This window comes from Scyliorhinus torazame, chromosome 19 (genome assembly GCF_047496885.1).
Source record: "Scyliorhinus torazame isolate Kashiwa2021f chromosome 19, sScyTor2.1, whole genome shotgun sequence".
In the NCBI taxonomy this organism is placed as follows: Eukaryota; Metazoa; Chordata; class Chondrichthyes; order Carcharhiniformes; family Scyliorhinidae; genus Scyliorhinus; species Scyliorhinus torazame.
The window spans coordinates 5,462,156-5,606,334 of record NC_092725.1 but is presented as its reverse complement, the minus strand read 5'-3'; positions in this window follow the sequence as shown (position 1 = coordinate 5,606,334).

Here is a 144,179-nt window from a genome sequence, read left to right as displayed (position 1 = left end):
TTGAAACAGTGGCCTACAGAAAACCGACTCTATTGAAACAGTGCCCTACAGTAAACCGACTCTATTGAAACAGTTCCCTACTGTAAACCGACTCTATTGAAACAGTGTCCTACAGTAAACCGGCTCTATTGAAACAGTTCCCTACAGTAAACCGGCTCTATTGAAACAGTTCCCTACAGTAAACCGTCTCTATTGAAACAGTTCCCTACAGTAAACCGGCTCTATTGAAACAGTGCCCTACAGTAAACCGACTCCATTGAAACAGTGCCCTGCAGAAAACCGACTGTATTGAAGCAGTGCCCTTCAGTAAACCGACTCTATTGAAACAGTGCCCTCCAGAAAACCGACTCTATTAAAACAGTGCCCTCCAGAAAACCGACTCTATTGAAACAGTGCCCTTCAGTAAACCGACTCTATTGAAACAGTGCCCTACAGAAAACCGACTCTATTAAAACAGTGCCCTAAAGAAAACCGACTCTATTGAAAAAGTTCCCTACAGTAAACCGACTCTATTGGAACAGTGCCCTTCAGTAAACCGACTCTATTGAAACAGTTCCCGAAAGTAAACCGACTCTATTGAAACAGTGCCCTCCAGTAAACCGACTCTATTGAAACAGAGCCCTACAGTAAACCGACTCCATTGAAACAGTGCCCGACAGAAAACCGACTCTATTGAAACAGTGCCCAACAGTAAACTGACTCTATTGAAACAGTGCCCTACAGTAAACTGACTCTATTAAAACAGTGCCCTACAGTAAACCGACTCCATTGAAACAGTGCCCGACAGAAAACCGACTCTATTGAAACAGTGCCCAACAGTAAACTGACTCTATTGAAACAGTGCCCTACAGTAAACTGACTCTATTAAAACAGTGTCCTACAGTAAACCGGCTCTATTGAAACAGTTCCCTACAGAAAACCGACTCTATTGAAACAGTGTCCGACAGTAAACCGGCTCTATTGAAACAGTGTCCTACAGAAAACCGACTCTATTGAAACAGTGCCCTTCAGTAAACCGACTCTATTGAAACAGTGTCCTACAGAAAACCGACTCTATTGAAACAGTGTCCTACAGAAAACCGACTCTATTGAAACAGTGTCCTACAGAAAACCGACTCTATTGAAACAGTGCCCTTCAGTAAACCGACTCTATTGAAACAGTTCCCTACTGTAAACCGACTCTATTGAAACAGTGTCCTACAGTAAACCGGCTCTATTGAAACAGTTCCCTACAGTAAACCGGCTCTATTGAAACAGTTCCCTACAGTAAACCGTCTCTATTGAAACAGTTCCCTACAGTAAACCGGCTCTATTGAAACAGTGCCCTACAGTAAACCGACTCCATTGAAACAGTGCCCTGCAGAAAACCGACTGTATTGAAGCAGTGCCCTTCAGTAAACCGACTCTATTGAAACAGTGCCCTCCAGAAAACCGACTCTATTGAAACAGTGCCCTTCAGTAAACCGACTCTATTGAAACAGTGCCCTACAGAAAACCGACTCTATTAAAACAGTGCCCTAAAGAAAACCGACTCTATTGAAACAGTTCCCTACAGTAAACCGACTCTATTGGAACAGTGCCCTTCAGTAAACCGACTCTATTGAAACAGTTCCCTGAAGTAAACCGACTCTATTGAAACAGTGCCCTACAGTAAACCAACTCTATTGAAACAGTGCCCTACAGAAAACCGACTCAATTAAAACAGTGCCCGACAGAAAACCGACTCTATTGAAACAGTTCCCTACAGTAAACCGACTCTATTGAAACAGTGCCCTTCAGTAAACCGACTCTATTGAAACAGTTCCCTAAAGTAAACCGACTCTATTGAAACAGTGCCCTGCAGTAAACCAACTCTATTGAAACAGTGCCCTACAGAAAACCGACTCAATTAAAACAGTGCCCTACAGCAAACCGACTCTATTAAAAGTGTGCCCTACAGAAAACCCACTCTATTAAAACAGTGCCCGACAGTAAACCGACTCTATTGAAACAGTGCCCTACAGTAAACCGACTCTATTGAAACAGTGCCCTACAGTAAACCGACTCCATTGAAACAGTGCCCTACAGTAAACCGACTCTATTGAAACAGTGTCCTACAGTAAACCGACTCTACTGAAACAGTGCTCAACAGCAAACCGACTCTACTGAAACTGTGCCCTACAGTAAACCGACTCTATTGAAGCAGTGCCCTACAGTAAACCGACTCTACTGAAACAGTGCCCTACAGTAAACCGACTCATTAAAAATAGTGCCCTACAGTAAACCGACTCTATTGAAACAGTGCCCTACAGAAAACCGACTCTATTGAAACAGTTCAAAATGTAAACCGACTCTATTGAAACATTGCCCTACAGTAAACCGACTCTATTGAAACAGTTCCCTACAGTAAACCGACTCCATTGAAACAGTGCCCTACAGTAAACCGACTCTATTGAAACAGTGCTCTACAGAAAACCGACTCTATTAAAATAGTGCCCTACAGAAAACCGACTCTATTGAAACAGTGTCCTACAGTAAACCGACTCTACTGAAACAGTGCTCAACAGCAAACCGACTCTACTGAAACAGTGCCCTACAGTAAACCGACTCATTAAAAAGAGTGCCCTACAGTAAACCGACTCTATTGAAACAGTGCCCTACAGAAAACCGACTCTATTGAAACAGTTCACAATGTAAACCGACTCTATTGAAACATTGCCCTACAGTAATCCGACTCTATTGAAACAGTTCCCTACAGTAAACCGACTCATTAAAAAGAGTGCCCTACAGTAAACCGACTCTATTGAAACAGTGCCCTACAGAAAACCGACTCTATTGAAACAGTTCACAATGTAAACCGACTCTATTGAAACAGTGCCCTTCAGTAAACCGACTCTATTGAAACAGTTCCCTACTGTAAACCGACTCTATTGAAACAGTGTCCTACAGTAAACCGGCTCTATTGAAACAGTTCCCTACAGTAAACCGGCTCTATTGAAACAGTTCCCTACAGTAAACCGTCTCTATTGAAACAGTTCCCTACAGTAAACCGGCTCTATTGAAACAGTGCCCTACAGTAAACCGACTCCATTGAAACAGTGCCCTGCAGAAAACCGACTGTATTGAAGCAGTGCCCTTCAGTAAACCGACTCTATTGAAACAGTGCCCTCCAGAAAACCGACTCTATTGAAACAGTGCCCTTCAGTAAACCGACTCTATTGAAACAGTGCCCTACAGAAAACCGACTCTATTAAAACAGTGCCCTAAAGAAAACCGACTCTATTGAAACAGTTCCCTACAGTAAACCGACTCTATTGGAACAGTGCCCTTCAGTAAACCGACTCTATTGAAACAGTTCCCTGAAGCAAACCGACTCTATTGAAACAGTGCCCTACAGTAAACCAACTCTATTGAAACAGTGCCCTACAGAAAACCGACTCAATTAAAACAGTGCCCGACAGAAAACCGACTCTATTGAAACAGTTCCCTACAGTAAACCGACTCTATTGAAACAGTGCCCTTCAGTAAACCGACTCTATTGAAACAGTTCCCTAAAGTAAACCGACTCTATTGAAACAGTGCCCTGCAGTAAACCAACTCTATTGAAACAGTGCCCTACAGAAAACCGACTCAATTAAAACAGTGCCCTACAGCAAACCGACTCTATTAAAAGTGTGCCCTACAGAAAACCCACTCTATTAAAACAGTGCCCGACAGTAAACCGACTCTATTGAAACAGTGCCCTACAGTAAACCGACTCTATTGAAACAGTGCCCTACAGTAAACCGACTCCATTGAAACAGTGCCCTACAGTAAACCGACTCTATTGAAACAGTGTCCTACAGTAAACCGACTCTACTGAAACAGTGCTCAACAGCAAACCGACTCTACTGAAACAGTGCCCTACAGTAAACCGACTCTATTGAAGCAGTGCCCTACAGTAAACCGACTCTACTGAAACAGTGCCCTACAGTAAACCGACTCATTAAAAATAGTGCCCTACAGTAAACCGACTCTATTGAAACAGTGCCCTACAGAAAACCGACTCTATTGAAACAGTTCAAAATGTAAACCGACTCTATTGAAACATTGCCCTACAGTAAACCGACTCTATTGAAACAGTTCCCTACAGTAAACCGACTCCATTGAAACAGTGCCCTACAGTAAACCGACTCTATTGAAACAGTGCTCTACAGAAAACCGACTCTATTAAAATAGTGCCCTACAGAAAACCGACTCTATTGAAACAGTGTCCTACAGTAAACCGACTCTACTGAAACAGTGCTCAACAGCAAACCGACTCTACTGAAACTGTGCCCTACAGTAAACCGACTCTATTGAAGCAGTGCCCTACAGTAAACCGACTCTACTGAAACAGTGCCCTACAGTAAACCGACTCATTAAAAATAGTGCCCTACAGTAAACCGACTCTATTGAAACAGTGCCCTACAGAAAACCGACTCTATTGAAACAGTTCAAAATGTAAACCGACTCTATTGAAACATTGCCCTACAGTAAACCGACTCTATTGAAACAGTTCCCTACAGTAAACCGACTCCATTGAAACAGTGCCCTACAGTAAACCGACTCTATTGAAACAGTGCTCTACAGAAAACCGACTCTATTAAAATAGTGCCCTACAGAAAACCGACTCTATTGAAACAGTGTCCTACAGTAAACCGACTCTACTGAAACAGTGCTCAACAGCAAACCGACTCTACTGAAACAGTGCCCTACAGTAAACCGACTCATTAAAAAGAGTGCCCTACAGTAAACCGACTCTATTGAAACAGTGCCCTACAGAAAACCGACTCTATTGAAACAGTTCACAATGTAAACCGACTCTATTGAAACATTGCCCTACAGTAATCCGACTCTATTGAAACAGTTCCCTACAGTAAACCGACTCATTAAAAAGAGTGCCCTACAGTAAACCGACTCTATTGAAACAGTGCCCTACAGAAAACCGACTCTATTGAAACAGTTCACAATGTAAACCGACTCTATTGAAACAGTGCCCTTCAGTAAACCGACTCTATTGAAACAGTTCCCTACTGTAAACCGACTCTATTGAAACAGTGTCCTACAGTAAACCGGCTCTATTGAAACAGTTCCCTACAGTAAACCGGCTCTATTGAAACAGTTCCCTACAGTAAACCGTCTCTATTGAAACAGTTCCCTACAGTAAACCGGCTCTATTGAAACAGTGCCCTACAGTAAACCGACTCCATTGAAACAGTGCCCTGCAGAAAACCGACTGTATTGAAGCAGTGCCCTTCAGTAAACCGACTCTATTGAAACAGTGCCCTCCAGAAAACCGACTCTATTGAAACAGTGCCCTTCAGTAAACCGACTCTATTGAAACAGTGCCCTACAGAAAACCGACTCTATTAAAACAGTGCCCTAAAGAAAACCGACTCTATTGAAACAGTTCCCTACAGTAAACCGACTCTATTGGAACAGTGCCCTTCAGTAAACCGACTCTATTGAAACAGTTCCCTGAAGCAAACCGACTCTATTGAAACAGTGCCCTACAGTAAACCAACTCTATTGAAACAGTGCCCTACAGAAAACCGACTCAATTAAAACAGTGCCCGACAGAAAACCGACTCTATTGAAACAGTTCCCTACAGTAAACCGACTCTATTGAAACAGTGCCCTTCAGTAAACCGACTCTATTGAAACAGTTCCCTAAAGTAAACCGACTCTATTGAAACAGTGCCCTGCAGTAAACCAACTCTATTGAAACAGTGCCCTACAGAAAACCGACTCAATTAAAACAGTGCCCTACAGCAAACCGACTCTATTAAAAGTGTGCCCTACAGAAAACCCACTCTATTAAAACAGTGCCCGACAGTAAACCGACTCTATTGAAACAGTGCCCTACAGTAAACCGACTCTATTGAAACAGTGCCCTACAGTAAACCGACTCCATTGAAACAGTGCCCTACAGTAAACCGACTCTATTGAAACAGTGTCCTACAGTAAACCGACTCTACTGAAACAGTGCTCAACAGCAAACCGACTCTACTGAAACAGTGCCCTACAGTAAACCGACTCTATTGAAGCAGTGCCCTACAGTAAACCGACTCTACTGAAACAGTGCCCTACAGTAAACCGACTCATTAAAAATAGTGCCCTACAGTAAACCGACTCTATTGAAACAGTGCCCTACAGAAAACCGACTCTATTGAAACAGTTCAAAATGTAAACCGACTCTATTGAAACATTGCCCTACAGTAAACCGACTCTATTGAAACAGTTCCCTACAGTAAACCGACTCCATTGAAACAGTGCCCTACAGTAAACCGACTCTATTGAAACAGTGCTCTACAGAAAACCGACTCTATTAAAATAGTGCCCTACAGAAAACCGACTCTATTGAAACAGTGTCCTACAGTAAACCGACTCTACTGAAACAGTGCTCAACAGCAAACCGACTCTACTGAAACAGTGCCCTACAGTAAACCGACTCATTAAAAAGAGTGCCCTACAGTAAACCGACTCTATTGAAACAGTGCCCTACAGAAAACCGACTCTATTGAAACAGTTCACAATGTAAACCGACTCTATTGAAACATTGCCCTACAGTAATCCGACTCTATTGAAACAGTTCCCTACAGTAAACCGACTCATTAAAAAGAGTGCCCTACAGTAAACCGACTCTATTGAAACAGTGCCCTACAGAAAACCGACTCTATTGAAACAGTTCACAATGTAAACCGACTCTATTGAAACATTGCCCTACAGTAAACCGACTCTATTGAAACAGTTCCCTACAGTAAACCGACTCCATTGAAACAGTGCCCTACAGTAAACCGACTCTATTGAAACAGTGCTCTACAGAAAACCGACTCTATTAAAATAGTGCCCTACAGAAAACCGACTCTATTGAAACAGTTCCCTACAGTAAACCGACTCTATTGAAACAGTGCCCTCCAGTAAACCGACTCTATTGAAACAGTGCCCTAAAGTAAACCGACTCTATTAAAACAGTGCCCTACAGAAAACCGACTCTATTGAAACAGTTCCCTACAGTAAACCGACTCTATTGAAACAGTGCCCTACAGTAAACCGACTCTATTGAAACAGTGCCCTACAGTAAACCGACTCTATTGAAACAGTTCCCTCCAGGCCGCGAGTGCCATCAGGTCCGAGTCCAACCGGTTTGAGTTGTCGGATGGACTTGGCCGTCAGCTGGACGTCCACCGCCGCACGTTGTGCTAACTCATGAGGTGTCATCCAGCCCATCCCTCCGCCACCCAGCACGTCCCGGACCCTGGTCACCCCGGCATCCACGGCTCGCTCCTCCGCCACCCAGCACGTCCCCGACCCTGGTCACCCCGGCATCCACGGCTCGGTCCTCCGCCACCCAGCACGTCCCCGACCCTGGACACCCCGGCATCCACAGCTCGCTCCTCCGCCACCCAACACGTCCCCGACCCTGGTCACCCCGGCACCCACAGCTCACTGGACCGCCAGCCAGCACATCCCCGACCCTGGTCATCCCGGCAGCCACAGCTCGCTCCTCCGCTACCCAGCACGTCACCGACCCTGGTCATCCCGGCAGCCACAGCTCACTCCTCCGCTACCCAGCACGTCCCCGACCCTGGTCATCCCGGCAGCCACTACTCGATGCTCCGCCACCCACTCTAAATGGTGGAGGTGCGGATTCCGGAGCAGCGGATCCCTGACGGCAGCCACTACTAGTGACGGGAGGGAGCTGCGGCACAAGGTGGCCATGTTCCAGAAGCTCCTGGTAAAAGACAGGCAGCGACTGCAGAGGGTAAGAAGACCCTGCAGATCTATGAACGGGAGCTGCATGTCATAATTCAGGCCGTGCACTTGGCGGAAGAAATGCGCCGCCAGGGTACCGATTCTGGAGGTGGCTCAAAGTAAAGGTGTCGCTGCAGGGTCCGAAGGCAGACGTTCGCCACAGACACACGCACAAACATACACACACACACTCACCCAGACCCACACTGTCACTCAACACACACACACATACATTCAACAAATACACTCACAAACACACACTCACACAGACTTACACATGTACCCCAACACTCTCAAAAACACACGCTAAACGAACTCATAAACACACACATACACAAAGACACACAAAACACACATGCTCACGCAAACATGCAGTCAAACATACACATGCAATCTCACACACAGAAACAGTGCCCTGTCGTTTGCGTCAGTAACTCACCAATCTTATTTACGACACACGGTGTATTCACACACACGCGCACAGTGACCCTGATTTAGATTCTGTTACATTTCCCCTTTACTGTGACCCCATTAATAACTCGACTACTTCCTACTTTAGAGCTGCCTATCTCTGCCAGTATAGTTTCCCTTGTGTAAAATCCAGGTTCCCAGGCCACCTGCCCAGATTCGCCTTCTGCGAGCAGTGTGCTCTGCAGCCATTCAGTGACGTCGCTGACCCTGGTGACAGGGAGCTAATAAACCATCCTGAATACAGCTGCAGAATGGGCTGCCCAATCCCCGAATTAACAGATCTCCGATCGCTATTGCTCTTCTAGCCTTCTTCCTGTCTCCAGGTGCTCAGCTACATGATTAGGGCAGCACGGTAGCCTTGTGGACAGCACAATTGCTTCACAGCTCCAGGGTCCCAGGTTCGATTCTGGCTTGGCTCACTGTCGGTGCGGAGTCTGCACAACCTCCCCGTGTGTGCGTGGGTTTCCTCCGGGTGCTCCGGTTTCCTCCCACAGTCCAAAGATGTGCAGGTTAGGTGGACTGGCCATGATAAATTGCCCTTAGTGTCCAAAATTGCCCTTAGTGTTGGGTGGGGTTACTGGGTTATGGGGATAGGGTGGCGGTGTTGACCTTGGGTAGGGTGCTCTTTCCAAGAGCCGGTGCAGACTCGATGGGCTGAATGGCCTCCTTCTGCACTGTAAATTCTATGATAATCTATGATAATCTGCCAGAGAGATGTTCCTGGCTGCAATAGACAGATCATCCCCCACCCTCATCAACATTCAGGACTGGGTGGAGAGTGGGATGCCCACAAGGAAACTCCTGCCCCACATGTCTGCTTCTTATCGACTGTCCTGGACAGGAGGAGCGTCCCGGAGTTCCCACAAACCAGAGTGTTATGGGTCAGGGTTTAAGAACTCCAAAGTCTCTTGTGGAATTCACCTGACCTATAACGTTCTGTTGAATTTGGCTAGGATGAGCACAAGAGCCTTCACTTCTGGTGTTATTCAACAGACATCCCAGTCCCTTTAATCAAACTCAGCTTTAATCTGAGAACTTAGTGAACATTTATGTATAAGCAAACAGCAAGAGTTTTTTTTTTTCAATTACAGTCATAAAGGCACCCCACAGCTACTGTAATCTATGTATAACACTTAATGAATTCCCCCTTAACTGTTCCAATTAAAAACAAAATCCCGTAAATCCCCCCCCCCCCCCACCCCCACCCCCTCTTTTTTCAAGGGCGTGGCCCAGCACTCTGCATTCTCACTTGAATAAAACTGGCTTTCCCTGAGATTCTGACCCCGTCTCACCAGCAGGTTTAAACCCTTCCAGAAAGCAAACTATATCTGTAAGTTACCAAAACAGCAGGTAGCTATAATCATTGATTTTATTTACTGGAACAGATATTTAAAATGAAAATAGAGGAAGACAGGCTAAAATCCTTCCTTCTCCTGTCTGAGTCCACAACAGTCAAATGTGAAAGCGAAACCAAAAAAACAGTTCACAGAGCCACAGCCCAGCTCCAGCCAGAAAAATGACAACACTGAAGCAACGTCATGAGACGGAAACCTTTTTTAGAGGGTCACTCCCATGAAAATAGGGGTGAGATTTCCAGGGGAGCGAGGTGCCCTGTGCCACCCCTATCTGTCATCCCACTGTCCCTCCCTCAGCAGCGGTGGACTGTGGTTATGAACCGGCCCTAGCCTTGGCACCGCGGGGATTGACAAACAGGCAGAGGTCACTCAAGTGTTTGGGCCATGCCTTGTCGGAGCGAGTGACCATTAAATCCTGGCTCAATAACGGCACTTTCCCAATGGAGGAACGGACTGCATGGGTCTGGGTCGGAGAGTCACCATTCAATCCCCAAACTATTCGCAGATGTGAGTGGAACCACCCAGAGAAACACACTGGCACTTGGAACTAAATGACTGAAAGGTCACAGTTACAGAGGCAGCTACACCCCAGAGTGCAGTGGAACCGCCCAGAGAAACACAATGACAATTGGAACTGAATCAGTGAATGGTCACAGTTACAGAGGCAGCTACACCGCAGAGTGCAGTGGAACCACCAAGAGAAACACACTGACAATTGGAACTGAATCACTGAATGGTCACAGTTACAGAGGCAGCTACACCCCAGAGTGCAGTGGAGACATCCAGAGAAACAAACTGACGATTGGAACTGAATCACTGAATGGTCACAGTCGAGTGAGGGGTATCACTGAAACAATGTGAGATCTGGAGAGTGGACTGATGGTGTTTGAGTGGACGGCATCCTTTCTGTTGTTGTTAGTTGCTGAATGTGATCAACACAGTCCAGTGTTTGGAAAGAGTTCACTTCATCAAAATAATATTTTCCATCATTGAACTCAATGTCGTAATCTCTTTGTTCATATGTTTAAAAATAAATTGAAGGATTTTGCAACCTCAATATCCCTGAGGTGGTTCCACAGGGTATAAATTAAAGAGTTTGGAAATGTATAACGTCAGAGTTTAAGACACAGACTGTTAGCAGCACGAAGGGACACATCACTTCATACTGAACATGCTTTATCCAATTGAAATTGCTGAGAAACTATTCTACCCAATCCTTGCTATTGTTGGAGTTCCTGGTAAGTGACTATCACCATTGAAGTTGTGGAAATCTGTGTGTGAGCAGCTCTCTGATTTTAAACTGTGTCTGAAAATGTTTAATGCTGATCTCGTGCTCCCTGTAATACAGACACTTGATCAACGATATCATTGCATTCCTGTTGGGAGCCATTTTAATTCAACACCTTGTCCTCCTGCCCCCACGTCTGTCCTTGGCCCGCTGCAAGGTTCCAATGAAGCCAGACGCGAACTGGAGGAGCAGCATCTCATCTTCCAATCAGGCGCGTTACAGCCCTCAGGACTCAGCATTGAGTTCAACAACTTTTGACTGGGATCTTTCTGCTCCATCTTATCACCCTTGTTTTGTTATAACCTGTTTATTAATCTAATGCAACGGGTCCGAATCTGGAGAAGTTCGAGTGCTGACAATGGAATCCTAGGGAAAGTCCAATGCTAGACAGGGAATATTACTGAGAAAAGATTGTCAGGGATAGTTTCTAAAACGGGAGAGGGTGTATTCCCGAGAATAGTGTGATCTGGGGATGTTCGGAAATTGACGATGGAGTGCTCCTGGGACAGGATGCCTTACGATTGGCTGAACCTGGGAAGGGTGTGCCTTGTGAATGTTCTGGAGACTGGAGAGTCTCTATTACCCCCATGATTATGAACTGGGGAGGTCCTACACCTGTTTTATTTTTCCGCTGATCATGGAGGATTCCGATAATCCAGGAGTGGTTCCCAACTCCATCAGGGTTCCAGTCCAGGGAACGGTCCAATCCGGGGTGTGGTCCAATAATTGGGAGTTTGGAAGGATGACACTCTCTGGTATATTTCTATCCTGCTTGGGAAACCTGGCCAGTCTGAGTTAATCCTGTAAATCAGATTGAATGAGAAACCTAACCTCCCCCAAACGTATTTGAATTGTGAACATTTTCCTACCACTGCCATCAAACTGACAAGGCTGCAATCATTTTCCGCCACCTTCTTCTTAAAAACTGAAGTCACATTTGCTACCTTCCTCTGCAATTTTAATCACTGTACCCACCCCTCGTCCAGCAGCCCCACCACCCACTTTATTGCTTGTGAGCTCTTGTACTTACTGTCGATTCAGGCATAGAGAATGTTTAATCCGTAATTTATCGGCTCTTCGTCCTTCTCTCTTTGACAGTTAATCTACTGGGAATTGTGATTCTTTGTCGGGGAAAGTGTGGCCTCACTACCTGCACCACTCGCTACCTGGGGCCATGGCAATGGTGGATCTGCTGTTTATTATCACGCACCCAATACTGACCTTAATCAATGTTTATTATTTCCACTGGAGTTTCCTGTCCCTCACCTCTGTGTGTAGTGTTAACAATGTCTTGCTGTCTGCATCCAGAGACTGTTCTGTCTGGTTCACCCTCACTTTCTCCTTTGATCGATTTGTGGCTATTCGCTGCCAGAAACTGAAAACTAAATATTGCACTGGTAAAACTGCGGCTGTGGTTCTGTCAACAAACGGCCTCCTGCTCTGTGTAAAAAACATCCCCATGTACTTTATATATGAACCTGGAGTGATCATCGATAACGTCCAGTGGTTCTGCCAGACAAAGGGAAGCTTTTTCTCTGATCCCGTGTGGGTTGTATTTCTCTGGTTTGATCGGGTTTTAACCCCATTGATCCCATTTTTTTCAATCCTGTTAATCAACGCTCAGACGGTCAGACACATTTTACTCACCAGTCGAGTCCGGAAGGCACTGAGGGCTCAGAGTCAGGGAGAGAATGACAGGGACCCAGAGATGGAGAGCAGAAGAAAGTCAATGATTTTACTCTTCAGCATCTCCGGAGCTTTCATTCTCCTCTGGATGGTATATGTTGTAACATTTTTCTATTTGTACTTGAGTGGATTATATTCCCTCACCATTCCCCAATATAATTTACAACAAGTCGGATATATGCTGCAGGGTTTAAATTGCTGCACAAACACATTTATTTACATTGTGACTCAGTCCAGGTTCAGGGAGCAGATCAAGATCATGGTGAAATATCCGGTTACATCAATTATTAAATTAATCAATAAACTTAACTGACTGATACCCCAAAGCCAATCAGGAGCTCCAGCTGCTGAAAATGACTGCCCCTGAGCCAATCAGGAGCTTCTGCAGCCGAAAGACAGCAGCTCAGCCAATCAGAGACTCCGCTTTCATACTGTCGGCAGCTCCATCCCATCACGGAGATTTCCGTGTGAGACACAGAAGGTTCAACCAATCAGAGAGCTCAGTCTGTGACTGGAAAACGGCGCAACCTATCAGGGAGTCTGAACCCAATAATGATTCAATCCTATCGGACAGGAATGTTGAGCCTGTGGGATGACAGTTTCTGAGTAACTTTGTAACGTTAAGTTTCCCGACCGTGAAAACACACACACACATACATGCACACACATTCATATACACACACACAGGCGCACACACACTCGCAGATAGGCACAAGCACACACAGTCACACTCACTCACACACACAAGGACACTCATGCACACACGCATACATGCACACACACATGTACACACACATTATCTGAAAAGGAAGAATGTGCAGGTGAGAAGGCAGGGGAGTGGCGCTCGCTGAATTGCTCATTGGGAGAGCGGAGAGCTGGGACAGACACGGTGGGCCGAATGGCCTTCTTTGCACTGGAACAATTGTGCAATCCAGTGATGGGATGGACAGACCGTGAGAGGAAATATGATGGTCGATCGACAATGGTCCCTGACCGAGACTCTACAACCAACAAGAAATATTGATTTCCATCTCTCCGATCAGTTTCCATTGTTCTCCTGCCAACTTTGATCAAATTCTCCCTGAAACTCCAAAATTCCCCATATTACATCCCTGGTTTGTGTCTCCATATCTGCGTCTGTGTCACATTTAATGCACAAACATTACCTCAGAGAGGAGCCAATGCTGTGATGAATCTCTCAGTGCTTTGCAGACTGATGTTTGTGAATTTTATTTCCAAATTCCCAGACAGAGAAAGAGAGATGGGGAGATCAACAGATGACACATGTGGAGAGAGTGAGTGAGAGAGAGAGAGAGAGAGACATTGAGAGAGGTAGAAAATGTCTCCCTGTTTCTGCTCCCATTTTAACTTGGTGACATTTAGTTTATGTTTTCTCTCCTCACCTTATTGTCCAAAACACATCAGTTCCCCTTTCTGTTCGTTTCATTGAAATTCCCTCTGCGACCTTTCCGGAACACAAATAGTTGCCTTGTGGAAAATGACGAGGAGCCTCGGCAGTGAGGATCGATAGGAGTGACTGGATAGCAACAGAAACACTGAACACATTGCAAAACGACATTGATTTTAACTTGAAGCAATAACTTCTCCACATCTACACTGTCCAGTCACAACACTCAGAGATGGTGCCCCACAGGAGAAGATACAGAGGAAAGTTCCATCCACATTGTCCCCATCAAACACTGGCAGCAAAGGTACAGCATGGGGTTACACACAGATTAATGTTCCCACGACAGGGTCCTCATCAAACACCCCGAAAACTGGTACTTCCTGGGGTTAAATACAGATTGAAGCTCCCACGACATTGTCCCCATCAAACACCCCCAACACTGGGACATCCTGGGGTTAAACACAGATTAAAGCTGCCTCTCAGAATCACAGACTAATACAGTAGGAAAGAGACACTTCGGCTCATCGAGTCTTCACCGACACACGAAAAACACCTGACCTACCTTCCTAACCCCATTTGTCAGCACGGCCCATAGCCTTGAATGTTAAGACGTGCCGAGTACTCAACCATAATGATAATAAATGTTTAAAGTATGTGAGGCAACCTGCCTCTCCCACCCTCCCAGGCAGTGCATTCAAGAGCCTCACCACCCTCTGGGTAAAAAATGTCCCTCACCTTGAACTTGTGTCCTCTCGTGACTGACCATTCAACTAAGGGGTACAGCTGTTCCCTATCCATCCTGTCCATGCCCCTCATAATCTTGTACACCTCGATCAGGTCGCCCCTCACTCTTCTCTGCTCCAGCGTAAATAAGCCAAGCCTCTCCAACCTATCTTCATAACTGAAATGTTTCTTCCCAGGCAGCATCCTGGTGAATCTCCTCTGCACCCCCTCCAGTGCAATCACATCCTTCCTATACTGTGGCGACCAGAATTGCACACGGTACTCCCGCTGTGACCTCACCAAAGTTCTATACAACACCAAAGTTCTATGACCTCCCTGCTTTTGTCATCTTTGACTCGTTTGATGAAGACAAGTGTCCCATATGCCTTTTTCACCTCCTATTAACCTTCCCTTCTGCCTTCAGAGACCTATAGACAAACAGGCCAAGGTCCCTTTGTTCCTCGGAGCTTCCCAGTGTCTGGCCATTCATTGAATACGTCTTTCTCCTATTACTCCTTCCAAAGTATATCCTCACACATTTCAGGGTTAAATTCCATCCGCCCATTTGACCATCCCGTCTATATCTTCCTGTAACCAAGACACTCAACCTCACTGTTAACCAGCCGCCCAATCTTTGTGTCATCCGTTAACTTACTGATCCTACCCCCCACACAGTCATCCATGTCGTTGATACAAATGATGTGTAATCGGGGACCCAGCACAGATCCCTGCGGTACACCACTGGACACTGGCTTCCAGTCACTAAAACAACAGTCTGTCATCACCCCGCGTCTCCAACCACGAACACAGTTTTGAATCAAGTTACCCTCTGCCCCATGTGCATTTGTATTCTTGCCCTGAGGCTGCGAGACATCACTAAGTTATTCCTCACCTTCTGCCTGGAGGATAGAGGAATGCAAACCGCGGTTGTAGCCCAGAGGCATGGGATTACATTAAGACCACTCGGATATTACTCCACCCGTATGGATGTGGTAACCACAGGCATGCACAGATGCGTGCCAGCCTTAACGTGCGCCTCATGGGCAATAAATGCATCAGAACCCATCACACTGATGGGAAAGATAATCCTCCAAAGCCCTCACGCTATTGATCAACTCTTAGAGGCCGGAAGATTGAAGGGTGTCTCGGATGGGAGGCTCTCGAAATGGGAAGCTAATATTATACTGGGAGACAAACATGTGGAAATCTGTAAAGATATAAGGGAAAAGCCCGCGATAAGATTAACGAGACACGAAACGGAGCATGAATGTGTTGAGGAAGTAGAGGAGGACACCAGAGAGGCTTGGCGGAAGAAGCATTAGTGAGACAAGGAGTGAGTGACTGATATGTGGCTGGAGCAATGAAGTATATAGGAGGAGAGCCCCGTACGGGATGTGCAGGGTTGTGACCACATTCTGCCAGCGATGCAAACAGTGCACCCTGGTGGAAACGGGCCGTCCCTGCAAGAGTAAAATAGGAAACCAGCCCTGGCCTTTGCAGCCGCTGCTCTTCTGGTAGGAATAACCTGGATTTGTAAATGGGCCACTAGAGTAGCCCAGGCTGTGGGACAAAGGAACAGAGAGGGTGCAGACGAGGAGGGATTGGAGATGATGTGAATGATATAATACTAACTGAGCGCCGGAAGGCTTTTGTTTAAAGCCACAGGATTCTATTGCTAGCACCTCGGGATCCCATCTCAACTCTGGTTGTAACCACCGACATTGATCTTCTCGCCCTGGACAAGGACATCGCTGACACAAAAACAATGATCGATTGTGTACTAATGTAATGCGGGTGTGTGGGAACACAGTAAATGTAATGTGAGACGTAAGGTGAAGGAGAGTTATCGGTGTTTATTATGACAGGACCCAGGATGTATGCACAAACGGGACTTCATACGTTCCTGTGGGGCAGCTTGTACGAATCACCTGCAATTCGGAAATGCCGAGGCCCTATATCAGTGGGGAAGCCAGGATCAAGGGAATTACAGGTGATCGGGAAAGCTGGGATACAGGACCCTGACCTCCCAGGCAAGGTGACATTACTTTCTTTAAATGGCAGATCAGAAAATGTTAAATGCCCTCGATAACCCGAATCGATGTTTGTAAAATACAAAGTTAGAGGGGACCGTTTAGAAATTCATTGTCTGAACCCCTGCCAAGCACCTAACCGTACTAAAGATCAAGAGGTGATGTGCGAGAGATTATCGGCTTTGTACCAGGGAAGGGGAGCAGGAGGCCAGTCTGCACAGGAGCCCGAGAATCGGAGGAGAGGGGAGGTGGGGGGGGGGGGGGGATATTGTAGGAAGCAAGGACCCCACCAAATAACGGTAGGGATCAGGCAGGAACCTACCACCAGCACTGTGGCGAACCCCGGCTGGGATACAACCACGAGCCCAAGGTGACCCCCAGGCCCGAATGTGATGAGCAAGTCACTGGCCACACTATGGGACACGTGTGTGTCCTGACCCACACTGACCAATCAGCGACAATAGTGCCTGAATATGAACATGTGAACGTTATGATCAATCTCACCAATCTACACCTGCCAGCCGAGAGCTCCGGCCAGGGATTAATTGTGACCCTGGAGCGGGAAATTCTGGAGGGGAGTGGACTGAAAACGCGTCAGCGACTACAGAGAGGGAGCGTGGAACTTGCGGTTGGAGGATGTGGTGCAGGAGTTTCAACAGTTAATGCCCTTGACACTGCAGAGATTAGTGAAGAGATTGAGGTTGTGAAAGGACCAATGAGAGCTGCAGTTACGGACATATACCAGGATGGCGGAACGGCTACAGACCTCAGCCAGCGACTCAATCAGCTCGTGTGGAAGGAACTTAAACAGTTGCAGCCATATCGGACAACGATTAACAAGTTAATTGACAGGCAGGGTGAGATTTCACAGAAGGTGCACAGGGTGCAGGTATGTAACATATATGTAACACACGTGTTACAGAGTGTTCAGGCCAACCTACTCCAGCTGGATTCACAGCGAGTACATAATTGGGTGAGCAATGACCAATTGAAGGCTTGGATAAAAACGACCCACCCAGCTCCTGAACTGCTGAGGGAATTGACGTTGGTCCGTCACGTTCCCTTTGAGAATGGTAACCACACCCTCCTAGTGGGAATGATGTTGCATATTCCCCGGGAAGGGGAGAACAGAACAGCACTCACCAGCTTCTCCAGGTGAACATTCCTATGGGAGTGAGGTGTTGGTTCAACTAAAGGATGACCCTGAAAATGCAATGCAAAAGAGAGAGAATTTACTCCATCGACCTTGGGAAATGCAAAGGAAGTGGAACTAACTGGTTGTGCCCAGAGACGGCCATTAGTTCAGGAGATTACTGCGGGTACACTACATATGAGTTCTGCACGTTTGTGGTCCAAAGTAAACAACCAGACTGTGTGTAACAGTGCTCAGTACTTGCCTAATTACTGTATTCTGACGTCACATCGCAACTCTCCAAATCGTGGCATTGTGTGTGAATTGCCTGGGCATCATGTTGTTCTCACCAATTTACCTGAGGCAATTATAATTGGCCATCATGAGCTAACTCCATAGATGGATCTGTCCATCGTGCAAGCAGATGACTTCGAGCGAACTGATGACCAACAGACTGACTGATACGTCCAGAAGGGATTTCTACGCCTCCCGCACTTGCACGCAGACTGGGAAGGACTCAAGAAGGAAGCAAAACAGATTGACCATCTCTGGAACTAGGAGCGTGAGCCAATTAAAACTCTCACCGACAAGGCTGAGCAACTGTTTAAATCACAGAACTTGTTCCCCAAAATATGGAATTGGGGACTGAATACCAATATCCATCCATGGATACACATTATATCGCACATCGTTGTAATTCTGCAGCTGTTAGTACTGCTCGTCTTTCTTTTTTTTAAAGATATATTTTATTCAAGATTTTTTGGCCAAACATAACAGCACATAGTGTTTCCTTTACACAACAATAAAACAATATAAATAACAATGGCCAGTTTTAAACAAATAAATAAATAATATATGAACAAAATCAAAAACAAAACTAAATGGCAACTGCCTTGTCCACGATAAATACTCTCCAAAAATACAATCCAAGAATCCAATATACAATTACATATACCAAATACCTAGGCATATACAATAACATCCCTGAGAGTCCTTCTGATTCCTCCCCCCCTCCCCCCCCCCCCCCCCCCCGGGTTGCTACTGCTATCTTCTTCTTTTCCATTCCCTCTATCTTTCTGTGAGGTATTCGACGAACGGTTGCCACCGCCTGCTGAACCCTTGAGCCGACCCCCTTAGAACGAACTTAATCCGTTCCAACTTTATGAACCCTGCCATGTCATTTATCCAGGTCTCCACACCCGGGGGCTTGGCTTCCTTCCACATTAACAATATCCTGCGCCGGGCTACTAGAGACGCAAAGGCCAAAACATCAGCCTCTTTCGCCTCCTGCACTCCCGGCTCTTCTGCAAACCCAAATATAGCCAGCCCCCAGCTTGGTTCGACCTCGACCCCCACTACCTTCGAAAGCACCTTTGCCACTCCCACCCAAATCCCCGGTAGTGCCGGGCATGACCAGAACATGTGGGTATGATTCGCTGGGCTTCTCGAGCATCTCGCACACCTATCCTCTACTCCAAAAAATTTACTGAGCCGTGCTCCAGTCATATGCGCCCTGTGTAACACCTTAAATTGTATCAGGCTTAGCCTGGCACACGAGGACGATGAGTTTACCCTACTTAGGGCATCAGCCCACAGCCCCTCCTCAATCTCCTCTCCCAGCTCTTCTTCCCATTTCCCTTTCAGCTCATCTACCATGATCTCCCCCTCGTCCCTCATTTCCCTATATATGTCTGACACCTTATCGTCCCCCACCCATGTCTCTGAGATCACTCTATCCTGCACCTCCTGCATCGGGAGCTGCGGGAATTCCCTCACCTGTTGCCTCGCAAAGGCCCTCAGTTGCACATACCGAAATGCATTCCCTTGGGGCAACCCATATTTTTCCGTCAGCGCTCCCAGACTCGCAAACGTCCCATCTACGAACAGATCTCTCAATTGTGTTACCCCTGCTCTTTGCCATGCTCCAAATCCCCCATCCATTCTCCCCGGAACAAACCTATGGTTATTTCTTATCGGGGACCGCACCGAGGCTCCCGTCTTTCCCCTATGCCGTCTCCACTGCCCCCAAATTTTCAGTGTAGCCACCACCACCGGGCTTGTGGTGTATTTCTTTGGTGAGAACGGCAACGGCGCCGTCACCATAGCTTGTAAGCTAGTCCCCCTGCAGGACGCCCTCTCCAATCTCTTCCACGCCGCTCCCTCCTCTTCTCCCGTCCACTTACACACCATTGAGATATTGGCGGCCCAGTAGTACTCACTTAGGCTCGGTAGTGCCAGCCATCGCCCCCTATCCCTACTACGCTGCAAAAATCCCCTCCTCACTCTCAGGGTCTTCCCGGCCCACACAAAACTCATAATACCCTTCTCAATTCTTTTAAAAAAAGCCTTCGTGACCACCACTGAGAGGCACTGAAACACAAAAAGGAATCTCGGGAGGACCACCATTTTAACCGCCTGCACCCTCCCTGCCAGTGACAGGGACACCATGTCCCATCTCTTAAAGTCCTCCTCCATCTGCTCCACCAACCGCGTTAAATTTAGCCTATGCAATGTACCCCAATTCTTGGCTATCTGGATCCCCAACTACCGAAAGTCCCTTGTTACCTTCCTCAACGGCAAGTCCTATATTTCTCTGCTCTGCTCCCCTGGATGCACCACAAACAACTCACTTTTCCCCATGTTCAATTTATACCCTGAAAAACTCCAAACTCCCCAAGTATCCGCATTATCTCTGGCATTCCCTCCGCCGGGTCTGCCACATATAACAACAAATCGTCCGCATACAGAGATACCCGGTGTTCTTCTCCTCCCCTGAGTACTCCCCTCCACTTCCTGGAACCCCTCAATGCTATTGCCAGGGGCTCAATCGCCAGTGCAAACAATAATGGGGACAGAGGACATCCCTGCCTCTTCCCTCTATGGAGCCGAAAATATTCAGACCCCCGTCCATTCGTAACTACGCCCGCCATCGGGGCCCTATACAGCAGCTGTACCCATCTGATATACCCATCTCCAAAGCCGAATCTCCTCAGCACCTCCCACAAATAATCCCACTCCACTCTATCAAATGCTTTCTCGGCATCCATCGCCACCACTATCTCCGCTTCCCCCTCTGGTGGGGGCATCATCATTCCCCCTAGCAGCCTCCGTATATTTGTATTCAGCTGTCTCCCCTTCACAAACCCAGTTTGGTCCTCATGGACCACCCCCGGGACACAATCCTCTATCCTCATTGCCATTACTTTGGCCAGAATCTTAGCGTCCACATTCAGGAGGGAAATAGGCCTATAGGACCTGCATTGCAGCGGGTCTATTTCCTTCTTCAGGAGGAGCGATATCGTTGCCTCTGACATAGTCGGGGGCAGCTGCCCCCTTTCCCTCGCCTCATTAAAGGTTCTCATCAGTAGCGGGGCCAGCAAGTCCACATATTTCCTATAAAATTCAACTGGGAATCCGTCTGGTCCCGGGGCCTTCCCCGCCTGCATGCTCCTAATTCCTTTCACTATTTCCTCCGTTTCAATCTGTGCTCCCAGTCCCACCCTCTCCTCCTCCACCACCTTAGGAAATTCCAGCTGGTCCAGAAAACACATCATTCTCTCCTTCCCATCCGGGGGCTAAGCTTCATATAATCTTTCATAGAATGCCTTGAACACTCCATTCACTCTCTCCGCTCCCCGCTCCATCTCTCCCTCCTCATCTCTCACTCTCCCTATCTCCCTCGCTGCTCCCCTTTTCCTCAGTTGGTGGGCCAGGAACCTGCTCACCTTCTCCCCATATTCGTACTGTACACCCTGTGCCTTCCTCCACTGTGCCTCTGCATTACCCGTAGTCAGCAAATCAAATTCTACATGTAGCCTTTGCCTTTCCCTGTATAGTCCCTCCTCCGGTGCCTCCGCATATTGCCTGTCCACCCTCAGAAGTTCTTTCAGCAACCGCTCCCGTTCCCTACTCTCCTGCTTTCCTTTATGTGCCCTGATTGATATCAGCTCCCCTCTAACCACTGCCTTCAGCGCCTCCCAGACCACTCCCATCTGGACCTCCCCATTATCATTGAGTTCCAAGTACCTTTCAATACACCCCCTCACCCTTAAGCACACCCCCTCGTCCGCCAATAGTCCCATGTCATTCACCAGGGTGGACGATGTTCTTTTTCCTCCCCTATCTCCAAGTCCACCCAATGTGGAGCGTGATCCGAAATGACTATAGCCGTATACTCCGTCTCCGTCACCTTCGGGATCAGCGCCCTTCCCGAAACAAAAAAGTCTATCCGTGAATAAACTTTGTGGACATAGGAGATAAACGAAAACTCCTTACTCCTAGGTCTACTAAATCTCCAGGGATCTACTCCACCCATCTGCTCCATAAAGTCCTTAAGCACCCTAGCTGCTGCCGGCCTCCTTCCGGTCCTGGACCTTGATCTGTCCAGCCCTGGTTCCAGCACCGTGTTAAAATCTCCACCCATTACCAGCTTCCCCGCCTCTAGGTCCGGGATACGTCCTAGCATGCGCCTCATAAAGTTGGCATCATCCCAGTTCGGGGCATATACGTTCACTAAGACCACCGCCTCCCCCTGTAATTTGCCACTCACCATCACGTATCTGCCCCCACTATCCGCCACTATGGTCTTTGCCTCAAACATTACCCGCTTCCCCACTAGTTTCGCCAACCCCCTGTTTTTCGCATCTAGTCCCGAATTAAACACCTGCCCAACCCATCCTTTGCGTAGTCTGACCTGGTCTATCAGTTTCAAATGCGTCTCCTGTAGCATAACCACATCTGCCTTAAATTTCTTTAGGTGTGCGAGTACCCATGCCCTCTTTATCGGCCCGTTCAGCCCTCTCACATTCCACGTGATCAGCCGGTTTGGGGGGCTCTTTACCCCCCCCCCCCACCCCCTTGTCGACTAGCCATCCCCTTTTTTAAACCAGCTCCTCACCCGGTTCCCACGTAGCTGTGTCCCCCCCCCCCCCAGGTGGCGCCCCCCCCCGCCCCACCCACCCCATACCAGCTCCCCCTTCCCCCCCAGCAGCAGCAACCCAGTTAACCCCCCCCCACCCCACCCCCCCCCCGCTAGATCCCCCACTAGCGTAATTGCACCCCCCATGTTGCTCCCAGAAGTCAGCAAACTCTGGCCGACCTCGGCTTCCCCCGTGACCTCGGCTCGCACTGTGCGACACCCCCTCCTTCCTGCTTCCCTGTTCCCGCCATAATTATCATAGCGCGGGAACAAAGCCCGCGCTTCCCTTTTGGCCCCGCCCCCAATGGCCGACGCCCACAGCTCCTCCACCTCCCTCCCTCCCCCACAACAAGGGGAAGAGAGAAAAGTTACCGGGTCGCAGGATTAACAACTTAAAAATCATTTCTCCTCTCCCCCCTTTTTCCCCCCTCTTCGCCCCCCATATTCGCCCCACCACTTTGTCTCAAACGTTCTTTTTTTTTATATATAACCCACTTATTCCAATTTCTCTTCGACAATAAATGTCCATGCCTCATCCGCCGGTTCAAAGTAGTGGTGTTTCCCTTGATGTGTGACCCACAGTCTTGCCGGCTGCAGCATTCCAAATTCGACCTTCCTTTTATGAAGCACCGCCTTGGTCCGATTAAAGCTCGCCCTCCTTCTCGCCACCTCCACACTCCAATCCTGATATACGCGGATCACCGCGTTCTCCCACCTACTGCTCCGAGTTATCTTTGCCCATCTGAGGACCTTCTCTCTGTCCTTATATCGGAGAAATCTCACCACTATGGCTCGGGGAATTTCTCCAGCCCTCGGTCTTCGCGCCATAACTCGATAGGCTCCCTCCACCTCCAACGGACCCGTCGGGGCCTCCGATCCCATTAACGAGTGCAGCATCGTGCTCACATATGCCCCAACGTCCGCCCCCTCTGCACCCTCGGGAAGACCAAGAATCCTTAAATTCTTCCTCCTCGCATTATTCTCCAGCACCTCCAGCCTTTCCACACACCTTTTATGGTGTGCCTCGTGCATCTCCGTCTTCACCACCAGGCCCTGTATATCGTCCTCGTTCTCGGCAGCCTTTGCCTTCACGACCCTAAGCTCCTGCTCCTGGGTCTTTTGCTCATCCTTTAGCCCTTCAATCGCCTGTAATATTGGGGCCAACAGCTCCTTCTTCATCTCCTTTTTAAGTTCTTCCACGCAGCGCTTCAAGAATTCGTGTTGTTCAGGGCCCCATATTAAACTGCCACCTTCCGACGCCATCTTGGTTTTTGCTTGCCTTCCTTGCCGCTGCTCTAAAGGATCCACCGCAATCCGGCCACTTTCCTCTCCTTTTTCCATCCGTGTCCAGGGGGGATTCCCTTCTGGTTTACCGCACAGTGCTTTTAGCCGTTAAAATTGCCGTTGGGGCTCTCATTAAGAGCCAAAAGTCCGTTCCACCGGGAGCTGCCGAAAGGTGCGACTTAGCTGGTCATCGCCGCACCCGGAAGTCCCCTGATCGTCTTTCTTTGTGACACTCTGCCGCCTCAGGTGGCGAATGAGTAAATGGCAGAAGGACAGGTGTCTCCTAGAGAAAGAGGAAATATACCCAGTACTCATTATCAACTTTTAAACATGTATTCTTCGAACATGTCAGTATCAAGCGCCATTCTTGTGGCCGAAATGAATGATGGGATTTAAGCCAGCTAACTTGACCGCATTCCTGAGAAAGACAGAATCATACAGAAATAATGTGGTCAGGAGAAACACATCCAGAGGAAACAGTGCTTATCAGAAAGCCCAAACATCCCCTACTCAGACAGATAAAGGTACAGGGAGGGACCACGCTATGATAAGTGGAAATGGGAGTGAGGGATACCGAAGGTTAGTAGACGAGGGGGGCTTTGAAGAACAACAGACAGCCAGTGGGCAGGACGTGCCTACACCATGAGCTGATCGCGCAGTTACCATGCTGCCTAAATTAAAATTAATTGGTCAAGGTCTAATCTATAGCTGCAAGGTTTGGACTGAGTCCAGCTGCGGCAGGGGGACTGATTTTTGGAAATTGTATACCTGTTGAACCGAGAAAAACGTAAAGCAGACTGGGTTCTGAGTCTAATCCAAATTACTCTCCCTCGTTCATTGACGAAGCTTGGAAAGTAAAGCCGACCTAACCAGAGTTACTGTCTCTGTGAGTCTTTGTGTTAGCGGAGCAATAATTAAGAGAGGAAATCCCCCACATCAGCTCAATACTCAGTCTGTAAAAACGCTCCTACAACACCGACATGAACTATTTGAACTTCCTCTCGAGTTTAGTTGTGCCAGTTCCATGCATGCTCACACAGGTAAGCTCCCTTCCCTGTAGATGATGGCAATGGTGTTGCAAAAAAAACAGCAAACTAATTTTCATCACAGGGATTCCCTCCGCCTTTCCCTCAATCTGCAAGCTTTGGGAATCCCTCACTCCCTCACACTAACTCCTGATGATGGATTGAAAGGAACAGAAGGATTTGGTAATTTCTCTATTAGTCGCTCGTAACACGAAAGATAATCCTGTATCATAATTTCACTTCCATCGCGCATGTCTCCTGGTGCCGGAGCCGGGTACCGGGCAGGACTTTTCTCCAAAATTCGTGGATGGGCAAGATGAGTTTAATCCGCACATCACCCAGCCCTCAAAAGCTCTACCAGGACAGGTACAGCATGGGGTTAGATACAGAGTAAAGCTCCCTCTACACCGCCCCCATCAAACACTCCCAAGACTGGTTCAGCACGGGATTAGATACAGAAAAAAGCACCCTCTACATTGTCCTCATCAAACACGCCCAGGACAGCTACAGCACGGGGTTAGATACAGAGTAAAGCTCCCTCTACACTGCCCCCATCAAACACTCCCAAGACTCGTTCAGCACGGGATTAGATACAGAATAAAGCACCCTCTACATTTTCCTCATCAAACACTCCCAGGACAGGTACAGCACGGCGTTAGATACAGAGTAAAGCTCCCTCTACACTGTCCCTATCAAACACTCCCAGGACAGGTACAGCATGAGGTTAGATACAGAGTAAAGCTCGCTCTACACTGTCCCCATCAAACACTCCCAGGTCAGGTGTGTCAAGGGGTCAGATACAGAGTTAAGCTCCCTCATTACAGAATACACAATCCGTTTGCCTCTGATCTATGTCTCTCTCGCTCTCTCTCACGCCCTGAATTTCTATCTGTCTGTTACTCTCTCCCTATCTCTCTCTGTCTCTCATTCTGACTCTCACTCTCATTTTGTCTCTCTCTGTCTGTGCGTCTCCATCTATCTCTCTCACTCTGTCTCTCTCGGTCCCTATATCTCTTTGCCTGGCTGTCTACCCTCCCCCCCCCCCTCCTCTCTCTCTCCCTCTCTCTCTCCCTGTATCTCTTCGCCCCTATCTTTCTCTCAATCTTTCTCTCTCTCTCTCTCTTAATCTCTACCTCTCTCTCTCGGTCTTTCAGTATTCACTTTTCTCTCACTGATCGGCTACAGGAAACATTCTGAGTTGTCTCCGCTCTCTGCTCAGTAGTAATTAAACTGATTTTCAGGGTTAATTTAAACTCTTTTGAGTCCAACCCAACAAAAGACAGAAAACAAACTGAGGCACAAAGCTTAAAGGGCCGCTCCTGTTAGGGGTCCTACCCGAACGGTACCACGATCAACAGAAACGTTAAAAAAACACCAAACGAGAGTGCAGTTACAGGATTGAATAAAGCCCCCCAAACTCTGCAGTGCCCACCGGGCACGGGACGCTTGGATGGTGCAGATCAGCAGCGTGGGGCTGAAGTGCAAACAAACCTTCAACAAAAGATTCAACAGAAAACTAAAGGTGGAGTGCAGCCAATAACAGGTAAGCTAGACATTGTCCGCGCCCTCCACAAGGCCGCACACACGGCAGGTTCTTGGGAGTCCATGAACCGGTGCAGTCGGTGGTTGTCCGGCGCTGCTGCGCCCTCCACACCAGCTCCCCAAGATTGAGGGGGAGTGGGGGGATTTCTCCATAGAGGGACCTCCAGTGGGGATCTCCACCGCTGCACTGCAACAAGCCTCACCATGGCGTGCCCGGGGCGAGGGTGAGGAGGTGAAGGGTGTGCAGCAGCAGCCCGGCCAGGGAACCCCTCCGCGCAGAGCGAATAGGCACAGAGCGCATTTCCGCTAGGCGGCTGGGATTGTGGGGCACCAGCCCCCGAGGGTCGGGGACTGGGGCCAATGTGGAATTCCGTCCGAACAGGGCTCACTCTGACGGGACACCACTGCACACCTGCGCATCCTCCAGACCGCGAGTGCCATCAGGTCCGAGTCCAACCGGTTTGAGGTGTCGGATGGACTTGGCCGTCAGCTGGGCGTCCACTGCCGCACATTGTGATAACTCATGAGGTGTCATCCAACCCATCCCTCCGCCACCGAGCACGTCCCCGACCCTGGTCACCCCGGCAGACACAGCTCGGTCCTCCGCCACCGAGCACGTCCCCGACCCTGGTCACCCCGGCAGCCACAGCTCGCTCCTCCGCCATCCACTCGATATGGTGGAGGTGCGGATTCCGGAGCAGCGGCTCCCTGACGGGAGCCCCTACTTGTAACGGGGGGTGGGGGGGGCGGGGAAGGGGGGGTGAGCTGCGGCACAAGGTGGCCATGTTCCAGAAGCTCCTGGTAAAAGACAGGCAGCGACTGCAGAGGGTAAGAAGACCCTGCAGATCTATGAACGGGAGCTGCATGTCATAATTCAGGCCGAGCACTTGGCGGAAGAAATGCGCCGCCAGGTTACAGATTCCGGATGTGGCTCAAAGTAAAGGTGTCGCTGCAGGGTCTGAAGGCAGACGTTCGCCACAGACACACGCACAAACATACACACACACACTCACCCAGACCCACACTGTCACTCAACACACACACACATACATTCAACAAATACACTCACAAACACACACTCACACAGACTTACACATGTACCCCAACACTCTCAAAAACACACGCTAAACGAGCTCATAAACACACACACACAAAACACACACATGCTCACGCAAACATGCAGTCAAACATACACATGCAATCTCACACACAGAAATAGTTTGAATCATAACTCTCAAGGACAATTTGCGACAGTAACTCACCAATCTTATTTACTACACACGGTGTATTCACACACACGCGCACAGTGACCCTGATTTAGATTCTGTTACATTTCCCCTTTACTGTGACCCCACTAATAACTCGACTACTTCCTACTTTAGAGCTGCCTATCTCTGCCAGTATAGTTTCCCTTGTGTAATATCCAGGTTCCCAGACCACCTGCCCAGATTCACCTTCCGCGACCAGTGTGCTCTGCAGCCATTCAGTGACGTCGCTGACCCTGGTGACAGGGAGGTAATAAACCATCCTGAATACAGCTGCAGAATGGGCTGCCCAATCCCCGAATTAACAGATCTCCGATCACTATTGCTCTTCTAGCCTTCTTCCTGTCTCCAGGTGCTCAGCTACATGATTAAGGCAACACGGTAGCCTTCTGGATAGCACAATTGCTTCACAGCTCCAGGGTCCCAGGTTCGATTCTGGCTTGGCTCACTGTCTGTGCGGAGTCTGCACATCCTCCCCGTGTGTGCGTGGGTTTCCTCCGGGTGCTCCGGTTTCCTCCCACAGTCCAAAGATGTGTGGGTTAGGTGGATTGGCCATGATAAATTGCCCTTAGTGTCCAAAATTGCCCTTAGTGTTGGGTGGGGTTACTGGGTTATGGGGATAGAGTGGCGGTGTTGACCTTGGGTAGGGTGCTCTTTCCAAGAGACGGTGCAGACTCGATGGGCTGAATGGCCTCCTTCTGCACTGTAAATTCTATGATAATCTATGATAATCAGCCAGAGAGATGTTCCTGGCTGCAATAGACAGATCATCCCCCGCCCTCATCTACATTCAGGACTGGGTGGAGAGTGGGATGCCCACAAGGAAACTCCTGCTCCACATGTCTGCTTCTTATCGGCTGTCCTGGACAGGAGGAGCGTCCCGGAGTTCCCACAAACCAGAGTGTTATCGGTCAGGGTTTAAGAACTCCAAAGTCTATTATGGAATTCACCTGACCTAAAACGTTCTGTTGAATTTGGCTAGGATGAGCACAAGAGCTTTCACTTCAGGTGTTATTCAACAGACATCCCTGACTCTTTAATCAAACTCATCTTTATTCTGAGAACTTAGTGAACATTTATATATAAGCAAACAGCAAGAGGTTTATTTTATCAATTACAAACATAAAGGCACCCCACAGCTACTGTAATCTATGTATAACACATAATGAATTCCCCCTTAACTGTTCCAATTAAAAACAAAAACCCGTAAACCAATCCCCCCCTTTTCAAGGGCGTGGCCCAGCACTCTGCCTTCTCACTTGAATAAAACTGGCTTTCCCTGAGATTCTGACCCCGTCTCACCAGCAGGTTTAAACCCTTCCAGAAAGCAAACTATATCTGTAAGTTACCAAAACAGCAGGTAGCTATAATTATTTTTATTTACTGGAACTGATATTTAAAATGAAAATAGAGAGAGACAGGCTAAAAACCTTTCTTCTCCTGTCTGAGTCCACAGCAGTCAAATGTGAAATCAAAACCAAAAAAAACCGTTCACAGAGCCACAGCCCAGCTCCAGCCAGAAAAATGACAACACTGAAGCAATGTCATAAGAAAGAAACCTTTTTTAGAGGGTCACTCCCATGACAATAGGGGTGTGCTTTCCAGGGGAGCGAGGTGCCCTGTGCCACCCCTATCTGTCATCCCACTGTCCCTCTCTCAGCAGCGGTGGACTGTGGTTATGATGATTGCCCTGGCCTGGGCACCGCGGGGATTGACAAACAGGCAGAGGTCACTCAGGAGTTTGGGCCATGCCTTGTCGGAGCAAGTAACCATTAAATCCTGGCTCAATAACGGCACTTTCCCAATGGAGGAACGGACTGCATGGGTCTGAGTCGGAGAGTCACCATTCAATCCCCAAACTATTCGCAGGTGTCAGTGGAATCACCCAGAGAAACACAATGACAATTGGAACTAAATCACTGAATGGTCACAGTTACAGAGGCAGCAACACCCCAGAGTGCAGTGGAAACACCCAGAGAAACACACTGACAATTGGAAATGAATCACTGAATGGTAACAGTTACAGAGGCAGCTAAACACCAGAGTGCAGTGGAACCACCCAGAGAAACACACTGACAATTGGAACTGAATCACTGAATGGTCACAGTTACAGAGGCAGCTACACCCCAGAGTGCAGTGGAACCACCCAGAGAAACACACTGACAATTGGAACTGAATCACTGAATGGTCACAGTCGAGTGATGGGTGTCACTGAAACAATGTGAGATCTGGAGATGGGACTGGTGGTGTTTGAGTGGACGGCGTCCTTTCTGTTATTGTTAGTTGATCAATGTGATCAACACAGTTCAGTATTTGGAAAGAGGTCACTTCATCAAAATAATATTTTCCATCATTGAACTCAATGTCGTAATCTCTTTGTTCCTATGTTTAAAAATAGATTGAAGGATTTTGCAACATCACTATCCCTGAGGTGGTTCCACGGGGTATAAATTAAAGACTTTGTGAATGTAGAACCTCAGAGTTTAAGACAGAGACTGTCAGCAGCACGAAGGGAAACATCACTTCACACTGAACATGCTTTATCCAATTGAAATTGCTGAGAAAATATTCTACCCAAGCATTGCTATTGTTGGAGTTCCTGGTAAGTGACTATCACCATTGAAGTTGTGGAAATCTGTGTGTGAGCAGCTCTCTGATTTTAAACGGTGTCTGAAAATGTTTAATACTGATCTTGTGTTCACTGTTACACAGACACTTGATCAACGATAACATTGTCTTCCTGTTGGGAGCCATTTTAACTCAGCACCTTGTCGTCCTGCCCACACGTCTGTTCTTGGCCTGCTGCAAGGTTCCAATGAAGCCCGACTCGAGCTGGAGGAGCAGCATCTCATCTTCCAATGAGGCACGTTACAGCCCTCAGGACTCAGCATTGAGTTCAACAACTTTAAACTGGGACCTTTCTGCTCCATCTTATCGCCCTTGTTTTGTTATAATCCGTTTATTAATCTAATGCAACGGGTCCAAATCTGGAGAGGGTCGATTGCTGACAATGGAATCCTGGGGAAAGTCCAATGCTAGAGAGGGAATATTACTGAGAAAAGATTGTCAGGGATAGTTTCTAAACCGGGAGAGGATGTATTCCCGGGAATAGCGTGATCTGGGGATGTTCGGAACTTGACAATGGACTGCTCCTGGGACAGGGTACCTTACGATTGGCTGAACCTGGAAAGGGTGTACCCTGGGAATGTTCTGGAGACTGGACAGGCTCTATTAGCCCCATGATTATGATGTGGGGATGTCCTGCACCTGTTTTATTTTTCCATTGATCATGGAGGATTCCAATAATCAAGGAGTGGTGCCGAACTCCATCAGGATTCCAGTCCAGGGAACGGTTCAATCCGGGGTGTGGTCCAATAATTGGGAGTGCGGCAGGATGAAAATCTCTGGTATATTTCTATCCTCCTTGTGAAACATGGCCAGGCTGAGTTAATCCTGTAAATCAGATTGAATGAGAAATGTAACCTCCCCCAAAAGTATTTGAATTGTGAACATTTTCCTACCACTGCCATCAAACTGACAAGGCTGCAATCATTTTCAGCCTTCCTCTTCTTAAAAACTGAAGTCACATTTGCTACTTTCGTCTGCAATTTTAATCACTTTACCCACATCTCCAAACAGGAGCTCCAGCTGCTGAATGACTGCCCCTGAGCCAATCAGGAGCTTCTGCAGCCGAAAGCCAGCAGCTCAGCCAATCAGAGACTCCGCTTTCATACTGTCACGGAGATTTCCGTGTGAGACACAGAAGGTTCAACCAATCAGTGAGCTCAGTCTATGACTGGAAAACGCCGCAACCTAACAGGGAGTCTGAACCCAATAATGATTCAATCCTATTGGACAGGAATGTTGAGCCTGTGGGATGGCAGTTTCTGAGTAACTTTGTAACGGTAAGTTACCCGACCGTGAAAACACACACACACATACATGCACACACATTAATATATACACACACAGACACACACACTCACAGACAGGCACAAACACACAAAGGCACACACACACATTCTCTGAAAAGGAAGAATGTGCAGGGTGACGGCGAGAAGGCAGGGGAGTGCCACTCGCTGAATTGCTCATTGGGAGAACGGAGAGCTGGGACAGACACGGTGGGCCGAATGGCCTCCTTTGCACTGGAACAATTGTGTGATCCAGTGATGGGATGGACAGACCGAGAGAGGAAATATGAAGGTCGATAGACAATGGTTCCTGACCGAGACTCTACAACCAGCAAGAAATGTTGATTTCCATCAATCCGATCAGTTTCCATTGTTCTCCTGACAACTTTGATCAAATTCTCCCTGAAACTCCAAAATTCCCCATAATACAACCATGGTTTGTATCTCCATATCTGCGTCTATGTCACATTTAATGTACAAACATTACCTTAGAGAGGAGCGAACACTGTGATGAATGTCTCAGTGCTTTGCTGACTGATGTTTGTGGATTTTATTTCCAGATTCCCAGACAGAGAAAGAGAGATGCAGAGATCAACAGATGACACATGGAGAGAGTGAGTGTGTGTGAGAGAGAGAGAGACATTGAGAGAGGTAGAAAATGTTTCCCTGTTTCTGCTCCCATTTAAACTTGGTGACATTTAGTTTATATGTTCTCTCCTCACCGTATTGTCCAAAACACATCAGTTCCCCTTTCTGTCCGTTTCATTGAAATTCCCTCTGCGACCTTTCCAGAACACACATAATTGCCTTGTGGAAAATGACGAGGAGCCTCGGCAGTGAGGATGGGAAGGAGTGACTGGATAGCAACAGGAAAAACTGAACACATTGCAAAACGACATTGATTTTAACTTGAAGCAATAATTTCTCCACATCTTCACTGTCCAATCACAACACTCAGAGATGGCGCCCCACAGGAGAAGATACAGAGGCAAGTTACGTCCACACTGTCCACATCAAACACTAGCAGCAAAGGTACAGGATGGGTTTACACACCGAGTGATGTTCCCACGACAGGGTCCTCATCAAACACCCCCAAAACTGGTATTTCCTGGGGTTCAATACAGATTGAAGCTCCCACGACAGTGTCCCCATCAAACACCCCCAACACTGGGACATCCTGGGGTTAAACACAGATTAAAGCTCCCTCTCAGAATCACAGACTAATACAGTAGAAAAGAGACACTTCGGCCCATCGAGTCTTCACTGTCACACGAAAAACACCTGACCTACCTTCCTCACCCCATTTCTCAGCACGGCCCATAGCCTTGAATGTTAAAACGTGCCGAGTACTCATCCATAATGATAATAAATGTTTAAAGGATGTGAGGCAACCTGCCTCTCCCATCCTCCCAGGCAGTGCATTCATGAGCCTCACCACCCTCTGGGGAAAAAATGTCCCTCACCTTGAACTTGTGTCCTCTCGTGACTGACCATTCAACTAAGGAGAACAGCTGCTCCCTATCCAACCTGTCCGTGCCCCTCATAATTCTGTACACCCCGAGCAGGTCCCCCCTCAGTCTTCTCTGCTCCAGCGAAAACAGCCCAAGCCTATCCAACCTATCTTCATAACTGAAATGTTCGTTCCCAGGCAGCATCCTAGTGAATCTCCTCTGCACCCCCTCCAGTGCAATCACATCCTTCCTATAATGTGGCGACTAGAATTGCATACAGTGCTCCAGCTGAGACCTCACCAATGTTCTATACAGCTTCAACGTGACCTCCCTGATTTTGTAATCTTCGACTCATTTGATGAAGACAAGTGTCCCATATGCCTTTTTCACCTCCCATTAACCTTCCCTTCTGCCTTCAGAGACCTATAGACAAACAGGCCAAGGTCCCTTTGTTCCTCGGAGCTTCCCAGTGTCAGGCCATTCATTAAATAAGTACTTCTCATATTACTCCTTCCAAAGTGTATCCTCACACTTTTCAGGGTTAAATTCCATCCGCCCATTTGACCATCCCGTCTATATCTTCCTGTAACCAAGACACTCAACCTCACTGTTAACCAGCCGCCCAATCTTTGTGTCATCCGTTAACTTACTGATCCTACCCCCCACACAGTCATCCATGTTGTTGATACAAATGATGTGTAATCGGGGACCCAGCACAGATCCCTGCGGTACACCACTGGACACTGGCTTCCAGTCACTAAAACAACAGTCTGTCATCACCCCGTGTCTCCAACAACGAACACAGTTTTGAATCAAGTTATCCTCTGTCCCATGTGCATTTGTGTTCTTGCCCTGAGGCTGCCAGACGTCACTAAGCTATTTCTCACTTTCTGCCTGGAGGATAGAGGAATGCAAACCGCTGTAGTAGCCCAGAGGCATGGGATTACATTAAGACCACTCGGATATTACTCCACCCGTATGGATGTGGTAACCACAGGCATGCACAGATGCGTGCCAGCCTTAACGTGCGCCTCATGGGCAATAAATGCATCAGAACCCATCACACTGATGGGAAAGATAATCCCCCAAAGCCCTCACGCTATTGATCAACTCTTAGAGGCCGGAAGATTGAAGGGTGTCTCGGATGGGAGGCTCTCGAAATGGGAAGCTGATATAGTGGGAGACAGACATGTGGAAATCTGTAAAGATATGAGGGAAAAGCCCGCGATAAGATTAACGAGACACGAAACGGAGCATGACTGTGTTGAGGAAGTAGAGGAGGACACCAGAGAGGCTTGGCGGAAGAACCATTAGTGAGACAAGGAGTGAGTGACTGATATGTGGCTGGAGCAGGGAAGTATATAGGAGGAGAGCCCCGTACGGTATGTGCAGGGTTGTGACCAAATTCTGCCAGCGATGCAAACAGTGCACCCTGGTGGAAACGGGCCGTCCCTGCAAGAGTAAAATAGGAAACCAGCCCTGGCCTTTGCAGCCGCTGCTCTTCTGGTAGGAATAACCTGGATTTGTAAATGGGCCACTAGAGTAGCCCAGGCTGTGGGACAAAGGAACAGAGAGGGTGCAGACGAGGAGGGATTGGAGATGATGTGAATGATATAATACTAACTGAGCGCCGGAAGGCTTTTGTTTATAGCCACACGATTCTATTGCTCGCACCTCGGGATCCCATCTCAACTCTGGTTGTAACCACCGACATCGACCTCCTCGCCATGGACAAGGACATCGCTGACACAAAAACAATGATCGCGTGTGCACTAATGTAATGCGGGTGGGTCGGAACACAGTAAATGTAATGTGAGACGTAAGGTGAAGGAGATATCGGTGTTTATTATGACAGGACCCAGGATGTATGCACAAACGGGACTTCATACGTTCCTGCGGGGCAGCTTGTATGAATCACCTGCAATTCGGAAATGCCGAGGCCCTATATCAGTGGGGAAGCCAGGATCAAGGGAATTACAGGTGATCGGGAAAGCTGGGATACAGGACCCTTACCTCCCAGGCAAGGTGACATTACTTTCTTTAAATGGCAGATCAGAAAATGTTAAATGCCCTCGATAACCCGAATCGCCGTTTGTAAAATACAAAGTTAGAGGGGACTGTTTAGAAATTCATTGTCTGAACCCCTGCCAGGCACCTAACCGTACTAAAGATCAAGAGGTGATGTGTGAGAGATTATCGGCTTTGTACCAGGGAAGGGGAGCAGGAGGCCAGTCTGCACAGGAGCCCGAGAATCGGAGGAGAGGGGAGGTGGGGGGGGGGGGATATTGTAGGAAGCAAGGACCCCACCAAATAACGGTAGGGATCAGTCAGAAACCTACCACCAGCACTGTGGCGAACCCCAGCTGGGATACAACCACGAGCCCAAGGTGACCCCCAGGCCCGAATGTGATGAGCAAGTCACTGGCCACACTATGGAACACGTGTGTGTCCTGACCCACACTGACCAATCAGCGTCAATAGTGCCTGAATATGAACATGTGAAAGTTATGATCAATCTCACCAATCTACACCTGCCAGCCGAGAGCTCCGGCCAGGGATTAATTGTGACCCTGGAGCGTGACATTCTGGAGGGGAGTGGACTGAAAACGCGTCAGCGACTACAGAGAGGGAGTGTGGAACTTGCGGTTGGAGGATGTGGTGCAGGAGTTTCAACAGTTAATGCCCTTGACACTGCAGAGATTAGTGAAGAGATTGAGGTTATGAAAGGACCAATGAGAGCTGCAGTTAAGGACATATACCAGGATGGCGGAACGGCTACAGACCTCAGCCAGCGAGTCAATCAGCTCGTGTGGAAGGAACTTAAACAGTTGCAGCCATATCGGACAACGATTAACAAGTTAATTGACAGGCAGGGTGAGATTTCACAGAACGTGCACAGGGTGCAGGTATGTAACACACGTGTTACAGAGTGTTCAGGCCAACCTACTACAGCTGGATTCACAGCGAGTACATAATTGGGTGAGCAATGACCAATTGAAGGCTTGGATAAAAACGACCCACCCAGCTCCTGAACTGCTGAGGGAATTGACGTTGGTCCGTCAGGTTCCCTTTGAGAATGGTAACCACACCCTCCTAGTGGGAATGATGTTGCATATTCCCCGGGAAGGGGAGAACAGAACAGCACTCACCAGCTTCTCCAGGTGAACATTCCGATGGGAATGAGGTGTTGGTTCAACTAAAGGATGACCCTGAAAATGCAATGCAAAAGAGAGAGAGAATTTACTCCATCGACCTTGGGAAATGCAAAGGAAGTGGAACTAACTGGTTGTGCCCAGAGACGGCCATTAGTTCAGGAGATTACTGTGGGTACACTACATATGAGTTCTGCACGTTTGTGGTCCAAAGTAAACAACCAGACTGTGTGTAACAGTGCTCAGTACTTGCCTAATTACTGTATTCTGACGTCACATCGCAACTCTCTAAATCGTGGCATTGTGTGTGAATTGCCTGGGCATCATGTTGTTCTCACCAATTTACCTGAGGCAATTATAATTGGCCATCATGAGCTAACTCTATACATGGATCTGTCCATCGTGCAAGCAGATGACTTCGAGCGAACTGATGACCAACAGACTGACTGATACGTCCAGAAGGGATTTCTACGCCTCCCGCACTTGCACGCAGACTGGGAAGGACTCAAGAAGGAAGCAAAACAGATTGACCATCTCTGGAACTAGGAGCGTGAGCCGATTAAAACTCTCACCGACAATGCTGAGGAACTGTTTAAATCACAGAACTTGTTCCCCAAAATATGGAATTGGGGACTGAATACCAATATCCATCCATGGATACACATTATATCGCACATCGTTGTAATTCTGCAGCTGTTTGTACTGATCGTCTTTTTTTTTTTAAGATATATTTTATTCAAGATTTTTTGGCCAAACATAACAGCACATAGTGTTTCCTTTACACAACAATAAAACAATATAAATAACAATGGCCAGTTTTAAACAAATAAATAAATAATATATGAACAAAATCAAAAACAAAACTAAATGGCAACTGCCTTGTCCACGATAAATACTCTCCAAAAATACAATCCAACAATCCAATATACAATTACATATACCAAATACCAATGCATATACAATAACATCCCTGAGAGTCCTTCTGATTCCTCCCCCCCCCCTCCCCCCCCGCCCCCTGGGTTGCTGCTGCTATCTTCTTCTTTTCCATTCCCTCTATCTTTCTGTGAGGTATTCGACGAACGGTTGCCACCGCCTGGTGAACCCTTGAGCCGACCCCCTTAGAACGAACTTAATCCGTTCCAACTTTATAAACCCTGCCATGTCATTTATCCAGGTCTCCACACCCGGGGGCTTGGCTTCCTTCCACATTAACAATATCCTGCGCCGGGCTACTAGAGACGCAAAGGCCAAAACATCAGCCTCTTTCGCCTCCTGCACTCCCGGCTCTTCTGCAAACCCAAATATAGCCAGCCCCCAGCTTGGTTCGACCTGGACCCCCACTACCTTCGAAAGCACCTTTGCCACTCCCATCCAAATCCCCGGTAGTGCCGGGCATGACCAAAACATTTGGGTATGATTCGCTGGGCTTCTCGAGCATCTCGCACACCTATCCTCTACTCCAAAAAATTTACTGAGCCGTGCTCCAGTCATATGCGCCCTGTGTAACACCTTAAATTGTATCAGGCTTAGCCTGGCACACGAGGAAGATGAGTTTACCCTACTTAGGGCATCAGCCCACAGCCCCTCCTCAATCTCCTCCCCCAGCTCTTCTTCCCATTTCCCTTTCAGCTCATCTTCCATGATCTCCCCCTCGTCCCTCATTTCCCTATATATGTCTGACACCTTACCGTCCCCCACCCATGTCTCTGAGATCACTCTATCCTGCACCTCCTGCATCGGGAGCTGCGGGAATTCCCTCACCTGTTGCCTCGCAAAGGCCCTCAGTTGCATATACCGAAATGCATTCCCTTGGGGCAACCCATATTTTTCCGTCAGCGCTACCAGACTCGCAAATGTCCCATCTACGAACAGATCTCTCAATTGTGTTACCCCTGCTCTTTGCCATGCTCCAAATCCCCCATCCATTCTCCCCGGAAAAAAACTATGGTTATTTCTTATCGGGGACCGCACCGAGGCTCCCGTCTTTCCCCTATGCCGTCTCCACTGCCCCCAAATTTTCAGTGTAGCCACCACCACCGGGGTTGTGGTGTATTTCTTCGGTGAGATCGGCAACGGCGCCGTCACCATAGCTTGTAAGCTAGTCCCCCTGCAGGACGCCCTCTCCAATCTCTTCCACGCCGCTCCCTCCTCTTCTCCCATCCACTTACACACCATTGAGATATTGGCGGCCCAATAGTACTCACTTAGGCTCGGTAGTGCCAGCCATCGCCCCCTATCCCTACTACGCTGCAAAAATCCCCTCCTCACTCTCGGGGTCTTCCCGGCCCACACAAAACTCAATTCTTTAAAAAAAAGCCTTCGTGACCACCACTGGGAGGCACTGAAACACAAAAAAGAATCTCGGGAGGACCACCATTTTAACCGCCTGCACCCTCCCTGCCAGTGACAGGGACACCATGTCCCATCTCTTAAAGTCCTCCTCCATCTGCTCCACCAACCACGTTAAATTTAGCCTATGCAATGTACCCCAATTCTTGGCTATCTGGATCCCCAACTACCGAAAGTCCCTTGTTACCTTCCTCAACGGCAAGTCCTATATTTCTCTGCTCTGCTCCCCTGGATGCACCACAAACAACTCACTTTTCCCCATGTTCAATTTATACCCTGAAAAAACTCCAAACTCCCCAAGTATCCGCATTATCTCTGGCATTCCCTCCGCCGGGTCTGCCACATATAACAACAAATCGTCCGCATACAGAGATACCCGGTGTTCTTCTCCTCCCCTGAGTACTCCCCTCCACTTCCTGGAACCCCTCAATGCTATTGCCAGGGGCTCAATCGCCAGTGCAAACAATAATGGGGACAGAGGACATCCCTGCCTCTTCCCTCTATGGAGCCGAAAATATTCAGACCCCCGTCCATTCGTAACTACGCCCGCCATCGGGGCCCTATACAGCAGCTGTACCCATCTGATATACCCATCTCCAAAGCCGAATCTCCTCAGCACCTCCCACAAATAATCCCACTCCACTCTATCAAATGCTTTCTCGGCATCCATCGCCACCACTATCTCCGCTTCCCCCTCTGGTGGGGGCATCATCATTCCCCCTAGCAGCCTCCATATATTTGTATTCAGCTGTCTCCCCTTCACAAACCCAGTTTGGTCCTCATGGACCACCCCCGGGACACAATCCTCTATCCTCATTGCCATTACTTTGGCCAGAATCTTAGCGTCCACATTCAGGAGGGAAATAGGCCTATAGGACCTGCATTGCAGCGGGTCTTTTTCCTTCTTTAGGAGGAGCGATATCGTTGCCTCTGACATAGTCGGGGGCAGCTGCCCCCTTTCCCTCGCCTCATTAAAGGTTCTCATCAGTAGCGGGGCCAGCAAGTCCACATATTTCCTATAAAATTCAACTGGGAATCCGTCTGGTCCCGGGGCCTTCCCTGCCTGCATGCTCCTAATTCCTTTCACTATTTCCTCCGTTTCAATCTGTGCTCCCAGTCCCACCCTCTCCTCCTCCTCCACCTTAGGAAATTCCAGCTGGTCCAGAAAACACATCATTCTCTCCTTCCCATCCGGGGGCTAAGCTTCATATAATCTTTCATAGAATGCCTTGAACACTCCATTCACTCTCTCCGCTCCCCGCTCCATCTCTCCCTCCTCATCTCTCACTCCCCCTATCTCCCTCGCTGCTCCCCTTTTCCTCAGTTGGTGGGCCAGCAACCTGCTCACCTTCTCCCCATATTCGTACTGTACACCCTGTGCCTTCCTCCACTGTGCCTCTGCATTACCCGTAGTCAGCAAATCAAATTCTACATGTAGCCTTTGCCTTTCCCTGTATAGTCCCTCCTCCGGTGCCTCCGCATATTGCCTGTCCACCCTCAGAAGTTCTTTCAGCAACCGCTCCCGTTCCCTACTCTCCTGCTTTCCTTTATGTGCCCTGATTGATATCAGCTCCCCTCTAACCACTGCCTTCAGCGCCTCCCAGACCACTCCCATCTGGACCTCCCCATTATCATTGAGTTCCAAGTACCTTTCAATACACCCCCTTACCCTTAAGCACACCCCCTCGTCCGCCAATAGTCCCATGTCATTCTCCAGGGTGGACGATGTTCTTTTTCCTCCCCTATCTCCAAGTCCACCCAATGTGGAGCGTGATCCGAAATGACTATAGCCGTATATTCCGTCTCCGTCACCTTTGGGATCAGCGCCCTTCCCGAAACAAAAAAGTCTCTCCGTGAATAAACTTTGTGGACATAGGAGATAAACGAAAACTCCTTACTCCTAGGTCTACTAAATCTCCAGGGATCTACTCCTCCCATCTGCTCCATAAAGTCCTTAAGCACCCTAGCTGCTGCCGGCCTCCTTCCGGTCCTGGACCTTGATCTGTCCAGCCCTGGTTCCAGCACCGTGTTAAAATCTCCACCCATTACCAGCTTCCCCGCCTCTAGGTCCGGGATACGTCCTAGCATGCGCCTCATAAAGTTGGCATCATCCCAGTTCGGGGCATATACGTTCACTAAGACCACCGCCTCCCCCTGTAATTTGCCACTCACCATCACGTATCTGCCCCCACTATCCGCCACTATGGTCTTTGCCTCAAACATTACCCGCTTCCCCACTAGTTTCGCCACCCCCCTGTTTTTCGCATCTAGTCCCGAATTAAACACCTGCCCAACCCATCCTTTGCGTAGTCTGACCTGGTCTATCAGTTTCAAATGCGTCTCCTGTAGCATAACCACATCTGCCTTAAATTTCTTTAGGTGTGCGAGTACCCGTGCCCTCTTTATCGGCCCGTTCAGCCCTCTCACATTCCACGTGATCAGCCGGGTTGGGGGGGCTCTTTACCCCCCCCCCACCCCCTTGTCGACTAGCCATCCCCTTTTTTAAACCAGCTCCTCACCCGGTTCCCACGTAGCTGTGTCTCCCCCCCAGGTGGCGCCCCCCTGCCCCGCCCACCCCATACCAGCTCCCACTTCCCCCCAGCAGCAGCAACCCAGTTAACCCCCCCCACCCTCCCCCTCCCCCCGCTAGATCCCCCACTAGCGTAATTGCACCCCCCATGTTGCTCCCAGAAGTCAGCAAACTCTGGCCGACCTCGGCTTCCCCTGTGACCTCGGCTCGCACTGTGCGACGCCCCCTCCTTCCTGCTTCCCTGTTCCCGCCATAATTGTCATAGCGCGGGAACAAAGCCCGCGCTTCCCTTTTGGCCCCGCCCCCAATGGCCGACGCCCCCAGCTCCTCCACCTCCCTCCCTCCCTCCCCCACAACAAGGGGAAGAGAGAAAAGTTACCGGGTCGCAGGATTAACAACTTAAAAATCATCTCTCCTCTCCCCCCTTTTCCCCCCTCTTCGCCCCCCATATTCGCCCCACCACTTTGTCTCAAACGTTCTTTTTTTTAATATATAACCCACTTATTCCAATTTCTCTTCGACAATAAATGTCCATGCCTCATCCGCCGTTTCAAAGTAGTGGTGTTTCCCTTGATGTGTGGCCCACAGTCTTGCCGGCTGCAGCATTCCAAATTCGGCCTTACTATTATGAAGCACCGCCTTGGCCCGATTAAAGCTCGCCCTCCTTCGCGCCACCTCCGCACTCCAATCCTGATATACGCGGATCACCGCGTTCTCCCACCTACTGCTCCGAGTTTTCTTTGCCCATCTGAGGACCATCTCTCTGTCCTTATATCGGAGAAATCTCACCACTATGGCTCGGGGAATTTCTCCAGCCCTCGGTCTTCGCGCCATAACTCGATAGGCTCCCTCCACCTCCAACGGACCCGTCGGGGCCTCCGATCCCATTAACGAGTGCAGCATCGTGCTCACATATGCCCCAACGTCCGCCCCCTCTGCACCCTCGGGAAGACCAAGAATCCTTAAATTCTTCCTCCTCGCATTATTCTCCAGCACCTCCAGCCTTTCCACACACCTTTTATGGTGTGCCTCGTGCATCTCCGTCTTCACCACCAGGCCCTGTATATCGTCCTCGTTCTCGGCAGCCTTTGCCTTCACGACCCTAAGCTCCTGCTCCTGGGTCTTTTGCTCATCCTTTAGCTCTTCAATCGCCTGTAATATCGGGGCCAACAGCTCCTTCTTCATCTCCTTTTTAAGTTCTTCCACGCAGCGCTTCAAGAACTCGTGTTGTTCAGGGCCCCATATTAAACTGCCACCTTCCGACGCCATCTTGGTTTTTGCTTGACTTCCTTGCCGCTGCTCTAAAGGATCCACTGCAATCCGGCCACTTTCCTCTCCTTTTTCCATCCGTGTCCAGGGGGGATTCCCTTCTGGTTTACCGCACAGTGCTTTTAGCCGTTAAAATTGCCGTTGGGGCTCTCATTAAGAGCCCAAAAGTCCGTTCCACCGGGGGCTGCCGAAAGGTGCGACTTAGCTGGTCATCGCCGCACCCAGAAGTCCCCTGATCGTCTTTCTTTGTGACACTCTGCCGCCTCAGGTGGCGAATGAGTAAATGGCAGAAGGACAGGTGTCTCCTAGAGAAAGAGGAAATGATACGGCTCTTACCTAATGGCCATTCCACTCTTAAGCCTGAACCCAACAAGTTCAGTCTGTCTATTTAATGGTCTATCTTTGGAATAGCCAAGGGCCAAAATGGGGGACTTAATGGGGATCCTGAGTTGAGCCCGCTTAGAGCCTGAAAGCAAGGATAAGACTAGAATAGCTCTGCATAAGTTAGTTTATTGAGGACTGAAACTAATCATAGAAAATATACCCAGTACTCATTATCAACTTTTAAACATGCATTCTTCGACAGTATCAAGCGCCATTCTTGTGGCCGCAATGAATGATGGGATTTAAGCCAGCTAACTTGACCGCATTCCTGAGAAAGACAGAATCATACAGAAATAATGTGGTCAGGAGAAACACATCCAGAGGAAACAGTGCTTATCAGAAAGCCCAAACATCCCCTACTCAGACAGATAAAGGTACAGGGAGGGACCACGCTATGATAAGTGGAAATGGGAGGGAGGGATACCGAAGGTTAGTAGACGAGGGGGGCCTTGATGAACAACAGACAGCCAGTGGGCAGGACGTGCCTACACCATGAGCTGATCGCGCAGTTACCATGCTGCCTAAATTAAAATTCATTGGTCAAGGTCTAATCTATAGCTGCAAGGTTTGGATTGAGTCCAGCTGCGGCAGGGGGACTGATTTTTGGAAATTGTATACCTGTTGAACCGAGAAAAATATAAAGCAGACTGGGTTCTGAGTCTAATCCAAATTACTCTCCCTCGTTCATTGATGAAGCTTGGAAAGTAAAGCCGACCTAACCAGAGTTACTGTCTCTGTGAGTCTTTGTGTTAGCGGAGCAATAATTAAGAGAGGAAATCCCCCACATCAGCTCAATACTCAGTCTGTAAAAACGCTCCTACAACACCGACATGAACTATTTGAACTTCCTCTCGAGTTTAGTTGTGCCAGTTCCATGCATGCTCCCACAGGTAAGCTCCCTTCCCTGTAGATGATGGCAATGGTGTTGCAAAAAAAAAAAGCAAACTAATTTTCATCACAGGGATTCCGTCCGCCTTTCCCTCAATCTGCAAGCTTTGGGAATCCCTCACTCCCTCACACTAACTCCTGATGATGGATTGAAAGGAACAGAAGGATTTGGTAATTTCTCTATTAGTCGCTCGTAACACGAAAGATAATCCTGTATCATAATTTCACTTCCATCGCGCATGTCTCCTGGTGCCGGAGCCGGGTACCGGGCAGGACTTCTCTCCAAAATTCGTGGATGGGCAAGATGAGTTTAATCCGCACATCACCCAGCCCTCAAAAGCTCTCCCAGGACAGGTACAGCATGGGGTTAGATACAGAGTAAAGCTCCCTCTACACCGCCCCCATCAAACACTCCAAAGACTGGTTCAGCACGGGATTAGATACAGAATAAAGCACCCTCTACATTGTCCTCATCAAACACGCCCAGGACAGCTACAGCACGGGGTTAGATACAGAGTAAAGCTCCCTCTACACTGCCCCCATCAAACACTCCCAAGACTCGTTCAGCACGGGATTAGATACAGAATAAAGCACCCTCTACATTGTCCTCATCAAACACTCCCAGGACAGGTACAGCACGGCGTTAGATACAGAGTAAAGCTCCCTCTACACTGTCCCTATCAAACACTCCCAGGACAGGTACAGCATGAGGTTAGATACAGAGTAATGCTCGCTCTACACTGTCCCCATCAAACACTCCCAGGTCAGGTGTGTCAAGGGGTCAGATACAGAGTTAAGCTCCCTCATTACAGAATACACAATCCGTTTGCCTCTGATCTATGTCTCTCTCGCTCTCTCTCACGCCCTGAATTTCTATCTGTCTGTTACTCTCTCCCTATCTCTCTCTGTCTCTCATTCTGACTCTCACTCTCATTTTGTCTCTCTCTGTCTGTGCGTCTCCATCTGTCTCTCTCACTCTGTCTCTCTCGGTCCCTATATCTCTTTTCCTGGCTGTCTACCCTCCCCCCCCTCCTCTCTCTCTCTCCCTCTATCTCTCCCTGTATCTCTTCGCCCTTATCTTTCTCTCAATCTTTCTCTCTCTCTCTCTCTCTTAATCTCTACCTCTCTCTCTCGGTCTTTCAGTATTCACTTTTCTCTCACTGATTGGCTACAGGAAACATTCTGAGTTGTCTCCGCTCTCTGCTCAGTAGTAATTAAACTGATTTTCAGGGTTAATTTAAACTCTTTTGAGTCCAACCCAACAAAAGACAGGAAACAAACTGAGGCACAAAGCTTAAAGTGCCGCTCCTGTTAGGGGTCCTACCCGAACGGAAACACGATCAACAGAAACGTTAAAAAAACACCAAACGAGAGTGCAGTTACAGGATTGAATAAAGCCCCCCAAACTCTGCAGTGCCCACCGGGCACGGGACGCTTGGATGGTGCAGATCGGCAGCGTGGGGCTGAAGTGCAAACAAACCTTCAACAAAAGATTCAACAGAAAACTAAAGGTGGAGTGCAGCCAATAACAGGTAAGCTAGACATGGTCCGCGCCCTCCACAAGGCCGCACACACGGCAGGTTCTTGGGAGTCCATGAACCGGTGCAGTCGGTGGTTGTCCGGCGCTGCTGCGCCCTCCACACCAGCTCCCCAAGATTGAGGGGGAGTGGGGGGATTTCTCCATAGAGGGACCTCCAGTGGGGATCTCCACCGCTGCACTGCAAAAAGCCTCACCATGGCGTGCCCGGGGCGAGGGTGAGGAGGTGAAGGGTGTGCAGCAGCAGCCCGGCCAGGGAACCCCTCCGCGCAGAGCGAATAGGCACAGAGCGCATTTCGGCTAGGCGGCTGGGATTGTGGGGCACCAGCCCCCGAGGGTCGGGGACTGGGGCCAATGTGGAATTCCGTCCGAACAGGGCTCACTCTGACGGGACACCACTGCACACCTGCGCATCCTCCAGACCGCGAGTGCCATCAGGTCCGAGTCCAACCGGTTTGAGGTGTCGGATGGACTTGGCCGTCAGCTGGGCGTCCACCGCCGCACATTGTGCTAACTCATGAGGTGTCATCCAACCCATCCCTCCGCCACCCAGCACGTCCCCGACCCTGGTCACCCCGGCAGACACAGCTCTGTCCTCCGCCACCCAGCACGTCCCCGACCCTGGTCACCCCGGCAGCCACAGCTCGCTCCTCCGCCACCCAACACGTCCCCGACCCTGGTCACCCCGGCAGCCACAGCTCGCTCCTCCGCCATCCACTCGATATGGTGGAGGTGCGGATTTCGGAGCAGCGGCTCCCTGACGGGAGCCCCTACTTGTAACGCGGGGTGGGGGGGCGGGGAAGGGGGGGGGGTGAGCTGCGGCACAAGGTGGCCATGTTCCAGAAGCTCCTGGTAAAAGACAGGCAGCGACTGCAGAGGGTAAGAAGACCCTGCAGATCTATGAACGGGAGCTGCATGTCATAATTCAGGCCGAGCACTTGGCGGAAGAAATGCGCCGCCCGGGTACCGATTCTGGAGGTGGCTCAAAGTAAAGGTGTCGCTGCAGGGTCCGAAGGCAGACGTTCGCCACAGACACACGCACAAACATACACACACACACTCACCCAGACCCACACTGTCACTCAACACACACACACACATACATTCAACAAATACACTCACAAACACACACTCACACAGACTTACACATGTACCCCAACACTCTCAAAAACACACGCTAAACGAACTCATAAACACACACACACAAAACACACACATGCTCACGCAAACATGCAGTCAAACATACACATGCAATCTCACACACAGAAATAGTTTGAATCATATCTCTAAAGGACAATTTGCGACAGTAACTCACCAATCTTATTTACTACACACGGTGTATTCACACACACGCGCACAGTGACCCTGATTTAGATTCTGTTATATTTCCCCTTTACTGTGACCCCACTAATAACTCGACTACTTCCTACTTTAGATCTGCCTATCTCTGCCAGTATAGTTTCCCTTGTGTAATATCCAGGTTCCCAGACAACCTGCCCAGATTTACCTTCCGCGACCAGTGTGCTCTGCAGCCATTCAGTGACGTCGCTGACCCTGGTGACAGGGAGGTAATAAACCATCCTGAATACAGCTGTAGAATGGGCTGCCCAATCCCCGAATTAACAGATCTCCGATCACTATTGCTCTTCTAGCCTTCTTCCTGTCTCCAGGTGCTCAGCTACATGATTAAGGCAACACGGTAGCCTTCTGGATAGCACAATTGCTTCACAGCTCCAGGGTCCCAGGTTCGATTCTGGCTTGGGTCACTGTCTGTGCGGAGTCTGCACATCCTCCCCGTGTGTGCGTGGGTTTCCTCCGGGTGCTCCGGTTTCCTCCCACAGTCCAAAGATGTGTGGGTTAGGTGGATTGGCCATGATAAATTGCCCTTAGTGTCCAAAATTGCCCTTAGTGTTGGGTGGGGTTACTGGGTTATGGGGATAGGGTGGCGGTGTTGACCTTGGGTAGGGTGCTCTTTCCAAGAGACGGTGCAGACTCGATGGGCTGAATGGCCTCCTTCTGCACTGTAAATTCTATGATAATCTATGATAATCAGCCAGAGAGATGTTCCTGGCTGCAATAGACAGATCATCCCCCGCCCTCATCTACATTCAGGACTGGGTGGAGAGTGGGATGCCCACAAGGAAACTCCTGCTCCACATGTCTGCTTCTTATCGACTGTCCTGGACAGGAGGAGCGTCCCGGAGTTCCCACAAACCAGAGTGTTATGGGTCAGGGTTTAAGAACTCCAAAGTCTATTATGGAATTCACCTGACCTAAAACGTTCTGTTGAATTTGGCTAGGATGAGCACAAGAGCCTTCACTTCAGGTGTTATTCAACAGACATCCCAGTCCCTTTAATCAAACTCATCTTGATTCTGAGAACTTCGTGCACATTTATAAATAAGCAAACAGCAAGAGGTTATTTTAATCAATTACAAACATAAAGGCACCCCACAGCTACTGTAATCTATGTATAACACTTAATGAATTCCCCCTTAACTGTTCCAATTAAAAAAAAAAAACCGTAAACCAATCCCCCACCTTTTCAAGGGCGTGGCCCAGCACTCTGCCTTCTCACTTGAATAAAACTGGCTTTCCCTGAGATTCTGACCCCGTCTCACCAGCAGGTTTAAACCCTTCCAGAAAGCAAACTATATCTGTAAGTTACCAAAACAGCAGGTAACTATAATCATTGTTTTTATTTACTGGAACAGATATTTAAAATGAAAATAGAGAGAGACAGGCTAAAAACCTTTCTTCTCCTGTCTGAGTCCACAGCAGTCAAATGTGAAATTGAAACCAAAAAAAACAGTTCACAGAGCCACAGCCCAGCTCCAGCCAGAAAAATGATAACACTGAAGCAACGTCATGAGACAGAAACCTTTTTTAGAGGGTCACTCCCATGACAATAGGGGTGTGCTTTTCAGGGGAGCGAGGTGCCCTGTGCCACCCCTATCTGTCATCCCACTGTCCCTCCCTCAGCAGTGGTGGACTGTGGTTATGAAGATTGCCCTGGCCTGGGCACCGCGGGGATTGACAAACAGGCAGAGGTCACTCAGGAGTTTGGGCCATGCCTTATCGGAGCAAGTAACCATTAAATCCTGGCTCAATAACGGCACTTTCCCAATGGAGGAACGGACTGCATGGGTCTGAGTCGGAGAGTCACCATTCAATCCCCAAACTATTCGCAGATGTCAGTGGAATCACCCAGAGAAACACAATGACAATTGGAACTAAATCACTGAATGGTCACAGTTACAGAGGCAGCAACACCCCAGAGTGCAGTGGAAACACCCAGAGAAACACACTGACAATTGGAAATGAATCACTGAATGGTAACAGTTACAGAGGCAGCTAAACACCAGAGTGCAGTGGAACCACCCAGAGAAACACACTGACAATTGGAACTGAATCACTGAATGGTCACAGTTACAGAGGCAGCTACACCCCAGAGTGCAGTGGAACCACCCAGAGAAACACACTGACAATTGGAACTGAACACGGAATGGTCACAGTCGAGTGATGGGTGTCACTGAAACAATGTGAGATCTGGAGATGGGATTGGTGGTGTTTGAGTGGACGGCGTCCTTTCTGTTATTGTTAGTTGATCAATGTGATCAACACAGTTCAGTATTTGGAAAGAGGTCACTTCATCAAAATAATATTTTCCATCATTGAACTCAATGTCGTAATCTCTTTGTTCATACGTTTAAAAATAGATTGAAGGATTTTGCAACCTCACTATCCCTGAGGTGGTTCCACGGGGTATAAATTAAAGACTTTGTGAATGTAGAACCTCAGAGTTTAAGACAGAGACTGTCAGCAGCACGAAGGGAAACATCACTTCACACTGAACATGCTTTATCCAATTGAAATTGCTGAGAAAATATTCTACCCAAGCATTGCTATTGTTGGAGTTCCTGGTAAGTGGCTATCACCATTGAAGTTGTGGAAATCTGTGTGTGAGCAGCTCTCTGATTTTAAACTGTGTCTGAAAATGTTTAATACTGATCTTGTGTTCACTGTTACACAGACACTTGATCAACGATATCATTGTCTTCCTGTTGGGAGCCATTTTAACTCAGCACCTTGTCGCCCTGCCCACACGTCTGTCCTTGGCCTGCTGCAAGGTTCCAATGAAGCCCGACTCGAGCTGGAGGAGCAGCATCTCATCTTCCAATGAGGCGCGTTACAGCCCTCAGGACTCAGCATTGAGTTCAACAACTTTAAACTGGGACCTTTCTGCTCCACCTTATCGCCCTTGTTTTGTTATAATCCGTTTATTAATCTAATGCAACGGGTCCAAATCTGGAGAGGGTCGATTGCTGACAATGGAATCCTGGGGAAAGTCCAATGCTAGAGAGGGAATATTACTGAGAAAAGATTGTCAGGGATAGTTTCTAAACCGGGAGAGGATGTATTCCCGGGAATAGCGGGGATGTTCGGAACCTGACAATGGAATGCTCCTGGGACAGGGCACCTTACGATTGGCTGAACCTGGAAAGGGTGTACCCTGGGAATGTTCTGGAGACTGGACAGGCTCTATTAGCCCCATGATTATGAAATGGGGATGTCCTGCACCTGTTTTATTTTTCCATTGATCATGGAGGATTCCAATAATCAAGGAGTGGTGCCCAACTCCATCAGGATTCCTGTCCAGGGAACGGTTCAATCCGGGGTGTGGTCCAATAATTGGGAGTGTTGCAGGATGAAAATCTCTGGTATATTTCTATCCTCCTTGTGAAACATGGCCAGGCTGAGTTAATCCTGTAAATCAGATTGAATGAGAAATGTAACCTCCCCCAAAAGTATTTGAATTGTGAACATTTTCCTACCACTGCCATCAAACTGACAAGGCTGCAATCATTTTCAGCCTTCCTCTTCTTAAAAACTGAAGTCACATTTGCTACCTTCCTCTGCAATTTTAATCACTGTACCCACATCTCTTCCAGCCCCCCCCCCCCCCACCCCCGCCCCCCCTCCCCCACCACCACCACCCAGTTTATAGTTTGTGAGCTCTTGTACTTACTGTCGATTCAGACACAGAGAAGGTTTAATCCGTAATTTATCGGCTCTTCTTCCTTCTCTCTTTGACAGTTAATTTACTGGGAATTGTGATTCTATTTCGGGGAAAGTGTGGCCTCACTACCTGCACCACTCGCTACCTGGTGGCCATGGCAATGGCGGATCAGCTGTTTATTATCACTCAGGCCATACTGACCTTCATCAATGATTATTATTTCCCCGGGAGTTTCCTGTCCCTCACCTCTGTGTGTCGTGTTAACAATGTCCTGCTGTCTGCATCCAGAGACTGTTCTGTCTGGTTCACCCTCACTTTCTCCTTTGATCGATTTGTGGCTATTCGCTGTCAGAAACTGAAAACTAAATATTGCACTGGGAAAACTGCGGCGGTGGTTCTGTCAACAAACGGCCTCCTGCTCTGTGTAAAAAACATCCCCATGTACTTTACATATGAACCTGGAGTGATCATCGATAACGTTCAGTGGTTCTGCCAGACAAAGGGAAGCTTTTTCTCTGATCCCGTGTGGGTTGTATTTCTCTGGTTTGATCGGGTTTTAACCCCATTGATCCCATTCTTTTCAATCCTGTTAATCAACGCTCTGACAGTCAGACACATTTTACTCACCAGTCGAGTCCGGAAGGCACTTAGGGCTGAGCGTCAGGGAGAGAATCACAGGGACCCAGAGATGGAGAGCAGAAGAAAGTCAATGATTTTACTCTTCAGCATCTCCGGAGCTTTCATTCTCCTCTGGACGGTATATGTTGTAACATTTTTCTATTTGTATATGAGTGGATTATATTACCTCACCATTCCCCAATATAATTTACAACAAGTCGGATATATGCTGCAGGGTTTAAATTGCTGCACAAACACATTTATTTACATGGTGACTCAGTCCCGGTTCAGGGAGCAGATCAAGATCATGGTGAAATATCCGGTTATATCAATTATTAAATTAATCAATAAACGTAACTGACTGATACCCCAAAGCCAATCAGGAGCTCCAGCTGCTGAATGACTGCCCCTGAGCCAATCAGGAGCTTCTGCAGCCGAAAGTCAGCAGCTCAGCCAATCAGAGACTCCGCTTTCATACTGTCGTCAGGTCCATCCCATCACGGATGTTTCCGTGTGAGACACAGAAGGTTCAACCAATCAGAGACCTCAGTCTATGACTGGTAAACGCCGCAACCTATCAGGGAGTCTGAACCCAATAATGATTCAATCCTATTGGACAGGAATGTTGAGCCTTGTGATGACAGTTTCTGAGGAACTTTGTAAGGTTAAGTTACCCAACCGTGAAAACACACACACACATACATGCACACACATTAATATATACACACACATACACACACACTCACAGACAGGCACAAACACACAAAGACACACACACACATTATCTGAAAAGGAAGAATGTGCAGGGTGACGGCGAGAAGGCAGGGGAGTGGCACTCGCTGAACTGCTCATTTGGAGAGCTGGGACAGACACAGTGGGCCGAATGGCCTCCTTTGCACTGGAACAATTGTGTGATCCAGTGATGGGATGGACAGAATGAGAGAGGAAATATGAAGGTCGATAGACAATGGTTCCTGACCGAGACTCTACAACCAGCAAGAAATGTTGATTTCCATCAATCCGATCAGTTTCCATTGTTCTCCTGACAACTTTGATCAAATTCTCCCTGAAACTCCAAAATTCCCCATAATACAACCATGGTTTGTATCTCCATATCTGCGTCTGTGTCACATTTAATGTACAAACATTACCTTAGAGAGGAGAGAACACTGTGATGAACGTCTCAGTACTTTGCTGACTGATGTTTATGGATTTTATTTCCAGATTCCCAGACAGAGAAAGAGAGATGGAGAGATCAACAGATGACACATGGAGAGAGTGAGTGTGAGAGAGACATTGAGAGAGGTAGAAAATGTCTCCCTGTTTCTGCTCCCATTTAAACTTGGTGACATTTAGTTTATATGTTCTCTCCTCGCCTTATTGTCCAAAACACATCAGTTCCTCTTTCTGTCCGTTTCATTGAAATTCCCTCTGCGACTTTTCCAGAATAGAAATAAATGCCTTGTGGAAAATGACGAGGAGCCTCGGCAGTGAGGATGAGAAGGAGTGACTGGATAGCAACAGGAAAAACTGAACACATTGTAAAACGACATTGATTTCAACTTGAAGCAATAACTTATCCACATCTTCACTGTCCAATCACAACACTCAGAGATGGTGCCCCACAGGAGAAGATACAGAGGCAAGTTACGTCCACACTGTCCCCATCAAACACTGGCAGCAAAGGTACAGGATGGGGTTACACACCGATTAATGTTCCCACGACAGGGTCCTCATCAAACACCCCCAAAACTGGTATTTCCTGGAGTTCAATACAGATTGAAGCTCCCACGACAGTGTCCCCATCAAACACCCCCAACACTGGGACATCCTGGGGTTAAACACACATTAAAGCTCCCTCTCAGAATCACAGACTAATACAGTAGAAAAGAGACACTTCGGCCCATCGAGTCTTCACCGTCACACGAAAAACACCTGACCTACCTTCTTAACCCCATTTGTCAGCACGGCCCATAGCCTTGAACGTTAAGTCGTGCCGAGTACTCATCCATAATGATAATAAATGTTTAAAGGATGTGAGGCAACCTGCCTCTCCACCCTCCCAGGCAGTGCATTCATGAGCCTCACCACCCTCTGGGTAAAAAATGTCCCTCACCTTGAACTTGTGTCCTCTCGTGACTGACCATTCAACTAAGGAGAACAACTGCTCCCTATCCAACCTGTCCGTGCCCCTCATAATTCTGTACACCTCGAGCAGGTCCCCCCTCAGTCTTCTCTGCTCCAGCGAAAACAACCCAAGCCTATCCAACCTCTCTTCGCAACTGAAGTGTTCCATCCCAGGCAGCATCCTGGTGAATCGCCTCTGCACCCCCTCCAGTGCAATCACATCCTTCCTATAATGTGGCCACCAGAATTGCACACAGTGCTCCAGCTGTGACCTCACCAAAGTTATATACAGCTGCAACGTGACCTCCCTGCTTTTGTAATCTACGACTCGTTTGATGAAGATAAGTGTCCCATATGCCTTTTTCACCTCCTATTAACCTTCCCTTCTGCCTTCAGAGACCTATAGACAAACAGGCCAAGGTCCCTTTGTTCCTCGGAGCTTCCCAGTGTCAGGCCATTCATTGAATAAGTACTTCTCATATTACTCCTTCCAAAGTGTATCCTCACACTTTTCAGGGTTAAATTCCATCCGCCCATTTGACCATCCCGTCTATATCTTCCTGTAACCAAGACACTCAACCTCACTGTTAACCAGCCGCCCAATCTTTGTGTCATCCGTTAACTTGCTGATCCTACCCCCCACACAGTCATCCATGTCGTTGATACAAATGATGTGTAATCGGGGACCCAGCACAGATCCCTGCGGTACACCACTGGACACTGGCTTCCAGTCGCTAAAACAACAGTCTGTCATCACCCCGTGTCTCCAACAACGAACACAGTTTTGAATCAAGTTACCCTCTGTCCCATGTGCATTTGTATTCTTGCCCTGAGGCTGCGAGACATCGCGAAGCTATTTCTCACTTTCTGCCAGGAGGATAGAGGAATGCAAACCGCTGTAGTATCCCAGAGGCATGGGTTCAGATTATGACCAGTCGGATATTACTCTGCCCAAATGGAGGCGGTAGCCACAGTCATGCACAGATGCGGGCCAGCCTTAACGTGCGCCTCAACGGGCAATAAATGCATCAGAACCCATCACACTGATGGGAAACATGATGTGGAGATGCCGGCGTTGGACTGGGGTGAGCACAGTACGAAGTCTTACAACACCAGGTTAAAGTCCAACAGGTTTGTTTCGATGTCACTAGCGTATGTACATACTCGTGCGACTCGGCCAACGTTGTCTACCTCATATGCTGCAGGAAAGGATGTCCCAAAGCGTGGTACATTGGCGAGACCATGCAGACGCTGCGACAACGAATGAACGGACATCGCGCAACAATCACCAGGCAGGAATGTTCCCTTCCAGTCGGGGAACACTTCAGCAGTCAAGGGCATTCAGCCTCTGATCTCTGGGTAAGCATTCTCCAAGGCAGCCTTCAGGATGCGCGACAACGCAGAATCGTCGAGCAGAAACTTATAGCCAAGTTCCGCACACATGAGTACGACCTCAACCGGGACCTGGGATTCATGTCACATTACATTCATCCCCCACCATCTGGCCTGCAAAATCCTACCAACTGTCCTGGCTTGAGACAATTCACACCTCTTTGACCTGGGGTTACCCCATCTCTGGATCTGTAAAGATTTAATCACCTGCTAATGCTCGCATTCCTAGCATTGTTTGGCATCTTTGAATCTGTCTATATATATGTTTCTGGAACCTCTTCATTCACCTGAGGAAGGAGCAGCGCTCCGAAAGCTAGTGACATCGAAACAAACCTGTTGGACTTTAACCTGGTGTTGTAAGACTTCGTACTGATGGGAAAGATAATCCTCCAAAGCCCTCACGCTTTTGATCAACTCTTAGAGGCCGGGAGACTGAAAGTGGTCTCGGATGAGTGGCTCTCGAAATGGGAAGCTAATATTATACTGGGAGACAGCCATGTGGAAATCTGTAAAGATATGAGGGAAAAGCCCGCGATAAGATGAACGAGACACGAAACGGTGCATGAATGTGTTGAGGAAGTAGAGGAGGACACCAGAGAGGCTTGGCGGAAGAACCATTAGTGAGACAAGGAGTGAGTGACTGATATGTGCATGGAGCAGGGAAGTATATGGGAGCAGAGCCCCGTACGGTATGTGCAGTATGTGCCAGCGACGCAAACAGTGCACCCTGGCGGGAATGGGCCGTTCCTGCAAGAGTAAAATGGGAAATCAGCCATGGCCTTTGCAGCCGCTGCTCTTTTGGTAGGAATAACATGGATTTGTAAATGGGCCACTGGAGTTGCCCAGGCTGTGGGACAAAGGAACAGAGAGGGTGCAGACGAGGAGGGATTGGAGATGTTGTGAATGATATAATACTAACTGAGCGTCGGAAGGCGTTTGTTTAAAGCCACTGGAATTTATTGCTAGCGCCTCGGGATCCCATCTCAACTCTGGTTGTAACCACCGACATTGATCTCCTCGCCATGGACACGGACATTGCTGACACAAAAAACAATGATGGCGTATATACTAATGTCACGCGGGTGTGTCGGAACACTGTAAATGTAACGAGAGACGTAAGGGGAAGGAGTGATACAGGTTTTTATTACGACAGGACCCAGGATGTATGCACAAACGGGACTTCATACGTTCCTGCGGGGCAGCTTGTACGAATCACCTGTAATTCGGAAATACAGAGGCCCTATATCAGTGGGGAAGCCAGGATCAAGGGAATTACAGGTGATCGGGAAAGCTGGGACACAGGACCCTTACCCCCCAGGCAAGGTGACATTGTTGTTTGAAATGGCAGATCAGGAAATGTTAAATACCCTCGACAACCCGAATCGCCGTTTCTAAAATACAAAGTTAGAGGGGACCGTTTAGAAATTCATTGTTTAAACCCCTGCCAGGCACCTAACCGTAGTAAAGATCAAGAGGTGATGTGCGAGAGATTGTCGGCTTTGTACCAGGGAAGGGGAGCAGGAGGCCGGTCTGCACAGGAGCCCGAGAATCGTGGGGGGGGGGGGGGCATATTGGAGGAAGCAGGGTCTCCACCAGATAATGGTAGGGATTAGACAGAAACCTACCACCACCACTGTGACACCGGCGAGCCCCGGCTGGGATACAACAACGAGCCCAAGGTGACCCCCAGGCCCGAATGCGATGAGCAAATCACTGGCCACAAATGGGACACGTGTGTGTCCTGACGCCCACTGACCAATCAGTGACAATAGTACCTGGATATGAACATGTGAAAGTTAAGGTTAATCTCACCAACCTACACCTACCAGCCGAGAGCTCCGGCCAGGGATTAATTGTGACCCTGGAGCGGGAAATTCTGGAGGGGAGTGGACTGAAAACGCGTCAGCGACAACAGAGAGGAAGAGTGGAACTTGCGGTTGGAGGATGTGGTGCAGGAGTTTCAACAGTTAATGCCCTTGACACTGCAGAGATTAGTGAAGAGATTGAGGTTATGAAAGGACCAATGAGAGCTGCAGTTACGGACATATACCAGGATGGCGGAACGGCTACAGACCTCAGCCAGCGACTCAATCAGCTCGTGTGGAAGGAACTTAAACAGTTGCAGCCATATCGGACAACGATTAACAAGTTAATTGACAGGCAGGGTGAGATTTCAATGAAAGTGCACAGGGTACAGGTATATGACATGTATTTAACATACGTGTTACAGAGTCGTCAGGCCAACCTACTCCAGCTGGATTCACAGCGAGTACATAATTGGGTGAGCAATGACCAATTGAAGGCTTGGATAAAAACGACCCACCCAACTCCTGAACTGCTGAGGGAATTGACGTTGGTCCGTCACGTTCCCTTTGAGAATGGTAACCACACCCTCCCAGTGGGAATGATGTTGCATATTCCCCGGGAAGGGGAGAACAGAACAGCACTCACCAGCTTCTCCAGGTGAACATTCCTATGGGAATGAGGTGTTGGTTCAACTAAAGGATGACCCTGAAAATGCAATGCAAAAGAGAGAGAGAATTTACTCCATCGACCTTGGGAAATGCAAAGGAAGTGGAACTAACTGGTTGTGCCCAGAGACGGCCATTAGTTCAGGAGATTACTGCGGGTACACTACATATGAGTTCTGCACGTTTGTGATCCAAAGTAAACAACCAGACTGTGTGTAACAGTGCTCAGTCCTTGCCTAATTACTGTATTCTGACGTCACATAGCAACTCTCCAAATCGTGGCATTGTGTGTGAATTGCCTGGGCATCATGTTGTTCTCACCAATTTACCTGAGGCAATTATAATTGGCCATCATGAGCTAACTCCATACATGAATCAGTCCATCGTGCAAGCAGATGACTTCGAGCGAACTGATGACCAACAGACTGACTGATACGTCCAGAAGGGATTTCTACGCCTCCCGCACTTGCACGCAGACTGGGAAGGACTCAAGAAGGAAGCAATACAGATTGACCATCTCTGGAACTAGGAGCGTGAGCCAATTAAAACTCTCACCGACAAGGCTGAGCAACTGTTTAAATCACAGAACTTGTTCCCCAAAATATGGAATTGGGGACTGAATACCAATATCCATCCATGGATACACATTATATCGCACATCGTTGTAATTCTGCAGCTGTTAGTACTGCTCGTCTTTCTTTTTTTTAAAGATATATTTTATTCAAGATTTTTTGGCCAAACATAACAGCACATAGTGTTTCCTTTACACAACAATAAAACAATATAAATAACAATGGCCAGTTTTAAACAAATAAATAAATAATATATGAACAAAATCAAAAACAAAACTAAATGGCAACTGCCTTGTCCACGATAAATACTCTCCAAAAATACAATCCAAGAATCCAATATACAATTACATATACCAAATACCTAGGCATATACAATAACATCCCTGAGAGTCCTTCTGATTCCTCCCCCCCTCCCCCCCCCCCCCCCCCCCCCCGGGTTGCTACTGCTATCTTCTTCTTTTCCATTCCCTCTATCTTTCTGTGAGGTATTCGACGAACGGTTGCCACCGCCTGCTGAACCCTTGAGCCGACCCCCTTAGAACGAACTTAATCCGTTCCAACTTTATAAACCCTGCCATGTCATTTATCCAGGTCTCCACACCCGGGGGCTTGGCTTCCTTCCACATTAACAATATCCTGCGCCGGGCTACTAGAGACGCAAAGGCCAAAACATCAGCCTCTTTCGCCTCCTGCACTCCCGGCTCTTCTGCAAACCCAAATATAGCCAGCCCCCAGCTTGGTTCGACCTCGACCCCCACTACCTTCGAAAGCACCTTTGCCACTCCCACCCAAATCCCCGGTAGTGCCGGGCATGACCAGAACATGTGGGTATGATTCGCTGGGCTTCTCGAGCATCTCGCACACCTCTCCTCTACTCCAAAAAATTTACTGAGCCGTGCTCCAGTCATATGCGCCCTGTGTAACACCTTAAATTGTATCAGGCTTAGCCTGGCACACGAGGACGATGAGTTTACCCTACTTAGGGCATCAGCCCACAGCCCCTCCTCAATCTCCTCCCCCAGCTCTTCTTCCCATTTCCCTTTCAGCTCATCTACCATGATCTCCCCCTCGTCCCTCATTTCCCTATATATGTCTGACACCTTACCGTCCCCCACCCATGTCTCTGAGATCACTCTATCCTGCACCTCCTGCATCGGGAGCTGCGGGAATTCCCTCACCTGTTGCCTCGCAAAGGCCCTCAGTTGCATATACCGAAATGCATTCCCTTGGGGCAACCCATATTTTTCCGTCAGCGCTCCCAGACTCGCAAACGTCCCACCTACGAACAGATCTCTCAATTGTGTTACCCCTGCTCTTTGCCATGCTCCAAATCCCCCATCCATTCTCCCCGGAACAAACCTATGGTTATTTCTTATCGGGGACCGCACCGAGGCTCCCGTCTTTCCCCTATGCCGTCTCCACTGCCCCCAAATTTTCAGTGTAGCCACCACCACCGGGCTTGTGGTGTATTTCTTCGGTGAGAACGGCAACGGCGCTGTCACCATAGCTTGTAGGCTAGTCCCCCTGCAGGACGCCCTCTCCAATCTCTTCCACGCCGCTCCCTCCTCTTCTCCCATCCAGTTACACACCATTGAGATATTGGCGGCCCAGTAGTACTCACTTAGGCTCGGTAGTGCCAGCCCCCCCTATCCCTACTACGCTGCAAAAGTCCCCTCCTCACTCTCGGGGTCTTCACGGCCCACACAAAGCTCATAATACCCTTCTCAATTCTTTTTTAAAAAGCCTTCGTGACCACCACTGGGAGGCACTGAAACACAAAAAGGAATCTCGGGAGGACCACCATTTTAACCGCCTGCAACCTCCCTGCCAGTGACAGGGACACCATGTCCCATCTCTTAAAGTCCTCCTCCATCTGCTCCACCAACCGCGTTAAATTTAGCCTATGCAATGTACCCCAATTCTTGGCTATCTGGATCCCCAAGTACCGAAAGTCCCTTGTTCCCTTCCTCAACGGTAAGTCCTATATTTCTCTGCTCTGCTCCGCTGGATGCACCACAAACAACTCACTTTTCCCCCTGTTCAATTTATACCCTGAAAAAACTCTAAACTCCCCAAGTATCCGCATTATCTCTGGCATCCCCTCCGCCGGGTCTGCCACATATAACAACAAATCGTCCGCATACAGAGATACCCGGTGTTCTTCTCCTCCCCTGAGTACTCCCCTCCACTTCCTGGAACCCCTCAATGCTATTGCCAGGGGCTCAATCGCCAGTGCAAACAATAATGGGACAGAGGACATCCCTGCCTCATCCCTCTATGGAGCCGAAAATATTCAGACCCCCGTCCATTCGTAACTACGCCCGCCATCGGGGCCCTGTACAGCAGCTGTACCCATCTGATATACCCATCTCCAAACCCGAATCTCCTCAGCATCTCCCACAAATAATCCCACTCCACTCTATCATATGCTTTCTCGGCATCCATCGCCACCACTATCTCCGCTTCCCCCTCTGGTGGGGGCATCATCATTACCCCTAGCAGCCTCCGTATATTCGTATTCATCTGTCTCCCCTTCACAAACCCAGTTTGGTCCTCATGGACCACCTTCGGGACACAATCCTCTATCCTCATTGCCATTACTTTGGCCAGAATCTTAGCGTCCACGTTCAGGAGGGAAATAGGCCTATAGGACCTGCATTGCAGCGGGTCTTTTTCCTTCTTTAGGAGGAGCGATATCGTTGCCTCTGACATAGTCGGGGGCAGCTGCCCCCTTTCCCTCGCCTCTTTAAAGGTTCTCATCAGTAGCGGGGCCAGCAAGTCCACATATTTCCTATAAAATTCAACTGGGAATCCGTCTGGTCCCGGGGCCTTCTCCGCCTGCATGCTCCTAATTCCTTTCACTACTTCCTCCGTTTCAATCTGTGCTCCCAGTCCCACCCTCTCCTCCTCCTCCACCTTAGGAAATTCCAGCTGGTTCAGAAAACTCATCATTCTCTCCTTCCCATCCGGGGACTAAGCTTCATATAATCTTTCATAGAATGCCTTGAACACTCCATTCACTCTCTCCGCTCCCCGCTCCATCTCACCCTCCTCATCTCTCACTCACCCTATCTCCCTCGCTGCTCCCCTTTTCCTCAGTTGGTGGGCCAGCAACCTGCTCGCCTGCTCCCCATATTCGTACTGTACACCCTGTGCCTTCCTCCACTGTGCCTCTGCATTACCCGTAGTCAGCAAATCAAATTCTACATGTAGCCTTTGCCTTTCCCTGTATAGTCCCTCCTCCGGTGCCTCCGCATATTGCCTGTCCACCCTCAGAAGTTCTTTCAGCAACCACTCCCGTTCCCTAATCTCCTGCTTTCCTTTATGTGCCCTGATTGATATCAGCTCCCCTCTAACCACTGCCTTCAGCGCCTCCCAGACCACTCCCATCTGGACCTCCCCATTATCATTGAGTTCCAAGTACCTTTCAATACACCCCCTCACCCTTAAGCACACCCCCTCGTCCGCCAATAGTCCCATGTCCATTCTCCAAGGTGGACGCTGTTCTTTTTCCTCCCCTATCTCCAAGTCCACCCAATGTGGAGCGTGATCCGAAATGACTATAGCCGTATACTCCGTCTCCGTCACCTTCGGGATCAGCGCCCTTCCCAAAACAAAAAAGTCTATCCGTGAATAAACTTTGTGGACATAGGAGAAAAACGAAAACACCTTACTCCTAGGTCTACTAAATCTCCAGGGATCTACTCCTCCCATCTGCTCCATAAAGTCCTTAAGCACCCCAGCTGCTGCCGGCCTCCTTCCGGTCCTGGACCTTGATCTGTCCAGCCCTGGTTCCAGCACCGTGTTAAAATCTCCACCCATTACCAGCTTCCCCGCCTCTAGGTCCGGGATACGTCCTAGCATGCGCCTCATAAAGTTGGCATCATCCCAGTTCGGGGCATATACGTTCACTAAGACCACCACCTCCCCCTGTAATTTGCCACTCACCATCACGTATCTGCCCGCACTATCCGCCACTATGGTCTTTGCCTCAAACATTACCCGCTTCCCCACTAGTATAGCCACCCCCCTGTTTTTCGCATCTAGTCCCGAATTAAACACCTGCCCCACCCATCCTTTGCGTAGTCTGACCTGGTCTATCAGTTTCAAATGCGTCTCCTGTGGCCTACCCACATCTGCCTTAAATTTCTTTAGGTGTGCGAGTACCCGTGCCCTCTTTATCGGCCCGTTCAGCCCTCTCACATTCCACGTGATCAGCCGGGTTGGGGGGCGCTTTAACCCCCCCCCACACCCCTTTGTCGACTAGCCATCCCCTTTTTTTAACCAGCTCCTCACCTGGTTCCCACGTAGCTGTGTCCCCCACAGGTGGCGCCCCCCCCCCCGCCCCGCCCACCCCACCCCATACCAGCTCCCCCTTCTCCCCAGCAGCAGCAACCAAGTTAACCCCCCCCACCCTCCCCCCCCCCCGCTAGATCCCCCACTAGCGTAATTGCACCCCCCATGTTGCTCCCAAAAGACAGCAAACTCTGGCCGACCTCGGCTTCCCCTGTGACCTCGGCTCGCACTGTGCGACACCCCCTCCTTCCTGCTTCCCTGTTCCCGCCATAATTGTCATAGCGCGGGAACAAAGCCCGCGCTTCCCTTTTGGCCCCGCCCCCAATGGCCGACGCCCCCAGCTCCTCCACCTCCCTCCCTCCCGCACAACAAGGGGAAGAGAGAAAAGTTACCGGGTCGCAGGATTAACAACTTAAAAATCATCTCTCCTCTCCCCCCTTTTCCCCCCTCTTCGCCCCCCATATTCGCCCCACCACTTTGTCTCAAACATTCTTTTTTTTAATATATAACCCACTTATTCCAATTTCTCTTCGACAATAAATGTCCATGCCTCATCCGCCGTTTCAAAGTAGTGGTGTTTCCCTTGATGTGTGGCCCACAGTCTTGCCGGCTGCAGCATTCCAAATTCGGCCTTACTTTTATGAAGCACCGCCTTGGCCCGATTAAAGCTCGCCCTCCTTCGCGCCACCTCCGCACTCCAATCCTGATATACGCGGATCACCGCGTTCTCCCACCTACTGCTCCGAGTTTTCTTTGCCCATCTGAGGACCATCGCTCTGTCCTTATATCGGAGAAATCTCACCACTATGGCTCGGGGAATTTCTCCAGCCCTCGGTCTTCGCGCCATAACTCGATAGGCTCCCTCCACCTCCAACGGACCCGTCGGGGCCTCCGATCCCATTAACGACTGCAGCATCGTGCTCACATATGCCCCAACGTCCGCCCCCTCTGCACCCTCGGGAAGACCAAGAATCCTTAAATTCTTCCTCCTCGCATTATTCTCCAGCACCTCCAGCCTTTCCACACACCTTTTATGGTGTGCCTCGTGCATCTCCGTCTTCACCACCAGGCCCTGTATATCGTCCTCGTTCTCGGCAGCCTTTGCCTTCACGACCCTAAGCTCCTGCTCCTGGGTCTTTGCTCATCCTTTAGCCATTCAATCGCCTGTAATATCGGGGCCAACAGCTCCTTCTTCATCTCCTTTTTAAGTTCTTCCACGCAGCGCTTCAAGAACTCGTGTTGTTCAGAGCCCCATATTAAACTGCCTCCTTCCGACGCCATCTTGGTTTTTGCTTGCCTTCCTTGCCGCTGCTCGAAAGGATCCACCGCAATCCGGCCACTTTCCTCTCCTTTTTCCATCCGTGTCCACGGGGGATTCCCTTCTGGTTTACCGCACAGTGCTTTTAGCCGTTAAAATTGCCGTTGGGGCTCTCATTAAGAGCCCAAAAGTCCGTTCCACAGGGAGCTGCCGAAAGGTGCGACTTAGCTGGTCATCGCCGCACCCGGAAGTCCCCTGATCGTCTTTCTTTGTGACACTCTGCCGCCTCAGGTGGCGAATGAGTAAATGGCAAAAGGACAGGTGTCCCCTAGAGAAAGAGGAAATGCTACGGCTCTTACCTAATGGCCATTCCACTCTTAAGCCTGAACCCAACAAGTTCAGTCTGTCTATTTAATGGTCTATCTTTGGAATAGCCAAGGGCCAAAATGGGGACTTAATGAGGGTCCTGAGTTGAGCCCGCTTAGAGCCTGAAAGCAAGGATAAGACTAGAATAGCTCTGCATAAGTTAGTTTATTGAGGACTGAAACTAATCATAGAAAATATACCCAGTACTCATTATCAACTTTTAAACATGTATTCTTCGAACATGGCAGTATCAAGTGCTTAAATTCTTGTGGCCGCAATGAATGATGGGATTTAAGCCAGCTAACCTGACCGCATTCCTGAGAAAGACAGAATCATACAGAAATAATGTGGTCAGGAGAAACACATCCAGAGGAAACAGTGCTTATCAGAAAGCCCAAACATCCCCTACTCAGACAGATAAAGGTACGGGGAGGAACCACGCTATGATAAGTGGAAATGGGAGTGAGGGTTACCGAAGGTTAGTAGACGAGGGGGGCCTTGAAGAACAACAGACAGCCAGTGGGCAGGACGTGCCTACACCATGAGCTGATCGCGCAGTTACCATGCTGCCTAAATTAAAATTCATTGGTCAAGGTCTAATCTATAGCTGCAAGGTTTGGATTGAGTCCAGCTGCGGCAGGGGGACTGATTTTTGGAAATTGTATACCTGTTGAACCGAGAAAAATGTAAAGCAGACTGGGTTCTGAGTCTAATCCAAATTACTCTCCCTCGTTCATTGACGAAGCTTGGAAAGTAAAGCCGACCTAACCAGAGTTACTGTACCTGTGAGACTTTGTGTTAGCGGAGCTATAATTAAGAGAGGAAATCCCCCACATCAGCTCAATACTCAGTCTGTAAAAACGCTCCTACAACACCGACATGAACTATTTGAACTTCCTCTCGAGTTTAATTGTGCCAGTTCCATGCATGCTCACACATGGAAATCTCCCTTCCCTGTAGATGATGGCAATGGTGTTGCAAAAAAAAAGCAAACTAATTTTCATCACAGGGATTCCCTCCGCCTTTCCCTCAATCTGCAAACTTTGGGAATCCCTCACTCCCTCCCACTAACTCCTGATGATGGATTGAAAGGAACAGAAGGATTTGGTAATCAAATATTCATCCTGTTCTCATACCTTATTAGTCGCTCATAACACGAAAGATAATCCTGTATCATATTTTCACTTCCATCGCGCATGTCTCCTGGTGCCAGAGCCGGGAACCGGGCAGGACTTTTCTCCAAAATTCGTGGATGGGCAAGATGAGTTTAATCCGCACATCACCCAGCCCTCAAAAGCTCTCCCAGGACAGGTACAGCATGGGGTTAGATACAGAGTAAAGCTCCCTCTACACCGCCCCATCAAACATTCCCAGGACAGGTACAGCACGCGGTTAGACACAGAGTAAAGCTCCCTCTACACCGCCCCCATCAAACACTCCCAAGACTGGTTCAGCACGGGATTAGATACAGAATAAAGCACCCTCTACATTGTCCTCATCAAACACTCCCAGGACAGGTACAGCACGGCGTTAGATACAGAGTAAAGCTCCCTCTACACTGTCCCTATCAAACACTCCCAGGACAGGTACAGCATGAGGTTAGATACAGAGTAAAGCTCGGTCTACACTGTCCCCATCAAACACTCCCAGGTCAGGTGTGTCAAGGGGTCAGATACAGAGTTAAGCTCCCTCATTACAGAATACACAATCCGTTTGCCTCTGATCTATGTCTCTCTCGCTCTCTCTCACTCCCTGAATTTCTATCTGTCTGTCACTCTCTCCCTATCTCTCTCTGTCTCTCATTCTGACTCTCACTCTCATTTTGTCTCTCTCTGTCTGTGCGTCTCCATCTGTCTCTCTCACTCTGTCTCTCTCGGTCCCTGTATCTCTTTGCCTGGCTGTCTACCCTCCCCCCCCCCTCCTCTCTCTCTCTCCCTCTCTCTCTCCCTGTATCTCTTCGCCCCTATCTTTCTCTCAATCTTTCTCTCTCTCTCTCTCTTAATCTCTACCTCTCTCTCTCGGTCTTTCAGTAATCACTTTTCGCTCACTGATCGGCTACAGGAAACATTCTGAGTTGTCTCCGCTCTCTGCTCAGTAGTGATTAAAGGGTTAATTTAAACTCTTTTGAGTCCAACCCAACAAAAGACAGGAAACAAACTGAGGCACAAAGCTTAAAGGGCCGCTCCTGTTAGGGGTCCTACCCGAACGGAACCACGATCAACAGAAACTTAAAAAAAAAACATCAACGAGAGTGCAGTTAAAGGATTGAATAAAGCCCCCCAAACCCTGCGGTGCCCACCGGGCACGGGACGCGTGCATGGTGCAGATCAGCAGCGTGGGGCTGAAGTGCAAACAAACCTTCAACAAAAGATTCAACAGAAAACTAAAGGTGGAGTGCAGCCAATAACAGGTAAGATAGACATGGTCCGCGCCCTCCACAAGGCCGCACACACGGCAGGTTCTTGGGAGTCCATGAACCGGTGCATTCGGTAGTTGTCCGGCGCTGCTGCGCCCTCCACACCAGCTCCCCAAGATTGAGGGCGGTGGGGGGATTTCTCCATAGAGGGACCTCCAGTGGGGATCTCCACCGCTGCACTGCAACAAGCCGCACCATGGCGTGCCCGGGGCGAGGGTGAGGAGGTGAAGGGTGTGCAGCAGCAGCCCGGCGAGGGAACCCCTCCACGCAGAGCGAATAGGCACAGAGCGCATTTCCGCTAGGCGGCTGGGATTGTGGGGCACCAGCCCCCGAGGGTCGGGGACTGGGGCCAATGTGGAATTCCGTCCGAACAGGGCTCACTCAGACGGGACACCACCGCACACCTGCGCATCCTCCAGGCCGCGAGTGCCATCAGGTCCGAGTACAACCGGTTTGAGGTGTCGGATGGAATTGGCCGTCAGCTGGGCGTCCACCGCCGCACGTTGTGCTAACTCATGAGGTGTCATCCAGCCCATCCCTCCGCCACCCAGCACGTCCCCGACCCTGGTCACCCCGGCATCCACGGCTCTGTCCTCCGCCACCCAGCACGTCTCCGACCCTGGTCACCCCGGCATCCACGGCTCTGTCCTCCGCCACCGAGCACGTCCCCGACCCTGGTCACCCCGGCAGACACAGCTCGCTCCTCCGCCACCCAGCACGTCCCCGACCCTGGTCACCCCGGCAGACACAGCTCGCTCCTCCGCCACCCAGCACGTCCACGACCCTGGTCACCCCGGCAGACACAGCTCGCTCCTCCGCCACCCAGCACGTCCCCGACCCTGGTGACCCCGGCATCCACGGCTCGGTCCTCCGCCACCCAGCACGTCCCCGACCTTGGTCACCCCGGCACCCACAGCTCGCTCCTCCGCCACCCAACACGTCCCCGACCCTGGTCACCCCGGCAGCCACAGCTCGCTCCTCCGCCATCCACTCGAAATGGTGGAGGTGCGGATTCCGGAGCCTCTACTTGTAACGGGGGTGGGGGGGGAAGGGGGGTGAGCTGCGGCACAAGGTGGCCATGTTCCAGAAGCTCCTGGTAAAAGACAGGCAGCGACTGCAGAGGGTAAGAAGACCCTGCAGATCTATGAACGGGAGCTGCATGTCATAATTCAGGCCGAGCACTTGGCGGAAGAAATGCGCCGCCAGGGTACAGATTCCGGAGGTGGCTCAAAGTAAAGGTGTCGCTGCAGGGTCTGAAGGCAGACGTTCGCCACAGACACACGCACAAACATACACACACACACTCACCCAGACCCACACTGTCACTCAACACACACACACATACATTCAACAAATACACTCACAAACACACACTCACACAGACTTACACATGTTCCCCAACACTCTCAAAAACACACGCTAAAAGAACTCATAAACACACACACACAAAACACACACATGCTCACGCAAACATGCAGTCAAAATACACATGCAATCTCACACACAGAAATAGTTTGAATCATATCTCTAAAGGACAATTTGCGACAGTAACTCACCAATCTTATTTACTACACCCGGTGTATTCACACACACGCGCACAGTGACCCTGATTTAGATTCTGTTACATTTCCCCTTTACTGTGCCCCCACTAATAACTCGACTACTTCCTACTTTATAGCTGCCTATCTCTGCCAGTATAGTTTCCCTTGTGTAATATCCAGGTTCCCAGACCACCTGCCCAGATTCACCTTCCGCGACCAGTGTGCTCTGCAGCCATTCAGTGACGTCGCTGACCCTGGTGACAGGGAGGTAATAAACCATCCTGAATACAGCTGCAGAATGGGCTGCCCAATCCCCGAATTAACAGATCTCCGATCACTATTGCTCTTCCAGCCTTCTTCCTGTCTCCAGGTGCTCAGCTACATGATTAAGGCAGCACGGTAGCCTTCTGGAAAGCAGAATTGCTTCACAGCTCCAGGGTCCCAGGTTCGATTCTGGTTTGGGTCACTGTCTGTGCGGAGTCTGCACATCCTCCCCGTGTGTGCGTGGGTTTCCTCCGGGTGCTCCGGTTTCCTCCCACAGTCCAACGATGTGCGGGTTAGGTGGATTGGCAATGATAAATTGCCCTTAGTGTCCAAAATTGCCCTTAGTGTTGGGTGGGGTTACTGGGTTATGGGGATAGGGTGGCGGTGTTGACCTTGGGTAGGGTGCTCTTTCCAAGAGACGGTGCAGACTCGATGGGCTGAATGGCCTCCTTCTGCACTGTAAATTCTATGATAATCTATGATAATCAGCCAGAGAGATGTTCCTGGCTGCAAGAGACAGATCATCCCCCGCCCTCATCTACATTCAGGACTGGGTGGAGAGTGGGATGCCCACAAGGAAACTCCTGCTCCACATGTCTGCTTCTTATCGGCTGTCCTGGACAGGAGGAGCGTCCCGGAGTTCCCACACACCAGAGTGTTATGTGTCAGGGTTTAAGAACTCCAAAGTCTATTATGGAATTCACCTGACCTAAAACGTTCTGTTGAATTTGGCTAGGATGACCACAAGAGCCTTCACTTCAGGTGTTATTCAACAGACATCCCAGACTCTTTAATCAAACTCATCTTTATTCTGAGAACTTAGTGAACATTTATATATAAGCAAACAGCAAGAGGTTTGTTTTATCAATTACAAACATAAAGGCACCCCACAGCTACTGTAATCTATGTATAACACTTAATGAATTCCCCCTTAACTGTTCCAATTTTTTAAAAAAAACCGTAAACCAATCCCCCACCTTTTCAAGGGCGTGGCCCAGCACTCTGCCTTCTCACTTGAATAAAACTGGCTTTCCCTGAGATTCTGACCCCGTCTCACCAGCAGGTTTAAACCCTTCCAGAAAGCAAACTATATCTGTAAGTTACCAAAACAGCAGGTAACTATAATCATTGTTTTTATTTACTGGAACAGATATTTAAAATGAAAATAGAGAGAGACAGGCTAAAAACCTTTCTTCTCCTGTCTGAGTCCACAGCAGTCAAATGTGAAATTGAAACCAAAAAAAACAGTTCACAGAGCCACAGCCCAGCTCCAGCCAGAAAAATGACAACACTGAAGCAACGTCATGAGACGGAAACCTTTTTTAGAGGGTCACTCCCATGACAATAGGGGTGTGATTTCCAGGGGAGCGAGGTGCCCTGTGCCACCCCTATCTGTCATCCCACTGTCCCTCCCTCAGCAGCGGTGGACTGTGGTTATGATGATTGCCCTGGCCTGGGCACCGCAGGGATTGACAAACAGGCAGAGGTCACTCAGGAGTTTGGGCCATGCCTTATCAGAGCAAGTAACCATTAAATCCTGGCTCAATAACGGCACTTTCCCAATGGAGGAACGGACTGCATGGGTCTGAGTCGGAGAGTCACCATTCAATCCCCAAACTATTCGCAGATGTCAGTGGAATCACCCAGAGAAACACAATGACAATTGGAACTAAATCACTGAATGGTCACAGTTACAGAGGCGGCAACACCCCAGAGTGCAGTGGAAACACCCAGAGAAACACGCTGACAATTGGAAATGAATCACTGAATGGTAACAGTTACAGAGGCAGCTAAACACCAGAGTGCAGTGGAACCACCCAGAGAAACACACTGACAATTGGAACTGAATCACTGAATGGTCACAGTTACAGAGGCAGCTACACCCCAGAGTGCAGTGGAACCACCCAGAGAAACACACTGACAATTGGAACTGAATCACTGAATGGTCACAGTCGAGTGATGGGTGTCACTGAAACAATGTGAGATCTGGAGATGGGATTGGTGGTGTTTGAGTGGACGGCGTCCTTTCTGTTATTGTTAGTTGATCAATGTGATCAACACAGTTCAGTATTTGGAAAGAGGTCACTTCATCAAAATAATATTTTCCATCATTGAACTCAATGTCGTAATCTCTTTGTTCATACGTTTAAAAATAGATTGAAGGATTTTGCAACCTCACTATCCCTGAGGTGGTTCCACGGGGTATAAATTAAAGACTTTGTGAATGTAGAACCTCAGAGTTTAAGACAGAGACTGTCAGCAGCACGAAGGGAAACATCACTTCACACTGAACATGCTTTATCCAATTGAAATTGCTGAGAAAATATTCTACCCAAGCATTGCTATTGTTGGAGTTCCTGGTAAGTGGCTATCACCATTGAAGTTGTGGAAATCTGTGTGTGAGCAGCTCTCTGATTTTAAACTGTGTCTGAAAATGTTTAATACTGATCTTGTGTTCACTGTTACACAGACACTTGATCAACGATATCATTGTCTTCCTGTTGGGAGCCATTTTAACTCAGCACCTTGTCGCCCTGCCCGCACGTCTGTCCTTGGCCTGCTGCAAGGTTCCAATGAAGCCCGACTCGAGCTGGAGGAGCAGCATCTCATCTTCCAATGAGGCGCGTTACAGCCCTCAGGACTCAGCATTGAGTTCAACAACTTTAAACTGGGACCTTTCTGCTCCACCTTATCGCCCTTGTTTTGTTATAATCCGTTTATTAATCTAATGCAACGGGTCCAAATCTGGAGAGGGTCGATTGCTGACAATGGAATCCTGGGGAAAGTCCAATGCTAGAGAGGGAATATTACTGAGAAAAGATTGTCAGGGATAGTTTCTAAACCGGGAGAGGATGTATTCCCGGGAATAACGGGGATGTTCGGAACCTGACAATGGAATGCTCCTGGGACAGGGCACCTTACGATTGGCTGAACCTGGAAAGGGTGTACCCTGGGAATGTCCTGGAGACTGGACAGGCTCTATTAGCCCCATGATTATGAAATCAACTCCATCAGGATTCCTGTCCAGGGAACGGTTCAATCCGGGGTGTGGTCCAATAATTGGGAGTGTTGCAGGATGAAAATCTCTGTTATATTTCTATCCTCCTTGTGAAACATGGCCAGGCTGAGTTAATCCTGTAAATCAGATTGAATGAGAAATGTAACCTCCCCCAAAAGTATTTGAATTGTGAACATTTTCCTACCACTGCCATCAAACTGACAAGGCTGCAATCATTTTCAGCCTTCCTCTTCTTAAAACTGAAGTCACATTTGCTACCTTCCTCTGCAATTTTAATCACTGTACCCACATCTCTTCCAGCCCTCCCCCCCCCCCCCACCCCCGCCCCCCCCCCTCCCCCACCACCACCACCCAGTTTATAGTTTGTGAGCTCTTGTACTTACTGTCGATTCAGACACAGAGAAGGTTTAATCCGTAATTTATCGGCTCTTCTTCCTTCTCTCTTTGACAGTTAATTTACTGGGAATTGTGATTCTATTTCGGGGAAAGTGTGGCCTCACTACCTGCACCACTCGCTACCTGGTGGCCATGGCAATGGCGGATCTGCTGTTTATTATCACTCAGGCCATACTGAGCTTCATCAATGATTATTATTTCCCCGGGAGTTTCCTGTCCTTCACCTCTGTGTGTCGTGTTAACAATGTCCTGCTGTCTGCATCCAGAGACTGTTCTGTCTGGTTCACCCTCACTTTCTCCTTTGATCGATTTGTGGCTATTCGCTGTCAGAAACTGAAAACTAAATATTGCACTGGGAAAACTGCGGCGGTGGTTCTGTCAACAAACGGCCTCCTGCTCTGTGTAAAAAACATCCCCATGTACTTTACATATGAACCTGGAGTGATCATCGATAACGTTCAGTGGTTCTGCCAGACAAAGGGAAGCTTTTTCACTGATCCCGTGTGGTTTGTATTTCTCTGGTTTGATCGGGTTTTAACCCCATTGATCCCATTCTTTTCAATCCTGTTAATCAACGCTCTGACAGTCAGACACATTTTACTCACCAGTCGAGTCCGGAAGGCACTTAGGGCTGAGCGTCAGGGAGAGAATCACAGGGACCCAGAGATGGAGAGCAGAAGAAAGTCAATGATTTTACTCTTCAGCATCTCCGGAGCTTTCATTCTCCTCTGGACGGTATATGTTGTAACATTTTTCTATTTGTATATGAGTGGATTATATTACCTCACCATTCCCCAATATAATTTACAACAAGTCGGATATATGCTGCAGGGTTTAAATTGCTGCACAAACACATTTATTTACATGGTGACTCAGTCCAGGTTCAGGGAGCAGATCAAGATCATGGTGAAATATCCGGTTATACCAATTATTAAATTAATCAATAAACGTAACTGACTGATACCCCAAAGCCAATCAGGAGCTCCAGCTGCTGAATGACTGCCCCTGAGCCAATCAGGAGCTTCTGCAGCCGAAAGTCAGCAGCTCAGCCAATCAGAGACTCCGCTTTCATACTGTCGTCAGGTCCATCCCATCACGGAGATTTCCGTGTGAGACACAGAAGGTTCAACCAATCAGAGAGCTCAGTCTATGACTGGTAAACGCCGCAACCTATCAGGGAGTCTGAACCCAATAATGATTCAATCCTATTGGACAGGAATGTTGAGCCTTGTGATGACAGTTTCTGAGGAACTTTGTAAGGTTAAGTTACACGACCGTGAAAACACACACACACATACATGCACACACATTAATACATACACACACACTCACAGACAGGCACAAACACACAAAGACACACACACACATTATCTGAAAAGGAAGAATGTGCAGGGTGACGGCGAGAAGGCAGGGGAGTGGCATTCGCTGAACTGCTCATTGGGAGAGCTGGGACAGACACGGTGGGCCGAATGGCCTCCTTTGCACTGGAACAATTGTGTGATCCAGTGATGGGATGGACAGACTGAGAGAGGAAATATGAAGGTCGATAGACAATGGTTCCTGACCGAGACTCTACAACCAGCAAGAAATATTGATTTCCATCAATCTGATCAGTTTCCATTGTTCTCCTGACAACTTTGATCAAATTCTCCCTGAAACTCCAAAATTCCCCATAATACAACCATGGTTTGTATCTCCATATCTGCGTCTGTGTCACATTTAATGTACAAACATTACCTTGGAGAGGAGAGAACACTGTGATGAATGTCTCAGTACTTTGCTGACTGATGTTTATGGATTTTATTTCCAGATTCCCAGACAGAGAAAGAGAGATGGAGAGATCAACAGATGACACATGGAGAGAGTGAGTGTGAGAAAGACATTGAGAGAGGTAGAAAATGTTTCCCTGTTTCTGCTCCCATTTAAACTTGGTGACATTTAGTTTATTTGTTCTCTCCTCGCCTTATTGTCCAAAACACATCAGTTCCTCTTTCTGTCCGTTTCATTGAAATTCCCTCTGTGACTTTTCCAGAATACAAATAAATGCCTTGTGGAAAATGACGAGGAGCCTCGGCAGTGCGGATGGGAAGGAGTGACTGGATAGCAACAGGAAAAACTGAATACTTTGCAAAACGACATTGATTTTAACTTGAAGCAATAAGTTCTCCACATCTTCACTGTCCAATCACAACACTCAGAGATGGTGCCCCACAGGAGAAGATACAGAGGCAAGTTACGTCCACACTGTCCCCATCAAACACTGGCAGCAAAGGTACAGGATGGGGTTACACACCGATTAATGTTCCCACGACAGGGTCCTCATCAAACACCCCCAAAACTGGTATTTCCTGGAGTTCAATACAGATTGAAGCTCCCACGACAGTGTCCCCATCAAACACCCCCAACACTGGGACATCCTGGGGTTAAACACAGATTAAAGCTCCCTCTCAGAATCACAGACTAATACAGTAGAAAAGAGACACTTCGGCCCATCGAGTCTTCACCGTCACATCAAAAAAACACCTGACCTACCTTCCTAACCCCATTTCGCAGCACGGCCCATCGCCTTGAACGTTAAGTCGTGCCGAGTACTCATCCATAATGAGAATAAATGTTTAAAGGATGTGAGGCAACCTGCCTCTCCACCCTCCCAGGCAGTGCATTCATGAGCCTCACCACCCTCTGAGTAAAAAATGTCCCTCACCTTGAACTTGTGTCCTCTCGTGACTGACCATTCAACTAAGGAGAACAACTGCTCCCTGTCCAACCTGTCCGTGCCCCTCATAATTCTGTACACCTCGAGCAGGTCCCCCCCTCAGTCTTCTCTGCTCCACCGAAAACAACCCAAGCCTATCCCTCTCTTCACAACTGAAGTGTTCCATCCCAGGAAGCATCCTGGTGAATCGCCTCTGCACCCCCTCCAGTGCAATCACATCCTTCCTATAATGTGGCGACTAGAATTGCATACAGTGCTCCAGCTGTGACCTCACCAAAGTTCTATACAGCTTCAACGTGACCTCCCTGCTTTTGTAATCTTCGACTCATTTGATGAAGACAAGTGTCCCATATGCCTTTTTCACCTCCTATTAACCTGCCCTTCTGCTTTCAGAGATCTATAGACAAACAGGCCAAGGTCCCTTTGTTCCTCGGAGCTTCCCAGTGTCTGGCCATTCATTGAATACGTCTTTCTCATATTACTCCTTCCAAAGTATATCCTCACACGTTTCAGGGTTAAATTCCATCCGCCCATTTGACCATCCCGTCTATATCTTCCTGTAACCAAGACACTCAACCTCACTGTTAACCAGCCGCCCAATCTTTGTGTCATCCATTAACTTGCTGATCCTACCCCCCACACAGTCATCCATGTCGTTGATACAAATGATGTGTAATCGGGGACCCAGCACAGATCCCTGCGGTACACCACTGGACACTGGCTTCCAGTCACTAAAACAACAGTCTGTCATCACCCCGTGTCTCCAACAACGAACACAGTTTTGAATCAAGTTACCCTCCGTCCCATGTGCATTTGTATTCTTGCCCTGAGGCTGCGAGACATCGCTAAGCTATTTCTCACGTTCTGCCAGGAGGATAGAGGAATGCAAACCGCTGTAGTAGACCAGAGGCATGGGTTCAGATTATGACCAGTCGGATATTACTCTGCCCAAATGGAGGCAGTAGCCACAGTCATGCACAGATGCGTGCCAGCCTTAACGTGCGCCTCAACGGGCAATAAATGCATCAGAACCCATCACACTGATGGGAAACATGATGTGGAGATGCCGGCGTTGGACTGGGGTGAGAACAGTACAAAGTCTTACAACACCAGGTTAAAGTCCAACAGGTATGTTTCGATGTCACTAGCTTATGTACACACTCGTGCGACTCGGCCAACGTTGTCTACCTCATACGCTGCAGGAAAGGATGTCCCAAAGCGTGGTACATTGGCGAGACCATGTAGACGCTGCGACAACGAATGAACGGACATCGCGCAACAATCACCAGGCAGGAATGTTCCCTTCCAGTCGGGAAACACTTCAGCAGTCAAGGGCATTCAGCCTCTGATCTCCGGGTAAGCGTTCTCCAAGGCGGCCTTCAGGATGCGCGACAACGCAGAATCGTCGAGCAGAAACTTATAGCCAAGTTCCGCACACATGAGTGCGGCCTCAACCGGGACCTGGGATTCATGTCGCATTACATTCATCCCCCACCATCTGGCCTGCAAAATCCTACCAACTGTCCTGGCTTGAGACAATTCACACCTCTTTGACCTGGGGTTACCCCATCTCTGGATCTGTAAAGATTTTATCACCTGCTAATGCTCGCATTCCTAGCATTGTTTGGCATCTTTGAATTTGTCCATATATGTGTTTCTGGAACATACCTCTTCATTCACCTGAGGAAGGAGCAGCGCTCCGAAAGCTAGTGACATCGAAACAAACCTGTTGGACTTTAACCTGGTGTTGTAAGACTTCGTACTGATGGGAAAGATAATCCTCCAAAGCCCTCACGCTTTTGATCAACTCTTAGAGGCCGGGAGACTGAAAGTGGTCTCGGATGAGTGGCTCTCGAAATGGGAAGCTAATATTATACTGGGAGACAGACATGTGGAAATCTGTAAAGATATGAGGGAAAAGCCCGCGATAAGATGAACGAGACACGAAACGGTGCATGAATGTGTTGAGGAAGGAGAGGAGGACACCAGAGAGGCTTGGCGGAAGAACCATTAGTGAGACAAGGAGTGAGTGACTGATATGTGGATGGAGCAGGGAAGTATATCGGAGCAGAGCCCCGTACGGTATGTGCAGTATGTGCCAGCGACGCAAACAGTGCACCCTGGTGGGAATGGGCCGTTCCTGCAAGAGTAAAATGGGAAACCAGCCCTGGCCTTTGCAGCCGCTGCTCTTTTGGTAGGAATAACCTGGATTTGTAAATGGGCTACTAGAGTAGCCCAGGCAGTGGGACAAAGGAACAGAGAGGGTGCAGACGAGGAGGGATTGGAGATGTTGTGAATGATATAATACTAACTGAGCGCCGGAAGGCGTTTGTTTAAAGCCACTGGAATTTATTGCTAGCGCCTCGGGATCCCATCTCAACTCTGGTTGTAACCACCGACATTGATCTCTTCGCCATGGACACGGACATTGCTGACACAAAAAACAATGATGGCGTGTGTACTAATGTCACGCGGGTGTGTCGGAACACTGTAAATGTAACGAGAGACGTAAGGGGAAGGAGTGATACAGGTTTTTATTACCACAGGACCCAGGATGTATGCACAAACGGGACTTTATACGTTCCCGCGGGGCAGCTTGTACGAATCATCTGTAATTCGGAAATACAGAGGCCCTATATCAGTGGGGAAGCCAGGATCAAGGGAATTACAGGTGATCGGGAAAGCTGGGATCCAGGACCCTTACCCCACCCCCGCCCCCAGGCAAGGTGACATTGTTGTTTAAAATGGCAGATCAGGAAATGTTAAATACCCTCGACAACCCGAATCGCCGTTTGTAAAATACAAAGTTAGAGGGGACCGTTTAGAAATTCATTGTCTGAATCGGGGGGGGGGGGGGGGGGGGGTATTGGAGGAAGCAAGGTCTCCACCAGATAATGGTAGGGATTAGGCAGAAACCTACCACCACCACTGTGACACCGGCGAGCCCCGGCTGGGATACAACAACGAGCCTAAGGTGACCCCCAGGACCGAATGCGATGAGCAAATCACTGGCCACAAATGGGACACGTGAGTATCCTGACGCCCACTGACCAATCAGTGACAATAGTACCTTGATATGAACATGTGAAAGTTAAGGTTAATCTCACCAACCTACACCTACCAGCCGAGAGCTCCGGCCAGGGATTAATTGTGACCCTGGAGCGGGAAATTCTGGAGGGGAGTGGACTGAAAACGCGTCAGCGACAACAGAGAGGAAGAGTGGAACGTGCGGTTGGAGGATGTGGAGCAGGAGTTTCAACAGTTAATGCCCTTGACATTGCAGAGATTAGTGAAGTGATTGAGGTTGTGAAAGGACCAATGAGGGCTGCAGTTCAGGACATATACCAGGATGGCGGAACGGCTACAGACCTCAGCCAGCGACTCAATCAGCTCGTGTGGAAGGAACTTAAACAGTTGCAGCCATATCGGACAACGATTAACAAGTTAATTGACAGGCAGGGTGAGATTTCACAGAACGTGCACAGGGTGCAGGTATGTAACATATATGTAACACACGTGTTACAGAGTGTTCAGGCCAACCTACTACAGCTGGATTCACAGCGAGTACATAATTGGGTGAGCAATGACCAATTGAAGGCTTGGATAAAAACGGCCCACCGAGCTCCTGAACTCCTGAGGGAATTGACGTTGGTCCGTCACGTCCCTTTGAGAATGAGAACCACACCCTCCTAGTGGGAATGGTGTTGCATATTCCTCGGGAAGGGGAGAACAGGACAGCACTCACCAGCTTCTCCAGGTGAACATTCCGATGGGAATGAGGTGTTGGTTCAACTAAAGGATGTCCCTGAAAATGCAATCCAAAAGAGAGAGAGAGTTTACTCCATCGACCTTGGGAAATGCAAAGGAAGTGGAACTAACTGGTTGTGCCCAGAGACGGCCATTAGTTCAGGAGATTACTGCAGGTACACTACATATGAGTTCTGCACGTTTGCGGTCCAAATTAAACAGCCAGACTGTGTGTAACAGTGCTCAGTTCTTGCCTAATTACTGTATTCTGACGTCACATAGCAACTCTCCAAATCGTGGCATTGTGTGTGAATTGCCAGGGCATCATGTTGTTCTCACCAATTTACCTGAGGCTATTATAATTGGCCATCATGAGCTAACTCCATGCAGGGATCTGCCCATCGTGCAAGCAGATGACTTCGAGCGAACTGATGACCAACAGACTGACCGATACGTCCAGAAGGGATTTCTACGCATCCCGCACTTGCACGCAGAGTGGGAAGGACTCAAGAAGGAAGCCAAACAGATTGACCATCTCTGGAACAAGGAGCGTGAGCTGATTAAAACGACAAGGCTGAGGAACTGTTTAACTCACAGAACATGTTCCCTAAAATATGGAATTGGGGACTGAATACCAATATCCATCCATGGATACACATTATATCGCACATCGTTGTAATTCTGCAGCTGTTTGCACTGATTGTCTTTCTTTGTGACACCCTGCCGCCTCAGGTGGCGAAAGAGTAAATGGCAGAAGGACAGGTGTCCCCTAGATAAAGAGGAAATGCTGCGGCTCTTAGCTAATGGCCATTCCACTCTTAAGCCTGAACCCAACAAGTTCAGTATGTCTATTCACTGGTCTTTCTTTGGAATAGCCAAGGGCCAAAATGGGGGACTTAAGGGGGGTCCTGAGTTGAGCCCGCTTAGAGCATGAAAGCAATGATAAGACTCGAATTGCTCTGCATAAGTTTGTTTATTGAGGACTGAAACTAATCATAGACAATATACCCAGTACTCATTATCAACTATTAAACATGTATTCTTCGAACATGGCAGTATCAAGCGCTTAAATTCTTGTGGCCGCAATGAATGATGGGATTTAAGCCAGCTAACTTGACCGCATTCCTGAGAAAGACAGAATCATACAGAAATAATGTGGTCAGGAGAAACACATCCAGACGAAACAGTGCTTGTCAGAAAGCCCAAACATCCCCTACTCCGACAGATAAAGGTACAGGGAGGGACCACGCTATGATAAGTGGAAATGGGAGTGAGGGATACCGAATGTTAGTAGACGAGGGGGGCCTTGAAGAACAACAGACAGCCAGTGGGAAGGACATGCCTACACCATGAGCTGATCGCGCAGTTACCATGCTGCCTAAATTAAAATTCATTGGTCAAGGTCTAATCTATAGCTGCAAGGTTTGGATTGAGTCCAGCTGCGGCAGGGGGACTGATTTTTGGAAATTGTATACCTGTTGAACCGAGCAAAATGTAAAGCAGACTGGGTTCTGAGTCTAATCCAAATTACTCTCCCTCGTTCATTGACGAAGCTTGGAAAGTAAAGCCGACCTAACCAGAGTTACTGTCTCTGTGAGTCTTTGTGTTAGCGGAGCAATAATTAAGAGAGGAAATCCCCCACATCAGCTCAATACTCAGTCTGTAAAAACGCTCCTACAACACCGACATGAACTATTTGAACTTCCTCTCGAGTTTAATTGTGCCAGTTCCATGCATGCTCACACAGGTAAGCTCCCTTCCCTGTAGATGATGGCAATGGTGTTGCAAAATGAATAAGCAAACAAACTTTCATCACAGGGATTCCCTCCCCCTTTCCCTCAATCTCCAAACTTTGGGAATCCCTCACCCCCTCCCACTAACTCATGATGATTGATTTAAAGGAACAGTAGGATTTCATCCTGTATTCATCCTGTTCTCATACCTTATTAGTCGCTCGTAACACGAAAGATAATCTTGTATCATATTTTCACTTCCATCGCGCATGTCTCCTGGTGCCGGAGCCGGGAACCGGACAGGAATTTTCTCCAAAATTCGTGGATGGGCAAGATGAGTTTAATCCGCACATCATCCAGCCCTCAAAAGCTCTCCCAGGATATGTACAGCAGGGCGTTAGATACAGAGTAAAGCTCCCTCTACACTGTCACCATCAAACACTCCCAGGACAGGTAGAGCACGGGGTTAGATACAGAGTAAAGGTCCCTCTACACTGTCACCATCAAACACTCGCAGGACAGGTACAGCACGGGGTTAGATACAAAGTATTGATCCCTCTACACTGCCCCATCAAACATTCCCAGGAGAGGAACAGCACGGTGTTAGATACGTTGTAAAGCTCTCTCTACACTGTCCCCATGAAACACTCCCAGACCAGGTACAGCACGGTGTTAGATGCAGAGTAAAGCTCCCTCTACACTGTTCCCATCAAACATTCCCAAGACAGGTATAGCACGGGGATAGATACAGAGTAAAGCTCCCTCTACACTGTCACCATCAAACACCCCCAGGACAGGTACAGCACGGGGTTACATACAGAGTAAAGCTCCCTCTCCACTGTCCCAATCAAACACAGCCAGGACAGGTACGGCACGAGATTAGATACAGAGTAAAGCACCCTCTACACTGTCCTCATCAAACACTCCCAGGACAGGTACAGCACGGGGTTAGATACAGAGTAAAGCTCCCTCTAAACTGTCCCCATCAAACACTCCCAGGACAGATACAGCACGGGGTTAGACACAGAGAAAAGCTCCCTCTACACTGACCCCATCAAACACTCCCAGGACAGGTACAGCACGGGATTAGATACAGAGTAAAGCTCCCTCTAAACTGTCCCCATCAAACACTCCCAGGGCAGATACAGCACGGGGTTAGACACAGAGTAAAGCTCCCTCCACACTGTCAACATCAAATACTCCCAAGACAGGTACAGCACCGGGTTAGATACAGAGTAAAGTTCCCTCTACACTGTCACCATCAGACACTCCCAGGACAGGTACAGCACGGGGTTAGATGGACAGAAAAGCACCCTCTACACTGTCCGCATAAAACACTCCTAGGACAGGTACAGCACGGGGTTAGATACAGAGTAAAGCTCTCGCTACACTGTCAGCATCAAACACTCCCAGGACAGGAGCGGAACGGGGTTAGATCCAGAGTAAAGCCGCATCTACACTGTCTCCTCAAACACTCGCAAGGCTTGTAAAACACGGGGATAGATACAGAGTAAAGCTCTCTCCACATTGTCCCCATCAACACTCCCAGGTCAGGTACAGCACGCGGATAGATACAGAGCAAAGCTCGCTCTACGCTGTCGCCATCAAACTCTCCCAGGACAGGTGCAGCACGAGGTAGATACAGAGTAAAGCTCCCTCTACACTGTTCCCATCAAACACTCCCAGGACAGGTACAACACGGTGTTAGATACAGAGTAAAGCTCCCTCTACACTGTCACCATCAAACACTCCCAGGACAGGTACAGCACGGGGTTAGATACAGAGTAAAGGTCCCTCTACACTGTCACCATCAAACACTCGCAGGACAGGTATAGCACGGGGATAGATACAGAGTAAAGCTCCCTCTACACTGTCACCATCAAACACCCCCAGGACAGGTACAGCACGGGGTTACATACAGAGTAAAGCTCCCTCTACACTGTCCCAATCAAACACAGCCAGGACAGGTCCAGCACGAGATTAGATCCAGAGTAAAGCACCCTCTACACTGTCCTCATCAAACACTCCCAGGACAGGTACAGCACGGGGTTAGATACAGAGTAAAGCTCCCTCTAAACTGTCCCCATCAAACACTCCCAGGACAGATACAGCACGGGGTTAGACACAGAGAAAAGCTCCCTCGACACTGACCCCATCAAACACTCCCAGGACAGGTACAGCACGGGATTAGATACAGAGTAAAGCTCCCTCTAAAGTGTCCCCATCAAACACTCCCAGGGCAGATACAGCACGGGGTTAGACACAGAGTAAAGCTCCCTCCACACTGTCACCAACAAATACTCCCAAGACAGGTACAGCACCGGGTTAGATACAGAGTAAATTTCCCTCTACACTGTCACCATCAGACACTCTCAGGACAGATACAGCACGGGGTTAGATGGACAGAAAAGCACCCTCTACACTGTCCGCAATAAACACACCTAGGACAGGTACAGCACGGGGTTAGATACAGAGTAAAGCTCTCGCTACACTGTCATCATCAAACACTCCCAGGACAGGAGCGGAACGGGGTTGGATACAGAGTAAAGCCGCCTCTACACTGTCTCCTCAAACACTCGCAAGCCTTGTAAAACACGGGGATAGATACAGAGTAAAGCTCTCTCTACATTGTCCCGATCAACACTCCCAGGGCAGGTACAGCACGCGGATAGATACAGAGCAAAGCTCGCTCTACGCTGTCGCCATCAAACTCTCCCAGGACAGGTACAGCACGAGGTAGATACAGAGTAAAGCTCCCTCTACACTGTTCCCATCAAACACTCCCAGGACAGGTACAACACGGTGTTAGATACAGAGTAAAGCTCCCTCTACACTGACGCCATCAAACACTCCCAGGACAGGTACAGCACGGGGATAGATGCAGAGTGAAGCTCCCTCTACACTGTCGCCATCAAACACTCCCAGGACTGGTACAGCACGGGGTTAGATACAGAGTAAAGCTCCCTCTACACTGCCCCCATTAAACACTCCCAGGACAGGTACAGCACGGGGTTAGATACAGAGTAAAGCTCCCTCCACACTGTCCCCATCAAATACTCCCAGGACAGGTACAGCACGGGGTTAGAAACAGAGTAAAGCTCCCTCTACACTGTCCCCATCAAACACTCCCAGGACAGGTACAGCACGGGGTTAGATACAGAGTAAAGATCCCTCTATACTGTCCCCATCAATCACTCCCAGGACAGGTACAGCACGGGGTTAGATACAGAGTAAAGCTCCCTCTACACTGTCCCCATCAAACACTCCCAGGACAGGTACAGCACGGGGTTAGATACAGAGTAAAGATCCCTCTACACCTTTCCCTAACATTCATGCCTTTCTCAACAGTAAATGCTGACGAGAAACATTCATATAGGACCTCTCCCAGCCCTTGTAGATGTGCACATAGATGCCCTTGTTTATCCTTAAGAGACCCTACTCTGCCCCTTGTCACCCTTCTACCCTCTATGTATCTGTAAAAGCTCTTTGGATATTCCTTTGCATTATCTGCCAAGACAATCTCATGTCCCCTTTTTGCGATCCTGATTTCTCTCTTAACTCTACTCCGACAGGCCTGTACTCTTCAAGGGATCCATTTGATCCCAGCTGGCCATTCATGTCATATGCCTCCTTCTTCCTTTTTGACCATTGCCTCAATATCCCGATTCATCCACGGTTCCCTCCTCCTGCCAGCCTTACTCTTCACTCTAAGAGGAATGTGCTCACCTTGAACACCTTTTTGAAAGATTCCCACTTACCAGCTGTCCCCATGCCGGTAAATAGGCACCCCAATCAACTTTTGAAAGTTCCTGCCTGGTCCCCTCGAAATTGGCATTGCCCCAATTTAAAATGTAAAGTTTTGTGCCAGAACTATCATTCTCCATGGCTATCTTAAAACTAATGGAATTATGGTCACTGGTCCCAAAGTGATCCCTCACGAACACTTCCATCACTGTTTTGCCCCCTCTCTAGTTGGGCCATCCACATATTGAATGAGAAATTCTTCCTGAATACACTCGACACATTTCTCTCCATCCAAACCCCTCGTGCTATGGCTGTCCCAGTTAATGTTGGGAAAGTTAAATTCCGCCAACTATCATCACCCTATTTTTCCGGCAGCTATCCGTAATCTCTTTACATATTTGCTCCTCTGACTATTTGGGGGCCTATAGTAAAGTGCTATCAAAGTGATTTCACACTTGGTGGGCCGAAGGGCCTGTTCCTGTGCTGTACATTGTTTTGTTCTTGTTCTTCTACGCATGTCATGACATCGTGGGTGAGCATACGGTCAGTTACAGCCCCCCTCGACCCGGGGTCGCAACATGAGTCAATTAACCACTAATTCTAATTAACTTCTCGAGATTCCGGTCCTTGACTGCTGCAATGAGATGCAAACACCAGATTTATAAGTAAAAATGTTAACAAACTATTTATTAATGACTAGAGGTAATGATTCACCGGGCGGACCGCACGGCATCATCAGGCAAAGCGAAGGGTGGCGGGGTGTGCCTCCTCATCACCTCCTTCTGGTGCTTGGATGTGGCGATCCTGGCGACCTACTGCTCCCCAGACCTGGAATATCTGACCGTGAAGTGCCGCCCATATTATCTTCCACGTGAGTTCACTTTAGCCATTATCACAGCGGTCTACATCCCACCCCAGGCAGAAGTGAGGAAGGCGCTGGACGAACTATACACAGTTATAAACAACTATGAAACAGAACACCCGGAGGCCTTGTTCATCGTGTTCGGAGACTTCAACAAGGCCAACCTCAAGAGCGTACTGCCAAAATTCCACCAGCACATCTCCTGTCCCACCAGGGGTGACAACACTCTTGAACACTTCTACTCAAAAATCAAGGGTGCCTACCGTTCCATCCCCCGACCGCACTTTGGGAAATCAGACCATAAGACGGTGCTCCTTCTCCCAGCATACAAGCAGAAACTCAAGCGGGAGAATCCAGCTAAGAAGGTTGTGCAGTGCTGGTCCGAGGAGACAGAAGAGCTCTTACGTGACTGCTTAGAGACAGTGGACTGGTCCATATTTAAGAACTCAGCGACCAACTTAAATGTGTATGCCACCACCGTCACAGACTTCATCAGCAAATGTGTGGACGACTGCGTGCCAAAGAAAGCAGTACGTACATTCCCCACCCGGAAACCATGGCTCAATCTCGAGATTGATTCTCTACTGAAGTCGAGATCTGAGGCGTTCAAGTCAGACGACCCTGACGTATACAAGAAATACAGGGTCGACCTCTACAAAGCCATCCGAGATGCCAAGAGAGAATATCAAACTAAGCTACAGTCACAGACAGGCTCTCGGCGGTTGTGGCAAGGACTAAACAACATAACGGGCTACAAAGCGAAGCCGAACAGTATCTCCAGCAGCAGCGCACCCCTCCCCGATGAACTGAATGCATTCTGTGCTCGGTTCGAGGAGGTAACCAACAATCCGTTAGCGAGTGTCCCAGCAGCCCAGAATTCACCCATACCCAATATCACAGCTTCCCAAGTCAGGTTGGCCTTCCTGAAAGTGAACCCTCGGAAGGGGACGGGCCCAGACAGGATCCCTGGTCGTGCACTCAGAGCCTGCATGGAACAGCTGGAAGACGCATTCGCTGACATCTTTAACCTGTCCCAACTCCACTCCGAGGTCCCCAGCTGCTTCAAGAAGGCCACCATCATTCCGGTACCAAAGAAGAACCAGGCAACGTGCTCAAGGACTACCGTCCAGTGGCCCTGACTTCAGTCGTAATGAACTGCTTCGAGAGGTTGATCATGAAGCGCATCACCTCCATACTCCCAGAACGCCTTGATCCACTGCAATTCGCATACCGTTGCAACCGGTCCACATCAGACGCCATTTCCCTGGCTCTACACTCATCCCTAGAGCATCTCGAAAACAAGGACTCCTACATCATACTCCTATTTATTGACTGCAGCTTCAACTTCAACACCATAATTCCAGCCAAGCTCCTATCAAACCTAGGACTTAGCTCCCCACTCTGCAACTGGATCCTCGATTTTCTGACCAACAGACCACAATCAGTAAGAATGAACAACAACACCTCCTCCACAATAGTCCTCAACACCGGGGCCCCGCAAGGCTGCGTACGTAGCTCCTTACTCTACTCCTTGTACACACACGACTGCGTGGCAAAACTTGGTCCCAACTCCATCTACAAGTTTGCTGACGATACGACCATAGTGGGCCGGATCTCGAATAACAACGAGTCAGAATAGGAGGGAGATAGATAACCTAGTGGAGTGGTGTAGCGACAACAATCTCTCCCTCAATGCCAGCAAAACTAAAGAGCTGGTCATTGATTTCAGGAAGCAAAGTAGTGTACATACCCCTGTCAGCATCAACGGGGCCGAGGTGGAGATGGTTAGCAGTTTCAAATTCCTAGCAGTGCACATCTCCAAAAATCTGACCTGCTCCACCCACGTCGACGCTACCACCAAGAAAGCACAACAGCGCCTATACTTCCTCAGGAAACTAAGGAAATTCGGCATGTCCACATTAACCCTTACCAACTTTTACAGGTGCACCATAGAAAGCATCCTATCGGGCTGCATCACAGCCTGGTATGGCAACTGCTCGGCCCAGGACCGCAAGAAACTTCAGAGTGTCGTGAACACCGCCCAGTCCATCACACGAACCTGCCTCCCATCCATTGACTCCATCTACACCTCCCGCTGCCTGGGGAAAGCGGGCAGCATAATCAAAGATCCCTCCCACCCGGCTTACTCACTCATCCAACTTCTTCCATCAGGCAGGAGATACAGAAGTCTGAGAACACGCACGAACAGACTCAGCTTCTTCCCCACTGTCACCGGACTCCTAAATGGCCCTCTTATGGACTGAACTGATTAACACTACACCCTGTATGCTTCACCCGATGCCGGTGCTTATGTAGTTACATTGTGTACCTTGTGTTGCCTATTATGTATTTTCTTTTATTCCCTTTTATTCCCATGTATTTAATGATCTGTTGAGCTGCTCGCAGAAAAATACTTTTCACTGTACCTCGGTACACGTGAGACTATACAAATCCAATCCAAGCCAATCAATGTATGAAGTAATAACAGAACAATCATCGAACAATGTACCTAATCCCAAAACCTTCTCTCCACCAAGTCCCACAGACAAGACAGAACCACACGGCAGGAATGGGTGGGAAAGGTTTAAACTGAAACGGGATTAATAGTTATGGGATTGTTCTTTGCTGCCGATGTAGCTCTTTGTAACCAGCGATCTCCTAATCACGTATCCAATCAGAAACTGGAGGTTGTAGAAAGCTCTCTAAATCAGCAGGAAGGGAGAGAGATTCACAGCTGCCTCGTGCATGGACCTCTTCACAGCGCACACCCTAAACAATATGGCACGTCTTCACAAGATCCACCTTCCATCCGGAACTTTCTGTCTGGCCCCACCAAACTCAGGCCCCAACAGCAAATTGTATATTCCCAATTGGATGCTTGCCAACTCTATCAAATCATCATCTGCCACAGAACCTAAAGGGGGTGTCTTGGCTTGGTCCATCAGACAGTGGTTCCAGCTCTAACTAAAATCTGTAGCTAAACAGAAATCCCAGATAGTGCAGCAACGTTGTAGCAGCTTAACTAGAAGATTGGCAGCAGGGATGTGATAAACAGGAGACTATAAGACAGACAGAATGGGGTTTATAGTAACTTAACACACACACATACACACACACACTGACTTATACATACAGCCAAAACTCTCCAAAACACAGGCAAAAAACACTCATATTTACAACACTCGGTGTATTCACCAACATGCACAGTGCCTCTGATTTAGATTCTATTACATTTCCCCTTTATTCTGACCCCACCAATAACGTGAGTGCTTCCTTTACTTTAGAGCTGCTTATCTCTGCCAGTATAGTTCCCCCTGATGTTACATCCAGATTCCCACACCTCCTGCCCAGTTTTGCATTCAGCGTCCAGTGTTCTCTGTCGTCATTCAATGACGTCCGTGACCCCGGCGACAGGGAGGCAATAAACAATCCTGAATACAGCTGCAGAATTAGCTGCCCAACCCTCGAATTAACAGATCTCCGATCACTATTGCTCTTCCAGGCGTCTTCCTGTCCCCAGGTGGAACTCAGCTACCTGGTCTGCCAGAGAGGTGCTCCTGGCTGCATTCCACAGATAAACTCTCACCCTCATCTACATTCAGGACTGGGTGGAGAGTGGGCTGCCCACAAGGGAACTCCTGCCCCACATATCTGCTTCTTATCGACTGCCTTGGACAGGAGGAACGACCTGGAGTTCCCACAAATCACAGGGACGGGCTTTCCGGGGAGCGAGGTGCCCTGTCACACCTCAATCTGTCATCCCACTGTCCCCTGTCCGCAGCAGTGGGCTGGGGTGAAGAACCTGCCCTGGCCTGGGCACCGCGGGCTTTGACAAACAGGCAGAGGTCACTCAGGGCCGTGCCTTCTCGGCACGAGTGACCATTAGATACTAGCTCAATAAAGGACTGGATGGCAGTTTTCGGATGGAGGAACAGACTGAATGGGTCTGAGTCGGAGAGTCACCATTCAATCCCCAACTAGTCCCAGAGTGCAGTGGAACCACCCAGAGAAACACACTGACAATTGGAACTGAATCAGTGAATGGTCACAGTTATAGAGGCAGCTACACACCAGAGTGCAGTGGACCCATCCAGACAAACACACTGACAATTGGAACTGAATCACTGAATGGTCACAGTTACAGAGGCAGCTACACCCCAGAGTGCAGTGGAACCACCCAGACAAACACACTAACAATTGGAACTGAATCACTGAATGGTCACAGTCGAGTTAGGGATGTCACTGAAACAATGTGAGATCTCGAGATGGGACTGATGGCGTTTTAGTGGACGGAATCCTTTCTGTTATTGTTCGTTGATCAATGTGATCAACACAGTCCCGTGTTTGGAAAGAAGTCACTTCACCAAAATAATATTTTCCATCACTGAACCCAATGCCGTAATCTCTTTGTTCATGTCTTTAAAAATAGATTAATACATTTTGCAATCTCAACATCCCTGAGGTGGTTCCACAGGATATAAATTAAAGAGTTTGGGGATGGAGAACCTCAGCGTTCAAGACAGAGAGACTGTCAGCAGCACGAAGGGACACATCACTTCACACTGAACATGGCTCTTCCAATTAACGAGGCTGAGAAAATATTCTACCCAATCCTTGCTGTTGTTGGAGTTCCTGGTGAGTGACTATCACCATTGAAGTTGTGGAAATCAGTGTGTGAGCAGCTCTCTGATTTTAAACTGTGACTGAAAATGTTTAATGCTGATCCCGTGCTCACTGTTATACAGACACCTGGTCAACGATCTCATTCACTTCAGTAAAATGTCTTGAAATCTGTCTGTGGTTTAAATCCCTTTCATCGACTGACAATAAACCTCTGTCTGTAACTCACGGGATGTCTGATCAATGACGTTATTATATTGAGTGGAATGTTGTGTAATGTTAGATTGGATCTCAGGGAAAGCAATCTCTCTGAAGGAAGGATTAGTGATATTAAGAATGAAATCACACTGAGTGTGGATCTCTAACCACAGTGGAATATCTGACAGCAGTGAACAAGAATTACTGGAAGTATCTGTCAGTACAGAATTGTACTGAGTGTGGATCACTAACCAGAGTGGAATACATGACAGCAGTGAACAAGTATCACATAAAACAAAAAAGAGTGGCTAAGGTAAATATTGGTCCTTTAGAGGATGAGAAGGGAGATTTAATAATGGAAGATGAGGAAATGGCTGAGGAACTGAACAGGTTTTTTGGGTCGGTCTTCACAGTGGAAGACACAAATAACATGCCAGTGACTGATAGAAATGAGGCTATGACAGGTGAGGACCTTGAGAGGATTGATATCACCAAGGAGGTAGTGATGGGCAAGCTAATGGGGCTAAAGGTAGACAAGTCTCCTGGCCCTGATGGAATGCATCCCAGAGTGCTGAAAGAGATGGCTAGGGAAATTGCAAATGCACTAGTGATAATTTACCAAAATTCATTAGACTCTGGGGTGGTTCCGGCGGATTGGAAATTAGCAAACGTGACACCACTGTTTAAAAAAGGAGGTAGGCAGAAAGTGGGTAATTATTGGCCAGAGAGCTTAACTTCGGTAGTAGGGTAGATGCTGGAATCTGTCATCAAGGAAGAAATAGCGAGGCATCTGGATGGAAATTGTCCCATTGGACAGACGCAGCATGGGTTCATAAAGGGCAGGTCGTGCCTAACTAATTTAGTGCAATTTTTTGAGGACATTAACAGTGCGGTAGATAACGGGGAGCCAATGGATGTGGTATATCTGGATTTCCAGAAAGCCTTTGACAAGGTGCCACATAAAGATGCATGGCATTAAGGGGAAAGTAGTAGCATGGATCGAGGATTGGTTAATTAATAGAAAGCAAAGAGTGGGGATTAATGGGTGTTTCTCTGGTTGGCAATCAGTAGCTAGTGGTGTCCCTCAGGGATCAGTGTTGGGCCCACAACTGTTCACAATTTACATAGATGATTTGGAGTTGGGGACCAAGGGCAATGTGTCCAAGTTTGCAGACGACACTAAGATAAGTGGTAAAGCAAAAAGTGCAGAGGATACTGGAAGTCTGCAGAGGGATTTGGATAGGCTAAGTGAATGGGCTAGGGTCTGGCAGATGGAATACAATGTTGACAAATGTGAGGTTATACATTTTGGTAGGAATAACAGCAAAAGGGATTATTATTTAAATGATAAAATATTAAAACATGCTGCTGTGCAGAGAGACCTGGGTGTGCTAGTGCATGAGTCGCAAAAAGTTGGTTTTCAGGTGCAACAGGTGATTAAGAAGGCAAATGGAATTTTGTCCTTCATTGCTAGAGGGATGGAGTTTAAGACTAGGGAGGTTATGCTGCAATTGTATAAGGTGTTAGTGAGGCCACACCTGGAGTATTGTGTTCATTTTTGGTCTCCTTACTTGAGAAAGGACGTACTGGCACTGGAGGGTGTGCAGAGGAGATTCACTAGGTTAATCCCAGATCTGAAGGGGTTGGATTACGAGGTGAGGTTGAGTAGACTGGGACTGTACTCGTTGGAATTTAGAAAGATGAGGGGGGATCTTATAGAATGTTATAAGATTATGAAGGGAATAGATAGGATAGATGCCGGCAGGTTGTTTCCACTGGCGGGTAAAAGCAGAACTAGGGGGCATAGCTTCAAAATAAGGAGAAGTAGATTTAGGACTGAGTTTAGGAGGGACTTCTTTACCCAAAGGGTTGTGAATCTATGGAATTCCTTGCCCAGTGAAGCAGTAGAGGCTCCTTCATTAAATGTTTTTAAGATAAAGATAGATAGTTTTTTGAAGAATAAAGGGATTAAGGGGGACCGCCGGCGTTCGGGACGGAAAGTGGAGCTGAGTCCACAAAAGATCAGCCATGATCTCATTGAATGGTGGAGCAGGCTCGAGGGGCCAGATGGCCGACTCCTGCTCCTAGTTCTTATGTTCTTATGTTCTTAAGTATTACTGGAAGTATTTTTCAGTGTAGAAATGTCCTGAGTGTGGGTCACTAACCAGAGTGGAATATCTAACAGCAGTGAACAAGTATTACTGGAAGTATCTGTCCGTGTAGAATTGTACTGAGTGTGGATCCCATGGCACCTTCCCGTGTAATCGCAGACGGTGCAACAACTGCCCCTTGACACCCCTGCCGTCTCATGATTCGAGGCAGCAAACTCTCCTTTCAGGTGAAGCAGCGTTTCACTGGCGTCTCCTACGATTTGGACGACTGTATTGGCTGCTCCCAATACCGTCTCCTCTCTACTGGGAGACTAAACGCAGACTGGGCGAACACTTTGCGGAACACCTTCACTCACTCCGCACGCGTGACCCCAGCTTTCCTATTGGGGGCTATTCTAACTCAGCACTTTGTCCTCCTACCCACATGTCTGTCCTTGGCCTGCTGCAAGGTCCCAGTGAAGCCCAACGTGAGCTGGAGGAGCAGCATTTCATCTTCCAATGAGGTGCGTTACAGCCCTCAGGGCTCAGCATTGAGTTCAGCAACTTTACACTGGGATTATTCGCCTCCATCTTATTGCCCTTGTTTTGTTATATCCAGTTTTTTAATCTAATGTAATGGGTCCGAATCTGGAGAGGGTATATTCTTGACAACGGAATCCTGGGGAATGTCCACTTACCGAGAGGGAATATTACTGAGAAAAGATTGTCAGGGATTGTTTCCAAACCGGGAGAGGATGTATTCCCGTGAACAGTGTGATCTGGGGATGCTCTGAACATGACGACGGTGTGCTGCTGGAAGAGGGTGCCTTACGAATGACTGAACCTGTGAAAGGTGTGCCTGGGAATGTTCTGGAGACTGGACAGGCTTTGTTAGTCCCATGATTATGAACTGGGGAGGTCCTGCGCCTGTTTTATTTTTCCATTGAATATGGAGGATCCAGGAGTGGTGCCGAAGTCCATCAAGAATCCAATCCAGGGAACGGTCCAATCAAGGGTGTGGTCCTATAATTGGCAATGAGGAAGGATGACAATCTCTGGTATATTTCTACCCTGCTTGGGAAACCTGCCCAGTCTGAGTTAATCCTGCAAATCAAATGAGAAATATAACCTCTCCCAAAGATATTTGAATTATGAACATTTTACTACCATTGCCATCATCTGACATTGCTGCAATCCACATTTCCCGCCTCCCCCTTCTTAATGTCTTAAGATTATTTCCTACATCTCCCTCTGTACCCACTCATCTACCAACACCCGCACCCCCACCTACCCACCCCAGTTTATTGCTGCTGAGCTGCTGTACTTACTGTCCGTTCAGACACGGAGAAAGCTTAATCAGTCATTTCAAGGCTCTTCCTTCTCTCTTTGACAGTTAATTTACTGGGAATTACGATTTTGTATCGTGGAAAGTGTGGCCTCTCTACCTGCACCACTCGCTACTTGGTGGCCATGGCAATGGCGGATCTGCTGTTTATTATCACTGAGCCCATACTGAACATCATCAGCGGTTATTATTTCCTCTGGAGTTTCCTGTCCCTCACTCCTGTGTGCCGTGTTATCAATGTCCTGCTGTCTGCATTCAGAGATTGTTCTGTCTGGTTCACCCTCACTTTCTCCTTTGATCGATTTGTGGCCATTCGCTGCCAGAAACTGAAACCTAAATATTGCACCGGCAAAACTGCGGCTGTGGTTCTGTCAACAAGTGGCCTCCTGCTCTGTGTAAAAAACAACCCCATGTACTTTATATATGAACCTAGAGTGGTAATCGACAATGTCCAGTGGTTCTGTCAGACAAAGAGAAGCATTCTCACTGACCCCGGGTTGGTTGTATTTCTCTGGTTTGATCAGATTTTAACCCCATTGATCCCATTCTTTTCAATCCTGTTGATTAACGCTCTGACAGTCAGACACATTTTACTCCCCAGTCGAGTCCGGAAGTCACTGAGGGCTCAGAGTCAGGGAGAGAATCACAGAGACCCAGAGATGGAGAGCAGAAGGAAGTCAATGATTTTGCTCTTCAGCATCTCCGGAGCTTTCATTCTCCTCTGGACGGTATATGTTGTCACATTTTTCTATTTGTATATGAGTGGATTATATTACCTCACCATTCCCCAATATAATTTACAACAAGTCGGATATATGCTGCAGGGTTTAAATTGCTGCACAAACACATTTATTTATGTGGTGACTCAGTCCAGGTTCAGAGAGCAGATCAAGATCATGGTGAAATATCCGGTAACCTTAATAATTAAATTAATCAGTAACCAAAATTGACTGACAATCCTTCAACCAATCAGAAGCTGCAGTCGCTGACTGACACCCCCTCAGCCAATCACGCGCTCCAGTCGCTTAACGACAGCCTCCTCAACCAATCAGGGAGCTCAATCTGTGACTTAAAAACGCCCCTACTTATCAGAGATCCTGAACCCAATAGTGATTCAATCTTCTTGGACAGGAATGTTGAGCCTGTGGGCTGACAGTTTCTGAGTAACTTTGTAACGTTAAGTTGCCCGACCGAGTGCCTTTCACAACATTTGCAGCACTTCCAAAATCTCAGACACATTGCTGTCTATATTGTATGAATCCAGCTGTGAAATATCTGCACATTTTATACCTCCACTGCTTCTGTCTTCTCATCATTAATACAGTGCACGATCCTGTCCTTTTAAAGTCAAAAGTGCTTCAACTTACATTTCCCGATACAGAAACACATCCACCAGTTTTGTCCATTCACAAAACATTAATATGTCTGAGCAATTTGATGTTTCCAGCTACACTGCTTCCAATTTTTGCAATATTTTGTACCATTGGCAAACTAGGATGTGTGGCATTCTGTCATATTATCTTGAAAATACTGTGTGTATATGTGTGTGTACATGCGTGTGTGAGTGCGTATGTGTGTGTTTGTGAATTTGTGTTTATGCCTGTGCATGTGTGTCTGTGTGTGTGTTTGTATGCAATTCTGTGTGTGTGCCTTTGTACGTGTGTGTATGTGCGAGTGTGTGCATCTGTGTGTGAATATGCGTGTGTATGATCGTGTGTATGTGTGTTAATGCGTGCCTGTGTGTGTGCCTGAGTGTTTCTGTGCGTCTGTGTCTCCATAAGACCATAAGACATAGGAGTGGAAGTAAGGCCATTCGGCCCATCGAGCCCACTCCACCATTCAATCATGGCTGATTTCAACTCCATTTACCCGCTCTCTCTCCATAGCCCTTAATTCCTCGAGAAATCAAGAATTTATCAACTTCTGTCTGAAAGACACTCAACGTCCCGGCCTCCACCGCCCTCTGTGGCAATGAATTCCACAGACCCACCACTCTCTGGCTGAAGAAATTTCTCCTCATCTCTGTTCTAAAGTGACTCCCTTTTATTCTAAGGCTGTGCCTCCGGGTCCTAGTCTCCCCTGCTAATGGAAACAACTTCCCTACATCCACCCTATCTAAGCCATTCATTATCTTGTAAGTTTCTATTAGATCTCCCCTCAACCTCCTAAACTCCAATGAATATAATCCCAGGATCCTCATACGTTCATCGTATGTTAGGCCTACCATTCCTGGGATCATCCGTGTGAATCTCAGCTGGACCCGCTCCAGTGCCAGTATGTCCTTCCTGAGGTGTGGGGCCCCAAATTGCTCACAGTATTCTAAATGGGACCTAACTAATGCTTTATAAAGCTTAAGAAGTACATCCCTGATTTTATATTCCAAGCCTCTTGAGATGAATGGCAACATTGCATTTGAGTGTTTCTGTGCATGTATCTGTGTGTGTGTACACGTGTGTATGTTTGCGAGTGCATTTGTGTATGTGTGTGGTTTTGTGTGTATGTGTGTGCTTCTGTGCGTGTGTGTGTGAGTATGTGTGTGTGTGCATGTGGAGTTCATAATAAAGTGTTCCTTTATGAAGGATGTGGGTCTGCAGAGACAGATTGATGGATGCAACCGAAACAAAAATGTGTTTGTGTAAACTGCAGCAACCACCCAAGGACAAATGGGAGATAAGGTATTCAAACGAAGGATTGAAAATACTCATTTTCTATTGGACCAGATACCCTGTTTTCTATTGGCTAGAATATTTCTATTGGTTTAAAATGAAAGTTTAACTGTGATATTATTGGTGCGTTGACATGCAAATAAATGATTAGACTGCGTCTGTAAACTTACTGGTTGAAAGTGTTATATATATTACAGCTTCGCTGGATTTAGTCAGAACATTGTAGTGAATCTAACTGTGTTGTTTAAAGTTTGTTTCAGGAGTGCTGGCCATGCCGACTTGTTCATTTCCACAGTTCCTTGGAGGTTCCACCGAGATGCTGAACCCCCCCCCCCCCCAGAGTGCCGGACACGGTAAATAGCCGAGTGCCTCGCTAGTCAATAACTCAGAGAGTGTGGCTGCCTGATTTCGGCAGGACCAGGTTTAGATGGAAGAAACTCTGACGCTCCACTATGTGGCACTACCGGGCTGAGTCACCTTGAGTCGATAGGAGGTTCGACTCCCCCTTACGTTTAGAGGCCCTGGTTGGAATTGGAGTTAGGGGCTCCCGGTTGGAACTGGGGTTGGAGGGCCCGGCTGGATTTAGGGTTAGGGGCCCCAGTTGGAATTGGAGTTTGGGGCTCCCGGTTGGAATTGGGGATCAAGGCACCCGTTGGAATTGCGGCGAGAGGCCCCGTTTGGAATTGGGGTTCGGGGCTCCCGATTGGAATTGGAGTTAGAGACCCCGGTTGGAAAGGCTTGGTCAGTGGGTTAGAGACCCAGATTTATTAAAGTTAACTTCAATGCCGGCCGCCAAAGTAAGATCTAAACTGTATACAGTGAACTGTATACCTGCTGGTATGTAAAGTATTAACAACTGCATTTTAGTTTAAGACAACCACTAGATGGCAGCACTAGATCCATGTATATAAACTGAGTACTTTTGTGTTGGAATTGTAATCTATGAAAATAGATCTAGCAGAACCTGGAGTCATGATTTTCTGGCCAGAGGCATTATTCCAGGATATTTGTTTAAAAAATGAGAGAATTTTAATCTGGATACAAATTCACAAACGTAGGAGTCAGATATTTTAGATTTAATAGGATTGATTGGAGTTTGGAATATCTAAAATGATTATGGCATCTTATGTTGGATTGATCTTGTGTTAAACCTTCTGGAAATGTTAAAAACAAATTATTCCGGACACAACTGACACAAGACGAAAGACAGAAGCTATTCTGAGATTTAAAGAAATAAAAAGAGAGTAAAGTGCAGAATATTATAGAAAAGGGATTCACTGATCATGGACTGGATTCTCCGCCGAGCCACATTCCTGTTTCACCCCGCTGGCGGGATGTTCCGTTATGCCGGCTGGGCAATGGGGTTCCCATTGTGGGGCAGCCTCACGGCGTCGAGAAACCCCCGGGCTTCCGGCAAAGCGGAGTATCCGCCGATGGAGAATCCAGCACACTGTTTATCCTCAGGTAGAAACAAAGAGAGGTTTGACGTAATGACGTCCAGTTAAAACTTTTACTCCACCCATTTTTCGAACGAGCCGAGAATTAACCCTTGCCTGTTAACAGCGGAAGGTGTATTTATACCTTTACAGGAATTGGAAATTACAAATTCTACGTCGAAATGTCAGGTATCTTCCAATTAATTTACCCATTTTGCCCCAAGCAGAATGATCTTTTGTGTTTTACTTTACAGGTAATTGCAAGTGGAACAAGAATTGCAGTAGCCCCAGGAATTGGAGAATTTATTTGATAGAATCACAGCATTATAGAATCGAAACAGTGCCGAGAGAGGCGAGTTGGCCTATCATCTGCACCAATTGTCTGGGGGAGGCCCTAGCCCAGGCCCACTCCCCCGCTCTTTCCCCATATACCCACCTAACCTGCACATCCTTGGATCATGGCCAACACACCTACCCCGTATATCTTGGAAATCCATATAGAACATCCCTTAGTGCAGATTCTGATCATGGGAAGATTGAAAATGCTCTCAGAAGCTACATAAATGGGTGGGTTACAGTAGTTAATGTAAGAGGAAGCCAAAATCCAGGATCCTGGTGGTACAAAATGCCCGGCCAAAAAAACAAGGAATAAATAAAAAATCGGCGCCTCCTGTTGGCGAGAATGTCCGTGATTATGTCGAATGCTTCCATTGTGAGTTTACTAAGTGTTCCGGAATTGCTATCGACGCCGGTATGTCGGTATTCGTTAATGTCCTTGTACAGGTGTCGCAGTTTGATATTAAGAGAATGTTTCCACTGACCTGTGTTGGTTGGGAGTGTTAGCAAAATCTGCCAGAAATTATTAATGCTGCACAACACTGTGAGCGGCAGCTCCAGTAGCAGAAAGAGAAATGAACAAACAAAGGCTCCGACAAGATCCTGTATGTCTGTCCACCCGCACCTGAAGGACAGCAAGAGCGGTGGACTCGGAATGGTGGACGTGAGTGAGGTAGGCAAGCAGGCCGGGAAGGGTAGTGCCGCCTGTTATACGCGTGGTCTCTGTCGTGATCTCTATATGTGCATGTACACAAGGGGTTAATGTGTCATCAGTACCACCACATAATCACTAGAGGGCTGGACCAACAGGGGTATAAAAGGCAACCACATTGGGTCTCTGGCTCTCTGAGGGGTGCACTGTGACCAGGGCAATAAGAGACTAGTTCAGATGGCTCGTGGAGATACGTATAGTTACCGTAGTTAGTTCTTGTTAACCATATCACTCGTATTAAAGTTAAAGTAAAGAACTAATGCAATTATTGTTATGGTTACTCAATAAACCTTTTGTTACTACTGGACGGGTTCAAGTCTTCTTCATCGAGATTCAGAAGACGTCGGGCGGGATTCTCTGATCCCGCGCCGGGTCGGAGCATCGCCGTGGTGCGGCGTGAATCCCGCCCCTGCCGGCCGTGGAATTCTCTGGCACTGGAGATTCGGCGGGGGCGGGAATCGCGCCGCGCCGGTAGGCGGGGGCAGCCCCCGGCGATTCCCCGGCCCGCGGTGGGCCGAGGTCCTGCTGCAGCAATCCAGTTCCACCTGCGTGAATTAAACCACCTCCTTTACCGGCGGGATCAGGCGGCGCGAGCGGGCTCCGGGGTCCTGGGGGGTGGGCGCGGGGCCATCTGGCCCTAGGGGGGGCCTCGGTGGCCTGGCTCGCGATTGGGGCCCACCGATCCACGGGCGGACCTGTGCCGTGGAGGCACTCTTTCCCCTCCCTGTCGGACGAGTAGATCTCCGCGATGGCCGACGAGGAGCTGACTCCCCCTGCACATGGGTGCGGTGACGTCAGCAGCCGCTGACGCTCCCGCGCATGCGCCGACTTCCGCCGCCCGGCGGAGTCCCTTCGGCCCTGTCTGGCGTGGCGGCAAATGCCTTCCATGCCCGCCGGCGGGACGGCAACCACTCCAGCGCCGGCCTAGGCTCTAAAGGTGCGGAGAAATCCGCACCTTTGGGTCGGCCCGACATCGGAATGGTTCACATCACTCCAGCCGCACCGCAGTGTAGGGGAAAATCCCGTCCCTCATCACTAACCAAGGTTTGAGCAGCACATGTTACCTATCACACAGGTCACAAAATAGTCTCCAGTGGCACTGGTCCCGTATTGCCCTTGGAAACAGCAGCTGCCAACCCCCGTTTTCATGTCCCGCCCACCTCGGACTCTCTAAGCTGTTCCTTACACCATGTACAACCCCTTTGATCCTCCAGGACCCTCGCAATCGTGATGCCAAACCCGTCAAATGCCTGTCATGACCGCTGAAGATCCATTTGTCCCATTGGCAGTGAATGAAACTTTCTCGTCGATACTGGTACCTCTTACTCCGCTAGCTGTGCGATGAGGCTCCTAAGATTCGCCCTTCACAGCAACCCCTTGGTGTTATCGGGGTATCGGGCCAACCACTGTCATTACCTCTGTGGGAAGAGGTCCCGTTCTCCCTCGCAGGACAATCTGGTGAACACCGAGTGCTCCTCGGCTATGATCTTCCTATCGATCTCCGAGGTCGTGACCTCCTCTGAACACCAGGTTGTGTGGTGATATGCATCACTGTAAATACACAAGGGGTTAATGTAAATAGACTACAACTAAGTAAACACTAGAGGGAGCACCGCAGATGTCATGACATGCAGACATACAGCTAATGAATACATAGAATAGGACATGACCAATGGGCAGTCAAGACACCCAGAGGTGACACAACCACAAGGGGGCATTACACAACTCAGGTCTAAGGACAGGGCACACATGCTCTGTCTCTTTGCACAGGCGACACTCAGAGAGACAGGGACAGATCAGAAGCATCACACCAACCGCGTGGCTTAGAGCAGACTGGTTAGTTAGACTGAGTTACTATAGCAGGATTAGCAAGAGAGTCGAACTCATAGAGAACTGAGCTAATGGTTCGGTGAATCACATTGAACTTACTTCAAAGTCTTTTGGTCAAAGCTGCATCGAGTTGCAGCCTGTGTTATCCCAGAGTACATACCACATCAGGTTGCACACTCGTTTGTTCCCCCGAACGTGCCAACTCGACGTCCCCCAGTCACCTTCCCCAGCAGTCTGTGCTTTACTACAGGTCGCTGAACTCTCCTTTCAGACCCCATGTGCGGTGGTGGAGCTTTGGGCACTTCAACCTTTGGTCCTGCCTGCGAAATATATCCCTTCATCTACTGGCTGATGAGCGGGTTGAAGACACCTGGGCGACTGTTCTCCACTGTTCAGCCCATTCCCCGGCGGATGTCCCTGATCCTGTGTGACCGAGAGCTATCTGCCCACTTGCGTCGGCCCCGTGGGCGTCTCCTACTCTCTCACCCTTCCGCCCTCTGCTGCGTCCCTTTCTCAAATCCCGCCAAATGTAGCCCCACATGTCACCCTTTCCGTGACTCTCGGTTCCCAGGCCAAGGATCCTGGCCCTATGGTTTGTCGCCCTCAACAGGAGAACCCGAAACGAGGTTTGAATGGAGGGCTGTGGTATTGGCTATTTCTGAACTGGCTGTCCAGCCCCATTTTTGCTCTCCCTCTGTTATCAGGCTGCCACCTCTGCTCCGTCTGTTACCCCTACTGTTGCTTTCTCTGATGTTATTCATTGACAGTCCATGGCTCCGCGTTCTGAACACGATACGTGGGTACAAGTCCAATGTACTCAGCGTTCTGGTCGTCTTTGCTTTACCCGGAAGGGCGAGCTGTTGCCCCTCTATCACTCCTGCCCTGGCTTGCCTGCATGTTACATGCTACATGTGGGCAAAGGGGCGATAATAAGGATGGCACAGCAGGGAGGGTTTGCACCAGAATTGTCGAACATGGCACGAAAGGTTGCTGCCCAGTGCCTGCTCTGCCAACGCCATAACCCGGGAAAGACACCCGTAGTGACTGTCGCGGTGGGCCCACAGCCCTTTTGTGCATTTACCGATGCACTTTAGACAAACACGTAAATGCATTGGATATGGCTACGTGCTTGTTGGTGCATGCCTGTTCTCTCGATGGGTAGAAGCATACCCAACAAGAAAGAATGATGCTGTTACTGTAGCCAAGTTCCTGTTACTCGAATATGTGCCCAGGTTTGGGACCACTGAAATCATACCCTGTCACAATGGTCCCCATTTTATTGAAAAAGTGGTAGGAACCGTAGCATTGTGGATAGCATGGTAGCACTGTGGATAGCACAATTGCTTCACAGCTCCAGGGTCCTAGGTTCGATTCCGGCTTGGGTCACTGTCTGTGCGGAGTCTGCACATCCTCCCCGTGTGTGCGCAGGTTTCCTCCGGGTGCTCCAAAATTGCCCTTAGTGTTGGGTGGGGTTACTGGGTTATGGGGATACGGTGGAGGTGTTGACCTTGGGTAGGGTGTTCTTTCCAGGAGCCGGTGCAGACTCGATGGGCCGAATAGCCTCCTTCTGCATTGTAAATTCTATGATAATCTATGAAAATGTGTGAATGTATTAGAATGTAAAGACCACCTCTCTTGTCCTTACCATCGTCAGCCTCCGGGGGGCGGTGGAGAGGCAAAATGAGAAACTAAAGAACAAGTTGGCTGTGTTGTAAAGAAACAGGTCAGAAGGTGCCCCTTGACCCTGTGACCATTCGCTCCCATCCCAACCATACCATCTCCATGTCGCCGTGTGAGATAGGATAGGACGACCCATGCGCCTCCGTGTTCCCCACCCCTCAATGTTAAACAGATGGAAATCCACTCCATGGATGAGGGAATGTTGGGCTGTTGCATGGCACTGACTAATTTTCTTCGAAGCTTGCATCCCCAGATGGCAGAGGTGCAGAAGAAAGCGACCACTGAACGGTACCACCAGTACCAACCGGAGGATTAGGTCCTTGTGAAGGTCTTCTGTAGGAAGCATTGCCTGGACCCTCCTTGGGAAGGCCCTTACCAGGTGCAGTTGACCATCCACACGGCCGTGAAAGTCTAGGGACGGCCTTTGTGGATCCACGCCTCACAGGTCAAGCGGGCACCGACTACGAACGTACATGTCTGAGCAATAACCTCGACTGGATCATTAGATGCAGACTCTAATCCTGAGCCTGTCCTGCGCGGTCCGTGCCGGGGGGGAATAGGTATAAAATTTACAGTGCAGAAGGAGGCCATACGGCCCATCGAGTCTGCACCGGCTCTTTCAAAGAGCACCCTACCCAGGCCCACACCTCCACCCTATCCCCATAACCCAGTAACCCCAGCCAACATTAAGGGCACTTTTGGACACTAAGGGCAATTTAGCATGATCAATCCACCTAACCTGCACATCTTTGGACTGTGGAGGAAACTGCAGCACCCGGAGGAAATCCACGCAGACACGGGGAGAACGTGCAGACTCCGCACAGACAGTGACCCAAGCCGGGAATCGAACCTGTGCTAACCACCATGCTACCATGCTGCCCTAGGTGCTACCGTGCTACCGTGCATGGACTGATAATTATTTGGTCCAAAGGATTCAGGCCGTTGTCTCACAGGTCAACCGGGCAAAGTGCTGGATTTGTTCTCATTTTCCCACTAACCCTTCCTCCTCAGAGATGTAGGTCGGGATTTTGCGCTCGCCGATGCCAAAATCGCGTTCGGCGATCGGCCGGAAAATGACCGTTTCCGCCAAAATTGGGGGCGCCGCCGCTTTCGCGATGCACCGGCCCTCCAAAGTGTCGTACTCGCACAGTCCACCACGCACCGTATAGAGTGCCTCTATACGCACCGTATAAAGTGCCTGAGACCCGCCCTCCGCTACTCCGCCCCGACTGGCGGAGTTCCTGATGGCATCGGTCACGTCCGCTATCATCCGCCGGGGGGAGGACCGATCTGCGGGCAGGGGGGACTTTGTCATAGGCTGGGGTCACTGTTGGCGGCGTTCCAGGCTCGCGAGTCGGACAAAAGGGGGGGGGGCACTATTTCGCAGGCCGAGACCGCGAGCGGCCGGCACCATGTTGCACGGCGCAGACGCTGCAGGCCGCTGCTGTGCACATGCCTGGCCATGGACCTGCCAATTCTCCGGGCCGTATCGCCAGCTAGAGTTAGGTGCTCCACGCTGATCGGCTGTTAGTTCCCTGCTAAACGGAGTGTCGGTGGCTGTTTTGCGCCGGAATTTCGTCCGTAAAATGGCACCATCCCCACGCCATCCTGTGGACAGAGCCTCGGGACCCCGAGGTGACAGGAAGTCTGGTCCGATCTGGGCTTCTAACTGTGTTTGATTTTAATATGCCCAATTCTTTCATTTAGGATATCCAATTTAACAGACGTTAAAACTAGACCCTGATTATGTTACCACAGAACCTCCTTCTGATCCAGTGAGCGTCAGCGAACCGGATCACACAATTCTTACCAAACCACCTCAACGAGCAAGTACCCTGAATCCGCGTTTACAGTATAATCCCAAACCCATAATAGTAACACATTTAAATGAAGTGAAATAATAATATGAGCAATAAAGAAACAATACCTTAGTATGGTATAAAACAAAGCAATAAACAGTACAAAATGACAAGTGGCTAGACATATTGCAATATAGATGGAAGAGTATCAAGGTTCTTGTTTGTAGAACCTTTCCCGATGTCGGTGTTGGTGGGTGGACACTAACCATGGGCGCATGGATTGCAGTGTGCAGGTGTTGTCGGGATTCCTTCTTCCATCAGCGGAATTTAAATGTGAGGATTTTTAGGTACACTGCCATAAGTAGGATTCCCATTACGGCCAGGTGTGACAGCGTGCGGATCCATGGGTTGATTTGGACCCGCGAATCCCAGTCCCAGAGATCCGCCCACCGTACAGTGCCTCTAATTTCACTAATGTTCTATTTTATTCCCCCTGTTTGTTGCACCACTTTGACGAAGGCCTCGTGTTCTCTGATCAATCGTGTCCCAAGGTGGTGAGGTTTCTCGGATAGAAGTGTAATCCCGATATCACATTTTTCACAATAGCGCCCCCCCCCCCCCCCACCCCAAGCTGTGTCTCAATTCCTCGCTGTCGTTTATTTGTGTTCTCTCTGTTCTGTGTATGTCTGCCATCTCAATCACCCCTATCCTAGCGGGAATGTGTGATTCAATGCAGGAGGTGGTATTGTGGGTGTTACATACGGCTTCCCCATACTAGTAACATTCCAGCGAGGCCGTGATACAATATTCTCCCTCCACCCTGTAAGCTTCCCGGGTGACATCCCATTCCAAACTCCAAATTTCCAGTCTACAGTTTAGGTCAGTGGGTGTTCTGGATACACACAGGGCATGTGCATTTTCATACACGAGATATGGACACATGACCGTTTTGTCCGTGTGTTCCCATTCCTCCAGACTGGTGCTTATTAGCTTCCCTCCTTTCCCAACCACATCGGTTAGAGTCCCCTGGTGTCCCAGCCACATCCCTCCCTTAATCACTCCGATATTGTCGGCTTCATGGAGTCTCAACCCGACCTTCCCTTTCAGTGTTACTGGGATCCAGTCCTGGTGCGGACCCCAGGGTTCCTCTGCAACAATGGTTAGACCAGACCTTGATCAGTTGCCGTAATGGGCAGTTCGTGACTTTGGGGTGACGTTTTCCTCCGGCACAGGTGTCCAATCTGTTCATCGCTGATCCAGGACGGAACTTTCCCCCTGCTGACCTGGTTAAGGTTCTCCCCTAATTCCAGCACTTTTTCAGCGCCATGGGCTCGTCAGGCTAGTTCCATGCACCCATGGTTAGTGTCCACCCACCAATCACTAGTGAGGGTGGTCCTTACGGAGCTATTCACAGAGCTCCCATTATCTTTCCTGTACACCACTCTTTGCTTGTTCCACCCGCAGGTGATACTCTTATTCGGGTGCACCCATTGGATGCTATCCTCAACATTTGCCTGCATCTGGTGGGGTGAACCAGACATATCCGGGGGATCGTTCGCTGATCATCTGGCGTCTGTGGTTCGGTCCTTCTGTGTCCACTCTGAAACGAGAGGTCCCAGATAGCAAGGCAGGATGTACTTCATTCTGGGGGAGATCAAGGTAGCACCTGTTAATTCTTATTAATAACTGTTTCTCTTTTCCTTTCATTTACTAGAATGTCGTCTCACTCCCATCTTTAAAAAAAAATAGAAGAAGTATGTAAATGAATAATGAAGGCCCAATAGTGTCATGCTAAGGGTTGATGGGTGATCAGTGTTAAGGGGCTTGTGTGGGTGAAGGAGTTCACAGAACGCACACCAGGAGGTGGCAGCTTTAGTGTTAGCCCTTCCTCCGCACTTAGGAGGTGGTATATACACCGTGTGCGGAAAAAGGAAAGGGAAGGATAGGAGAGGGGAAAACTGTGTGTGTAGTCCTCCCTGTACATTTGAGAGAGCCAATGTGCGAGACCCTTGGAATGTGTCATCTGTCCTTGTTGTCGGATTACTATGGCACAGTATATCAATGCACACTTAATCTCACAACACACTGTGGAGTGTAGCGGACGGTGGAACAGTGTAACAATACACACTTCATCTCACAACACACTGTGGAGTGTCGGGGAGTGTGGCACAGTATAACAATACACACTTCATCCCACAACACACTGTGGAGTGTCGTGGACTGTGGCTCAGTATAACAATACACACTTCATCCCACAACACACTGTGGAGCGTCGGGGACTCTGGCACAGTATAACAATACGCACTTCATCCCACAACACACTGTGGAGTGTCGGGGACGATGACACAGTATAACAATACACACTTCATCCCACAACACACTGTGGAGTGTCGGGGACTGTGGCTCAGTATAACAATACACACTTCATCCCACAACACACTGTGGAGTGTCGGGGAGTGTGGCACAGTATAACAATACATACTTCATCCCACAATACACTGTGGAGTGTCGGGGACTGTGGCTCAGTATAACAATACACACTTCATCCCACAACACGCAGTGGATTGTCGGAGACTGTGGCACAGTATAAAAATACACACTTCATCTCACAACACACTGTGGACTGTCGGAGACTGTGGCACAGTATAACAACACACACTTCATCCCACAACACACAGTGGAGTGTCGGGGCTGTGGCTCAGTATAACAATACACACTTCATCCCACAACACACTGTGGAGTGTCGGGGACTGCGGCTCAGTGTAACAATACACACGTCATCCCACAACACACAGTTGACTGTCGGAGACTGTGGCACAGTATAACAACACACACTTCATCCCACAACACACAGTGGAGTGTCGGGGACTGTAGCTCAGTATAACAATACACACTTCACCCACAACACACAGTGGACTGTCGGAGACTGTGGCACAGTATAACAACACACACTTCATCCCACAACACACAGTGGAGTGTCGGGGACTGTGGCTCAGTATAACACTACACACTTCATCCCACAACACACAGTGGACTGTCGGAGACTGTGGCACAGTATAACAACACACACTTCATCCCACAATACACAGTGGAGTGTCGGGGACTGTGGCTCAGTATAACAATACACACTTCATCCCACAACACACTGTGGAGTGTCGGGGAGTGTGGCACAGTATAACAATACACACTTCATCCCACAACACACTGTGGAGTGTCGGGGACGATGACACAGTATAACAATACACACTTCATCTCACAACCCACTGTGGAGTGTCCCGGGCTGTGGCATAGTATAACAATACACACTTCATCCCACAACACACTGTGGAGTGTCGGGGACTGTGGCACAGTATAACAATACACACTTCATCCCACAACACACAGTGGAGTGTCGGGGACTGTGTCACAGTATAACAATACACACTTCATCCCACAACACACTGTGGAGTGTCGGGGACTGTGTCACAGTATAACAATACACACTTCATCCCACAACACACTGTGGAGTGTCGGAGGACTATGGCACAGTATAACAATACACACTTCATCCCACACCACACAGTGGAGTGTCGGGGACTGTGGCACAGTATAACAATGCACACTTCATCTCACAACACACTGGAGTGTCGGGGACTGTGGCACAGTAGAACAACACACACTTCATCTCACAACACACTGGAGTGTCGGGGACTGTGGCACAGTATAACAACACACACCTCATCCCACAACACGCAGTGAAGTGTTGCGGACTGTGGCACAGTATAACAATACACACTTCATCTCACAACACACTGGTGTGTCGGGGTCTGTGGCACAGTATAACAATACACACTTTATCTCACAACACACTGTGGAGTGACGGGGACTGTGGCACAGTATAACAATACACACTTAATCTCACAAAACACTGTGGAGTGTCGGGGACTGAGGCTCAGTATAACAATACACACTTCATCCCACAACACACTGTGGAGTGTCGGGGACTGTGGCACAGTATATCAATGCACAGTTCATCCCACAACACACTGTGGAGTGTCGGGGACGATGGCACAGTATAATAGTACACACTTCATCTCACAACACACTGTGGAGTGTCGGGGACTGTGGCACAGTATAACAAAACTCACTTCATCCCACAACACACTGTGGAGTGTTTGGGACTGTGGCACAGTTTCACAATACACACTTCATCTCTCAACACACAGTGGAGTGTCGGGGACTGTGGCACAGTATAAAAATACACACTTCATCCCACAACACACTGTGGAGTGTAGCGGACTGTGGCACAGTATAACAATACACACTTCATTCCACAATACACTGTGGAGTGTCGGGGACTGTGGCACAGTATAGCAATACACACTTCATTCCACAATACACTGTGGAGTGTCGGGGACTGTGGCACAGTATAACAATGCACACTTCATCTCACAACACACTGTGGAGTGTCGGGGACTGTGGCACAGTATAACAATACACACTTCATCTCACAACACACTGTGGAGTGTCGGGGACGATGACACAGTCTATCAATACACACTTCATCTCACAACACACAGTGGAGTGTCGGGGACTGTGGTTCAGTATAACACTACACACGTCATCTCACAACACCCAGTGGAGTGTCGGAGACTGTGGCACAGTATAACAATATACACTTCATCCCACAACACACAGTGGAGTGTCGTAGACTGTGGCACAGTATAACAATACACACTTCATCCCACAACACACTGTGGAGTGTCGGAGGACTATGGCACAGTATAACAATACACTCTTCATCCCACAACACACTGTGGATTGTCGGGGACTGTGGCACAGTATAACAATACACACTTCATCCCACAACACACTGTGGAGTGTCGGAGACGATGACACAGTACAACAATACACACTTCATCTCACAACACACTGTGGAGTGTCCCGGACTGTGGTTCTGTATAACACTACACACTTCATCTCACACCACACTGTGGAGTGTCAGGGGACGGTGGCACAGTATAAGAATACACACTTTATCGCACAACACACTGTGGAGTGTCAGGGACGATGACACAGTATAACAATACACACTTCATCCCACAACACACGGTGGAGTGTCCGGGACTGTGGTAAAGTGTAACAATACACACTTCATCTCACAATACACTGTGGAGTGTAGCGGACTGTGGTACAGTATAACAATACACACTTCATCCCACAACACACTGTGGAGTGTCGGGGACTGTGGCTCAGTATAACAATACACACTTCATCCCACAACACACTGTGGAGTGTCGGGGACTCTGGCACAGTATAACAATACACACTTCATCCCACAACACGCAGTGGATTGTCGGAGACTGTGGCACAGTATAACAATACACACTTCATCCCACAACACACTGTGGAGTGTCGGGGACGATGACACAGAATAACACTACACACTTCATCCCACAATACACTGTGGAGTGTCGGGGACTGTGGCTCAGTATAACAATACACACTTCATCCCACAACACGCAGTGGATTGTCGGAGACTGTGGCACAGTATAACAATACACACTTCATCTCACAACACACTGTGGAGTGTCGGGGACTATGGCACAGTATAACAATACACACTTCATCCCACAACACACTGTGGAGTGTCGGGGACTGTGGCACAGTAAAACAATACACACTTCATCTCACAACACACAGTGGAGTGTCGGGGACTATGGCACAGTATAACAATATACACTTCATCCCACAACACACTGTGGAGTGTCGGGGACTGTGTCACAGTATAACAATACACTCTTCACCCCACAACACACTGTGGAGTGTCGGGGACGATGACACATTATAACAATACACACTTCATCTCACAACACACTCTGGAGTGTCAGGGGACGGTGGCACAGTATAAGAATACACACTTCATCGCACAACACACTGTGGAGTGTCAGGGACGATGACACAGTATAACAATACACACTTCATCCCACAACACACGGTGGAGTGTCCGGGACTGTGGTAAAGTATAACAATACACACTTCATCCCACAACACACTGTGGAGTGTCGGGGACTATGGCACAGTATAACAATATACACTTCATCTCACAAAACACTGTGGAGTGTAGCGGGCTGTGGTACAGTATAACAATACACACTTCATCCCACAACACACTGTGGAGTTTCGGGGACTGTGGCTCAGTATAACAATACACACTTCATCCCACAACACACTGTGGAGTGTCGGGGACTCTGGCACAGTATAACAATACACACTTCATCCCACAACACGCAGTAGATTGTCGGAGACTGTGGCACAGTTTAACAATACACACTTCATCCCACAACACACTGTGGAGTGTCGGGGACGATGACACAGAATAACAATACACACTTCATCCCACAATACACTGTGGAGTGTCGGGGACTGTGGCTCAGTATAACAATACACACTTCATCCCACAACACGCAGTGGATTGTCGGAGACTGTGGCACAGTATAACAATACACACTTCATCTCACAACACACTGTGGAGTGTCGGGGACTATGGCACAGTATAACAATACACACTTCATCCCACAACACACTGTGGAGTGTCGGGGACTGTGGCACAGTAAAACAATACACACTTCATCTCACAACACACAGTGGAGTGTCGGGGACTATGGCACAGTATAACAATATACACTTCATCCCACAACACACTGTGGAGTGTCGGGGACTGTGTCACAGTATAACAATACACTCTTCACCCCACAACACACTGTGGAGTGTCGGGGACGATGACACATTATAACAATACACACTTCATCTCACAACACACTCTGGAGTGTCAGGGGACGGTGGCACAGTATAAGAATACACACTTCATCGCACAACACACTGTGGAGTGTCAGGGACGATGACACAGTATAACAATACACACTTCATCCCACAACACACGGTGGAGTGTCCGGGACTGTGGTAAAGTATAACAATACACACTTCATCCCACAACACACTGTGGAGTGTCGGGGACTATGGCACAGTATAACAATATACACTTCATCTCACAAAACACTGTGGAGTGTAGCGGGCTGTGGTACAGTATAACAATACACACTTCATCCCACAACACACTGTGGAGTGTCGGGGACTGTGGCTCAGTATAACAATACACACTTCATCCCACAACACACTGTGGAGTGTCGGGGACTCTGGCACAGTATAACAATACACACTTCATCCCACAACACGCAGTAGATTGTCGGAGACTGTGGCACAGTTTAACAATACACACTTCATCCCACAACACACTGTGGAGTGTCGGGGACGATGACACAGAATAACAATACACACTTCATCCCACAATACACTGTGGAGTGTCGGGGACTGTGGCTCAGTATAACAATACACACTTCATCCCACAACACGCAGTGGATTGTCGGAGACTGTGGCACAGTATAACAATACACACTTCATCTCACAACACACTGTGGAGTGTCGGGGACTATGGCACAGTATAACAATACACACTTCATCCCACAACACACTGTGGAGTGTCGGGGACTGTGTCACAGTATAACAATACACACTTCATCCCACAACACACTGTGGAGTGTCGGGGACTGTGGCTCAGTATAACAATACACACGTCATCCCATTAAACACAGTGGACTGTCGGAGCCTGTGGCACAGTATAACAACACACACTTCATCCCAGAACGCACAGTGGAGTGTCGGGCACTGTGGCTCAGTATAACAATACACACTTCATCCCACAACACGCAGTGGATTGTCGGAGACTGTGGCACAGTATAACAATACACACTTCATCTCACAACACACTGGAGTGTCGGGGACTGTGGCACAGTAGAACAACACACACTTCATCTCACAACACACTGGAGTGTCGGGGACTGTGGCACAGTATAACAACACACACCTCATCCCACAACACGCAGTGAAGTGTTGCGGACTGTGGCACAGTATAACAATACACACTTCATCTCACAACACACTGGTGTGTCGGGGTCTGTGGCACAGTATAACAATACACACTTTATCTCACAACACACTGTGGAGTGACGGGGACTGTGGCACAGTATAACAATACACACTTAATCTCACAAAACACTGTGGAGTGTCGGGGACTGAGGCTCAGTATAACAATACACACTTCATCCCACAACACACTGTGGAGTGTCGGGGACTGTGGCACAGTATATCAATGCACAGTTCATCCCACAACACACTGTGGAGTGTCGGGGACGATGGCACAGTATAATAGTACACACTTCATCTCACAACACACTGTGGAGTGTCGGGGACTGTGGCACAGTATAACAAAACTCACTTCATCCCACAACACACTGTGGAGTGTTTGGGACTGTGGCACAGTTTCACAATACACACTTCATCTCTCAACACACAGTGGAGTGTCGGGGACTGTGGCACAGTATAAAAATACACACTTCATCCCACAACACACTGTGGAGTGTAGCGGACTGTGGCACAGTATAACAATACACACTTCATTCCACAATACACTGTGGAGTGTCGGGGACTGTGGCACAGTATAGCAATACACACTTCATTCCACAATACACTGTGGAGTGTCGGGGACTGTGGCACAGTATAACAATGCACACTTCATCTCACAACACACTGTGGAGTGTCGGGGACTGTGGCACAGTATAACAATACACACTTCATCTCACAACACACTGTGGAGTGTCGGGGACGATGACACAGTCTATCAATACACACTTCATCTCACAACACACAGTGGAGTGTCGGGGACTGTGGTTCAGTATAACACTACACACGTCATCTCACAACACCCAGTGGAGTGTCGGAGACTGTGGCACAGTATAACAATATACACTTCATCCCACAACACACAGTGGAGTGTCGTAGACTGTGGCACAGTATAACAATACACACTTCATCCCACAACACACTGTGGAGTGTCGGAGGACTGTGGCACAGTATAACAATACACTCTTCATCCCACAACACACTGTGGATTGTCGGGGACTGTGGCACAGTATAACAATACACACTTCATCCCACAACACACTGTGGAGTGTCGGAGACGATGACACAGTACAACAATACACACTTCATCTCACAACACACTGTGGAGTGTCCCGGACTGTGGTTCTGTATAACACTACACACTTCATCTCACAACACACTGTGGAGTGTCAGGGGACGGTGGCACAGTATAAGAATACACACTTTATCGCACAACACACTGTGGAGTGTCAGGGACGATGACACAGTATAACAATACACACTTCATCCCACAACACACGGTGGAGTGTCCGGGACTGTGGTAAAGTATAACAATACACACTTCATCTCACAATACACTGTGGAGTGTAGCGGACTGTGGTACAGTATAACAATACACACTTCATCCCACAACACACTGTGGAGTGTCGGGGACTGTGGCTCAGTATAACAATACACACTTCATCCCACAACACACTGTGGAGTGTCGGGGACTCTGGCACAGTATAACAATACACACTTCATCCCACAACACGCAGTGGATTGTCGGAGACTGTGGCACAGTATAACAATACACACTTCATCCCACAACACACTGTGGAGTGTCGGGGACGATGACACAGAATAACACTACACACTTCATCCCACAATACACTGTGGAGTGTCGGGGACTGTGGCTCAGTATAACAATACACACTTCATCCCACAACACGCAGTGGATTGTCGGAGACTGTGGCACAGTATAACAATACACACTTCATCTCACAACACACTGTGGAGTGTCGGGGACTATGGCACAGTATAACAATACACACTTCATCCCACAACACACTGTGGAGTGTCGGGGACTGTGGCACAGTAAAACAATACACACTTCATGTCACAACACACAGTGGAGTGTCGGGGACTATGGCACAGTATAACAATATACACTTCATCCCACAACACACTGTGGAGTGTCGGGGACTGTGTCACAGTATAACAATACACTCTTCACCCCACAACACACTGTGGAGTGTCGGGGACGATGACACATTATAACAATACACACTTCATCTCACAACACACTCTGGAGTGTCAGGGGACGGTGGCACAGTATAAGAATACACACTTCATCGCACAACACACTGTGGAGTGTCAGGGACGATGACACAGTATAACAATACACACTTCATCCCACAACACACGGTGGAGTGTCCGGGACTGTGGTAAAGTATAACAATACACACTTCATCCCACAACACACTGTGGAGTGTCGGGGACTATGGCACAGTATAACAATATACACTTCATCTCACAAAACACTGTGGAGTGTAGCGGGCTGTGGTACAGTATAACAATACACACTTCATCCCACAACACACTGTGGAGTTTCGGGGACTGTGGCTCAGTATAACAATACACACTTCATCCCACAACACACTGTGGAGTGTCGGGGACTCTGGCACAGTATAACAATACACACTTCATCCCACAACACGCAGTAGATTGTCGGAGACTGTGGCACAGTTTAACAATACACACTTCATCCCACAACACACTGTGGAGTGTCGGGGACGATGACACAGAATAACAATACACACTTCATCCCACAATACACTGTGGAGTGTCGGGGACTGTGGCTCAGTATAACAATACACACTTCATCCCACAACACGCAGTGGATTGTCGGAGACTGTGGCACAGTATAACAATACACACTTCATCTCACAACACACTGTGGAGTGTCGGGGACTATGGCACAGTATAACAATACACACTTCATCCCACAACACACTGTGGAGTGTCGGGGACTGTGGCACAGTAAAACAATACACACTTCATCTCACAACACACAGTGGAGTGTCGGGGACTATGGCACAGTATAACAATATACACTTCATCCCACAACACACTGTGGAGTGTCGGGGACTGTGTCACAGTATAACAATACACTCTTCACCCCACAACACACTGTGGAGTGTCGGGGACGATGACACATTATAACAATACACACTTCATCTCACAACACACTCTGGAGTGTCAGGGGACGGTGGCACAGTATAAGAATACACACTTCATCGCACAACACACTGTGGAGTGTCAGGGACGATGACACAGTATAACAATACACACTTCATCCCACAACACACGGTGGAGTGTCCGGGACTGTGGTAAAGTATAACAATACACACTTCATCCCACAACACACTGTGGAGTGTCGGGGACTATGGCACAGTATAACAATATACACTTAATCTCACAAAACACTGTGGAGTGTAGCGGGCTGTGGTACAGTATAACAATACACACTTCATCCCACAACACACTGTGGAGTGTCGGGGACTGTGGCTCAGTATAACAATACACACTTCATCCCACAACACACTGTGGAGTGTCGGGGACTCTGGCACAGTATAACAATACACACTTCATCCCACAACACGCAGTAGATTGTCGGAGACTGTGGCACAGTTTAACAATACACACTTCATCCCACAACACACTGTGGAGTGTCGGGGACGATGACACAGAATAACAATACACACTTCATCCCACAATACACTGTGGAGTGTCGGGGACTGTGGCTCAGTATAACAATACACACTTCATCCCACAACACGCAGTGGATTGTCGGAGACTGTGGCACAGTATAACAATACACACTTCATCTCACAACACACTGTGGAGTGTCGGGGACTATGGCACAGTATAACAATACACACTTCATCCCACAACACACTGTGGAGTGTCGGGGACTGTGTCACAGTATAACAATACACACTTCATCCCACAACACACTGTGGAGTGTCGGGGACTGTGGCTCAGTATAACAATACACACTTCATCTCACAACACACTGTGGAGTGTCGGGGACTGTGTCACAGTATAACAATACACACGTCATCCCATTAAACACAGTGGACTGTCGGAGCCTGTGGCACAGTATAACAACACACACTTCATCCCACAACGCACAGTGGAGTGTCGGGCACTGTGGCTCAGTATAACAATACACACTTCATCCCACAACACACTGTGGACTGTCGGAGACTGTGGCACAGTATAACAATTCAAACTTCATCCCACAACACACAGTGGAGTGTCGGGGACGATGACACAGTATAGCAATACACACTTCATCCCACAACACACTGTGGAGTGTCGGGGAGTGTGGCACAGTATAACAATACACACTTCATCCCACGACACACTGTGGAGTGTCGGGGACGATGACACAGTATAGCAATACACACTTCATCCCACAACACACTGTGGAGTGTCGGGGAGTGTGGCACAGTATAACAATACACACTTCATCCCACGACACACTGTGGAGTGTCGGGGACGATGACACAGTATAGCAATACACACTTCATCCCACAACACACTGTGGAGTGTCGGGGACGATGACACAGTATAACAATACACACTTCATCCCACAACACACTGTGGAGTGTCGGGGACGATGACACAGTATAGCAATACACACTTCATCCCACAACACACTGTGGAGTGTCGGGGAGTGTGGCACAGTATAACAATACACACTTCATCCCACGACACACTGTGGAGTGTCGGGGACGATGACACAGTATAGCAATACACACTTCATCCCACAACACACTGTGGAGTGTCGGGGACTGTGGCACAGTATAACAATACACACTTCATCTCACAACACACTGGAGTGTCGGGGACTGTGGCACAGTATAACAATACACACTTCATCCCACAACACACAGTGGAGTGTCGGGGACTGTGGCACAGTATAACAATACACACTTCATCCCACAACACACTGTAGAGTGTCGGGGACTGTGGCACAGTATAACAATACACACTTCATCCCACAACACACAGTGGAGTGTCGGGGACTGTGGCACAGTATAACAATACACACTTCATCTCACAACACACTGGAGTGTCGGGGACTGTGGCACAGTATAACAACACACACTTCATCTCACAACAAACTGTGGAGTGTCGGGGACTGTGGCACAGTATAACAATACACACTTCATACCACAACACACAGTGGAGTGTCGGGGACTGTGGCACAGTATAACAATATACACTTCATCCCACAACACACTGTGGAGTGTCGGGGACTGTGGCACAGTATAACAACACACACTTCATCTCACAACAAACTGTGGAGTGTCGGGGACTGTGGCACAGTATAACAATACACACTTCATCCCACAACACACAGTGGAGTGTCGGGGACTATGGCACAGTATAACAATATACACTTCATCCCACAACACACTGTGGAGTGTCGGGGACTGTGGCACAGTATAACAATACACACTTCATCCCACAACACACTGTGGAGTGTCTGGGACTGTGGCTCAGTATAACAATACACACGTCATCCCACAACACACAGTGGACTGTCGGAGACTGTGGCACAGTATAACAACACACACTTCATCCCACAACGCACAGTGGAGTGTCGGGGACTGTGGCTCAGTATAATAATACACAATTCATCCCACAACACACTGTGGACTGTCGGAGACTGTGGCACAGTATAACAATACACACTTCATCCCACAACACACTGTGGAGTGTCGGGGTCGATGACACAGTATGGCAATACACACTTCATCCCACAACACACTGTGGAGTGTCGGGGAGTGTGGCACAGTATAACAATACACACTTCATCCCAAAAAAACTGTGGAGTGTTGGGGACGATGACACAGTATACCAATGCACACTTAATCTCACAACACACTGTGGAGTGTAGCGGACGGTGGCAGAGTGTAACAATACACACTTCATCTCACAACACACTGTGGAGTGTCGGGGAGAGTGGCACAGTATAACAATACACACTTCATCCCACACCACACAGTGGAGTGTCGGGGACTGTGGCATAGTATAACAATGCACACTTCATCTCACAACACACTGTGGAGTGTCGGGGACTGTGGCACAGTATAACAAAACTCACTTCATCCCACAACACACTGTGGAGTGTCGGGGACTATGGCACAGTATAACAATACATACTTCATCTCTCAACACACAGTGTAGTGTCGGGGACTGTGGCACAGTATAAAAATACACACTTCATCCCACAACACACTGTGGAGTGTAGCGGACTGTGGCACAGGATAACAATACACACTTCATCCCACAATACACTGTGGAGTGTCGGGGACTGTGGCACAGTATAACAATACACACATCATCTCACAACACACTGTGGAGTGTCGGGGACTGTGGCACAGTATAACAATACACACTTCTCCCACAACACACTGTGGAGTGTCGCGGACGATGACACAGTATACCAATGCACACTTAATCTCACAACACACTGTGGAGTGTAGCGGACGGTGGCAGAGTGCAACAATACACACTTCATCTCACAACACACTGTGGAGTGTCGGGGAGTGTGGCACAGTATAACAATACACACTTCATCCCACAACACACTGTGGAGTGTCGGGGACTGTGGCCCAGTATAACAATACACACGTCATCCCACAACACACAGTGGACTGTCGGACACTGTGGCACAGTATAACAACACACACTTCATCCCACAACGCACAGTGGAGTGTCGGGGACTGTGGATCAGTATAATAATACACAATTCATCCCACAACACACTGTGGACTGTCGGAGACTGTGGCACAGTATAACAATACACACTACATCCCACAACACACTGTGGAGTGTCGGGGACGATGACACAGTTAGCAATACACACTTCATCCCACAACATACTGTGGTGTGTCGGGGAGTGTGGCACAGTATAACAATACACACTTCATCCCACACAAAACTGTGGAGTGTCGCGGACGATGACACAGTATACCAATGCACACTTAATCTCACAACACACTGTGGAGTGTAGCGGACGGTGGCAGAGTGCAACAATACACACTTCATCTCACAACACACTGTGGAGTTTCGGGGAGTGTGGCACAGTATAACAATACACAGTTCATCCCACAACACACTGTGGAGTGTCGGGGACTGTGGCTCAGAATAACAATACACACGTCATCCCACTACACACAGTGGACTGTCGGAGCCTGTGGCACAGTATAACAACACACACTTCATCCCACAACGCATAGTGGAGTGTCGGGGACTGTGGCTCAGTATAACAATACACACTTCATCCCACAACACACTGTGGACTGTCGGAGACTGTGGCACAGTATAACAACTCACACTTCATCCCACAACTCACAGTGGAGTGTCGGGGACTGTGGCACAGTATAACAATACACACTTCATCCCACAACACACAGTGGACTGTCGGAGACTGTGGCACAGTATAACAACTCACACTTCATCCCACAACTCACAGTGGAGTGTCGGGGACTGTGGCACAGTATAACAATACACACTTCATCCCACAACACACTGTGGAGTGTCGGGGACGATGACACAGTATAGCAATACACACTTCATCCCATAACACACTGTGGAGTGTCGGGGAGTGTGGCACAGTATAACAATACACACTTCATCCCACAAAAAACTGTGGAGTGTCGGGGACGATGACACAGTATACCAATGCACACTTAATCTCACAACACACTGTGGAGTGTAGCGGACGGTGGCAGAGTGTAACAATACACACTTCATCTCACAACACACTGTGGAGTGTCGGGGAGTGTGGCACAGTATAACAATACACACTTCATCCCACACCACACAGTGGTGTGTCGGGGACTGTGGCACAGTATAACAATGCACACTTCATCTCACAACACACTGGAGTGTCGGGGACTGTGGCACAGTATAACAACACACGCTTCATCTCACAACAAACTGTGGAGTGTCGGGGACTGTGGCACAGTATAACAATACACACTTCATCCCACAACACACAGTGGAGTGTCGGGGACTATGGCACAGTATAACAATATACACTTCATCCCACAACACACTGTGGAGTGTCGGGGACTGTGGCACAGTATAACAATACACACTTCATCCCACAACACACTGTGGAGTGTCTGGGACTGTGGCTCAGTATAACAATACACACGTCATCCCACAACACACAGTGGACTGTCGGAGACTGTGGCACAGTATAACAACACACACTTCATCCCACAACGCACAGTGGAGTGTCGGGGACTGTGGCTCAGTATAATAATACACAATTCATCCCGCAACACACTGTGGACTGTCGGAGACTGTGGCACAGTATAACAATACACACTTCATCCCACAACACACTGTGGAGTGTCGGGGTCGATGACACAGTATGGCAATACACACTTCATCCCACAACACACTGTGGAGTGTCGGGGTCGATGACACAGTATGGCAATACACACTTCATCCCACAACACACTGGACTGTCGGAGACTGTGGCACAGTATAACAACACACACTTCATCCCACAACGCACAGTGGAGTGTCGGGGACTGTGGCTCAGTATAATAATACACAATTCATCCCACAACACACTGTGGAGTGTCGGGGACTGTGGCTCAGTATAATAATACACAATTCATCCCACAACACACTGTGAACTGTCGGAGACTGTGGCACAGTATAACAATACACACTTCATCCCACAACACACTGTGGAGTGTCGGGGACTGTGGCACAGTATAACAATGTACACTTCATCTCACAACACACTGGAGTGTCGGGGACTGTGGCACAGTATAACAACACACACTTCATCTCACAACACACTGGAGTGTCGGGGACTGTGGCACAGTATAACAACACACACTTCATCCCACAACACGCAGTGGAGTGTTGCGGACTGTGGCACAGTATAACAATACACACTTCATCCCACAACACACTGGAGTGTCGGGGTCTGTGGCACAGTATAACAATACACACTTTATCTCACAACACACTGTGGAGTGTCGGGGACTGTGGCACAGTATAACAATACACACTTAATCTCACAAAACACTGTGGAGTGTCGGGGACTGAGGCTCAGTATAACAATACACACTTCATCCCACAACACACTGTGGAGTGTCGGGGACTGTGGCACAGTATAACAATGCACAGTTCGTCCCACAACACACTGTGGAGTGTCGGGGATGATGGCACAGTATCATAGTACACACTTCATCTCACAACACACTGTGGAGTGTCGGGGACTGTGGCACAGTATAACAATACATACTTCATCTCTCAACACACAGTGGAGTGTCGGGGACTGTGGCACAGTATAAAAATACACACTTCATCCCATAACACACTGTGGAGTGTAGCGGACTGTGGCACAGGATAACAATACACACTTCATCCCACAATACACTGTGGAGTGTCGGGGACTGTGGCACAGTATAACAATACACACTTCATCTCACAACACACAGTGGAGTGTCGGAGACTGTGGCACAGTATAACAATATACACTTCATCCCACAACACACAGTGGAGTGTCGTAGACTGTGGCACAGTATAACAATACACACTTCATCCCACAACACACTGTGGAGTGTCGGAGGACTATGGCACAGTATAACAATACACACTTCATCCCACAACACACTGTGGAGTGTCGGGGACTGTGGCACAGTATAACAATACACACTTCATCCCACAACACACTATGGAGTGTCCGGGACGATGACACAGTATAACAATACACACTTCATCTCACAACACACTGTGGAGTGTCCCGGACTGTGGTTCTGTCTAACACTACACACTTCATCTCACAACACACTGTGGAGTGTCAGGGGACGGCGGCACAGTATAAGAATACACACTTCATCGCACAACACACTGTGGAGTGTCAGGGACGATGACACAGTATAACAATACACACTTCATCCCACAACACACGGTGGAGTGTCCGGGACTGTGTTAAAGTATAACAATACACACTTCATCTCACAAAACACTGTGGAGTTTAGCGGACTGTGGTACAGTATAACAATACACACTTCATCCCACAACACACTGTGGAGTGTCGGGGACTGTCGCTCAGTATAACAATACACACTTCATCCCACAACACACTGTGGAGTGTCGGGGACGATGACACAGAATAACAATACACACTTCATCCCACAATACACTGTGGAGTGCCGGGGACTGTGGCTCAGTATAACAATACACACTTCATCCCACAACACGCAGTGGATTGTCGGAGACTGTGGCACAGTATAACAATACACACTTCATCTCACAACACACTGTGGAGTGTCGGGGACTGTGGCACAGTAAAACAATACACACTTCATCTCACAACACACAGTGGAGTGTCGGGGACTATGGCACAGTATAACAATATACATTTCATCCCACAACACACTGTGGAGTGTCGGGGACTGTGTCACAGTATATCAATACACACTTCATCCCACAACACACTGTGGAGTGTCGGGGACTGTGGCTCAGTATAACAATACACACGTCATCCCACTACACACAGTGGACTGTCGGAGCCTGTGGCACAGTATAACAACACACACTTCATCCCACAATACACTGTGGAGTGCCGGGGACTGTGGCTCAGTATAACAATACACACTTCATCCCACAACACGCAGTGGATTGTCGGAGACTGTGGCACAGTATAACAATACACACTTCATCTCACAACACACTGTGGAGTGTCGGGGACTGTGGCACAGTAAAACAATACACACTTCATCTCACAACACACAGTGGAGTGTCGGGGACTATGGCACAGTATAACAACACACACTTCATCCCACAACACACTGTGAACTGTCGGGAACTGTGGCACAGTATAACAACACACACTTCATCTCACAACAAACTGTGGAGTGTCGGGGACTGTGGCACAGTATAACAATACACACTTAATCCCACAACACACTGTGGAGTGTCGGGGACGATGACACAGAATAACAATACACACTTCATCCCACAATAAACTGTGGAGTGCCGGGGACTGTGGCTCAGTATAACAATACACACTTCATCCCACAACACGCAGTGGATTGTCGGAGACTGTGGCACAGTATAACAATACACACTTCATCCCACAACACACTGTGGAGTGTCGGGGACTGTGGCACAGTATAACAATACACACTTCATCTCACAACACACTGTGGAGTGTCGGGGACTGTGGCACAGTAAAACAATACACACTTCATCTCACAACACACAGTGGAGTGTCGGGGACTATGGCACAGTATAACAATATACACTTCATCCCACAACACACTGTGGAGTGTCGGGGACTGTGTCACAGTATATCAATACACACTTCATCCCACAACACACTGTGGAGTGTCGGGGACTGTGGCTCAGTATAACAATACACACTTCATCCCACAACACACAGTGGACTGTCGGACACTGTGGCACAGTATAACAACACACACTGCATCCCACAACGCACAGTGGAGTGTCGGGGACTGGCTCAGTATAATAATACACAATTCATCCCACAACACACTGTGGACTGTCGGAGACTGTGGCACAGTATAACAATACACACTTCATCCCACAACACACTGTGGGGTGTCGGGGAGTGTGGCACAGTATAACAATACACACTTCATCCCACAAAAAACTGTGGAGTGTCGCGGACAATGACACAGTATACCAATGCACACTTAATCTCACAACACACTGTGGAGTGTAGCGGACGGTGGCAGAGTGTAACAATACACACTTCATCTCACAACACACTGTGGATTGTCGGGGAATGTGGCACAGTATAACAATACACACTTCATCCCACAACACACTGTGGAGTGTCGGGGACTGTGGCTCAGTATAACAATACACACTTCATCCCACAACACACTGTGGAGTGTCGGGGACTCTGGCACAGTATAACAATACACACTTCATCCCACAACACACTGTGGAGTGTCGGGGACGATGACACAGTATAACAATACACACTTCATCCGACAACACACTGTGGAGTGTCGGGGACTGTGGCTCAGTATAACAATACACACTTCATCCCACAACACACTGTGGAGTGTCGGGGAGTGTGGCACAGTATAACAATACACACTTCATCCCACAATACACTGTGGAGTGTCGGGGACTGTGGCTCAGTATAACAATACACACTTCATCCCACAACACGCAGTGGATTGTCGGGGACTGTGGCTCAGTATAACAATACACACTTCATCCCACAACACACTGTGGAGTGTCGGGGACTGTGGCTCAGTATAACAATACACAAGTCATCCCACAACACACAGTTGACTGTCGGAGACGGCGGCACAGTATAACAATACACACTTCATCCCACAAAAAACTGTGGAGTGTCGGGGACGATGACACAGTATACCAATGCACACTTAATCTCACAACACACTGTGGAGTGTAGCGGACGGTGGCAGAGTGTAACAATACACACTTCATCTCACAACACACTGTGGAGTGTCGGGGAGTGTGGCACAGTATAACAATACACACTTCATCCCACACCACACAGTGGAGTGTCGGGGACTGTGGCACAGTATAACAATGCTAACTTCATCTCACAACACACTGGAGTGTCGGGGACTGTGGCACAGTATAACAACACACGCTTCATCTCACAACAAACTGTGGAGTGTCGGGGACTGTGGCACAGTATAACAATACACACTTCATCCCACAACACACAGTGGATTGTCGGGGACTATGGCACAGTATAACAATATACACTTCATCCCACAACACACTGTGGAGTGTCGGGGACTGTGGCACAGTATAACAATACACACTTCATCCCACAACACACTGTGGAGTGTCTGGGACTGTGGCTCAGTATAACAATACACACGTCATCCCACAACACACAGTGGACTGTCGGAGACTGTGGCACAGTATAACAACACACACTTCATCCCACAACGCACAGTGGAGTGTCGGGGACTGTGGCTCAGTATAATAATACACAATTCATCCCACAACACACTGTGGACTGTCGGAGACTGTGGCACAGTATAACAATACACACTTCATCCCACAACACACTGTGGAGTGTCGGGGTCGATGACACAGTATGGCAATACACACTTCATCCCACAACACACTGTGGAGTGTCGGGGTCGATGACACAGTATGGCAATACACACTTCATCCCACAACACACTGGACTGTCGGAGACTGTGGCACAGTATAACAACACACACTTCATCGCACAACGCACAGTGGAGTGTCGGGGACTGTGGCTCAGTATAATAATACACAATTCATCCCACAACACACTGTGGAGTGTCGGGGACTGTGGCTCAGTATAATAATACACAATTCATCCCACAACACACTGTGGACTGTCGGAGACTGTGGCACAGTATAACAATACATACTTCATCCCACAACACACTGTGGAGTGTCGGGGACTGTGGCACAGTATAACAATGTACACTTCATCTCACAACACACTGGAGTGTCGGGGACTGTGGCACAGTATAACAACACACACTTCATCTCACAACACACTGGAGTGTCGGTTACTGTGGCGCAGTATAACAACACACACTTCATCCCACAACACGCAGTGGCGTGTTGCGGACTGTGGCACAGTATAACAATACACACTTCATCCCACAACACACTGGAGTGTCGGGGTCTGTGGCACAGTATAACAATACACACTTTATCTCACAACACACTGTGGAGTGTCGGGGACTGTGGCACAGTATAACAATACACACTTAATCTCACAAAACACTGTGGAGTGTCGGGGACTGAGGCTCAGTTTAACAATACACACTTCATCCCACAACACACTGTGGAGTGTCGGGGACTGTGGCACAGTATAACAATGCACAGTTCGTCCCACAACACACTGTGGAGTGTCGGGGATGAAGGCACAGTATCATAGTACACACTTCATCTCACAACACACTGTGGAGTGTCGGGGACTGTGGCACAGTATAACAAAACTCACTTCATCCCACAACACACTGTGGAGTGTCGGGGACTGTGGCACAGTATAACAATACATACTTCATCTCTCAACACACAGTGGAGTGTCGGGGACTGTGGCACAGTATAAAAATACACACTTCATCCCACAACACACTGTGGAGTGTCGGGGACTGTGGCTCAGTATAACAATACACACGTCATCCCACTACACACAGTGGACTGTCGGAGCCTGTGGCACAGTATAACAACACACACTTCATCCCACAACGCACAGTGGAGTGTCGGGGACTGTGGCTCAGTATAACAATACACACGTCATCCCACTACACACAGTGGACTGTCGGAGCCTGTGGCACAGTATAACAACACACACTTCATCCCACAAAACACTGTGGACTGTCGGGGACTGTGGCACAGTATAACAACACACACTTCATCTCACAACAAACTGTGGAGTGTCGGGGACTGTGGCACAGTATAACAATACACACTTCATCCCACAACACACTGTGGAGTGTCGGGGACGATGACACAGAATAACAATACACACTTCATCCCACAATACACTGTGGAGTGCCGGGGACTGTGGCTCAGTATAACAATACACACTTCATCCCACAACACGCAGTGGATTGTCGGAGACTGTGGCACAGTATAACAATACACACTTCATCTCACAACACACTGTGGAGTGTCGGGGACTGTGGCACAGTAAAACAATACACACTTCATCTCACAACACACAGTGGAGTGTCGGGGACTATGGCACAGTATAACAACACACACTTCATCCCACAATACACTGTGAACTGTCGGGGACTGTGGCACAGTATAACAACACACACTTCATCTCACAACAAACTGTGGAGTGTCGGGGACTGTGGCACAGTATAACAATACACACTTCATCCCACAACACACTGTGGAGTGTCGGAGACTGTGGCACAGTATAACAATACACACTTCATCCCACAACACACTGTGGAGTGTCGGAGACTGTGGCACAGTATAACAATACACACTTCATCTCACAACACACTGTGGAGTGTCGGGGACTGTGGCACAGTAAAACAATACACACTTCATCTCACAACACACAGTGGAGTGTCGGGGACTATGGCACAGTATAACAATATACATTTCATCCCACAACACACTGTGGAGTGTCGGGGACTGTGTCACAGTATATCAATACACACTTCATCCCACAACACACTGTGGAGTGTCGGGGACTGTGGCTCAGTATAACAATACACACGTCATCCCACTACACACAGTGGACTGTCGGAGCCTGTGGCACAGTATAACAACACACACTTCATCCCACAACGCACAGTGGAGTTTCGGGGACTGTGGCTCAGTATAACAATACACACGTCATCCCACTACACACAGTGTACTGTCGGAGCCAGTGGCACAGTATAACAACACACACTTCATCCCACAACACACTGTGGACTGTCGGGGACTGTGGCACAGTATAACAACACACACTTCATCTCACAACAAACTGTGGAGTGTCGGGGACTGTGGCACAGTATAACAATACACACTTCATCCCACAACACGCAGTGGATTGTCGGAGACTGTGGCACAGTATAACAATCCACACTTCATCTCACAACACAATGTGGAGTGTCGGGGACTGTGGCACAGTAAAACAATACACACTTCATCTCACAACACACAGTGGAGTGTCGGGGACTATGGCACAGTATAACAACACACACTTCATCCCACAACACACTGTGGACTGTCGGGGACTGTGGCACAGTATAACAACACACACTTCATCTCACAACAAACTGTGGAGTGTCGGGGACTGTGGCACAGTATAACAATACACACTTCATCCCACAACACACTGTGGAGTGTCGGGGACGCTGACACAGAATAACAATACACACTTCATCCCACAATACACTGTGGAGTGCCGGGGACTGTGGCTCAGTATAACAATACACACTTCATCCCACAACACGCAGTGGATTGTCGGAGACTGTGGCAAAGTATAACAATACACACTTCATCTCACAACACAATGTGGTGTGTCGGGGACTGTGGCACAGTAAAACAATACACACTTCATCTCACAACACACAGTGGAGTGTCGGGGACTATGGCACAGTATAACAACACACACTTCATCCCACAACACACTGTGAACTGTCGGGGACTGTGGCACAGTATAACAACACACACTTCATCTCACAACAAACTGTGGAGTGTCGGGGACTGTGGCACAGTATAACAATACACACTTCATCCCACAACACACTGTGGAGTGTCGGGGACGATGACACAGAATAACAATACACACTTCATCCCACAATAAACTGTGGAGTGCCGGGGACTGTGGCTCAGTATAACAATACACACTTCATCCCACAACACGCAGTGGATTGTCGGAGACTGTGGCACAGTATAACAATACACACTTCATCCCACAACACACTGTGGAGTGTCGGGGACTGTGGCACAGTATAACAATACACACTTCATCTCACAACACACTGTGGAGTGTCGGGGACTGTGGCACAGTAAAACAATACACACTTCATCTCACAACACACAGTGGAGTGTCGGGGACTATGGCACAGTATAACAATATACACTTCATCCCACAACACACTGTGGAGTGTCGGGGACTGTGTCACAGTATATCAATACACACTTCATCCCACAACACACTGTGGAGTGTCGGGGACTGTGGCACAGTATAACAATACACACGTCATCCCACTACACACAGTGGACTGTCGGAGCCTGTGGCACAGTATAACAACACACACTTCATCCCACAACGCACAGTGGAGTTTCGGGGACTGTGGCTCAGTATAACAATACACACTTCATCCCACAACACACTGTGGACTGTCGGGGACTGTGGCACAGTATAACAACACACACTTCATCTCACAACAAACTGTGGAGTGTCGGGGACTGTGGCACAGTATAACAATACACACTTCATCCCACAACACACAGTGGAGTGTCGGGGACTATGGCACAGTATAACAATACACACTTCATCCCACAACACACAGTGGAGTGTCGGGGACTATGACACAGTTAGCAATACACACTTCATCCCACAACACACTGTGGGGTGTCGGAGAGTGTGGCACAGTATAACAATACACACTTCATCCCACAAAAAACTGTGGAGTGTCGCGGACAATGACACAGTATACCAATGCACACTTAATCTCACAACACACTGTGGAGTGTAGCGGACGGTGGCAGAGTGTAACAATACACACTTCATCTCACAACACACTGTGGATTGTCGGGGAATGTGGCACAGTATAACAATACACACTTCATCCCACAACACACTGTGGAGTGTCGGGGACTGTGGCTCAGTATAACAATACACACTTCATCCCACAACACACTGTGGAGTGTCGGGGACTCTGGCACAGTATAACAATACACACTTCATCCCACAACACACTGTGGAGTGTCGGGGACGATGACACAGTATAACAATACACACTTCATCCGACAACACACTGTGGAGTGTCGGGTTCTGTGGCTCAGTATAACAATACACACTTCATCCCACAACACACTGTGGAGTGTCGGGGAGTGTGGCACAGTATAACAATACACACTTCATCCCACAATACACTGTGGAGTGTCGGGGACTGTGGCTCAGTATAACAATACACACTTCATCCCACAACACGCAGTGGATTGTCGGGGACTGTGGCTCAGTATAACAATACACACTTCATCCCACAACACACTGTGGAGTGTCGGGGACTGTGGCTCAGTATAACAATACACAAGTCATCCCACAACACACAGTTGACCGTCGGAGACGGCGGCACAGTATAACAACACACACTTCATCCCACAACACACAGTGGAGTGTCGGGGACTGTAGCTCAGTATAACAATACACACTTCACCCACAACACACAGTGGACTGTCGGAGACTGTGGCACAGTATAACAACACACACTTCATCCCACAACACACAGTGGAGTGTCGGGGACTGTGGCTCAGTATAACACTACACACTTCATCCCACAACACACAGTGGACTGTCGGAGACTGTGGCACAGTATAACAACACACACTTCATCCCAAAATACACAGTGGAGTGTCGGGACTGTGGCTCAGTATAACAATACACACTTCATCCCACAACACACTGTGGAGTGTCGGGGAGTGTGGCACAGTATAACAATACACTCTTCATCCCACAACACACTGTGGAATGTCGGGGACTGTGGCTCAGTATAACAATACACCCTTCATCCCAGAACACACTGTGGAATGTCGTGGACGATGACACAGTATAACAATACACACTTCATCTCACAACACACTGTGGCGTGTCCCGGACTGTGGCACAGTATAACAAGACACACTTCATCCCACAACACACTGTGGAGTGTCGGGGACTGTAGCACAGTAAAACAATACACACTTCATCCCACAACACACTGTGGAGTGTCGGGGACTGTGGCACAGTATACCAACACACACTTCATCCCACAACACGCAGTGGAGTGTCGGGGACTGTGGCACAGTATAACAATACACACTTCATCTCACAACACACTGTGGAATGTCGGGGACTGTGGCTCAGTATAACAATACACACTTCATCCCACAACACACTGTGGAGTGTAGCGGACTGTGGCACAGTATAACAATACACACTTCATCTCACAACACACTGTGGAGTGTCGGGGACTGTGGCACAGTATAACAAAACTCACTTCAACCCACAACACACTGTGGAGTGTCGGGGACTGTGGCACAGTATAACAATACACACGTCATCCCACTACACACAGTGGACTGTCGGAGCCTGTGGCACAGTATAACAACACACACTTCATCCCACAAAACACTGTGGACTGTCGGGGACTGTGGCACAGTATAACAACACACACTTCATCTCACAACAAACTGTGGAGTGTCGGGGACTGTGGCACAGTATAACAATACACACTTCATCCCACAACACACTGTGGAGTGTCGGGGACGATGACACAGAATAACAATACACACTTCATCCCACAATACACTGTGGAGTGCCGGGGACTGTGGCTCAGTATAACAATACACACTTCATCCCACAACACGCAGTGGATTGTCGGAGACTGTGGCACAGTATAACAATACACACTTCATCTCACAACACACTGTGGAGTGTCGGGGACTGTGGCACAGTAAAACAATACACACTTCATCTCACAACACACAGTGGAGTGTCGGGGACTATGGCACAGTATAACAACACACACTTCATCCCACAATACACTGTGAACTGTCGGGGACTGTGGCACAGTATAACAACACACACTTCATCTCACAACAAACTGTGGAGTGTCGGGGACTGTGGCACAGTATAACAATACACACTTCATCCCACAACACACTGTGGAGTGTCGGAGACTGTGGCACAGTATAACAATACACACTTCATCCCACAACACACTGTGGAGTGTCGGAGACTGTGGCACAGTATAACAATACACACTTCATCTCACAACACACTGTGGAGTGTCGGGGACTGTGGCACAGTAAAACAATACACACTTCATCTCACAACACACAGTGGAGTGTCGGGGACTATGGCACAGTATAACAATATACATTTCATCCCACAACACACTGTGGAGTGTCGGGGACTGTGTCACAGTATATCAATACACACTTCATCCCACAACACACTGTGGAGTGTCGGGGACTGTGGCTCAGTATAACAATACACACGTCATCCCACTACACACAGTGGACTGTCGGAGCCTGTGGCACAGTATAACAACACACACTTCATCCCACAACGCACAGTGGAGTGTCGGGGACTGTGGCTCAGTATAACAATACACACGTCATCCCACTACACACAGTGTACTGTCGGAGCCAGTGGCACAGTATAACAACACACACTTCATCCCACAACACACTGTGGACTGTCGGGGACTGTGGCACAGTATAACAACACACACTTCATCTCACAACAAACTGTGGAGTGTCGGGGACTGTGGCACAGTATAACAATACACACTTCATCCCACAACACGCAGTGGATTGTCGGAGACTGTGGCACAGTATAACAATCCACACTTCATCTCACAACACAATGTGGAGTGTCGGGGACTGTGGCACAGTAAAACAATACACACTTCATCTCACAACACACAGTGGAGTGTCGGGGACTGTGGCACAGTATAACAATACACACTTCATCCCACAACACACTGTGGAGTGTCGGGGACGCTGACACAGAATAACAATACACACTTCATCCCACAATACACTGTGGAGTGCCGGGGACTGTGGCTCAGTATAACAATACACACTTCATCCCACAACACGCAGTGGATTGTCGGAGACTGTGGCAAAGTATAACAATACACACTTCATCTCACAACACAATGTGGTGTGTCGGGGACTGTGGCACAGTAAAACAATACACACTTCATCTCACAACACACAGTGGAGTGTCGGGGACTATGGCACAGTATAACAACACACACTTCATCCCACAACACACTGTGAACTGTCGGGGACTGTGGCACAGTATAACAACACACACTTCATCTCACAACAAACTGTGGAGTGTCGGGGACTGTGGCACAGTATAACAATACACACTTCATCCCACAACACACTGTGGAGTGTCGGGGACGATGACACAGAATAACAATACACACTTCATCCCACAATAAACTGTGGAGTGCCGGGGACTGTGGCTCAGTATAACAATACACACTTCATCCCACAACACGCAGTGGATTGTCGGAGACTGTGGCACAGTATAACAATACACACTTCATCCCACAACACACTGTGGAGTGTCGGGGACTGTGGCACAGTATAACAATACACACTTCATCTCACAACACACTGTGGAGTGTCGGGGACTGTGGCACAGTAAAACAATACACACTTCATCTCACAACACACAGTGGAGTGTCGGGGACTATGGCACAGTATAACAATATACACTTCATCCCACAACACACTGTGGAGTGTCGGGGACTGTGTCACAGTATATCAATACACACTTCATCCCACAACACACTGTGGAGTGTCGGGGACTGTGGCACAGTATAACAATACACACGTCATCCCACTACACACAGTGGACTGTCGGAGCCTGTGGCACAGTATAACAACACACACTTCATCCCACAACGCACAGTGGAGTTTCGGGGACTGTGGCTCAGTATAACAATACACACTTCATCCCACAACACACTGTGGACTGTCGGGGACTGTGGCACAGTATAACAACACACACTTCATCTCACAACAAACTGTGGAGTGTCGGGGACTGTGGCACAGTATAACAATACACACTTCATCCCACAACACACAGTGGAGTGTCGGGGACTATGGCACAGTATAACAATACACACTTCATCCCACAACACACAGTGGAGTGTCGGGGACTATGACACAGTTAGCAATACACACTTCATCCCACAACACACTGTGGGGTGTCGGAGAGTGTGGCACAGTATAACAATACACACTTCATCCCACAAAAAACTGTGGAGTGTCGCGGACAATGACACAGTATACCAATGCACACTTAATCTCACAACACACTGTGGAGTGTAGCGGACGGTGGCAGAGTGTAACAATACACACTTCATCTCACAACACACTGTGGATTGTCGGGGAATGTGGCACAGTATAACAATACACACTTCATCCCACAACACACTGTGGAGTGTCGGGGACTGTGGCTCAGTATAACAATACACACTTCATCCCACAACACACTGTGGAGTGTCGGGGACTCTGGCACAGTATAACAATACACACTTCATCCCACAACACACTGTGGAGTGTCGGGGACGATGACACAGTATAACAATACACACTTCATCCGACAACACACTGTGGAGTGTCGGGATCTGTGGCTCAGTATAACAATACACACTTCATCCCACAACACACTGTGGAGTGTCGGGGAGTGTGGCACAGTATAACAATACACACTTCATCCCACAATACACTGTGGAGTGTCGGGGACTGTGGCTCAGTATAACAATACACACTTCATCCCACAACACGCAGTGGATTGTCGGGGACTGTGGCTCAGTATAACAATACACACTTCATCCCACAACACACTGTGGAGTGTCGGGGACTGTGGCTCAGTATAACAATACACAAGTCATCCCACAACACACAGTTGACCGTCGGAGACGGCGGCACAGTATAACAACACACACTTCATCCCACAACACACAGTGGAGTGTCGGGGACTGTAGCTCAGTATAACAATACACACTTCACCCACAACACACAGTGGACTGTCGGAGACTGTGGCACAGTATAACAACACACACTTCATCCCACAACACACAGTGGAGTGTCGGGGACTGTGGCTCAGTATAACACTACACACTTCATCCCACAACACACAGTGGACTGTCGGAGACTGTGGCACAGTATAACAACACACACTTCATCCCAAAATACACAGTGGAGTGTCGGGACTGTGGCTCAGTATAACAATACACACTTCATCCCACAACACACTGTGGAGTGTCGGGGAGTGTGGCACAGTATAACAATACACTCTTCATCCCACAACACACTGTGGAATGTCGGGGACTGTGGCTCAGTATAACAATACACCCTTCATCCCAGAACACACTGTGGAATGTCGTGGACGATGACACAGTATAACAATACACACTTCATCTCACAACACACTGTGGCGTGTCCCGGACTGTGGCACAGTATAACAATACACACTTCATCCCACAACACACTGTGGAGTGTCGGGGACTGTAGCACAGTAAAACAATACACACTTCATCCCACAACACACTGTGGAGTGTCGGGGACTGTGGCACAGTATACCAACACACACTTCATCCCACAACACGCAGTGGAGTGTCGGGGACTGTGGCACAGTATAACAATACACACTTCATCTCACAACACACTGTGGAATGTCGGGGACTGTGGCTCAGTATAACAATACACACTTCATCCCACAACACACTGTGGAGTGTAGCGGACTGTGGCACAGTATAACAATACACACTTCATCTCACAACACACTGTGGAGTGTCGGGGACTGTGGCACAGTATAACAAAACTCACTTCAACCCACAACACACTGTGGAGTGTCGGGGACTGTGGCACAGTATAACAATACACACTTAATCTCTCAAAACACTGTGGAGTGTCGGGGACTGAGGCTCAGTATAACAATACACACTTCATCCCACAACACACTGTGGAGTGTCGGGGACTGTGGCACAGTATAACAATGCACAGTTCATCCCACAACACATTGTGGAGTGTCGGGGACGATGGCACAGTATAATAGTACACACTTCATCTCACAACACACAGTGGAGTGTCGGGGACTGTGGCATAGTATAACAAAACTCAATTCATCCCACAACACACTGTGGAGTGTCGGGGACTGTGGCACAGGATAACAATGCACACTTCATCTCTCAACACACAGTGGAGTGTCGGGGACTGTGGCACAGTATAAAAATACACACTTCATCCCACAACACATTGTGGAGTGTAGCGGACTGTGGCACAGTATAACAATACACAGCAGTCTGAGTCCACAGCAGTCAAATGTGAAAGCGAAACCAAAAAAAAACAGTTCACAGAGCCACAGCCCAGCTCCAGCCAGAAAAATGACAACACTGAAGCAACGTCATGAGACGGAAACCTTTTTGAGAGGGTCACTCCCATGACAATAGGGGTGAGATTTCCAGGGGAGCGAGGTGCCCGATGCCACCCCTATCTGTCATCCCACTGTCCCTCCCTCAGCAGCGGTGGACTGTGGATATGAACCGGCCCTGGCCTTGGCATCGCGGGGATTGACAAACAGGCAGAGGTCACTCAAGTGTTTGGGCCATGCCTTGTCGGAGCGAGTGACCATTAAATCCTGGCTCAATAACGGCACTTTCCCAATGTAGGAACGGACTGCATGGGTCTGGGTCGGAGAGTCACCATTCAATCCCCAAACTATTCGCAGATGTGAGTGGAACCACCCAGAGAAACACACTGGCACTTGGAACTAAATGACAGAAAGGTCACAGTTACAGAGGCAGCAACACCCCAGAGTGCAGTGGAACCACCCAGAGAAACACACTGACAATTGGAACTGAATCACTGAATGGTCACAGTTTCAGAGGCAGCTACACCCCAGAGTGCAGTGGAACCACCCAGAGAAACAAACTGACGATTGGAACTGAATCACTGAATGGTCACAGTCGAGTGAGGGATGTCTCTGAAACAATGTGAGATCTGGAGAGGGGACTGATGGTGTTTGAGTGGACGGCATCCTTTCTGTTGTTGTTAGTTGCTCAATGTGATCAACACAGTCCATTGTTTGGAAAGAGTTCACTTCATCAAAATAATATTTTCCATCAAAGAACTCAATGTCGTAATCTCTTTGTTCATATGTTTAAAAATAAATTGAAGGATTTTGCAACCTCAATATCCCTGAGGTGGTTCCACAGGGTATAAATTAAAGAGTTTGGAAATGTGTAACGTCAGAGTTTAAGACACAGACTGTTAGCAGCACGAAGGGACACATCACTTCATACTGAACATGCTTTATCCAATTGAAATTGCTGAGAAACTATTCTACCCAATCCTTGCTATTGTTGGAGTTCCTGGTAAGTGACTATCACCATTGAAGTTGTGGAAATCTGTGTGTGAGCAGCTCTCTGATTTTAAACTGTGTCTGAAAATGTTTAATGCTGATCTCGTGCTCACTGTAATACAGGCACTTGATCAACGATATCATTGCATTCCTGTTGGGAGCCATTTTAATTCAACACCTTGTCCTCCTGCCCCCACGTCTGTCCTTGGCCCGCTGCAAGGTTCCAATGAAGCCAGACGCGAACTGGAGGAGCAGCATCTCATCTTCCAATCAGGCGCGTTACAGCCCTCAGGACTCAGCATTGAGTTCAACAACTTTTGACTGGGATCTTTCTGCTCCATCTTATCACCCTTGTTTTGTTATAACCTGTTTATTAATCTAATGCAACGGGTCCGAATCTGGAGAAGTTCGAGTGCTGACAATGGAATCCTAGGGAAAGTCCAATGCTAGACAGGGAATATTACTGAGAAAAGATTGTCAGGGATAGTTTCTAAAACGGGAGAGGGTGTATTCCCGAGAATAGTGTGATCTGGGGATGTTCGGAAATTGACGATGGAGTGCTCCAGGGACAGGATGCCTTACGATTGGCTGAACCTGGGAAGGGTGTGCCTTGGGAATGTTCTGGAGATTGGAGAGTCTCTATTACCCCCATGATTATGAACTGGGGCGGTCCTACACCTGTTTTATTTTTCCGCTGATCATGGAGGATTCCGATAATCCAGGAGTGGTTCCCAAATCCATCAGGGTTCCAGTCCAGGGAACGGTCCAATCCGGGGTGTGGTCCAATAATTGGGAGTTTGGAAGGATGACACTCTCTGGTATATTTCTATCCTGCTTGGGAAACCTGGCCAGTCTGAGTTAATCCTGTAAATCAGATTGAATGAGAAACCTAACCTCCCCCAAACGTGAATTGTGAACATTTTCCTACCACTGCCATCAAACTGACAAGGCTGCAATCATTTTCCGCCACCTTCTTCTTAAAAACTGAAGTCACATTTGCTACCTTCCTCTGCAATTTTAATCACTGTACCCCCCCCCCCTCTTCCAGCAGCCCCACCACCCACTTTATTGCTTGTGAGCTCTTGTACTTGCTGTCGATTCAGGCATAGAGAATGTTTAATCCGTAATTTATCGGCTCTTCGTCCTTCTCTCTTTGACAGTTAATCTACTGGGAATTGTGATTCTTTGTCGGGGAAAGTGTGGCCTCACTACCTGCACCACTCGCTACCTGGTGGCCATGGCAATGGTGGATCTGCTGTTTATTATCACGCACCCAATACTGACCTTAATCAATGCTTATTATTTCCACTGGAGTTTCCTGTCCCTCACCTCTGTGTGTAGTGTTAACAATGTCTTGCTGTCTGCATCCAGAGACTGTTCTGTCTGGTTCACCCTTACTTTCTCCTTTGATCGATTTGTGGCTATTCGCTGCCAGAAACTGAAAACTAAATATTGCACTGGTAAAACTGCGGCTGTGGTTCTGTCAACAAACGGCCTCCTGCTCTGTGTAAAAAACATCCCCATGTACTTTATATATGAACCTGGAGTGATCATCGATAACGTCCAGTGGTTCTGCCAGACAAAGGGAAGCTTTTTCTCTGATCCCGTGTGGGTTGTATTTCTCTGGTTTGATCGGGTTTTAACCCCATTGATCCCATTTTTTTCAATCCTGTTAATCAACGCTCTGATGGTCAGACACATTTTACTCACCAGTCGAGTCCGGAAGGCACTGAGGGCTCAGAGTCAGGGAGCGAATGACAGGGACCCAGAGATGGAGAGCAGAAGAAAGTCAATGATTTTACTCTTCAGCATCTCCGGAGCTTTCATTCTCCTCTGGCTGGTATATGTTGTAACATTTTTCTATTTGTACTTGAGTGGATTATATTACCTCACCATTCCCCAATATAATTTACAACAAGTCGGATATATGCTGCAGGGTTTAAATTGCTGCACAAACACATTTATTTACATGGTGACTCAGTCCAGGTTCAGGGAGCAGATCAAGATCATGGTGAAATATCCGGTTACATCAATTATTAAATTAATCAATAAACTAAACTGACTGATACCCCAAAGCCAATCAGGAGCTCCAGCTGCTGAAAATGACTGCCCCTGAGCCAATCAGGAGCTTCTGCAGCCGAAAGACAGCAGCTCAGCCAATCAGAGACTCCGCTTTCATACTGTCGGCAGCTCCATCCCATCACGGAGATTTCCGTGTGAGACACAGAAGGTTCAACCAATCAGAGAGCTCAGTCTGTGACTGGAAAACGCCGCAACCTATCAGGGAGTCTGAACCCAATAATGATTCAATCCTATCGGACAGGAATGTTGAGCCTGTGGGATGACAGTTTCTGAGTAACTTTGTAACGTTAAGTTTCCCGACCGTGAAAACACACACACACATACATGCACACACATTCATATACACACACACAAGCGCACACACACTCGCAGATAGGCACAAGCACACACAGTCGCACTCACTCACACACACAAGGACACTCATGCACACACGCATACATGCACACACACATGTACACACACATTATCTGAAAAGGAAGAATGGGCAGGTGAGAAGGCAGGGGAGTGGCGCTCGCTGAATTGCTCATTGGGAGAGCGGAGAGCTGGGACAGACACGGTGGGCCGAATGGCCTTCTTTGCACTGGAACAATTGTGCAATCCAGTGATGGGATGGACAGACCGTGAGAGGAAATATGATGGTCGATCGACAATGGTCCCTGACCGAGCCTCAACAACCAACAAGAAATATTGATTTCCATCTCTCCGATCAGTTTCCATTGTTCTCCTTGATCAAATTCTCCCTGAAACTCCAAAATTCCCCATATTACATCCCTGGTTTGTGTCTCCATATCTGCGTCTGTGTCACATTTAATGCACAAACATTACCTTAGAGAGGAGCCAACGCTGTGATGAATCTCTCAGTGCATTGCAGAATGATGTTTGTGAATTTTATTTCCAAATTCCCAGACAGAGAAAGAGAGATGGGGAGATCAACAGATGACACATGTGGAGAGAGTGAGTGAGAGAGAGAGAGAGAGACATTGAGAGAGGTAGAAAATGTCTCCCTGTTTCTGCTCCCATTTTAACTTGGTGACATTTAGTTTATGTTTTCTCTCCTCACCTTATTGTCCAAAACACATCAGTTCCCCTTTCTGTTCGTTTCATTGAAATTCCCTCTGCGACCTTTCCTGAACACAAATAGTTGCCTTGTGGAAAATGACGAGGAGCCTCGGCAGTGAGGATCGATAGGAGTGACTGGATAGCAACAGAAACACTGAACACATTGCAAAACGACATTGATTTTAACTTGAAGCAATAACTTCTCCACATCTACACTGTCCAGTCACAACACTCAGAGATGGTGCCCCACAGGAGAAGATACAGAGGAAAGTTCCATCCACATTGTCCCCATCAAACACTGGCAGCAAAGGTACAGCATGGGGTTACACACAGATTAATGGTCCCACGACAGGGTCCTCATCAAACACCCCGAAAACTGGTACTTCCTGGGGTTAAATACAGATTGAAGCTCCCACGACAGTGTCCCCATCAAACACCCCCAACACTGGGACATCCTGGGGTTAAACACAGATTAAAGCGCCCTCTCAGAATCACAGACTAATACAGTAGGAAAGAGACACTTCGGCTCATCGAGTCTTCACCGACACACGAAAAACACCTGACCTACCTTCCTAACCCCATTTGTCAGCACGGCCCATAGCCTTGAATGTTAAGGCGTGCCGAGTACTCAACCATAATGATAATAAATGTTTAAAGGATGTGAGGCAACCTGCCTCTCCACCCTCCCAGGCAGTGCATTCAAGAGCCTCACCACCCTCTGGGTAAAAAATGTCCCTCACCTTGAACTTGTGTCCTCTCGTGACTGACCATTCAACTAAGGGGTACAGCTGTTCCCTATACACCCTGTCCATGCCCCTCATAATCTTGTACACCTCGATCAGGTCGCCCCTCACTCTTCTCTGCTCCAGCGTAAATAAGCCAAGCCTCTCCAACCTATCTTCATAACTGAAATGTTTCTTCCCAGGCAGCATACTGGTGAATCCCCTCTGCACCCCCTCCAGTGCAATCACATCCTTCCTATACTGTGGCGACCAGAAATGCACACGGTACTCCCGCTGTGACCTCACCAAAGTTCTATACAACACCAAAGTTCTATGATCTCCTTGCTTTTGTCATCTTTGACTCGTTTGATGAAGACAAGTGTCCCATATGCCTTTTTCACCTCCTATTAACCTTCCCTTCTGCCTTCAGAGACCTATAGACAAACAGGCCAAGGTCCCTTTGTTCCTCGGAGCTTCCCAGTGTCTGGCCATTCATTGAATACGTCTTTCTCATATTACTCCTTCCAAAGTATATCCTCACACATTTCAGGGTTAAATTCCATCCGCCCATTTGACCATCCCGTCTATATCTTCCTGTAACCAAGACACTCAACCTCACTGTTAACCAGCCGCCCAATCTTTGTGTCATCCGTTAACTTACTGATCCTACCCCCCACACAGTCATCCATGTCGTTGATACAAATGATGTGTAATCGGGGACCCAGCACAGATCCCTGCGGTACACCACTGGACACTGGCTTCCAGTCACTAAAACAACAGTCTGTCATCACCCCGTGTCTCCAACCACGAACACAGTTTTGAATCAAGTTACCCTCTGTCCCATGTGCATTTGTATTCTTGCCCTGAGCTGCGAGACATCACTAAGTTATTCCTCACCTTCTGCCTGGAGGATAGAGGAATGCAAACCGCTGTAGTAGCCCAGAGGCATGGGATTACATTAAGACCACTCGGATATTACTCCATCCGTATGGATGTGGTAACCACAGGCATGCACAGATGCGTGCCAGCCTTAACGTGCGCCTCATGGGCAATAAATGCATCAGAACCCATCACACTGATGGGAAAGATAATCCTCCAAAGCCCTCACGCTATTGATCAACTCTTAGAGGCCGGAAGATTGAAGGGTGTCTCGGATGGGAGGCTCTCGAAATGGGAAGCTAATATTATACTGGGAGAAAAACATGTGGAAATCTGTAAAGATATGAGGAAAAAGCCCGCGATAAGATTAACGAGACACGAAACGGAGCATGAATGTGTTGAGGAAGTAGAGGAGGACACCAGAGAGGCTTGGCGGAAGAACCATTAGTGAGACAAGGAGTGAGTGACTGATATGTGGCTGGAGCAGGGAAGTATATAGGAGGAGAGCCCCGTACGGTATGTGCAGGGTTGTGACCAAATTCTGCCAGCGATGCAAACAGTGCACCCTGGTGGAAAGGGGCCGTCCCTGCAAGAGTAAAATAGGAAACCAGCCCTGGCCTTTGCAGCCGCTGCTCTTCTGGTAGGAATAACCTGGATTTGTAAATGGGCCACTAGAGTAGCCCAGGCTGTGGGACAAAGAAACAGAGAGGGTGCAGACGAGGAGGGATTGGAGATGATGTGAATGATATAATACTAACTGAGCGCCGGAAGGCTTTTGTTTATAGCCACAGGATTCTATTGCTCGCACCTCGGGATCCCATCTCAACTCTGGTTGTAACCACCGACATCGACCTCCTCGCCATGGACAAGGACATCGCTGACACAAAAACAATGATCGCGTGTGTACTAATGTAATGCGGGTGTGTCGGAACACAGTAAATGTAATGTGAGACGTAAGGTGAAGGAGAGTTATCGGTGTTTATTATGACAGGACCCAGGATGTATGCACAAACGGGACTTCATACGTTCCTGCGGGGCAGCTTGTACGAATCACCTGCAATTCGGAAATGCCGAGGCCCTATATCAGTGGGGAAGCCAGGATCAAGGGAATTACAGGTGATCGGGAAAGCTGGGATACAGGACCCTTACCTCCCAGGCAAGGTGACATTACTTTCTTTAAATGGCAGATCAGAAAATGTTAAATGCCCTCGATAACCCGAATCGCCGTTTGTAAAATACAAAGTTAGAGGGGACAGTTTAGAAATTCATTGTCTGAACCCCTGCCAGGCACCTAACCGGACGAAAGATCAAGAGGTGATGTGCGAGAGATTGTCGGCTTTGTACCAGGGAAGGGGAGCAGGAGGCCAGTCTGCACAGGAGCCCGAGAATCGGAGGGGCGGGGGGGAGGGGGGGGATATTGTAGGAAGCAAGGACCCCACCAAATAACGGTAGGGATCAGGCAGAAACCTACCACCAGCACTGTGGCGAACCCCGGCTGGGATACAACCACGAGCCCAAGGTGACCCCCAGGCCCGAATGTGATGAGCAAGTCACTGGCCACACAATGGGACACGTGTGTGTCCTGACCCACACTGACCAATCAGCGTCAATAGTGCCTGAATATGAACATGTGAACGTTATGATCAATCTCACCAATCTACACCTGCCAGCCGAGAGCTCCGGCCAGGGATTAATTGTGACCCTGGAGCGGGAAATTCTGGAGGGGAGTGGACTGAAAACGCGTCAGCGACTACAGAGAGGGAGCGTGGAACTTGCGGTTGGAGGATGTGGTGCAGGAGTTTCAACAGTTAATGCCCTTGACATTGCAGAGATTAGTGAAGTGATTGAGGTAGTGAAAGGACCAATGAGGGCTGCAGTTACGGACATATACCAGGATGGCGGAACGGCTACAGACCTCAGCCAGCGACTCAATCAGCTCGTGTGGAAGGAACTTAAACAGTTGCAGCCATATCAGGCAAAGATTAACAAGTTAATTGACAGGCAGGGTGAGATTTCACAGAACGTGCACAGGGTGCAGGTATGTAACATATACGTAACACACGTGTTACAGAGTGTTCAGGCCAACCTACTACAGCTGGATTCACAGCGAGTACATAATTGGGTGAGCAATGACCAATTGAAGGCTTGGATAAAAACGACCCACCCAGCTCCTGAACTGCTGAGGGAATTGACGTTGGTCCGGCACGTTCCCTTTGAGAATGGTAACCACACCCTCCCAGTGGGAATGATGTTACATATTCCCCGGGAAGGGGAGAACAGAACAGCACTCACCAGCTTCTCCAGGTGAACATTCCTATGGGAGTGAGGTGTTGGTTCAACTAAAGGATGACCCTGAAAATGCAATGCAAAAGAGAGAGAATTTACTCCATCGACCTTGGGAAATGCAAAGGAAGTGGAACTAACTGGTTGTGCCCAGAGACGGCCATTAGTTCAGGAGATTACTGCGGGTACACTACATATGAGTTCTGCACGTTTGTGGTCCAAAGTAAACAACCAGACTGTGTGTAACAGTGCTCAGTACTTGCCTAATTACTGTATTCTGACGTCACATAGCAACTCTCCAAATCGTGGCATTGTGTGTGAATTGCCTGGGCATCATGTTGTTCTCACCAATTTACCTGAGGCAATTATAATTGGCCATCATGAGCTAACTCCATACATGGATCTGTCCATCGTGCAAGCAGATGACTTCGAGCGAACTGATGACCAACAGACTGACTGATACGTCCAGAAGGGATTTCTACGCCTCCCGCACTTGCACGCAGACTGGGAAGGCCTCAAGAAGGAAGCAAAACAGATTGACCATCTCTGGAACTAGGAGCGTGAGCCGATTAAAACTCTCACCGACAAGGCTGAGGAACTGTTTAAATCACAGAACTTGTTCCCCAAAATATGGAATTGGGGACTGAATACCAATATCCATCCATGGACACACATTATATCGCACATCGTTGTAATTCTGCAGCTGTTAGTACTGATCGTCTTTCTTTTTGTTTAAGATATATTTTATTCAAGATTTTTTGGCCAAACATAACAGCACATAGTGTTTCCTTTACACAACAATAAAACAATATAAATAACAATGGCCAGTTTTAAACAAATAAATAAATAATATATGAACAAAATCAAAAACAAAACTAAATGGCAACTGCCTTGTCCACGATAAATACTCTCCAAAAATACAATCCAACAATCCAATATACAATTACATATACCAAATACCTATGCATATACAATAACATCCCTGAGAGTCCTTCTGATTCCTCCCCCCCCCCTTCCCCCCCACGCCCCCCCCCCCCCCCCGGGTTGCTGCTGCTATCTTCTTCTTTTCCATTCCCTCTATCTTTCTGTGAGGTATTCGACGAACGGTTGCCACCGCCTCCTGAACCCTTGAGCCGACCCCCTTGGAACGAACTTAATCCGTTCCAACATTATAAACCCTGCCATGTTATTTATCCAGGTCTCCACACCCGGGGGCTTGGCTTCCTTCCACATTAACAATATCCTGCGCCGGGCTACTAGAGACGCAAAGGCCAAAACATATGCCGCTTTCGCCTCCTGCACTCCCGGCTCTTCTGCAAACCCAAATATAGCCAGCCCCCAGCTTGGTTCGACCTGGACCCCCCTACCTTCGAAAGCACCTTTGCCACCCCCACCCAAATCCCCGGTAGTGCCGGGCATGACCAGAACATGTGGGTATGATTCGCTGGGCTTCTCGAGCATCTCGCACACCTATCCTCTACTCCAAAAAATTTACTGAGCCGTGCTCCAGTCATATGCGCCCTGTGTAACACCTTAAATTGTATCAGGCTTAGCCTGACACACGAGGACGATGAGTTTACCCTACTTAGGGCATCAGCCCACAGCCCCTCCTCAATCTCCTCCCCCAGCTCTTCTTCCCATTTCCCTTTCAGCTCATCTACCATAATCTCCCCCTCGTCCCTCATTTCCCTATATATGTCTGACACCTTACCGCCCCCCACCCATGTCTCTGAGATCACTCTATCCTGCACCTCCTACATCGGGAGCTGCGGGAATTCCCTCACCTATTGCCTCGCAAAGGCCCTCAGTTGCATATACCGAAATGCATTCCCTTGGGGCAACCCATATTTTTCCGTCAGCGCTCCCAGACTCGCAAACGTCCCATCTACGAACAGATCTCTCAATTGTGTTACCCCTGCTATTTGCCGTGCTCCAAATCCCCCATCCATTCTCCCCGGAACAAACCTATGGTTATTTCTTATCGGGGACCGCACCGAGGCTCCCGTCTTTCCCCTATGCCGTCTCCACTGCCCACAAATTTTCAGTGTAGCCACCACCACTGGGCTTGTGGTGTATTTCTTCGGTGAGAACGGCAACGGCGCCGTCACCATAGCT